Below are 144179 nucleotides of genomic sequence, written 5' to 3'. Positions count from 1 at the left end.
TGATGACATTCACGTTGATCATATGATTCAGATGGTATCTGCCAGGCTTCCCACTACAATGTTACCCTTCTTCCTGTGCATAGAACACACTCACCTCCCTGCCAAGAGAAATAATTCAGTCTCATCCAGTTACTGCATTCTGCTAAAAATCCAACATCTCTGGGTGATGCACAGTTGTGTCCAATATGGCTCTTCATGGTGGGTCTAGTAATTTGTCAACCAAAATACGAGTTATTAGCCTACTCTCCCCCATATCCTCCCAATATGCTTCATTCAGTGGCTGAATAGGACCAAGATAACTGCAATAGAAATTTTTATTTCAAAAAGAAAGAATGGGTAAACACATTTTTTTTGAAAAAGAAACACACATTTTATTTGAAAAAGAAAACACACATTTTATTTGAAAAAGAAAGAATGGGTAAACACACAGGTCTGTAACAATTATTACATTGTACTGGGCAGGACTTCATGGTGAAGTCAGTTCCTCAGAAGGAGCCTGTCTGGTTGTCCCCCATTCTGTTCTCAGAGACTAACATCCTAGCCCTTTAACTTCTGTAGCAAGATATTACTTGACCATTGATCTGTGTGCCCACATTTGATATAAGCATTAGGGAGAAGGTCCGCCCTGGGAATTGGATAGATTTTTTGAAGTTAGGTGTCCTGAAGGTGTCTTTAGGGCTCAGATAATCACAGGATTTTTGCAGAGCTGGCTTGGGATTTTTTTTTTTTTTTTTTTGACAATATGATGCCTTCAAAAACTTAGTCGGCCTTTAATCTTTGTATTGGGCAGTTCCATATGCTGGTAATCATCCAGTGGTAATTCCTCTCATTTTGCAATATGTTTTAAATTTTCATTTATTTAGATCTTCTTCTAATCTTCAGTAAAGTTTTGTATTTTATAAAGTATATGTTTGAGTATTCACAAATATATCAAAATGTATTGTTATTTTATGCTCATGTATTTATGTTACGGAAGTTCCTTCTGTTTCTAGATTACTAATTATTTAAAAAATCAGGGCCAGGCATGGTGGCTCATGCCTGTAATCCCAGCACTTTGGGAGGTCGAGGCGGGTGGATCACCTGAGGTCAGGAGTTCAAGACAAGCCTGGCCAACATGGTGAAACCCCATCTCTACTGAAGATACAAAAATTAGCTGGGTGTGGTGGCCAGCACCTGTAATCCCAGCTACTTGGGAGGCTGTGGCAAGAGAATCACTTGAACCAGGGAAGCAGAGGTTGCAGTGAGCCGAGATTGCGCCATTGCACTCCAGCCTGGGTGATAAGAACAAAATTCCATCTCGAAAAAAAAAAAAATCAGAAATAGGTATTTAATTTTATTAATTATTTTAGCATCTATTAAGATGATTACATAGGGCTTTTATTTTAAATTTGACACTGCCAGCATAGAAATACATTACAATAAATAGCGCTGTATCAATTACCACTTAAATAAATAAAACATTACAAATACAAGTAAAGTCCCTTGTATTTCTCCCCAGTTCTTTTCTCATCTAATATTCTGCCCCACATCCCTCTCCTGTTTGATTTTTATTGTTTCTATACTACCTATATACTTTTCTTCACATATATTTCTCTATAACATATATAATATTGCTCAGGCTTTTAATACATTTATTTTAGGTTTCATGTGGTATGTATCTTGCCACAAATTACTTTTCTTCACTCCGCATTGTTTTTGAGATTCAGCCTGTCTGCTAGATATGATTCTAGTTTATTTTAACTACAATTTAGTGTTCCACTTGAGGCAGGAGACTGGTAGGTCTTGTTTCCCAGATTGGATAGGAAACTGACTGGAGTCAGCAAGTGGTGCCCAAAGCAACCTCTAGTTAACCTCACTGCCCATCATCATAAGACACTCCCACCAACACCATGACAGTTTACCTATGCCATGGCAACACCCAGAAGTTACTGTCCATTTTCTAAAGATTTCTGAATTGCTCACGCATTAATTCGCATGTAATTAAAAGTGGGTATAAATACAGCTAGCCAACAGCCCAAACACTGCTGCTCTCAGCCCACTGCCTATGGGCTAGCCCTGGTCTGCAAGGAGCAGTCACTGAGCTGTAACACTGCCACTTTCATAAAACCATTTTCTTCCACCACTGGCTCATCTTGAATTCTTTCCTGAGTGAAGCCAAGAACCTGCGCTGAGTCATACTGAATGAACACACAAAACTTATTTATCCGTCCTCCTGGTGATAGTCATTTACTTTGTTTATGTTCTTTGCTATTTTAATCTTGTTTTCATTTCTCCTTGTCTCATATGCAAATTAGGGTTGACAGATTTAGCAAATAAAAATACAGGATGCCCAGTGAAATCTGAATTCCAGATAAATCATGAATAATCTTTTTAGTTTCAAATAATACAACCCTACAAGAGTTTAGAGAACACAATAAGAAATGTTGTATAAAATGACCCAGCACACACACACATATAGTAATCAAAGATAAAGCTCTCAAAAAATATTAATTGATTTAATTGATATATGATATGGTTTGAAAGTCTTTCTCCTCCAAATCTCATGTTGAAATGTGATTCCCAATGTTGGAGGTGGAACCTGGTGGGAGGTGATTGGATTATGAGCATGGATCCCTCATGAATGGTTTAGTACCATCCCTTGGTGATAAATGAGTTCTCACTCAATTTGTTCATGAAAGAGCTGGTTGTTTAAAAGTCCGAGACCTCACTTCCTTTGCTCTCTTGTTCCCACTCTTGCCATGTGAAATGCTTACTCGTGCTTTGCCTTTTGCGGTAATTGTAAGCTTCCAGAGCACCTCACCAGAAGCTGAGCAGATGTTGGTGCCATGCTTGTACAACCTGCAGAACTATGAGCCAATTAAACTTCTTTTCTTTATAAAGTACCCAGCCTCATGTATTATTCCTTTATAGTAACACAAAAACAGCCTCACACAATATTTACTCTACTACTCTTTCCCTACTGAAATCCATTCTATTCTTTCTTTTCCATCTTACTCCCAATGCTATGGTTTGAGTGTCCCTGCAGAAACTCATGTTCGACCCTTAATTTCCAGTGCAGCAATGTTGAGAGGTGGGATCTTTAAGAGGTGGCCTAATGGAAGGCTTTTGGGTCATGAGTGCTCGATCCTCATGGCAGCTTTGTCCCACAGTAGTGAATGAGTTCTTAATCTCTTAAGACTGGATTAATTGTTGAGGAAATTGATTTGTTCCCACAGCAGCAGGTTGTTCCTCCTTGTGTTTGGTCTCTTTTAGCATATGCCTGCTCCCATTTCCACTTTTCTGTCATGTTATGACTCAGCAAAAAAGCCCTCACCAGAAGCAAGCAGATGTCAGCACCATGCTTTTGGACCTTCCAGCCACCAGAATCATGAGCCAAATTAACTTATTTTCTTTATAAATTACCCAACCTCAGATATTCTGTTATAGCAACACAAAACAGACTAAGACATCATCCCATTCCATTTAAAAAGGACTTTCCTTGTCCCACTGAATTAATTTCTCTACCTACTAATATATCCAAGTCCTACAGTTTGTAAAACACTGTTGCAGAATATATAGCCAGGAAAAGAATTGCTGATTTGTAGATATTGCATTTTCAACTTTACCAGAATAGCCATATTATTCTCCAGAGTCGTCGTATATTAGTATTTCCAGTGTTCCATAGCCTCATCAACACTTTTTAGTGCTCAACTGTATAATTTTTAAACTTCATGAATGTCAAATGCTGTCTCATTTTGGTTTAAGTATGCATTTTACTGAATATTTGTGAGCTTTAGCATTCTTTTCATATGTGTCCATTATTTGAATGTCCTCCTTAGTAAACTGTCTATTTACATTCTTCATCCAATTTTTTATTAGGTTGGTTGCCTTTTTCTTATTGAATTTTAATAGTCCATGTTATATTTTGCCTACTAATGCACTATACGTTATGTGAATTGCATATGATTTAATTTGTGACTCATCCTTTCATGTTGTGTTTATGGAGATTTTTCCATATACAAATATTTTTATTTTAATGTGGTAAAATTTTTTAAATCTTAAAAAAAATCTGTGCTTTTTGCATCATGTTTAAATAAATCTATCCTATCCCAGAGTCATAAAGATATATTTCTTCTCTATATTTTCTAAGAAGTTTTGACATTTGGGGCAGTGATTTTTGCCTGTTTTAATTACTGCTATATTCCAAATGCCTAGAAGAGTATCAGCACATATCAGGCACACAATATTTGTTGAAAGAGTGAAAGGAGAGACATTCTTGTGGGCAGAACAAAGTAAAACTGGAAAGTCAGAAAGGTGAGGGGAACTGGATCGAGTTCTTTGATTTGTGCAAGGTGGAGCATTGCAACTGAGGCATATAAAGTTAGGGCCCTCATTGTCCTTAGAAAACTCTCTGGGTCTTAAGAGAAAGGGTAAACAAGAAAAAATTGTTCAGCTTGACATGTAAAAGGACAATTATTACATTTTATCTAGTATTTAGGTGTTTTATAAGGGAGTCATTTTCAGGTTTTTTGGCCTACTGTATCACAAGAAATTTACCAATTAATGTTTGAAGTACATCAATAGATTTTAGAGGCTTTAATTCATCCCTGCATTCCTGGGGTAAATTGTTCTTGACAATATTATTAGATTTTTATTTGCTAATATTTTAGTTAGGAGTTTTTGCATTTTATGGTCATAAGTAATATTGGCTTCTAGCCTTCTTCATGGTATCCTTGTCCAATACAGATATATGGACATGTTAGCCTTATAGAATGAGTTAGGAAGTTTTCCAGCACTATCTATGCTTTGGAAATATTAATAGAATACAGAATTATGTTTTGAATATTTATAAAACATACTTTAAAACTATCACGGTTGATTATTTTTCTTTTCTTGAGACGTCTTCCTCTGTCACCCAAGCTAGAATGCAGTGCACAATCATAGCTCATTGCAGCCTTGATCTCTGGGGCTCAAGTGATCTCCCCGACCCCAGCCTCCTGAGTAGCTGGGATTACTGGTGCACACCACCATTCCTGGCTAGCTATGTTGCCCAGACAGGTCTTGAACTCTTGGCTCAAGTGATTCTCCTGCCTTGGCCCCTCAAAATGCAGGGATTACAGGTGTGAACCAGCATGCCCAGCCAGATGTTTCCTTTTTAGAGATAAATCTTTTGCTGCTTCATTTTTAGCAATTTTCGAGTTGATTTTAGTCATTTATTTATATGTAATAAGATGTTAAATGACTCTTTTCCTGTTGTCTCAGATTTTCAGCAGAGCATTTTAAGACCAAGAAATATAGATGCCAGGCTCTCCATGCAGGACATTCCAAGAGATTGTGAAACCAACTGTTAAACTGTAGCCCATCACCTACCTTGAGGATTTATAGGTAACAGTAAGAAAATTCTTCAAGAGAGGTCAGCAGTGAGGATTGCTCTGATGACCATTGCCAATGTGCTGTGTGCTCCCCAGATACTGGAAGGATGATGACTATTAAAGTAACTACTCCTGGACCTTGCTGTGTGCTCCCTGGCATTTGAGTGCATAGCCAAGAGGCCGGCTGGAGCCACTGGGGTGACAGAGACAAGTGAGGGCTTCATAGGCAGCAGCCTGCACCTCTGGAAGCAGACAGGGCTCAGCACATCCTCAAGGAAAATCTCTGGTGTTGAGTCAACTTGGGAAGGTTTGAAATTTTGATTGTGGTAATCGTTACACAATGCATACATATATCAAATCATCATATTGTGCACCTTTGATATATTTATGTAGTCTACTTTTTTCTTTTTCCCAAATAAAAGAAGTATTGTGATGAAGCAAATTAGAAAAAAGCCTTAGCTTGCTTGCAAGACACAATTTCTAAAGCTCTCATCACATTCCACCTTTCAGCAACTGTCATTGATAAGGCACAATACATCCCTGTGTTTGGCCATTATCCAAAACAAAGTCAGAAAATAGCTGTTGTCTGCCTCAGCTGCAACATAAAATTAGTACAATAATGACACACAAGGACAGGGCTTTGATGCACGAGTGCCTTTACCCAGTTGCCTAGAGAGCATCATTTATTAGTTCTTAACTGGTTACTAATTCAAGCAATGTATCTCCCATATTGTTAGGTTTGTTTAATGACTAACCCTATGGCTTTCTATATTCTATTAGCCTTTGATATAGCATTAGATAACATTGTTTTATTTTGGCTTTAAACTGATAAAGATGATCTATGTTTAAATCCTTGGACCCAAGGATGTTATTTCTGGCTCTCATAAGTTTTGTTCCAAACATCAAATTCTCCTTTTGAGATTCTTTATTATCCCTCAGCCCATGTGGGCTTCATAGCAGTATAGATAATGACATTAATTGGTTTAATTAAATTGACATTCATTGTTCTTTGAACCAATGTAAGAATTGCCTGGTATTTTCCCAAGCAATAGTGGTATGATATGCCCCCCACTGTTCCCTAGGTTTAGAGCAAAGGCAAAAATGTTCCAGAAGCTGCAGTGACAGAATACCAGGGCTCCCAAACTGAGCTGGTAAAAATCTCCTGTAGGGTTATCTGAGTAGAAACAGAGAATGTAAATCACTGGAAGAAGTTAAAAAGTGAACATCTTGTTCAAAGAGAAACAGAAATGGATACTTCTGTGGATGTAAAAACTAGGCAGATCTCACATCTTTACATAGCACAGGACTTTAATATCATACTCTAGAGTATCTTGCTTTGATCAATTCTGTTTTCTATGTGACATACATAGTTGCATATCACAACTTGTTATAAAATAGTACTTTTCTTTTTCTTTCTTTCTTTTTTTTTTTTTTTTCTGAGACAGAGTGTCTCTCTGTCACCCAGGCTGGAGTGCAGTGGCGTGATCTTGGCCCACTGCAACCTCTGCCTCCCAGGTTCAAGCGATTCCCCTGCCTCAGCCTCCCGAGTAGCTGGGACTACAGGTGAGTGCCACCACGCCTGGCTAATTTTTTGTGTATTTAGTAGAGACGGGGTTTCACCATGTTGGCCAGGAAGGTCTCAATCTCCTGAACTCATGATCCACCCTCTGCGGCCTCCCAAAGTGCTGGGATTACCAGTGTGAGCCACCACGCCCAGCCTAAAAACAGTACTTTTCAACTAGTATGAACACACTTCCTTCTTCCTCTGGTTGTCTGTACTGGGTCCATAATGTCTATTGATTGGGTACAGGTGTTACATTGGATAACTCAACCCACAATAGCTAATTATTGAAGACTTCAATACATTTATTGCATTGTGAGCTGTATTTGGGGCTGTGCTCAAATGTTTTTATCCCCCATTCTTTCCCAGTCCCAGTCTTCCCCCATCCGGCTTCCATTCTCACAGCCAGGTCAGAGTTTATTGTCTTCTATATTTTCTAATAAGAAATTCCAGTCCACAGAATTTTTAACGATTATTTGACTGTGGTAAAATGTCCATGTGTGGTATTCCTATTATACAGCCAAATACAAAGTTGAAAAAGAAGAATTTATTTTAAAGACTCCATCTCTTGAAATAGTGGCAGCGAATACTTAATATTTTGCCTTGTTGATAAAAATATTTATACTCAAATGTTGGACCTCACCCTGTCCACATGACAGTCATCTAGACATTGCCTTAAAGTCCAATGGATAGACACCAATTATCAATGTTATTTGTTTCAATATATTAATTGCTATTAAATTACTTCAAAAAAGAATTTGAGCACATCTACAGTGGGGTTTGCTCTCTTACAGCTGTTGTGCCAAACCCCTAGTAATTTTAATAGGGAGGGCACCATGTTCAAGAGGCCAAAGAAGAGATCCAGAGCCAGCAAAATGAGACATGGGGTTTCATTAAGGGCTTATATACAGGGGAGAGAGTCCAGTGGTATTAGGCTGGACAAGAGGATGGCCTTAATTACAGGAATGGTCCAGTGATGGTGAGCTAGGCAGGAAAACTGCATGATCCAGTGGCGGTGGGCTGGGCAGAAAAACCTCAACCACCTGCAAACATGATGCAGTTTATACAGCATTTTCACTTAACATCCTCTCCTTAATGACCTCCACCTGGCAACCTATATTTAACCCAGAACTCAGGCCCTCAATCTCCTGTACAGCCTGTGTGCCACGGGACAGGCTGGGGTTTGATGTTTACCATAGATAAGAAACGAATCTCTGGGTTGGCCATTCCTGGATTCTCCAGCTTGGAACACACATTCAGGTGTGTCTGCCATACAGGGAAGGGTATGCCTAAGTTATTGTTTTCAAGTGTGTGTACCCTACAGTCCACCCAGCATACCCTTGAATGGCCCTTACATTCTTATCACAACATTCTTCTGCAGTTTCCCTGGGGCCAAGTATGTGGAGTAGCATTGCAGCCAGATGCCGGAGCAGTTACTACAGTAACAAAAGAACAACTAATACAGTAACGATCACGAAGTTCTTCCAGTCGCTTGGGAGTTGACCTTGGATGAACCATGGCAGGCCCATGGTGGAGGAGAGTGGCAGTTCTCCTCAGACCCAACAGTCTATTTTGCACTGGAGGAAGGCCACTATCTATGCCCAGTCAGCAAGGAGGTTTTCTGCACACTATCTATGGGTGGAAGGTGAGATGTTTAGTGGGTATAAGAAAGGACAAGCCGTGACATTTAGCAAGACACAAGAAGTTGTATCACCACCCCCTGGCAACAGCTTGGTACGTAGTTTACAATACCAAATAGATTGGTCCCCTCTGTGACATGTGGCGGGAGGCCAGAGCAAGACACTGGCAGCACCACAATGAGAGGATGATTGTCTCCCTATGTGAGGAAGGACCACTATTATTTGTTTCAAGAAATTTTTTAATTTCCTTCTTAATTTCTTCATTGACTCACTGGTCATTCAAGAGCATATTGTTTAATTTCCATGTGTTTGTGTAGTTTCCAAAATTCCTGTACTGATGTCTAGTTTTATTCCATTGTGATCAGAGGAGATGCTTGATATTATTTCAATTATTTTGAATATTTTAAGACTTGTTTTGAACCTAACATATGATCAATCCTTGAGAATGATCCATGTGCTGAGGAAAATAATGTGTATTCTGAAGTCATTGGATGAAAATGTCTGTAAATATCTATTAGGTCCATTTGTACCATACTGCAGATTAAGTCTGAGGTTTGTGATTTTCTGTCTGGGAGATCTGCCCATTATTGAAAGTGGGGTGTTAAGGTCTCCAGCTATTATTGTACCAGGATCTATTTCTCTCATTAGTTCTAATAATATTTGCTTTATGCATCTGGGTGCTCCATTTTTGGGTGCATGTATATTTAAAATTGTTATATCCTTTTATAGCAACCTACAGAATGGGAGAAAATTTTTGCAATCTATCCATCTGAGAAAGGTCTAATATCCAGAATTTATAAGGAACTTAAACAAATTTACAAGAAAAAAACAAACAACCCCATCAAAAAGTGAGTGAAGGATATGAACAGACACTTCTCAAAAGAAGACATTTATGTGGCCAACAAACATATAAAAACCACAATGAGATACCATCTCATGCCAGTTAGAAAGGCAATCATTAAAAAGTCAGAAAACAACAGATGCTGGTGAGGCTGAGGAGGAATAGGAACGCTTTTACACTGCTGGTGGGAGTGTAAATTAGTTCAACCATTGTGGAACACAGTGTGGCGATTCCTCAAGGATGTAGAACCAGAAATACCATTTGACCCAGCAATCCCATTACTGGGCATATACCCAAAGGATTATAAATCATTCTACTATAAAGACACATGCACATATATGTTTACTGCAGCACTATTTACAATAGCAAAGACTTGGAACCTACGCAAATGGCCATTAATAATAGACTGGATGAAGAAAATGTGGCACATATACACCATGGAATACTATGCAGCCATGAAAAAGAATGAGTTCATGTCCTTTGCAGGGACACGGATGAAGCTGGAAACCATCATTCTCAGCAAACTAACACAGGAACAGAAAACCAAACACCACATGTTCTCACTCATAAGTGGGAGTTGGACAATGAGAACACATCGACACAGGGAAGGGAACATCACACACATGGGCCTGTTGGTGGGTGAGGGGCAAGGGGAGGGAGAGCATTAGGACAAATACCAAATGCATGCGGGGCTTAAAACCTAGATGACAGGTTGATAGCTGCAGCAAACCACCATGGCACATGTATACCTATGTAACAAAGCTGCATGTTCTGCACATGTATCCCAGAACTTAAAAAAATTGTTATATCCTCTTGCTGAATTGACCCCTTTAACAATATATAATGACTTTCTTTCTTTGTCTCTTATAGTTTTTGTCTTGAAATCTATTTTGACTGATACAAGTATAGTGACTCCTGCTCTTTTTTGGTTTCCATTGGCATGGAATATCCTTTATCACTCCTTTATTTTCAGTCTATTTGTATCTTTATAGGTGAAGTGTATTTCTTGTAGGCCACAGATCATTGGGTTTTGTTTTTCATCCATTCAGCTACTCTATGTCTTTTGATTGGAGAGTTCAGTACATTCACATTCGTTGTTATTTTTAGTAAGTGAGGACTTACACCTACCATTTTGTTATTTGTTTTCTAGTTATTTTGTGGGATTACAGGTGCCCAACACCACTCCCAGCTAATTTTAGATTTGCCCTTTTGTGGCAATTTTCTAGATCTTGTAGGCATGCTTGATTGTTTTCAAGCTCACTAATTTCTTCTGCTTGATCAATTCTGCTATTAAGCAGATCTTAATTCTGCTATTAAGAGACTCTAGGCCAGGCACTCTAGGCCTGTGACTATAATCCCAGCACTTTGGGAGGCCGAGGCAGGTGGATCACCTGAGGTCAGGAGTTCAAGACCAGCCTGGCCAACATGGTGAAACCTCTTCTCTACTAAAAAAAAAAAAATAGAAAAATTAGCCAGGCATGGTGGTGCCTGCTTGTAGTTCCAGCTACTTGGGAGGCTGACACAGGAGCATCCCTTGAACCTGGAAGGCAGAGGTTGCAGTGAGTCAAGATCACACCATTTGAAAGGACTTGGGTGTTGCGATCTAACACATATTTGCATTAGGGGGAACCACAAGCCCAGTAATGCTGTGGTTCTTGCAGAATCATAGAGGTATTGCCTTGGTGGTCTTAGGTAAGATGCAGAAGAATTCTCTGGATTACCAGGCAGAGTCTCTTGTTCTCTTTCCTTACTTTCTCTCAAACAGAGTCAGTCTCTCTCTCTCTCTCTCTCTGTGTGTGTGTGTGTGTGTGTGTGTGTGTGCTGAGCTGCCTGGGTGGGGAGTGGAGTTGGGGGTGGACACAAGCACCCCTGTGGCCACCACTACTGGGACTGCACTGGGTCAGACCTGAAGCCTGCAGAGCACTGGGTCTTGCCCATGGCCTGCCATAACCACTACCTGGGTACCACCTATGTTCACTCAAGGCCCTAGAGCTCTACAATCAGCAAGTGGTAAAGCCAGCCAGGCTTGTGTCCTTCCCTTCAGGGCAGTGAGTTCTCCCAGGTCTCTGGCAGGTCCAGAGATGCTATCTAAGAGCCAGGGACTGGAATCAAAAATCTAGGAAGTCTGTCTGGTGTTCTATTCTACTATGGCCAAGTTTCTCCTCAAACCATGGGGCACTTTCATGGGAAAGTACTCCCATGGGCCTGTGGTGGTCGTGGCCATAGAGTGAGGCTTCTCTGCCTGTGGAAAGGGGAGAGAAGAGTGGCAAGGACTCTTCCAACTCAAGGACTCAAATTAAAGGGCAGAGAAGAGTGGGAAGGACTCTCCCCTTTCCACAGGTAGAGAAGCCTCACTCTATGACTACCACCACCATAGTCCCATGGGGAATACTGCCAGTCCACTGTAGATGTTCACTTAAGGCCCCAAAACTCCTCAGTCAGCTGTGGTACATACTGCCAGGCTTGCGACTCACTTTTCAGAGCAGTGGGCTCCCCTCTGGCCCAGGGCAGATCCAGAAATCTGGCAGGTGGTATTGCTTCAGCACTGCTACTCACTGTGGGGCTGGTAACTGTACCAATGTCCATTCCACATTCCCTCCACCCCAATCACATGCTTCATGTGGAATTCCCCAGCAGCTGTTTCATGTGGGGTCCTGCCTGATAAGAGAACCATTCCCAAGATGTGTTCTGGGATGAGAGCTATGTATACTAAAAAGAGTTTGGGCGGCTGTTTCCCAACTTTTAATACTAGTTCAACCTGCCTGACTTTCACAGCTCCCACTCCATAGCTATCTATTGCTGTTATAGGCACTTGGAACCAATGAGTGTTGCCATACACCAGGGTGCATTCAGCTCCAGTATCCACTAGGGCAAACACAGTCTGTTTATTATTAGGTGACCAATATATAGTTAGCTCTACATGTGACCTCCAGTCCCTGGACACCTTGGCCACCATTACTCTTATTGGGATTCTGAGGCCTTGACCTTCATACCAGCTAAGTTAAAGGGGTTGGTGTCTGCCATCCCTCTGTGGGAGGGACAGTGGGCTGAATCTGAGGCTCCTGAGTGAACTGTTGTTGTGGCTTGAGCTTTCATCCCAGTCTAACCAGAACAGCATTAGGTTGCTCATCTATTTGCATGGTAGGTGTCCCTGCCACTCATGCCACATTTGTCCACAGACCACCTTAATGGGCCCCTTCACTGTCTCCTTCCCTTTGGCTCCCTTGTCTTTCACCTTGGCTACCCACACACCTGCCCATGCAGTTTCTCTGGTTCCCCTAAGGCAGAGGCTGTTTGGGCTGACTGAGACTCTGCCTGTCCTACCAGGTCTCTCAGGATAGACACTGGCATGCCCTACCGTTGGTAGGTTGCCAACTCTAAGATGGCATCTTTCATGCTGGCAGTGAGAAGCTCATTGTAGGACATCGCTAATGCTCAGCATAATAGCATGCTTCATTCCTAATTCCCCATGGATGTCCCGCAATTCCTCCACAGTCTGCCACTGCAAAGGAGACATGGAGACATCTCCCTCATTTGGCCAGGCTGCCCTGCAGCCCGCAACCACCAGCTGAAGGGGATGGCCCGATCTCCATTACCAGCACCGCAGAGGAGCTGCCTCAGGGATTGGGGGGTTTGTGGTGCATGCCATTTTACTCAAGTTCAGGGAGTATAATATCCTCCGCCCTTGAGTTCATAGAGGAAGACACCCAAGACCAACACTGTCACCTTCTGCCTGGGCCTATTTCTCAGCTCTTTCAATTCCACAGCAGTGCTGTCCCCATTGTGCTGTGCTGTCACCCTCCAGGCAGGGACAAGTTTTGCGGGTGTACTCCCTGCAGGCGCAGGGCAGTCAACGGCCCTTCAAACCAGCTACCCAACAAACCAGGGTCTCCATCTCCATTCTGTCCGGCACCTCTAATCACAGTTTGCCCTGCAGCTGATGACCCCTCGCCTGCGCTGTGGCTCCACCTCGTGGCTGCTAGGAGTACAGTGAGAAACGCCAGCCACTGGGGCTGCGACCCTCGGGCTTCTGAGCCTTGCTCAGTCAGATGCACCCTCTGCCACAACTCTTCCAGACTCCTCAGCGTTTTCAGGGCGACCAGTACTCGCGGACCCCATCCATCAAGGAGAGTGGCTATCGGGCTCCACACTGAAGTGGACGGCCGGCCAGCCTGGATTTCCCCTGAGGATTTCCCCTTCCCCAATCCCATTGTCTTAGTGCTCAGGGATTTTCTCTGACCTTCTGGCTGCCTCGCCAACTGCTGTGACAAACCCATCTTAACCTCAGGAAGGAAGGCACCAGGTTCAAGAGGCCAGAGAAGAGAACCAAGGCCCGCAAAAGACACATGGGCTTTTATCAGGAGCTTACATATTGGAGAGAGTCCAGTGGCGGTGGGCTGGACAGGAGAACTGCAACCGCCTACAAACACCATGTAGTTTTTACAGCATTTTCAATGAACACCCTCTCCTTAATGTCCTCCACCTGGCAACCTTCATTTACCTCAAAACTCAGGCCTCAATCCCCCGTACAGCTCATCTTCTACAGGACAGGCTGGGGCTCAGATGTTTATCATAGATAAGGAATGACTCTCTGGATCGGCCACTCCCAGATTTCCTAGTTTGGAATACACATTCAGGTGCATATGCCATACAGGGTCATTCTAAGAGTATGCCTAAATTATTACTATCAGGTGTGTTTACCCTAAAACACCTCAGTCTCTTCCCACAGATACCTTCCAAACATGTTATTGGGCATTTTTAATAATTAGAGTCCTTGGCTGGTTCACCACATAAAGGCCACCATATGATACACATTAAGTCTTTTGCAAATAGGCTAGTTCCCCCTTAACTCCAGGGGACATCCCAAGACTCCCAATGGATGCCTGATATCATGGATAGTTCCCCTAAGAAACTAAGCCCTAGATATACTATGATTTTTTTTGATACAACCAAGATGGCTACTGACTGATAGGAGCGTAGTCTGTACAGTGTAGATACACTGGACAGAGATGATTGGGCTAGGTGCAATGCCTGGAGATTTTGTCATGCTGCTCAGAACACTGGCAATTAAAAACTTATGAGATCTTTATTTTTGGAACTTTCTATGTAATATTTTTAGACTGCAGTTGACTGCAGGTAACTGAAACCACAAAAAGGAAACAGCAGATAAGAGGGGCACTACTGTATAAGGGTTTCTTAGATAGGTATAAGTCATGCCACTTATCAATAGAGGGGAGAGTCTCCCATTCTAAATACTACACATGGAACTCCAGCCATGAAGAGTAGTTACTATCACCAAGGGCAAACATACTGGAAAAAGAAAATCATATTAAAGGATCAACTTTGAATGATTACAGAATCTTAAATTACATTTGCCACATATCCTTTAGTCTACATATTCAGTATTACTCAGCCATTAGGTTTTCAATTTTGGGCTCAGTTCCTAGATAGTTCATTTGGACAAAGTGTATTTTCTTTTTTTACCTAAATCTTTTTGGCACACAATAAAGTTGTTAAGTTCTTATTCTGGCTTATTCAGTAGATTATTACCAAGTTGTTCCCTCAGTTAATGTAAATAAAAACTTATAAGGACTAAGCAAATGAATAAAAAGTTTGATTCTAATTCAAATAATAAATGAGAAAAATCAAGTTCATTGATTTTGTTAAAAATGATTTGTAACCATCAATATTCGGTATATATCTTGTTTTAATATTTAATATGATATAGGAAAAATAAGATAGTTAATTTAGAATTCTTGTTCCTACTTCCTCTTTATCCAAGAGTTATTTTGTGGGTTTTTTTTGGGTTTTTTTGGGGGGGGACAGGGTCTTGCTTTGTCACCTAGGCTAGAGTGCAGTGGCGCAATTGACTTACAGCAATCTCCACCTTCTAGATTCAAGCAATTCTTGTGTCTCAGCCTCCTGAGAAGCTGGACTACAAGTGCCTGTGTCTCCACACCCGGCTAAATTTTTGTATTTAAGTAGAGACAGGTTTTTACCATGTTGCCCAGGCTGGACCCAAACTCCTGAGCTCAGGCAATCCTCCCGCCTTGGCCTTCCAAAGTGCTAGGATTACAGGTGTGAGCCACGGCACCCAGCTCTTCATCCAAGAGTTATTTTAAAGGGTGATTATAAGTTCCAGATGGAAGGATTTTGTTTTGTTTTGTTTTGACTTTTGTTATTTTATTGTGAATTTCCAAATTTACTATATTGTGGTTAGAGAATGTAATCTTATGTAAATTCAGATTTTTAAACTCTGAGATTTTTTTCAATGTGGCCTAATATATCACCAGTTTTGGTGAATGTTCCAGGTGATTTCAAAATAAAGCATATATTTCTACATGTTAAGTATAAAATTCTATATCCTTTTATTATATAATAATTATTATTTGTGTTTAAATTTTTGATATCCTTAATATTCTTAGTTTGATATTTTGATTTCTGAGTTGTAATGAACTTTCCTAAAATGGTTAAAGATTTGTCAATTTCTCTTTGTCATTTTGTCAGTTTTTGCTCTCTCTATATTTGAAGCTGTGTTAATAGGTACCTATTGGTTTATGATTAAGAAATGGCCCTCTTTTTAAAGTTTCTTGCCATACAGTCTAATTAGTTTTATTTTTATATTGTTATACCTGCATTTTTAAATTAGTGTTTGCCTTGAATATCTTTTCAATTCCTTCTGGTCATTAAAAACTTTTTTAAGTATAGTTTTTAAATGGCAAATGGCTGAAATTTGTTTTTAACTCACTGTGAGAGCTTCTGTCTTTTAATAGAATGAAATTACCCTTTTGTGTTTATTTTGGTTTCTCATGTCTGATTATCCTATTTTTGTTTCCCAATTATCACTCTTTCTTTTTTCTTTATCCCCTTCGTACCTTTGTTGGATTGAGGATTTTTCCTCCTATATTTTATTTTCATCTTCTCTTGTGGTAAAGGAGTTATATATCTTATTTTAATTTTTATAGTAGTTACACTCATATTTTAATACATGTATTTATCTTGTATTTTTTCTAACAACAGAGATATTCTGTATGCTTTTGTCTTCTCAATCGTGAGAAAAATTTAGCATGATTTGATTTTCTTCCTTTCTATATCCCAGAAACTATGTAATTTACAATTTAAATTCCAGATTGTTATTTTAAGCCACTGGGTCTTTTCACATTATATATCAATGATTAGACTTAACTGTAAGTTTTGCTAGTATTACTCACCACTACTTCTTTTATCCCACATATATATCCCCTTTCTTACAATCATTGTTTAATTTACTAGAATTCATCCTCAAATAATTCATTCAAAAAGGGCATGTGGATATTTCTTTAGCTTGCTTGACTTTGAGAGCTCTTCAGTTTTTCCAGAAATCAGTCACCTGGAATAATTTCTGGCTCATCCAGTTCCAGTTTCCTCACTTAGTGTTTTACCTGTGAGGTGGTTGCTGCTGCCCTTTGTCCACATGGGAGACAGAGAGGGAGAAGGGGGAGTAAGTGTACCTGCTCTGCATCCAGTTCTTCCTAAATAATTCTGCCAAATATCCTGATGACTCTCTGTTGCCTCTTGGATTTGGTTATTTGGGCTTGGAGTTGCTGTGAAATGTACATGTCTTCAAGTCAGAGTTCTTTTGCATATATTTTGGGCTAAAATTTTTCTGAGTTTTGTTTCTCTGCTGGGGGTAAATAAGAGCCATCTCAGAAACCTACCCATCACGTGAGTGCTTCTGAGGGTCATCAAGGAGGCGTCTGCTTAAGCGGTACTTCAGTGTGCTCACAGCAGCAGAGGGCTACTGTTCCGGTAGGATAGGGCTTCGATGGGTTGTGTCCAAAGCTAAACAGTCTCTTCTTTTCATAGTGGTCCTGTGTACTAGGGTGGTAGAGAGAATAATGGTCTTCCAAAGATGTCCATGTACTAATCTGCATAACTTGAGAATATGTTAACTTACATGGCAAAAATGACTTGGTAGGTGTCATTAACTTAACGATCATGAGATAGAAATATTATCCTAGATTATCAAGGTGGCCCAACTTAATCACAAAGGTTTTTATAAGAGAAAGGCAAGAGTTTAGAGTCAGAAAAATAGATGTGATCATAAAAGCAGAATTTTGAATGATGCACTTCAAAGATGGGGAAGGGACCATGAGCCAAGAAACACAGAGAGCTTTTAGAACTGGAAAAGGCAAAGAAATGATTCTCCCTTAGAGACTCTAGAAAGAACACAGCTCTGCCAACATCTTGCTTTCTGCCTAGAATATTCATTTCAGACTTCTGACTTCCAGTACCGTAAGATAATAGATGTATGTTGTCCTAAGCCAATAAACATGTGCCAATTTGTTACAGACACAATAGGAAACTACTACAGATGGCATCTTTCTCCAGCAATAGCAATTCTCTGGGTATGGGATACATATTCCCCGTGCTATCTTTAACAAAGGGCAGTCCAAGTCAACCAAGCAAAGCTCTTCGGGTAAACCTGAGTTTTCTCCCTCCCTGCCAGAGTCAAAGGAATGGACGGGTGCTGTGCTATCTACCTCGCAAATGGGGAGCCGTGGCAGTTTGCACTTCAGTGGAAGCATGCTGTTGGGTCTGTTGGCTGCTGGAAAGGCAAAATGACTCAGGAATGCAATTAGGAGGTGAAGGATGAAGCATGGTTTAGGAAAGTGGGGCAAAGATGTGAGCAAATGAAGGGATGCTCGCCCTGATGAAACTATCACGGGTTACCAGGTCCAAGGCATGGACCACCTGGCTAAGTTCTCTGCTCTGGCTGCTTTCCAGAGTCTCTTGGCTGTGAATCTCTGAGGGAAAGAAATCTCCCAGGACTATGTCTTTAAGTTCTTAAGTCCAAATTTTACATCTGGAAGCAACCTGCTCTTTGAGATGTGCAAGAACTTGTGAAGCCCAAGTTGACTTCTATAGGCTGCGGCTGGTCCAGCCAGGACCCAACCTCACAGGACTCAGAAGCTCCATGCTTCACTTACTGTCTCCCTGATTCAACATGAGCTGGCTCCCCCTCCAACCTTATGGTAACTTGTTTCAGGCACCCTATTTCCTATGTCCACCTTGAAATTTTATCTGGGTCATCCTTGCTGATTCTGGAAGATTTCCATAACTTCAAATCTTAGAGAATAAAGATTAGGGCATAGATTCTTTTCCTTCAAGAAGTCTCTGAGCTCTTTAACTAAATTGGTACTTGGTCCTCTCAAATGAGAAAATTCTGCTTCAAGGTGACTCTTCTGTCCCTGGCTGTGACTGTGAAGCAGGTGGCAGTCTCTTTATATAAAGAGAAAAATTAGACACATGTAATTTTTGGCAGTGTCCTCTTTGGGTAAGTCACTCTGCCACCAGTGAGCTTGAATCCCTGTCCTCTTATTTCCCATGAATTATCCTGACTAAAGTTATGCATCATATTGTAATGTATCTTTAAAGACAGGAGCAAAGTTTTACACATCTTTGAATTTCTCATCACTTAACACAGTTTCTGGCATATTATAAATGCTCATACATATTAAATACTTTGGGGCAGAGAATGCTGATTGGCTCATAATATTCATTCTTTCTTTTTGTTTAGTAACAGAACCCTAAAAAAATGTGCTTGGATAAAAGATGATATTTCTTAGCCCCTTTTGCAGCTATATATGGCCAGTGAGATATATGTGTTCTGAAGCTTCTGGGAAGGCTTCATAAAAGGAGAAAGCCTGTGGCCTGTGGCCCAGCTGCTCTTCCTCCTTTCTGCTGTCTGGAACATAGATGTGACGGTTGGAGCAAAACAGGAATTTTTACATCGCGAGATGATTTTACGTCTAGATTTCCTTTATGTGAGAGCAATTAATGTCTATCTTGTTTAAGTGACTTTATTTTAGGTTTCTGTGTACACCTGAACATCATCCTAATTAAATCAAACAACGTTTCCCTTGAGCATAGAGAAAAATAAAAAAAGGAAACATGGAGAGTGGATTCAGAGGAATCAGGAAACATTAAAAAAAAATGCAATCCAAAATCTAGGGGTGGTGTATTCCCTAAAGTATTTCAAAGAACAAAACATCCAGTTTGTTCTGCTACCACATATGTTTTGGTAATGTGAATTAGCTCATACAAAACTGGTAAATGGGAGAATGATATTTATCTAATAATGTTGAAATTGTTTTGGTTGATATGCATGTATCCCAGTATGTGATTTCCAAGAAATCAGGGGGGAAACTTTCTAAACAATTAAAAAGCAAGCCTTAGCAATATGCAAACACCTTAAGGAAAAAACTTCTACAGTGGCACCTTTCTTTATTGAAACAAAGGCTGGGTTAGTGGTTTCAGGAACTGCTATGTATTTCATGATATTAAGCTATCTGGTGAAGTGTGAAGACAGATAAAGAAGCTGCAAAAAAAAAAAGAAAAAGAAAAGAAAAGAAAAAAAAGAAAATCCAGTTTTGTTTGAAAACATTAGGAAGGCCCCGAAGCAAATTTTTAACACTGATAAAACAGGCATCTTGAAAGTAAATACCCCTACATCTCAAAAGAGCAAGCCCCTGAGTTTAAAAGCTACTCAGGGTAGGCTGCTAGTGGAGATTGACTGAGCCGGTATTTTATAAATAGAGGCTTATTGTTTTTGTTGGTGTTCTTGTTATAAAATTGGGTGGTATGGTCTGTCCATAGCCCTATTTGTGCCATATGCCCAGTTATTTCCAGTGTATGCTTTTGTAGAATGCAAAGCTGGGTGTGAATGCACATGTGGTTTTACAAAGACATGGCTGTACGTAAGAAAGCAAGGAGACTGGCTTCAGAGCAAACTATAACTGATACTCTTTTTTCACATCTTAACATCAATTCTTCAGTCAGGGTTGGCTTTTTAACCTGCTTCCTTCCATAATTTTATTTAACATCTAGAATCAAATCTTGAAAAATGCAATGTCTTAAACATTTTACCTTTCATGCTTCCTTTCTCAGAAAGTCACTAGAGGACATGCTCATCCAAAATGAGGCAGTGAACAAGGGACCACAGGAATCAGGGACTCAGCATAGGAGAGCGTGGAATAAAGACCAAGATGATGGTGAACTAAGTCCCAGGAAAATAGCTGTGTGGACAACTGAAGCACAAACTGCTCAGATTGGGCTCTGGAGAGGGAGCTTCTGGGGGCGACTAGAACTGAGGGACTATCTGATATTTAAAAAGTAATGTCTAAAGGTGTTTTTCACAGATATATTGGGAACGCCAAGAAGAATTAGCTGTGAAAATATGGAGAGCTGATGGTACTTTTATTTCCCACTAGGTAGAATGGATCATGTGTCCTAGGTTGGCTCTTTGGGTTTAAGTAAAAATGGATGCCATCCTGTTGCTTTTCAAAAGTCCTGGCCAGGCTCGGTGGCTCACGCCGGTAATCCCAACACTTTGGGCGGCCGAGGCGGGTGGATCACCTGAGTTTGGGAATTCAAGACCAGCCTAGCCAACGTGGTGAAACCCCATCTCTACTAAAAATACAAAAATTAGCTGGGCGTGGTATTCGGCACCTGTAATTCCATCTACTCAGGAGGCTGAGGCATGAGAATTGCTTGAACCTGGGAGGTGGAGGTTGCAGTGAGCCAAGATTGTGTCACTGCACTCCAGCCTGGGGGATGGAGCAAGACTCAGTCTCAAAATAGTAATAATAATAACAACAAAAGTCCCAGTAAAAACCTGGTAGTTTTAATAGATTTACTTGCAGTAAACACCTGAACACCATCCTGCTTTTGTGCCAGTGGCCTCACTCCAGGGGTTTGTTCTATCTCCCCAAAGCATGGTCAGGAAGCCCTATTGCTGCACCTCCCTCACAGGTGCAAAACACAGTAAGAGCTCTATGATTTTGATTGTGCATGTGGCTCTTCTCAAGTTGTGTGTCCTCTATGCAGACCTTTGGTTTTACACAATGACAAAACACTTATTTCTCCTAATTCCTTATGCCCAACTTAGATCTTGATCCTGAAAAATTCTCCTGCTCATTTGATACACCTTGTATGCAGATGTTAGGTTTATTGGTGAGCAGGCTTCTCTTGTCGAGGTTGGGACTTCATAGGGACAATCATTGATGGGGTTAATCCTCAGAGAGGAAACTAGAACTAAAATATGTGCAGGATGAGATAGGGAAATCCCATCCGTTTCTGGCCTCGTTTTATTGCCTTTAATTGAAAGCTGCCTCTTACCTCATGGTTTTGAGTTACTTCATTGTGTAATCTTTTTGAAGGCATGAATTTCAGCAAAAATTAGGAATCCCTCGTTTATGTTAGAAATTTCACTGTTGAGCACTATAAATGCAAACAATGGAACTGAGGTGACAATCTGCTGAAGGGATACCTTTGGAGTCTGGCTGAAGGTCACATGTGGGTGGGTGAAGGAAACAGTCTCAACTTGCTTTTCGGCCCGACAGTGGGAATATTCTTTTGACATTGATAATTTCAGACATCTTAAGTTCTGAATTGTTAAAATGGTTTTTTAAAATGTTGCTCTTAGAAACAAGAAAATACAGTAATTCTAGAAGCAACCCTTTTCAGTTCCTCAGGCACTGTGCCAGGCATCAAAGACCTTTTAAAGTATAGCCCCAGCCCTCAAGAAGTTCTGGTCAGAGGAAAGAATGATTGATACCGAAGAAACCACAGGGAAGAAAAGTGAAAAAAAGATCACTTCTGATTCCATGTAAAATTATACAGTTATGAACTATATTAATAGCTGAAGGATAAGGCTGATATCCAAAAGTCAAATAAATTTAATTCCTAATTATCCACATACAAGAAACTAAATGAATGAAAGAAGCAATAGTAATTTTCTGTATAAATATAGTTGAGAAATTATGCATTACCCTGGCCGTACAAATACAACTGCTATAGTTGACTCTGAACATCTGGAACACTTCTGGACATGTGTAACTTGGAACCGAGGATATGGCATTCTTTTTAAGAGTGTGTGTATTCACAACTTAGGGAAGAATCCCAAATTGAATTCCATAGTTAAAAGCAAAAACAAGTTTTAACACACTGAAAGAGTACACTCCTGTCTGGTTGAGAGAGATCAGCCAATAAATGACGGATCCCCGGGCAGCTCAAATGCCAGTGTGGCACGTTTTCTATGGAATGTGGAGGCATTTGGAGACTTAAATGATTTTACTCTCTCAATAGAATCCAGATGCTCTTAAATATTACAGATATTATTATAAATTAAACAATATAAGTAGCCACAAAATATTGTAGTTAGAGTTTCTATAAAAATTGTTTTGAACACTGATGTAGAAAGAGCTGTATCCTTTTTCCCAACATGGCTATTTCAAACTTATGATAGTATATTCTTGTATATTATTGATCACCTCTTTATATTTTCTGTTATAAACATCTTATAAAGTATGCTAATATATTTGTTGATTTCTCTCCACATAAATATTCATAATGTCCTGTCCAAGAAAGTAGAAAATGGGACCTTGAAATAAAACAAACGACCCAGTCAACAACTAAAACTCCTTTAAAAAAAAAAGTCACAAGTCAATTTACCTTTGCTTTAATGGTTTTTGGTAGCCCCATAAAATGGTCTTATTTTGTGAAGGGGAGACATTTCTAAATATGTAAAATTTGTTTTAATTCTTTCGGAAAGCAGAATTCAACACATCTTTGAAGGAAAATCCAAATGCTGTATTATAAGTTAATTTAACTTATATTTACAAGTTAGGTTTAACTTATTGATATGTCAACCAACAATATTTTTACCACCTGTAAAAGGTATGGGTCATGAATGTGATAGAATCTTTACTACAGATAATTTCTTCACTATGGCAAAATATTCGATGATGGAAGAACTTTAAGAAAAGCTTTACAGGCCAGGTGCAGGGGCTCACGTCTGTATTCCCAACATTTTGGGAGGCCGAGGTGGGCGGATCATGAGGTCAAGAGTTCGAGACCAGCCTGACCAACATGGTGAAACCCTGTCTCTACTAAAAATACAAAAATTAGCTGGGCATGGTGGTGTGCACCTGTAATCTCAGCTACTCAGGAGGCTGAGGCAGGAGAATTGCTTGAACCCAGGAGGCGGAGGTTGCAGTGAGCCGCAATAGCACCACTGCATTCTAGCCTGGGCAACAGAGCAAGACTCAGTCTCAAAAAGAAAGAAAAAAAAAGCTATGTAGAATTATAACTACCTGGAGAAATGTTTAATTTAGCAATAGAGGCCGGGCACGGTGGCTCACGCCTGTAATCCCAGCACTTTGGGAGGCTGAGGTGGGCGGATCACGAGGTCAGGAGATCGAGACTATCCTGCCCAACACGGTGAAACCCCGTCTCTACTAAAAATACAAAAAATTAGCCAGGTGTGGTGGCGGGTGCCTGTAGTCCCAGCTAGTCGGGAGGCTGAGGCAGGAGAATGGCGTGAACCCGGGAGGCGGAGGTTGCAGTGAGCCGATACTGTGCCACTGCATTCCAGCCTGGGCGACAGAGTGAGACTCCGTCTCAAACAAACAAACAAAAAAAAATTTAGCAATAGAGACTATTATAATTTATGCAAAAATTTAAAAATATTCTATTTTAAAATGCCCAGCTATACTAAATCTAAACTTAAAAATCATGTTAAATAAGGAATAATTATTCACCTTTCAAAAGTGTCTAGGCTTTACAAAATGATTTGTTTCAATGTTCTTTTCAAATAGACAGCACCCTTAGAAGCACATTTAGAAGGTGACTACATTGACAAAATATGATTTACATATTTATTCTTAGGAATATATTTTCTTTCGAGTGAGATCCTCTAATTGTACATAAATAAATTTGTTCCAGGAAAGTCAGCTGAAGAGTGTTTTAAGTGGTGGTTTCACTGGTCAACAAAACATTGTTCATAATCTTGCTGATGGAACATAAAACCCTGAGAGGGGAAATGCGTTCTGGAACAAAGGCTGATATTATAAGGAGTTTAGGGCAGGCTGATTTATTTGTCATGTGGCTGAGATTTTTAAAAGGAAGAGGAAGTTCCATAATTCAACAGAGCAAGTGACCTGCAAATGATCAACTTTTAAAAAATCATTTACTGTGAAATAAAATCTTCAGAAAGAGCAATAGTGCTAATCATGATCGTAGTATTATGTTGACATTTCAAAAAAATTAAATTATCAGTTCTGAAAATTTAATAAAAATGTATGGCAATTATTCTCATCTTTACTCCTACCCATAAGCAACATTATAAAACAGGAAGAGACCTAAGAAATATCATTTTGAATAAAGAATGCTGTACTTTAGGCATAGCATGGAATATTAAAGAGATTTTTTACGTAATAATATCTTTGGTAACAGTGTATTTATATTTGTGGATTTATTTTTGCATCAGACTACTGAAAGTCCTAAAGAAAGCAACATGTTCTGGAAAATAACTAAATTAGCATCCATAGTTAATCTATGATCATGGTTTGGGCCTACACTAATAATATGTTGATCTTACCATGTTTTCATAAATATTATTCAAAAATGAGTCACGTAGAGTAATGTGATTACATTTTGGTCAATTTACCTCTTTCCTCCCTTCCCCATTTTCTCCAGAAGCAGGAATCCCTCACTATGTCCAAACACACAACTTTTCTCTGAGACATTCCTTCTAGCACCCTCTATCATCCAATTCCAACATGGATTTCTGCTTTCTGGGCCTTCTACATAACTGTCATCCCAGGCCCTCCCTTCAACAACATTCTGTAACTCTGTTTGCCTCTTTCTTGTGCCCTGGTGTTGTGGGAACGCTCTCACCTCCTTTTCCTTTTTGTTGTTGTAATCTTATGTTTTGGAGCAAGCGCAGCTTTAATTTCTTAACAAAGGGAGCATGAGAGGTAAACTTTGATTCCTTATATGGATTAAATGTGTTTATTCTATCACACTTGAATGACATGTGGCTCAGTTTAGACTTCTAGGTTAGAAATAACTTTCTCTTATAATTCAGAAGGCATTGCTCCATTATCCACTAGCTTCAAGAACTTCTGTTGAGAAGCCCAATGCCATTAAGATTTCCAGTCATGGGTATGTACCTGTTTCTTCTAACTGGGAACTTTTAGGGTTCTCTCTTTTCTCTCATATTCTAAAATATCACGATGATGTGTTATTGTGTGAGCCTTTCTTTTCTTTTCTTTTCTTTTTTTTTTTAACGGATTCTCGCTCTGTGGCCCAGGCTGGAGTGCAGTGGCGCGATCTCGGCTCACTGCAAGCTCCGCCTCCCGGGTTCACGCCATTCTCCTGCCTCAGCCTCTCCGAGTAGCTGGGACTACAGGCGCCCGCCACCACGACCGGCTAATTTTTTTTTGTATTTTTAGTAGAGACGGGGTTTCACCGTGGTCTCGATCCGCTGACCTCGTGATCCGCCTGCCTCGGCCTCCCAAAGTGCTGGGATTACAAGCGTGAGCCACCGCGCCCGGCCGTGAGTCTTTCTAACAGTTAATTGTTCTGGGCAATTAGTGCATCCTATTAACCTGGAGACACCTGTTATCCAGCTCTGGTACTGTTTGTGCATTCGTTTGATAATTTCTTCCTTTCCATATGCTCTTTCAGGTATTTCTAGTATTTGGACACTGAACTTCCTGGATCAATCCATTATCTTATTTTTTTCTCTTACATTTATTATCTTTTTAGTTCTCATTTCTGGAAGATTTATTTGACTTTATCTCCCACACCTTCGATACATTTTTTTCTTTTAATCAGAAGAGAGCTAGAGTATATAAATGTTTTAAATTTTTGTCATAATACTTTTTCATTTCAAACATCTATTTTAAACATAATATTTTGAATGTTGCTTTAAAATATTATTCTGTTCCTCTTTTATGAATTAAATATCTTCTTTATCTTTCTGAAAAAGATTCATAATAGATTTTTAACCATCTGTGTCATTGTTTCTTCTTTTTTTGTTTCTTTTATCTTCTGCCTTTCATGCTAGAGGCTTTTTCAAATTTTGGGGAATCTTGGGGTATCTGCTCACTTTTAAGAGGGGACAAAAAGATAACTTAGGGCAAGAATGGGACTTCATCATAGGGGGATGAGGCCACCTGTCAGTATCTTTAAGTCTTTTTTCTTGAGTTGCTTAGTTTTTCCAGAGAGACATCTTTCAATATTCTGCCTGAGCAGGGGCAAGGGATGGGTATAAACCTGACCATTAGTGTCCTTGAAGCCAATAGACAGATGAAAAACAAATGGTCAGTGCTTTCATCATTCAATATACAGATTTTCACATCCTTTTCCTTCTTTCACAGGGGAGTAAGTCTTCATTCTTCTGCAGACATAGGTGATCAACAGTTCAAGATGATTCTGTCAAGGTGTGGACAGGGCTGGTTTCTTTTGGAGGCTCTAGGGGAGAATCTGTTGCTTATCTTTTCCAGCTTCCAGAGGTTGCTGATGTCCTTTGACTCGTGGTCACATCGTTTCAATCTCTGCTTTCTTCCTTATATCTAATTCTACCAACTTTGAAACTTCAACCTTTCCCTCTTATAAGGACTCTCATGATTACATCAGGCCTACCTTGATAATCCAGGACTATTTCCTCATGTCAAAATGCTTAATTTAATCACATCTGCAAAGTTTCTTTTACTCTATAAGGTAACATATTTACAGTTTTGCAGATTAGGATGTGGACATCTTTGGTGGGGGCATCACTCAGCCTAGCACAACTGGTAACTCACAGGCTATTCCAAATTTAATAAATCCCAAGACAATCTTCTAATCTTCCCATCTCCGAAATCTGCTCATCTTAGTGAACCCCATCTCAGCAAATGTGCCAACATCCACATAGTTCCTCATCCCAGAATCCTGGTCCTCATTTTAGACATGTCCCTGTAATTAATCCACATCCCACCAACCACAAAGTCTTCCTGATTCTTTAACCTAATCTTTTTTAAATTTTTTATTTTTTCTATCTTCAATATAATTGTCACATCAGGACGACTGCGGCAGTCTCCTAGTACAACTCCCCACATCCCAGACTTATTCCCACATCCAATTTATCCTCCAAGCAGTAACCAGAGTAATCATTTCAAATGCAAATCTAATCATGTTACTCTTTTCAGTAGTTCTAATCCTAATCACATGCTCAGTGTTTCTGGTGACAAGCCTCCATCCCGAAGCTTTTTAAGGCACCTCTTCCTCACTCCCCTGACACGAATTACCTCATTAGCATAACAAAGACATTCCTATCACTAAGGGTATTCCATGGGTTTTTGAATCTCTGTACTAGGAACCAGAGACAAAGACTTTATATATATATATACCAGAGGCAAAGACTTTATATATATACACACACACACACATATGTGTGTATATATATAATTTTATATATTATATATTATGTATATAATTTATTATACCACATACTGTCCTATGGTTTTTGACAAATGCATAATGTTACGTATCAATCATTATAGTATCATACAGAATAGCTTCACTACCATACAAATCCCCTGTGCTTCCCCTACTCACCCATCTGCATCTCCCCCAAACCCCTGGCAATCATTCATCTTTTTACTGTCACTATAATTTTGCCTTTTCCAGAATGTCACAATGTTGGAGCCATACAATATGTAGTCTTTTTAGACTGGCTTATTCACTTAGAAAAATACATTTATCAATCTCCTTTTTTTTTTTTAATTTAGAAATGAGGTCTCACTATGCTGTCCAGGCTGGAGCGGAGTGTCTATTCATAGACTGCAGCCTTGAACTCTGAAACTCAAGTGACTCTCCTGCCTCAGCCTCTCTAGCAGCTGGGACTACAGGTGACTGACTTTCCTGTGTCTTATTAAGTCTTGATAGCTCATTTTTTATTGTTGAATAATATTCAGTTGCATGGATGTACCACAGTTTGTTTCTCCATTAACCTATTGAAAGACATCTTGTTTGTTTCCAATTTTTGGCAATTATGAATAAAGCCTCCTTAAATATTCACGTGTAGCTTTTGTGTGTACATAAGTTTTCAACCAATTTGAGTAAATACCTAGGAACATGATTCATGGTTCATATGGCAAGACTATGTTTAGCTTTGTAAGAAACTTCTGAATTGTCTTCCAAAGTGGCTGTACCATTTTGCATTCCCACCAGCAATGAGAGTTTCTCACTCTAGTTGGCATTTGGTATTGTCAGTATTTTGGATTTTAGCCATTCTAATAGGTGTATAGTGGTATCTCATTGATGTTTTAATTTGCAATTCCTTAATGTTACGTGATGTTGAGCTTCATTTTACATAGTTATTTGCCATATCCATCTTCTTTGGTGAAATGTCTGTTCAGATCTTTTGTCCAATTTTTAATTGGCTTGTTTTATTATTGTTGAAGTTTAACTGTTCTTTGCGCATTTTGAACACAATTTTTTTTTAAATAAAATAGAGTCAGGGTCCCACTATGTTGCCCAGGCTGGCCTCAAACTCCTGGACTCAAGTGATCCTCCCACCTCAGCCTCCCAAGCAGCTGGGACTACAGGTCTCTGCCACCACATCCAGCTAATTTTATTTTTTGTTTAGAGATAGGGTCTTGCTCTGTTGCGTAGGCTGGTTTCAAACTCCTTGGCTCAAGCAATCCTCCCACCTAAGCCTTCTGAAGTGCTGGGATTACAGGTGTGAGCCACTGCACTTGGCCAAAATTCTTTATCAGACATATTTTTTACAAATATTTTCTCCCAGTCTGTAGCTTGTCTTCTCATTGTCTTGACACTGTCTTTTACAAAGCAAAAGTTTTTCATTTTAGTAAAGCCCAACTTGTCAACTTTTTCTTCCATTGTGCATTTGTTGTTTCATCTGAAATCTTTTTGCCAAATCTGAGGTCACCTGTATTTTCTCCTGTGTTATCTTCTGGCAGTTTTATAGCTCAGCTTTTAAATTTAAGTCTATGATCCATTTTTAGTTAACTTTTGTGAAGGGTGTTAAGTCTATGTCTAGATTCAATTTTTTTTTTTTTACATGTGGAAGTCCAGTTGTTCCAGCACCATTTATTGAGAAGACTGTCCTTTGCTACTTTGCCAAAGATCTGTTAAATGTATCTGTTTGGGTCAAGTTCTGTGCTTTGTATTCTGTTCCATTGATCTATTTGTTTATTCTTTTGTCAATACCATGCTCTCTTGATTACTATAGCTTTATAGTAAATTTTGAAGTTCAGTACTTCTATGGACTGAATGTTTGTGTCCCCCCAAAATTTATATCTTGAGGCTTAATCTCCAATGTGATGGTATTTAGACCCAAGGTTTTTGAGAGATAATTAGCTCATGAGAGTTGAGCCCTCGTAATGAAATGAATGCCCTAATAAGAATAGATAGAAGAGAATGTGCTTTATCTGTCTCGTTTTCTGCCATGTGGGGATACAATGGGAAGAATGCCATCTGCACACCCAAAAGTGAGCCCTCACCAGATTTCCAGATGTGCCAGCAACTTGATTTTGGGCTTCTCAGACTTCAGAGATGTGAGAAATAAATTTCCGTTGTTTAAGCCACCCAATCTATGGCAATTTGTTACAACAGCCTGAACTAAGGTACTGTTAGGCCTCTGACTTTGTTCCTCTCCTTTGGTATTGGTTTGGCTCTTCTGGGTCTTTCATTTTTCCATATAAACTTTAGAATCAGTTAATATCCACAAAATAACTTGCTGGGATTTTGATTGAGATTGTATCAAATCTATAGATTAAGTTGGGCAGAACTGACAGTTAAATATCAAGTACTCCTATCCATGAAAATGGAATATCTTTAAATTTATTTAGATCTCCTTTGAACTTTGTAGTTTTTTTCATTGGAAGTTTTTTTTAATTAGAATTTTGCAGTTTTTCTTGTATAAACCTTTTACATATTTTGTTAGATTTATACCTAAATATTTCATTTTATTTTGGTGCTAATGGCAGTGGTTATTGCGTTTTTAATTTCAAATACCAATTGTTTATTGATGGTATATAAGAAAACAACAGACCGTGTATGCAGGTCGACTATTCCTAGTACAGAAATCCAAAATATGAACTACTCTAAAATATGAAACTTTTTGAGTGCTGACATGAGGACCAAGGGAAATGTTCACTGGAGCATTTTGAGTTTTGGAGTAGGGATGGTAAACCCGTAAGTATATAATGCAAATATTACAAAAGCAAAAAAAAAAAAATCCAAAATTGGAAACATTTCTGGTCCCAAGCATTTTGGCTTAGAATAAGCCTGTTTTAAACTTGTTCATGCAAACTTGCTATAATTGCTTTTCATTCTGTTTTTTTAGGCGAGGAGTGTCAATTTTTTCCGGATTTTCTATGTTAGATAATCATCTCATCTGAAAGCAAAAAGTTTTATTTCTTCCTTCCCAATCTACCTTGTAATTATTTTTAAATGTCCATTTCATCAGCCTAACTATAACCTTACTGAGAGCAAAGTTTTCATCTTTAGTTGTCACCTCTTTTACACTCAGATTTTTATTAGTTTTGCCATATATTAAATTATTCTGGCACTAATTTAGCTAGAAATAAACTGCTTGTAAATGCTATTTTGTCAAGGACTCTACAGTATTCCATGGTAACTATGATTACTCTTGGGTAAACTGTGCCTCAGTTTCTTTGTCTGTAATGGGATGTCTTTATAGACTGATGTGAAGACCAAATAAGACTATACATTAAGTTCGTAGAGCTATGGCTGGCACAAAATCAGCCCTCAAGAAATGATCGTTATGTTTTTGTACTGGGAAGCAATTACTTTTGCGCAGCACCACACCTAACTCTCAATAGCGAAGGAATATTAGCTTAGGCGGACAGAGTAATACGCCCCCCACCCCCAACATCCAAATTTCCAACAGAAAAATAAAGCAGGAGTTGAGAAGGGGTCGTGAGAGGAACGTTTCTGAGCCTATAGTGGAGAGGTACAGCAAGCGGAGAGTGAGACTAGGGCAGCAAGTGGTGGAAGTCGAAGGCATCCCAAGAGGGAACAAGGGCTCCCGAGACGTCTTTGAATTGGAGGCGACGAGAACCAAGCGACCGTTAGCTGCGATGCACACAGTAGTGAGTGGGTGGCACGGGGCCCGCGGGCACGAACAGCCGAAGAGCGGAGAAGACTGGGAGCATAACCGCTGGGCAGCGGGCAGCGGACAGCAGGCGGCATGAACCGCCCCACTTTGCCGGATACCTGGAGCTGCAGGAACGACCCACGCCCAGGCCTCTTTACCCCTACCGCCCCGTTACCTTGGGGACGGGATCACCCGACCCGGCGCCGTGCGCCTGCGCGGGCTGAAGGCGGGGGCGGTGCCATGGCGCGCCTCGGGGGCGGTCCTCGGGCGCGCGCCGCTCTCTTACACTCGGGCCTCAGAAGTCCGTGCCAGTGACCGGAGGCGGCGGCGGCGAGCGGTTCCTTGTGGGCTAGGTGAGAGGCCAAGGGGGCAAGGAGGGACGCCGGTGCCAGGTCCCGGGCGCGGGGACTTGGGGCAGAGGTGTGACGGTCCCTGGGCCACTTCACAGACTGCATCCTGGTCGCAGCCGTTTTCGCGAGGCAGCGGCGACGCCCTCTCCTCAGGGGGTTCCGCGCCCCTCCCTGCGCCCTGCTGGCTGGGGGGGCAAGTTTGCGGGAGCAGCGCGCTCTTCCTGCCGCGACCCCGCGCGTTTCGGGCTCCTGCCCGGGCTGGGGCTGGGGCTGGGGCTGGGGCTGGGGCTGGGGCTGGGGCTGGGGCTGGCAGAACCCGGAGGCCCGGCTGGGTGAACGCCGTCAGCCCCCGCCCCAGCTCTGGGGTTCTTCCTGGGACCGTCTCTGGATCCTTGTTTTCTCCTCGATAAGATCTCGAGATAAGAAACAGCCTCTGGCCACGGTTCCTCCCAGTGCTCGTCGTTTCTAGGGCTGTACTTAATCGCCCTTCTTTTGGGTTATTCGGAAAGTCCTGGATTTGAAAGGAGGAAGGAAGTGTTTGTTTATTAGGCGAAGCCTTGACTTTTTTTTGGAAGGGGGTGGGGAGAGGTTGTTCGCTTTGAGCTTTTTCCTGGAGAAGTTGGACCTGAGGGAGAAACGTTTCCAGTAGGGTGTGTTTAGAAGGAGATACCCCTGAGATCTGACCCCTGAGATATGATGACTCAGAGCCTTCCTTTCAGGATTTCCTTGTAATAGTGGGAAAGGGAAGGCATATGGATGTGGAAAGTTTTCACTTTTACCAAGTGGTGATTATCGAGTCATGGAGTCTTCTAATGTGTCCATTTTTGAAAGGAGTTTGTAGATTATCTAGTCTGTATAACCACATACACATTTACTGTTATCTTTACCATTACGTACATTGCTTAGAAAGTACGCTCGGCTTACCAAACTCTTAACATCCGCTTGTTTCAAAAAGAAATCGTTGATTAAAGCAGGAAATTTACCTTGAAAAACAACTGCGGGCCTTTTAAATTAAATTGATTTCTAAATGTGTATGTGGTTAGTTAAAACTCAAATTTGTTCAGTCTTTTTATTTTCCTGTTTAAGATTGAGGGATAACGGTAGAAAATACGTCCTTTTGTCTTCTGTGTTACCAACTTAATTCTATAAAATTTGTGCCTTAAATGGTACATAAATATTATAAATCAAGTGGTTTGTGGCACAGAATAAAAAGAAGTAGAATGACTTTAAAATGGTCAGTAAATAGTCACTCCATTATAAACTAAATTTAACTTTGGAGACATTAACTTTTAGTTTTGGGCATTATAGGAAAAGATGTAAAAAGGGGAAAAAGATGAACAAAAGGGGAAGAATTTGCTAATTGTTGCCGGTTAAATGTACTGTTTAATTAAAGAGTTTCTTAAAATGAGCGTGACAACTATTTTCCCTGTTTTTGCCAGATTTGGGAACTTTTTATAGGTATTAAATGCCAAGAGATTCTAAAAAAGAAAAGCGCCCCCAAATAACTTTGAAATACTTTCTACTTTTAGCAATAGTTACGTTAGCATTTATTAATTTCTTTTCAAGTGCTGCCAACATCTTTTGTAAATGTATTGTTTTTGAGTAGGTAAACAGTCACTTGTCTCAAAATTTAAGCAGCATAAAAAGGTATATAGTAACAAGTCTTCTGGCAGGCAGGCAACTTTTTTACATTTCTTAGGTATTCTAGGCAAATTTTATATCTACACAGGCAAACATAAGCTGTATTTGCCTCCTTGCTTTTAACACAAACGTTAACATTTTATATACTGCTTCACATTTTGCTCTTATTTTTCCAGTTAGTGATAATATTTTGGAGCTTTTCTAATGTCAGCATATATAGCTTTCAAGTCTTTTGCTGTTACACTCAGTGCTGCGGTGAATCAACTTTTACATATGTTGCTTCCTTTGTGCACATATATTTTTACACTTCAGGTTTTGAGACCTGAAGTGGTACTGCAGAGTTGGAGGGTATCTGAATTTAGAATTTCGGTAAGATAACTGCAAACTCACTCTCTATGGTAATTGTACTAGTTTACGCTCCCATTAGTAGTATGTGAGTGTTTCTCAAAGGCTTGCTGTCAGAGAATGTCAAACTCTGGATTTTTGCTAGGTGAGAAATGGAATCCTATGGGTAAGGATTAATTATTCTATTACAGTGGACTTCATATGGACATACTTCTTAATGGCTGATCATCAGAAACCCCCAGGATACTTATTAAAAAGAAGAGTTCCTAAGTCCTTCGGTGAAATCTGTGTCTGCCCAGGAAGCTGTTTTTATAATAACTAGAGCCTCGGGTAATTTGGCTCTGATGATTAGCCAGATTGAGAAACATTGCTCTGGAAGACTGCTTAGGATATATCAAATTGTGTTTCTAGACCTCATGTATGAGCCATCTGGAATGCTTACTATCTGGGTCCAATGGACACTTTATTTTTTCATTTTTTAGTTTTTTTTTTTTTTAGAGATGGAATCTTGCTCAGGCTGGTCTTGAACTCCTGGGCTGAAGCAGTCCTCCTGTCTCAGCCTCTGAAAGTGCTAGGATTACAGGCATGAGCCATACGGTTCCTGGCCCGATAATTTTATTTTTTACATTTTTCAGTCATTTTATGAATAGTTTGCAGAAGTGAAATTAAAGACATAATGAAACACAACTTTACTAGAAATTTTAATAACTGCTTCAAGAAATTATCACTCCAAATTTTCCTGGTTTTGAAGATATCAGTAGTTGAAATAGGCAACATCTTCGAATTCAACTAATTGCTTATCAACTGTCATATAATTTTTAAAAAAAATCAATGATTCTGCCGTCCTAAATTTTTATTATCCCAAGATGTTTTTAATACAGCGGTTCCCGACATTTTTGGCACCAGGGACTGGTTTCATGGAAGACAGTTTTTCCACGGACGGGATAGGTGGATGGCTTCAGGATGAAACTATTTCATGAGGAGCGTTTAACCTAGATCCCTTGCATGCACATTTCACAATAGGGTTCCTGCTCCTATGAGAATCTAATGCTGCCACTGATCTGACAGGAGCTAGAGCTCAGGTGGTAATGCTGGCTCACCTGCCACTCACCTGCTGTGGGTGGCCTGGTTCCCAATGGGCCACCGACTGGTACTGGTCCATGGCCCGGGGGTTGGGAACTCCTGTTTTAATAGCTTAGATTAAAAGAAGCAAATAAACATTATTTCACCTTAAACAGTCACATGTCATTTTTAAGGGAGGCCAGTTGTAGTTGGTGGTTTGAGAAGGGGTGAGGTTAATAACTCAGAAAATGATGAGTATTGCCATTCTAGGTGATATTATTTGGAAAACTTTGCCAGTGTTTCCTACTTCATTAATCAGAATATTGTGTCCAGAGAGCGAATAAACTAGAATTCCAAAATATCACATAAGTATTTAAGTTGAGGGCCTTCGTTCTGTACACATATTTAAAGACTTCAAGGAGGTTACTCTGATATTGCCCTGAGGGGGTTGAGGGACAAATGGGAAACTTGGTACTGAGGCAGACAATATATAAATACATATGTATATAATGTATGTATTATATATAACATATATAATACATATTATATATTATATATAACATATAATGCATATTATATATTATATATAACATATATAATGCATATTATATATTATAATACGTATAATACATATTATAATATATATTCTAATTATATATAATATATATTATTTATAAATAATATATATTATATATAATATATAATGATTTATATATTATATATAACATACTATTATATATTGTATACAGTGTATAATATATAATACAATATTATATATTGTATATCATACTATTATACTATATATTATATAGTATATACTATATTATACAATATAGTATATAATATATGTATAATACTATTATATATATAATGTATATTATATATTATATAGTGTATATATAGTATATATAGTATATAGTATATATAGTATATAGTATAATATAGTATATAATATATAGTATAATACTATTATACTATATATTATATATTATACTATTATATACAATATAGTATATATTATATACAATGTTATATATTATATAATTATAATGTATAATATAATAATATAGTATTAATATATATTAATATTATATTATTAATATATATTAATTCCAGGAAAATGATATTAATTTTAATCAATATTTATATTTAAATATTTATATTTAGATATTTATACTTAATTATATATAAATATAAAATATATAAATATATAAAAATATATAGATATATAAAAATATATAAATATAAAATATATAAATATAAATATATTTATATTTAAAATATATTAATATAATAATGTAATATATATATTATATGTAATACGTATAATACATATTATACGTATTATATATGTTATATATAATACATACACACACACACACACACACACACAGACAGACATATATATAATATATATATAGCCTTTTGGTGTTCTGAAAAAGTCCGAAACTATCCCACCCACTGAAAGATCTCTTAATAGAAACTATTTGTGAGTTACTTCTGAGGCCTGAGATACATTGGGTGTAGGGGCCTTTCATAAGGCTTGAAGTGAGTCACAGAGATTGCAAATAATGTAGTGTGGGCCAAACCTGGTCAAAGGGTATGTGGGCAGTACCATTTCTTTCCAAGGAATTAGGCCAGTGGAAAAAAGCTGTAGTGGTCAGGAAGGTTTGATCAAACCCTTAAAGAGTAGTGGGAGTTTTATCTTCTTAGTGATTACTCAGCTCGAAGGAAAGCCTAGAAACAAAATTCTTTAGTTTAGTTCGTACAATAATAATGTTTGATAAGAGTTGCAAGTGAGGTAAAATGAGATTCTTCCACTGATGTAATAGTTACTTTCAGAATCCTCTTAAACCTCATTATTGGTCATTATAAAATTCCAGCCACAATTAGAAGGATTTCCCAGAGTTAGCTTTGTGGTTCTTGAAAAAGGGCTGTGTTTCTAACAGTTCCCATTAGGTCAAAGATTTAAATATAATGTACAAGTGACTTAATGGAGCCCTTCAGAAAAATAAAGCATTTATCATTTTCCTGGAAGGCTTTTTACACTGTTAGGTTCAAAAGTACGGACTTGCCCTAAGAATATTTTGATCTTTTCAATAAGTGTTTAAAGATATCTTATTTACTGTTGTTTTGATGACATTTGTCAAAATACTAACATTTGGTATCTTCTTTTTAAAAAGTTTTTTTTATTGGTGAGACAGGGTCTCAGTCTGTCCACTCAGGTTAGAATGTGGTGGTGTGACCACAGCTCACTGCAGCCTCAACCTCCTTTGCTCAAGTGGTCCTCCTACCTCAGCCTCCCAAGTAGCTAGGACTACAGGCATGTGCCACTGTCCCTGGCTAGTTTTTTATATTTTTTGTAGAGATGGGGTTTCTCCATGTTGCCCAAGCTGATCGCAAACTCCTGGGCTCAAGTGATCCACCTACCTTTTTCTCCCAAACTGTTGGGATTACAGGCACTGCGCCCAGCTACATTTGATATCTTTGAGGATGAGGAAAAAGTGTTTATGCTGTGTAAATAAATTAAATTGAGTCCTGCCTTCAAGTAGTGGAGATAAACATGTACTAGCTATAATCTAAGGCAGAGTTGAGAGGAGTTGGGAGGAGCAAATAATATCCAACTGAAGCCTTCAAAGTCACCCTCTTTTAAGAAGTGACACTTGACCTACGCCTCAAGGCTAACTAGGATTTTGATCTGTGGAGAAGTCCTGGAAGGACATTCCTGGAAGAGAATGCACCTTTTACAAAAATATGCAGGCATGGAAGCATGTGACCTGGGTGGCAAATAGTCAGTGGTTTGCAGCTACAACATTTTAATACGTGGAAAGAAATTTAATGAAATGGGTCAAGAAAGTAAAATTGAGGAATGCTTTGTGATTTAAAAAATAGTGAGAGTTAATTAAGATCAATACACTTAAAGCAAACCTGAAACTTACTTTTTCAGAAGTGTAAATTACGGTAATATTTGTTATTTTAAAAAAATTTTGAAAGTCCATTTTTCTTCTAGGCTTGAGTTGCTGGTGTGTGAATTAACTCAAGAGTTGTTCAGACAACTTCAGTTAATATTTATTTGAAGAGAAACTTATATGGAGAGAAAAGTTAGGAAACCACTTCATTTTTCATGAGAACAGTGGGATTTTGAAGTTAGCCAGTGACAGAATCAAAAAAAGAAATCAAAAATAGAAATAATATTAGATGGCCAGGTAACATTCTTTTCAGTGCATTTTGGTTGTTGATATTGCAACTTGCTTTGCATTTTGTATATTATATATCATATGCATTTTGTTTATATTGATAGAATGGCTGAAAGTTTAAATAAGGCAAAAAATTGTGTTTAGGGAAAGGCTGCTAGGAAATTGATCCTTTGAACCCAAAGAAGATAATTCACTTTGTTCTCCTGGATTAATACAATTAAATCATATTTGATAGTGCTCTCTCAAGAATGTGAATTTTTTTTTTTTTTTTCTCACAAACCCAGATTCTGTTTTTCCCTTAAGGACTGTACCAGGCCACTACTATTCACCATTGTACTGGAGATTATAGCCAGAGAAATTAGAAAAGAAACAAAAGATGTGTAATAGCAGCAAGAAGGTGCAATAGAAAGCTCATATGCTTCTTCTCCCCACAGAAATACTGATTCAATAACAATACACACACCAGACCTCTTTGTGAGAAATCCGGAAACTAGTTAAGAGGCTCCTGCATTCTAGGTGAGCAATAAACCAGCTGCAGTGAAGATGGTAGGAAAATTCATCCTACTTGCTCACCATAGTTCATTCCCCTGGCTCAGCATGGCATGAGCAAGAGGAAACTCCAGGCTCCTGGTTTTTCCCTGGGCGGGGAAAGAGAAGACTGAAACATCTGTGTGACATTCAGATTTTTCAGAGGTCTGCCCAAGGGTCTGGTTTTTATTTTGCTTGAATATAAGTTCTGACAGGAAAGGGCACCAGGTTGCGGGGTCATTGAAAACAAAGTTGACAGTTTAGATTAGCAGGCACTCACCATGGTCCCTCCCCCCCTCAGCATGAAACCAGCAGGAGAAAATCCTCAACTCTTGGCTTCTCCTTGGGGAGACAAAAGAGTTGGAATGTGTGTCCAGTGTTTCACCTTTTCAGTGGGCTGAGGGACTGGCTTCTGTCTTGCTTGTCTTGGAAAGCTGACAGGGGCTGGTGTATTCCAGGTGCCCAGGAGCCACTGAGAACAACAGAAGACTTGTTGCTGCTCTAGAGGACCTGTGGTAGGGCAGACAGAGGATGATACAGCTCAGCAGCTTGTCCCTACGTGTGTCATGAAAGGTGTTGGGGAGAGAATAGTGGAGTATCTGTCCAACATTCCAGCACTTCAGAGAGCTACCCCCAAGGGACTGGCTTCTGTTTCACCTGACTTGGAGCACAGGCAGGAGTGGACATACTCTAAAAGCCCACTGATGGGAAAGGGCACCAGGTTGGAGGCCTCTGAAAACAAGAGAGCTGGGTGGCTTGCAGCAGCTCCAGAGAACCGAAGTACCACAGACAGATAGCACAGGGAGCAAAAGATTATGAGATCCTGAAAAAGGAAACCAACAAGTTCATCTTGAGAATTTATACACACTGGTCGAGAAGAAGCATCCGATTCAGGAAAGGTTCAAAAGGCATGCAGAATCTCTAGTCAGGCCGATCAGTGAGGATCTTTCTCTGTACAGAGCCAGACCACAAAGACTGGGAGGGGTGATATTTTTTCAAATGCTTGGATCCCAACATGATGTTAAAAGACACACAAAGAAATAGGGAAACATGGCACAATCAAAGAGTCAAAATATCCAGGAACCTACTTTAAGGAAACACAGATATCTTCATTATCTCAGAAGGAATTCAGACCAACCACCATAAACATGTTCAGTGACCCAAGGAAAATGCTGCATGAACAAAATGGTATCAACATAGAGATTGAAAACGTAAAAAGGAACCAAACAAACATTGTAACAGATGCAATATGCTTCTTTGACCAAATTGAAAGATTTACTAGAGGAGTTTAGCAGCAGTGTTTTTCAAGGAGAAGAATTAGTGAACTTGAAGCCAGGTCATTTGAAATTATCCAGTCAGAGAAGCAAAAAGAAAAAAAAACAAAAAAAGAATGAAGACAGCCTAGAGTACTAATGGGACAGCATCAATTTTATCAATGTAGATTGTATGGAAGTTCCATATGTTGGAAAGAGAAAGGAGCAAAAAGCTTATTTGAAGAAATAAAGGCCAAAACTTCCCAAATTGAAGGAAGGCAGTGGACATCCAGATTCAAGAAGCCAAATGGACTCCAGAGTAGAACAATCCGAAGACATCTACATGGAAACACACTGTAATCAAATTGTCAAAGAATTTTGAAAGCAGCAGGATAAGAACAACTTGTCATATACAAAGGAGATTCTGTGGGACTCTAAGTGGATTTCTTAGCAGAAACCTTGCAGGTCAGAAAGAAGTGGGATGATATAGTCAAACTGCTGGAAGAAAAACTGCCAGCAAAGTACTGTATGTGGCAAAACTTTTCTTTAAAAGTAAAAGAGAAATAAGATTCTCAAAATCTGAGAGAGTTCATCACCACTGTATCTGACTTAAACGCTAATGGGAGTCTGTTAAATGGAAACAAAAGCATGTTCAACATGAAAGTATAAAATTAAATGATAAAGCTATGGACAAATAGAGACCTGCATATTATTGTAATGGTGGTGAGTAAATCACTTATTTCTGATATATAAGTCTGAGACAAAAGTTTAAGTGCCTGTAACTATAAAAATATTCATAGATGCACAACATAAAAGATGAAATTTGTAGCATCAGTAATGCAGTATGGGGATGGATGAGAAGAAGCAGTATTGTATGCAGTTGAAGTTATCAGCTTAAAATAGGTTTATTAGAAGATGTTTTATGTAAACTCCATGGAAACCACAAAGAAAATACCTATAGAAAATACACACACAAATAAGGAATCAAAGCATATCTATTAAAAAAAAAACAGTGAAACAAAAAGCATGATGGCAAGAGAGGAAAGGAAGGACAAAAAAGTTTCAAGATAGAAAATCATTAACAAAATGTCATTGTAAGTCCTTCCCTATCAGTAATAACTTTAAATGTACTAAACTCTCCAGTCAAAAGACATAGAGGGGATGAATGGATTAAAAAAATAAAACCAAGAGCCAGCTATACCCAGTTTATAAGAGACTCACTTCAGATTTAAGGATACTTTTTATTTTTTTACAGAAATGGATATACTGATTCTAAAACTGATACTGAATTGATAGGGATTTAGAATAGCCAAAACAATTTCGAAAAAGAACAAAGTGGGAGGATTCACATTAACTGATTTTAGAACTTAATACAAATGTACAGTACTCAAGAATGTGTGGTACTGGTAGAAGGATAGACATATAGATCAGTGAAATAGAATTGAGATTGCAGAAATAAGTGCATACAGTTATGATCACTTGATTTTCAATAACGATGCGAAGACAATTCAAAAATGTTATTTTCAAAAAGTGGTGCTGAAATAACTGGGTTTCCACATGGATAATAATGAATATGGATCTATATCACACACCATGTACAAAATTAACATAAAATAGATCAAAGATATAAATGCAGGAATTAAAGATATAACATTTTTAGAAGAAAACATAAGGGTAAGTCTTCATAACCTTGAGTTGGGCAATAGTTTCTTAGATGTTATATCTAAAGCATAAGCAACCAAGAAGAAATATAGATTCAAATTTGTCAGAATTAAAAACCTCATATTGCAAAATGCACTGTGAGAAAAAATGAAAGGACAATCTACAGAATAAGAAAGTATTTGTAAATCATATATGATAGTGGTCTATGATATGGTCTGAATGTTTGTGACTGTGTCCCTCCATTCATATGTTGAATCCTGTAATCATCAAGGGGATGGTATTAGAGTTACCATATGACCCAGCAGTTGCATGCTTAGCTATATTCCAAGAGAATTAAAGATGCATTTATTTAAAAAGTATATAAACTTACATATTATTTGCTAACAATGCAAATGCTCATTGGCATTTTTAACAGCATTATTTATAATAGCCAAAAGTGCAAATAACCCAAATGTCATCAGCTGATGACAGCATAAATATAATGTGGTATACATACAATGTAATATTATTCTGCTATGAAAATGAATGAAATACTGATACATGCTCCAACACAGATGAACCTTGAACATATGCTGTGTGAAAGAAGCCAGATGCAGAAGGCCACATATTCTAAGATTCTAGATTAAGTATCCAGAGCAGGTAAAAACAGAGGCGGGAAAGTGTATGTTGCCTGGAGCTGGAAGGAGGGTAGAATGGGGAGGCATGAGTTTTCTTTTGGGGAGGATGGAAATATTCGAAGATAGGTAGTGGAGATGATTGTAGAAGTCTGTGAATATACTAAAAACCATTGCATTGTATACTTTGAAAGGCTGAATTTTAGAGTGTGTGAATTAAATTTAAAAAAAAAAAACTCTCTCATACTGTCCAACTAGGAGACAGAGACCATATAGTGATTTTAACAGTGGAGGTTTAATACACAGAATTATTAGTTATAACATGATTGAAGAAATAGAAATTGACTTGTAAGAAGTAAAGACAACTTTGAAGAATACTGTAAGAGCAGACTTAATAAGTAGCCACTAACTCTAGGGCTGTTCCCATACTGGGGCTGAGATTCAGGTCTGGTTGAAGAGGGGACAGATGTCACTGGCAGATACTGAAGTTGCCGGATACCAAGCTTCTGGAACTTATTCTCCCTCTGGCATTCTGAACCTTGGAATTTGCTGCAGAAGCCACGTGAAGGGGTTGAGAAAGCTGCTCAGGGAGATTCCTTGGTGGTGGCATTCTGCTGCAGAGTTACTCAACAGAGTGCTGCGGTGAGCTTCTGCATGCTTGTGAAACTACTCCTGGCAGGAGTCTGGCTAGAGTAGTACGTTGGAACCATGAAGAGAAAAGCTCTTCCTCCTACAATGTACCTCCAGTTGCCTCTACTGACAAGGCTTAACATCATGCCAGCTGGTAACAGAGCAATGTTGAAAGAGCTCAGCTCCATTTTGGGAGAGAAAGCAATAAGAAGTGGATTTGGAAATGGGAGGTAATAAATTGATACCTGAATCAAGAATCTTACGTTAAACCGCATACCAGTTTAGCATATATTCTGTTTTATTGGGTTGAGTGAAAGTATCAGGTATTCATCTCAAAACAGCTAAATAAAATTTAAAATATGCATTCATATAATACATTTAGAGAATTGTGTTTTAAATTATTACAAAAAGCAATTTATAACTAAAAAACATACTTCTACTTAATACAGAAGTATTTTAAATGAAAAGTAAAAATTTCCCTCTTATTCCTCACTCCTTTACCATCTGTCTTCTGAAGAAAAATCTGTTAGCAGTTGATATAGTTTCTTCTGTATACATATATGTGTGTATATATTTTTCTTAGTAATAGAGGTTCATGTATTGATCCTGCATATGATCTGCTTTTAGGCTTTTATTGTTAGAAGGAAATGTAGCTGTGTAATGCCCAAGGGCATTGTACTAAGGGTAGTTTCCTAGTCCTGGCTAAGTTGCAAGTACTTGTGTAAGTTAGGAGTAAGTCACATAACTATTCTATTTGATTTTCTAAATTTGTAAAATGAAGGGACTTTTACTTGAATTTTAAAAATCGGTGATGGATATAGTTCAATAATACTATTAGGGGAAGGAGAGGTAGTTTGGTAATTCTTAAGTATCAGCTAACTTTTAGTATGGCCTATATATTCTTATTTTTTAATATGTTTTGCAATTTAAATGTTTTTTATTGAATTAAGTAGTTCTACTTGTTTATGTGTCTGTGGTTAGCTGTGTATACTATTTCAATTTCTATGACATTAGAGTAATAAAACTTTCTTTTTTTCTTTAGAAGAATCCTGCAAAAATGTCTCTCTATCCATCTCTCGAAGACTTGAAGGTAGACAAAGTAATTCAGGTATGATAGTTTAAATACTTTTTTCAAAACAAACACAGTAACATGCATTCTACTTATAGGTGAAATAAAGCAAGATAGCTAAATAGCAGATATATTTGTTCATTTTTACACTTCATAAACCTTTTTTTAGTTTTATTAATTGCAGACTGAAAAGTTTACAGAAAAATTAGCAGTTTTTTTTTCATTTCACTGTGAATTAATAGGCATGAGATTTTTTTAATTCGACTTACACTTTTTACATGTAGCTTAATTTTCTGGTTAAAATTTAAATTATATGTAACATATTTGAGTTGACAAAATATACTCCAATTTTTTAGATATTCATAGTTTTGTATAAAATTGGTATATTTTTCTTTTGGATCTTTAGGTATGACCACTCTTTAATTCTATGTCTCTTAACTGAAGTTAAAATTACAGAAATAGTGGCGTACATGCTGCTTTTAGAAGAGCAGTCATGTAAAAGCACAGGGAAGGTGTAGTGATTTCTTTCCTTTGAGAGATAAGCAGCAGACATTTCACTTGTTCATTCTCTAAATGACTGTGTAGAGATTGCAGTATTTCTAATTGCATTGAGTTGAAAATTTTTATACTCCTTTGTATAAGTATTAGCTTTGAAGACAAATGCTTCTGCTTAAGAACGAAGTGAGGAATTGGGACCAATTCTGGCTAATTGGGAAATTTTTGGTAATTATTTTAATTGGGGGTAATTTGTAGTATATGATGAATTTGTTTACGGTTAGCTTTCAACTTGATCTCTTATCAATTTAGAATTTCTTCAGCCGTTGTTTATTGTTTTAATTTGACAAGATAAACGAAAACTCCTTACCTTGAAGATCATTTTATTGGGTCCCTGTCTTCAATTTACTAGAAAGTGAGATATTCAATTTACTTACTGATAATTGAATTATGAACAATTATTTTCTATCATAGATCCAGTATGGATATTAAAATGAGGTTTGTAAAATCTCTGAAATCTACAGTTCAGCTGCCAAGGCTTTGATGCCTCAAAGTTTCAAGTGGCCTATTCAGTCATCTTTTACATGTTCCTATCACTTCTTTAGTATATTGTCAGTATTTTCTTCATGTGGTTTTTATTTCCACATAGTTCATCTAAACAAGCACTCTTTCTTTTTAAAAGGCCTTTATCTGAAATATTTAGCTTTCCAGAATAACTGCTTAGCCATTAATATGACATCAATACATTAACTGATAAGGATTTTTAGATGGACCTGTAAGAATGACTAATCTGTTCTTTGTTTTCATCCTTTTTTTGTTAGCTTTTTATGGAATTGAATGTAAATTCACCATAGTCAGATATGAGCTGAGGCTTTTGATTTTGAAAACAGCAGCAGCAGAAGAGTTGATATTGACAAATATTGGAATGAAAAATAAAGAGGGCTACAATCTGTGTCATGCTGCCCTCTTTAAGCAGAAGTGAATTACATAGATATTTACATTAAAGAACGTTTTATGTTCAGAGCAGAAAGCAGCTGGGAGATAGAACAGTGAATAAGGAGTGGGAAATATGGTTCTTTTATTACCCCTGAATTTACAAATATTCCTAATTTAGCCATTAAACTCTTTGGCTGTTTTTTTTTTGCATCATTTTCTAAGGTGGATGATACTCATGTTTGTTTTTATTCTTAAGATTCTCCTGAAACGGTATTATGAAGGAAGGTAGTATTCATTTTCTCATCTGCTGGCCTTTAACACCACAGCAAAGCTAAATTACAGCAATGAACCAACCATTCATATTTTGTAAACTATTCTGCAGTAGCCACTAGGCTGTGGCTTTTAGCATCATACAGTCCCTAGACCTTTTTCTCTCCATTCCAAATCCTGACAAGAGCCTGTGGTTTCCTCTACTTATGCAAAGTAAGCTTTTAATAAATAATGATATACAGAACCAGAGCTTATCAGTTTCCTAATATGGTGGGCAGAATTTGGCAGCAGTGACGCTACAAGCATGTTTTTTCCACATCCTTTCTGTTAATGGCAGAAACAATAGGCCCTGGCATGCTCCTTGGGGCACCCCTAACCCCTTTTTTTAGTAGTGTCAGATTTCAAAGTAAGTTTGAAATAAGTAGCTACATTTAATGGTTTATAGTACTTAAAATTGAGTTATATCCTTTTGTTTCATTTTTACTGCAAATAACATAATTAAATTTATATAACTTTGCAGGGAGCTTTCTATATGTATTCTTCAATATTCCTTGGATTAAAAACAATAGCAATGAAAGAACAGAAAATCATAACTACATACAAAGGAGAAGTATTTTAAATTAATAAGCTGTGTTTTAGAGCAATTTTAGATTCACAACAAAATTGATCAGAAAGTACAGTATACCTTCTGTCCTCACACATGCACAACCTCCCCCAGTATCAGCATCTGCACCAGAGCAGTACATCTGGCTCATTAATATCACCTGAAGTCTACATATTTACATTACATCACATTAGGGTTCACTGTTGGTGTTATATGTTCTGTGGATTTTGACAAATGTATAGTGACGTGTATATAGTCATGTGTTGCTTAAAGACGGATATGTTCTGAGAAATGCCTCATTAGACAGTTTTGTTGTGCAAACATTATAGAGTGTACTTCCACAAATGTAGATGGCATAGCCTACTACACATCTAGGCAGTATGGTATAGTCTGTTGTTCCTATGCTACAAACCTGTATGATCCCACCTGTATGATACAGTAATACTGCATGTTACTGTACTAAATACTGTAGGCAATTGTTACACAATAGTATTTGTGTATCTAAACACAAAAAAGGTATGGTAAAAATACAATGTAAAAGATTTAAAATGGTACATCTGTATAAGGCACTTACCATGAATGGAGCTTCCAGGACTAGAAGTTGCGCTGGGTAAGTCAGTGAGTGAGTGGTGAGTGAATGTGAGGCCTAGGACATTATTGTATACTGCTGTAGACTTTATCAATACTCTATACTTGGGCTGCACTAAATTTATTTAAAAATTTTTCTTTCTCGAATTATAAATTAACCTTAGCTTCCTGTAACTTTAATTTTTTAACTTTCTGACTCTTGTAATAACATAGTTTAAAACACAAACATTGTACAGCTGTATAAAATATTTTCTTTCTTTATATCCTGATTCTGTAAGCTTTTTTCCTATTTTTTAAATTTTTAGTTTTTAAAAATCGCTTGTAAGTTTGTTAAAAACTGAGACACACACTCACATTAGCCTAGGCCTGCACAGGGTCAGGATCATCAATATCACTGTCTTCCACCTCCACATCATCCCACTGAAAGGTCTTCAGAGGCAGTAACATGCATGGAGTTGTCATCTCCAATGGTAATAGTGCCTTCTGGAATACCTCCTGAAGGACCTGCCTGAGACTGTTTTACAGTTAACTTTTTTTGTAAGTAGAAGGATATACTCTAAAGGGTATAACACAGGAAATACATAAATGAGTAACATAGTCATTTATTATCATTATCAAGTATTATGTACCATGCATAATTGTAGATGCTATACTTTTTTATATATGACTGGCAGTGCAGTAAGCTTATTTACACCACCATCACCACAAAGTAATGAGTTGTTCTGTGTGACGGCAGCTATGATGTCACTAGACAGTAGGAATTTTTTAGCTCTTTTATAATCTCATGGGACCACTATTGTATATGTGGTTCATCATTGACCAGAACAGGCAGCACATGACTGTATACCATTGTAGCATTAGACAGAATAGGTTCACTGCTCGAAAAATTCTTTAATGTCTGTTCTTCCTTCCCTTCTAGAAACTCCTGGCAACCAATAATTTCGCTTTTGCTTTTGTGTTTTCTTTAGCGTCAGGATGTCGCTCTGTTGCCCAGGCTGGAGTACAGTGGCACAGTCATGGTTCACTGCAGCATCCATCCTCCTGCCACAGCCTTCTAAGTAGCTGGGACTGCAGGCATGCACCACCACACCTAGCTAGTTTAAAAAGAAAATTTTTTTTTCCCCCAAAACGGAGTCTGGCTCTGTCACCAGGCTGGAGTGCAGTGGTGCGATCTTGGCTCACTGCAACCTCCTCCTCCTGGGTTCAAGCAATTCTCCCTGCTTCAGCCTCCCGGGTAGCTGGAATTAACAGGCATCCAACACCATGCCCGGCTAATTTTTGTATGTTTACTAGAGACAGGGTTTTGCCATGTTGGCCATGACAAACATGACAACATGCCATGTTGGTCGGTTGAACTCCTGACTTCAGGTGATCTGCCCACCTCAGCCTACCAAAGTGCTGGGATTACAGGCATGAGCCACTGTGCCTGGCCAAAACAATTTTTTGCATAGGCAGGGTTTTCCTATGTTGCCCAGGCTGGTCTTGAACTCCAGGCCTCAAGCAACTCTCCAGCTTCAGCTTCCCAAAGTGCTGGGATTAAAGGCCTGAGCCACTGTGCCTGGCCTAATATTTTATTATCTCCACAATTTTGCATTTTTCAAAATGTCATATAGTTGGAATCATAAAGTATGTAGCCTTTTGAGATTGGCTTCTTTCACTTAGTAATATCCACTTAAGTTTCCTCCATGTCTTTTCATGTCTTTATAGTTCTTTTTTTTTTCCCAGTGCTGCACAGTATTTTTTTTGTTAGACATGATTCAAGAAGTAATATAACAAGCCACTAGCTCCTTTTAGCTAATCGGTGGTGAAAGAACTTTCAAAGTTCAACACATGTTCAATTTGTGGATTGTTATTTATAATTATAAAGATTTTCATGCTGTATTTTGTTTAAATCTAGAATGTTTAACAAATTATGAAATAATAAATATTAAAGGATGACTCAACAAGTATATCAGAACATATAATTTTAGTACCATTCAAAGCTTTCATAGGCTTTACTTATTTAAACTAAGCTTTCATATCTCCAAGCATCTTTGGGAATACTCTTGACATTGATTTTAGGGCTAGGTTGAGATACTACTATGAACTTCATTTTTTAAATGATACATTTCCAATAAAGTAAAAAGTTGGTAGAGATTGGTCATACAACTTATTACCAAACTTGTCTCTAATGACATATAGCTATTTCAGAAAGTCAGATCTAATTGTAAAGGATAAAGTATTTCCATCAGTGAGATACTTCATATGATGTAGGCCATCAAGACAGCCCTGAGAAGAGGATACTTGAGCATGAGTAGCATTGATAAATGCTAGAGTGTCAGAGTGTGTCAGAGTGATTTTGGCAAGTTTGTTTAACAGTTACAAATTACATTACCTTGTCATCATCGATTTATGTCAGTGATAAACTGTGCTATTTTCATAATTTCTGATATTTTAAAAGTATTTAGCATAAACCCCTTCCTCTACTTGCTGCAATGAAGATAAAGATGATTTCAGTGGGACATGCTTATTATTAATTTTTTAGGTGTTTTTCTGATATGTGACTTTTATATGAATATGGGTAAGGTTTTTTCTTATGCAAATAAAGTATTTTTACTTGGACTAATTAGTAAAAGAATAATGAAAATGTAAAATTTATTCATTTTAGAATACACTTTGCAAATATTAATTTATTGTGGCAGCACTATGAAGTACTGGTTATAAGACATGAAGAATGGTACTTCTACAATTTTTTTGTGATAGCCTTAAAAGTATTTAGAATATCAAATATAGTTTTGATTTGCAGATTTCCTTTGGAAAATGTATTGCTGACGTGTTTGAAATTAAACTTTCTTACATAAATCTTCATTGTTTTAGTTTCTTTTTGGAAGTACTGGATTTAGCTTATAAATTATATAAGAATATAAAGTAAGTATAGCATATTGTTAGAATTTTCTTCTTTTCTTTTTCAGGCTCAAACTGCTTTTTCTGCAAACCCTGCCAATCCAGCAATTTTGTCAGAAGCTTCTGCTCCTATCCCTCACGATGGAAGTAGGTTTATACTTTGAGTTCATTCTCTGTGAACAGAAATATTGTTATCTTCTTTTGCTCATATAAGGAATCCAAGATTTTTTTTTTGGACAGGCTGCATAAAATTGGTAGTTAAGCTCAAATAGTTATGAATAAGAAAAAAAAGTTTACTTCAAAAAATAACCCTTTTTCTAATTAAGATAGTGAACTGTGGATATGGGGATGTATTTCATGGCTTAATGAAAATTAATTTTAGACTGACTTGTAAATCCCTAACGTGGCTGATTCATTTATGAATGAATTATATATATGAATTCACATATGAGAACTATATGAATTCACATTTAAGAACTATCATGCTGCTGCTGTTGAACTTTCTGAATTGTCTTCTGTCTTTCCTATGGGAGCTTCTGAAATTTCCAACCACCTCCTCTTTGGGAAGCCTCCTAAATCTTAAGGCCTTTATTCATTCTCTGTATCCTGTCTTTGGTCCCTTTTTCTTCAAGGTTCAGAGGGATTCAGGACAGAGCTCCTAAATACTATGACTTAAGATACAAAATAAGTGTTAAATTTTTGTGGCCTGTCATTTTGTCTTACAACAGTTTATAACATTGTGCCTCATAGAAAATTCATTTTAAGTCACAGATAATTTAAGTCTCATGTAAAAAAGAGCTTTTGGAAATAGTATATAACTACTAATAAGTGAAATAATGTTAATATTTAAAAATACCATTTCCAGGATTTCATTGGAATGTGGTTAAAATTATTAAAATGATAAGACACTAAATAAATTTACAAGCTTCCAAAAAAAATTGTTCATAAGAATCATTCCATATCCCTGTTTACAGAATGAGTTATAAAGTAGCTGACTTGACAAATAGATATTTTGGTCAGTTGTTCTGAATTGGAGAATCAGTGGCATTCTTACTAAATTCCTAATCAAGTAAGTTTATTTTAAGAAACAGGAAAGGCAAGATAGTTTATTTGGAAAAGTTATTTCTACTTTTGAGTGTTTAGGAATCTCTGGTTGTTTCAGTTCAGATGTCTTCATATTTTATGAATTTTAAACATTTTCTGTATTTTCCATTTCTCATTATTACAGAGATGGGGAGATGCCTTTCCAAATTGCTACTTTAAATTCATTCTAGATTTTATAACTTAAGTGTAATTTTGTTAATATGCAGAAGCCCATAATAAGAGAAGTTTTCATTTTGTGTATTCTGTAAGTGCTTTTTAATTTATTCATTTCCTTTTTAGATCTCTATCCCAGACTGTATCCGGAGCTCTCTCAATACATGGGGCTGAGTTTAAATGAAGAAGAAATACGTGCAAATGTGGCCGTGGTTTCTGGTGCATCACTTCAGGGGGTATGTATAGTGTAATTAATTTTGAATTATATAAAATCATACTTTACATGTTAGTATAAGCTTTCCTCTTTGTGGCTAACTCACAGATATACTACTAGCATTGAACCTCACTTCTCAGAAATTTTAGACTTCCTTTTGGATATCATTTCTTACATAGTCTACTTCATTTTGTGCTACACTGTTTTGAGTTTATTAGGACTTAGATTCAGATACCTTTTACTAGTTCGTTCTCCTTTGTCTTCTGCATTTAGTCAGTTACTAAGTCCTATTGATTCTGTTTCTGTTTCTTGTATTCATTTTATCTGTTTTTTATCCATTCTAGTCCTACTATAACCATATTCAGGGTTTCTATACTGCTAGCCTTCATTATTATAGTACTCTCTTAAATTTCCTCTAGTAACTTATTTCAGACAGTACTAAGCCGCTGCTAAGTTAATCATTCTGAAATACACATATAGGTCTATCATATCTTTGTTGCTCATAATCTTTTTTTTTTTTTTGAGGCAGAGTCTCACTCTGTCACCCAGGCTGGAGTGCAATGGCGTGATCTCGGCCCACTGCAACCTCCGCCTCTTGGGTTCAAGCAATTCTCCTGCCTCAGCCTCCCAAGTAGCTGAGACTACAAGCGCGCGCTACCATGCCTGGCTAATTTTTTGTATTTTTAGTGGAGACCGGGTTTCACCATGTTGGCCACGCTGGTCTCGAACACCTGACCTCAGGTGATCCACCTGCCTCGACCTCCCAGAATGCTGGGATTACAGGCATGAGCCACTGCGCCTGGCCTTTGCTCTTAATCTTTTAACATTCTTTTTGAAATTCAAAGCTCCATGTAATTAGACTCCAGAGTCTAGCTTAATTATAATGGGTCTGATAACCTTTTATTAAGGTTATTGCTATGACCATAGCACTTTGTACCACTTATTATAATTGTAGTTAAATCTGTGTCTGTCTTGTTGCCATATCCCAATGCATATACAGTACCTGGCATTTATGTATTTACCAAATATTTATTGAAAACTTGCTTGTGTTAGTGGTGATGCAGTTGGGAAAACAAATAATAGTAGGTATTTTAAGAGGTTGAAAAATTGAAAAAAACATAAATGGACATAGATGTAATTGCAGATAGCTAGCTGCTTCTCCTAGGACTGGGATAACACAGGAGAGAGATTGGAGTTAGCAGAACCTAGAAGCTTGAGGAAGAGCCCCACAGAGCTGGGACTCAGACCTTGGATGAGGGGACACTACTAGTGCCTCTGAGGGGTTGTAATGAGGCTGGTTCTGGGAGTGTCAGTAAAAGTTGCAGACTGGAACCAACTGCTGCTGCCAGTGTAAAGGGCCAGGCTTACACAGTACTGACAGGAGCAGGAGGCACACAGGAAGGAATGAGGTGCTTGTCATTCCAGTCACTGACAAACGAAATTATAATTTGCACAGTTAGGCCCAGCATCACCAAGTAGAGTCTAGACGGGTGGATTTGGAGCTGACAAACAGTAGTTTAATATCTGTTACCACCTACTCCTTTGACTACTCAGTATATTCCATACACTCGTACAAACATTTGAATTTCATGTGACAACAACAACAACTTTATACTTTCTCCTTGAAAGATGAACTTCTTCATAAAATCAAAGCTCAAACTTTATAAAGGGCTCCATAATAAATACATTAGGCTTTCATGGTCACTTATGATCTTTATCACATATTCTTATTGTTATTTGTTTATTTACAATCTTTAAAAATATAAAAATCATTTTTAACTCAGGGGTGTACAAAATGAAGCCATGTACCCTTCAATATAAATGAAGTTGCTCTCACCCTTTCTCTAGAAAGGGATGATACCAGTTAATGTGGCCATCTCTGGGCAGTCATCATGGTATTGATTACTATATGATATTAATTACCCTTCTAAGTATTCACATTCCCAACAGAATATTTTTAATTTAAAGGCAAAAGTGTAAAGTTAACCACTACCAACAATTCATACATAAAGGTAAAAAGAGGTATAGAGGAACAGAAAGATTAATTGCTGTATTTACAGAAAATATACAAATACAAAGAAGAACAGAGTCATAGCTGCTCTGATTCTTATTTTAGTAACTGATCATGAGGCTGTAGTTAAAATTTAGAACTTCCTTTGTTCACTACATGGATGCTTAGATCCCTTTGCCCAAATTCCTAGAAGGGTGATATAAACCTTCATTTTTGTGTCTGCATCTCCAGGGTTCTTCAGTGCGCCGCCTTTTCTTTTTCTTCTGTTCTATTTTAAATTAATTTGTTGCTGGAGATTTCTGTTAACTCTTCATATCTAGTGAATTTTTCATTTCACATATTTTATTCTTCTTCTCTTGATGTTCCATCTGGATCTTCCTCTCCCCAGCTTTATTGAGGTATAATTAACAAATATAAATTGTATATATTCAACTGTATATATCAATACAACTTGATGTATTGATAAACACACACAAACACACATTGTGAAATGATTACCACAGTCAAGGTTATTAACGTATCTGTCATCTCACATGGTTACATTTCTTTTGGTGTGTGGTGAGAACACTTAAGATGTACTCTTAGCAAATTTCAAGTATACCGTACAGTATTATTAACTATAGTTACTATGCTGTACATTAGATCTCCAGAACTTACTCATATGATAACTGAGAAAGTTTGTACACTTTGACCAACATTTTTCTCATTCTTTGCCCTGCCCAACCCCAGCCCCTGACAACCTTCCTTCTACTCTCTATTTCTGTGAGTTTGACTCTTTTCAGATTCCACATATGAGTGGGACCCAGACAGTACTTGTCTTTCTGTGTCTGGTTTATTTCACTTGGAATAATATTCTCTACATTTATTCATGTTGTCCAAATGGCAGGATTTCCTTTTTTTAATGGCCTAATATTATTCCATTTTCTTTTTGGTTGGGGAAAGGTTCCACTTAAAATAAACCAGTTTTGATTAGGAAAACTTGAAAGAATTAGAAACTTGAAACATGGTATATGACACAGGTCCCTAATGTAAGTATTCTGGGGCATTCTGGTTTGTGCATATGATTTGTTAATCCATAGATGGTTACTAGAGGGGAAGAGACATAATAGTTGACGGTCTTATGTGTGCCAGTGCCCATACAACATGCACTTTTCATTTAATCCTGTCAGTAACAGTGAGGTAAGAAGTTTGCCCCTTTTATGGAAATTCTGAAAGGATAAGTAGATTGTCAAAGATCGTGACATCATGAACCGTCTGGAAAATGTTTCAAAAGTATATGGCCTTTAAGTTCAAAGATAATAAATTTGAGATGAAGACAAGCCAGTATACCGGTGAAACAAATGCCAGTGAATTCAAAGGGCAACAGAGAGTCATTGAATCTATTAGAGATGATATGTGTGGGAATAAGTTAGTGAAGAATTAGTAGTAGAGCCAGTACCATTTTTATAGACATCAAACTTTATCTGAAGGAAATTATTTGTGGATTCCTTTTTGGAAAGCCAAAACTGAGTAAGTTCCAGTTAATTATCATTGTTTTTTTCAAGGAGAGTGTTTCTAAATATTGACACATTGTATATGGTTTTGTCAGCAGTTGGTAGCAAGACCTTCCAGTATAAACTATATGGTGGCTCCTGTAACTGGTAATGATGTTGGAATTCGTAGAGCAGAAATTAAGCAAGGGATTCGTGAAGTCATTTTGTGTAAGGATCAAGATGGAAAAATTGGACTCAGGCTTAAATCAATAGATAATGTAAGTATTTTAAATACTTATTTGAATTTGTCTAAATATCTTACATAATAAGTGATTAATGTTAAAATAATTTGAAATGGAAATGCTTTAATTATAATAGTGCATCTGTAGTTGAGAATATTTTAAATCTACTAACTTAAATGTTTTCAATTGGGGATGTTCTATTTTGCAGAGGCATAGTTGGGACTTCTGACCACATTACTTTGAAAGATGTTTCTTTTCTGAATATTCTAACTGGAATACATTTCACTGGCCTACATATATTATAGTTTGTATAATAGAATTGTGGCAATTAAATAGAGCAGATGTGAAGGTTAAGAAAAAACTTTCCAATGAGAGTCAATGTCAGTGTGCCTTTTTTTTTTTTTTGAGACGGAGTCTCGTTCTGTCGCCAGGCTGCAGTGCAGTGGTGTGATCTTGACTCACTGCAACCTCTGCCTCCCGGATGTGTGTGCATTTTTAAACCAAATGATCAGTATTTAACTGGTGAGATGGTTTTTGCAGATTTGTTATTAACATCCTTCACATTTGAATTTAATATGTCATTTTCTGAGTAAAAAAACATGGAATATTCTTTCTAATTAGGGCAGCCATTACTTTATAATTACCTCTCACCTTAACATACTGAAGATATGAAACAGGGTTACTCTCTGAGGAACCATTTATAATTGTGAAGGACATGTTGAGTCTTTACCCCAATTTATAGTTTTAGCCATTACCTTATTGGATTTGGTTTCAGTCATACATCTCTAGCTTAGTGCATCCAGCCTTTCCACATAGAAAATTATAAGTGTGGTGCACTGCTGTAAATGGAGGAGGCTGATCTTGGCAGGAGGCCCCCGCCCTGCCTGCCCACCCAGGGGGCTGAGGCCATTGATGATGGCCTTGTTCACTTGTATGTCACTCAAAATACATCTGTGTGCTTGGTTGGGATGCTCTGACTTTGCTGCCCTTTCTCCAGAATCTTCAGGGAATAGAGTATACTGCTGCTCCTTCCGCCAGGATTGCTCTTGTGTTCTTTCCTCTGTCCTAAAGAGAAAAGATACTTTTCATAGGCCCCTTGGCCCCACTGTAGGTAATAGTTGCAGTGGATTTGTTCACTTGGCCAAAGGGCATTTTTTCATTTATGGGGTGCTACCTAGTTCTTGCTTATCATTCTACAATGTAACAGATGTGTGATAGAAATATGTGACCTAGCTTAGGATTGTAGAAGTAGATGCACTTATATTTTACCAGGCTTATTCTTCTTTTATACTTACCTATTTATATTTTGTTCAACTGATTGAGATTTTACATAAGTAAAAATATCCATGTGAGTGTAGTTATTGGTTAACAGTATTTGAGTTTTCTGTATTTATTTCATTGTGTGTTCTTTATAAGCCTGTGCATGTGGATTTAATATGCCCATCTTTTTAGTCTAACAAATAAACTTTAATCTTACTTGATTATACACAATTTAGCAAATGGGTAAAGGAATGCTTCAGCTCAAAAGGTAGAATTATGACCTTAAACTGTCATTTATTAAGCTGTAAAAGAACTCATCAAACTTTCTAACATGTGACTCGCTTTTCCTCTAAATATGATTATGTACTGATAATTTGGTGTTCTATCAGACTCAGACGCTTGCATTTATTAAAGTTGTCCTACTGTATTTTCCTTAGTTTTGTATTCCAAGTTGAAGGGGGGGATTGTGGTTGGTCAGGTGGGTTATGATTTGGTATAGAAATTGCCATTGAAATCTCACTTTTTTGCCTTATTCTTTGGAGTTGCTGTCTTGATAAATTTTTCAGTTTCTTTTGAGGTGATAACTTAATATACTCATATAGTTCTTCCTTTTTTTCTTTTTCTTTCTTTTTTGTCACTGGGGTAGAGTTTTCAACATAAACAGTTGTTTCCTAATTTTCCAGCATTTAAAACCGTATCATAGTAGTGGTAAATGACAAAAATTATTTTCTTATTATCTAGGGTATATTTGTTCAGCTAGTCCAGGCTAATTCTCCAGCCTCATTGGTTGGTCTGAGATTTGGGGACCAAGTACTTCAGATCAATGGTGAAAACTGTGCAGGATGGAGCTCTGATAAAGCACACAAGGTGCTCAAACAGGCTTTTGGAGAGAAGATTACCATGACCATTCGTGACAGGTAAGCTGTTACTAAACAGCTCAAATGAAAATTCAATACTAGTTTTCCATTTTTTTGGGCTTTCAGAGTCTGTGAATGTATTATTTTGTTGCAGAAAATGATCAAATGTTATTGATGAGCCTTATAGTCTTGCAGTTGTGTGGTGCAGATTTTTCTTACATAGTTTGTTTTTAAAGCATTCTGATACGACACCTTATTTCAGAGTTTATAGGACAAATCTCTCTAGAAAATAGAAAACGTATGTTGGAGAAGTAACTGAGTTGCAGGGCATCTCTGGGCTCACTTTCCAACTTACTGCTTAGATACATCCAGCCTAGGGTGTTCACACACAGTGGTCCCTCATTGTGAGGGTCAGAGCCCATGCAGACTTCCAAGTAGTATGGGAGTTCTGAAAACCGTATCAAGACTTTTGGGTAGTTATGAAGCAGTAGTTTTCAAGAACATGGAATATTCTATTTAGCAGCTCATTCATTTAGAACTTAAACATTTAGCACATGAAATAGGGGCCTCCATTTATTTTCTTGTCTACTCCGTACCCAATTAAGGGTAGACGTATATTGCATTGTTACAGTAAGCTTTGAGTTTTTGTTCCTTCTCAGTGAAACTTCTGTTTTATCTTTGTGTTTCCAGTTTCTCATTCAGTTTAGGTATTTCATAAATGTTTCAGATGAATGTCCTTTTTACTTTCTATCTAAGCAGAGTTTCAAAGAGTAAGTTGTACTAACAGGAAGAAATGCCTCTTCTGAATTTAATAATGTAAACACAAGTTTATCGTAAAACCCTTATGATAACATGATAACAGAGTTTATAGAGAATCAAGCAAATGTAACTGCTATAACAACTCTAGAGGGACAGCTGGATGCCTTTTAATAATAGCTGCATGCCTCCCTTTCCAAAGGGGCTTGAGGAACTTAAGTCTTACTGCTGCTCTAGTTTTTCTTTTCAAAGATAGCAATGTATAAAATTTTCAAAATCAAGATGTGAGAAATATTTTAAAGGTTTTAAATAAAAGAAATAGTTCCTAAAAATGATTTGGCTCTAGAAAATACCAAAAGTTAATAAAAAATAAAAATTATCTTTACCACTGTGATTGAGTTAAAAAGCCTATGTCATTCTTAATGCTGTAAAGTCTGATTAATTATAAAAGAAAAACATATTGATAAAACCATATAAAGCAGTTGTCTTTGATACTTAAAGAAGGAAATGTTGATTAGTAAATCAGTCAAACCATAATGAATAAACTTAAAAAAAACTTCTACACAAAGATGTTCTGTGAATGTATAAAATCAGAGCCATAAGTTGCTCTTATTAGAAACAGTGTTTATTATAAAAGTATCCAATATGGCAACATTTATGGTATATGAAATCCATTAAAATGTTTAGCTTAGAATTAAGTTTTTAATTGAACCCATTATGTTTGTAGGCCCTTTGAACGGACGATTACCATGCATAAGGATAGCACTGGACATGTTGGTTTTATCTTTAAAAATGGAAAAATAACATCTATAGTGAAAGATAGCTCTGCAGCCAGAAATGGTCTTCTCACAGAACATAACATCTGTGAAATCAATGGACAGAATGTCATTGGATTGAAGGTAAGGAACAGACTTTGTGCCATGTTCTGCTGCAGTTTTAGAAAATGTCTGTCTTTTGACTATATTTAGGTGGCGCTGTTTTCATATTGACTTAGGTGGGAGATGGGGAACGTGGGGCCTGAACTCTTGGTCTGGCCAGTCACCGGAATTATTTGGGCTGTCATCTAGAACTACAGTTCCTATAACAAGTGGGCTGGAATAAATGATCTCAGAAGTACCTCACACTAGAATTCTGTGGAAATATGGGCAACAAAGATTTAGAATATGAATAGTGGCCCAGCATTTCTCAATCCAGGAATATAAGGAGATGAATAATAGTTTTGGTTCATATTAATACTTTATTTTTATAGTTTTTCTCCTCCACAAATTCCTAAATAAGTCTTGTCTTAAGGTCAAAAAATTTTAAGCATGACCTCCTCATTTCATAGAATTCGATTTAGAATACACAGTTAATAAGAGGAGATGGTAATATTGTATATGGGGAAAATTATCTAATATTCAGAAAGGAAAAGTTTTTTTTGATTAAAATATTCAACTCAGTTTACTTAAGCAATTTGGTTACTAGCTGTAAAATAGTGTACAATTAAACTTGGTAAGAAATACTAGAAAAAATTAGAAATACCAAGACATATATTTTGTATTTCTTTACCAAGACTGGCATAGTTTTGTATTTATTAAATAAAGCCTCTGTGGAATTAATTTTTAATATGTGTTTTTATCAGGACTCTCAAATTGCAGACATACTGTCAACATCTGGGACTGTAGTTACTATTACAATCATGCCTGCTTTTATCTTTGAACATATTATTAAGCGGTAAGTAAACAATTCCTCAATTTAATGCATATGGTCATGTGACTTAATATAAGCACTATACTTTAATTCTCAGCCCTTTAGTTCTTTTACCCAAGGAATGGATACTGGTGTTTTATCTAGAAATTTGAAGTAAATTATTTAAATCAGAGGGTTGGTAAGGGTGAGCTCTTACAACTTCCCAAGTACGGAATAAAATTCACATATACTTTCCTCAGTTTTTATAATGCCTGGTAGAAAAAAGGTATGCAAGGAGAAGTGGGCATGCTTTCAGCTTTCAATTTGCAGTACAATTGACTGCAGTTGCACTGCCTACCACCCCTCTGCTCAGTATAAATATAGTTGTGGTGGTTCGTAATGGAGAATTCTTGCTGGTGGAATGCTAAGAGTAAGTTTCCCTTCTCTCCAGAATCTCAAGAGGCAGATAGACAAGTGTGGGGTGTTGGTGCTATCTGTGCTCAGGAACTGAGGATTAGAAAGCCAAGTGATCAGAACTGAAAAGAGGCAACAAGGTTCCTTCTATAGAGCTTTTCATATCCTAGCATCTACCATAGCTGTTTTTGTCAAGCCAGCTTGGAATCCTTCTTTCAGAAGCTCTATTATGCATGTGAAAATGAGATTTGAAAGATTCTTAAACATAACCATTGTAATGAAATTTTTGTGTTGGCTTCTGGATAGAATGCACCTAGCTACCCTTGGAGGGGGTAAAAAGGAGTTATTGTCATGACTGATTTTTCTAGGGTTCTCTTTTCTTAAATCACTGATGGATCCCTCTACCCCAACTCATCACAGCCTTGTCATTTTCTTTCTGTTTTTCAAAAATCACCATGTTTAATGCACAGGAATTCATTTGTATCCTAACTTCTCTAGCCAAATACAGATAGTCTTTCCCACTGAGTGTCTGTCAACAACTAGATTACCAGAGATGCTTCTGGACTCATTTAAAAGATCTTTCCCTTCTCTCCATTCACATTTGATGCTAACAGGTGCTAAATTGGAATTGGGAATTTTCTTGGATTAATGTAGCATTTTGAAAAACAAAAACCAGAATCTCGGTATATAATAAAAGTACCTCTCTTGTAGGATGGCACCAAGCATTATGAAAAGCCTAATGGACCACACCATTCCTGAGGTTTAAAATTCACGGCACCATGGAAATGTAGCTGAACGTCTCCAGTTTCCTTCCTTGGCAACTTCTGTATTATGCACGTGAAGCCTTCCCGGAGCCAGCGAGCATATGCTGCATGAGGACCTTTCTATCTTACATTATGGCTGGGAATCTTACTCTTTCATCTGATACCTTGTTCAGATTTCAAAATAGTTGTAGCCTTATCCTGGTTTTACAGATGTGAAACTTTCAAGAGATTTACTGACTTTCCTAGAATAGTTTCTCTACTGGAAACCTGATGCTTTTATAAGCCATTGTGATTAGGATGACTGTTACAGGCTTAGCTTTGTGTGAAAACCAGTCACCTTTCTCCTAGGTAATGAGTAGTGCTGTTCATATTACTTTAGTTCTATAGCATACTTGCATCTTTAACATGCTACCATAGTACATTTAGAATGATTGCCTTTGACTTTTTTTTTTTAATTCTGTGTGTGTGTGTGTGTGTGTGTGTGTAAGATGCCAATTAAGAACACTGGTTTCATTCCATGTAAGCATTAAACAGTGTATGTAGGTTTCAAGAGATTGTGATGATTCTTAAATTTTAACTACCTTCACTTAATATGCTTGAACTGTCGCCTTAACTATGTTAAGCATCTAGACTAAAAGCCAAAATATAATTATTGCTGCCTTTCTAAAACCCAAAATGTAGTTCTCTATTAACCTGAAATGTACACTAGCCCAGAACAGTTTAATGGTACTTACTGAGCTATAGCATAGCTGCTTAGTTGTTTTTGAGATTTTTTAGTCAACACATAATGGAAACTTCTTTCTTCTAAAAGTTGCCAGTGCCGCTTTTAAGAAGTGAATCACTATATGTGATGTAAAAGTTATTACACTAAACAGGATAAACTTTTGACTCCCCTTTTGTTCATTTGTGGATTAAGTGGTATAATACTTAATTTTGGCATTTGACTCTTAAGATTATGTAACCTAGCTACTTTGGGATGGTCTTAGAATATTTTTCTGATAACTTGTTCCTTTTCCTGACTCCTCCTTGCAAACAAAATGATAGTTGACACTTTATCCTGATTTTTTTCTTCTTTTTGGTTTATGTCTATTCTAATTAAATATGTATAAATAAAGTTACATTTTAGTCTGTCTATTACTGCATCATTTGCTTTCACCAAACTTATGCATGATCTAGAAGACAGGCAGGTGAAATTCACTTTCAGCTGTGAGAGACATCATCTCCCAGAACAAGCTGACATTCAGGGGCCCTAAGAACAGCTCTCAGTGCTGAGACTGAGTGTCAGGAAAATTGCTTCCAGCTGGGAACCCCAGATTACCAGGGCCAAAAGAGCTGGTTCACACCTGCCATGCAGCAGGAACTCATTGAGGCTACTGATATTGATTGTCCCTAGCAATACCTGAGACCAGGTAATATTTAATAACACTTGAAACTGACTTTGGAAATTCTATTAGTGTGGTCTGACTCAAGTTTTTTCTCCTATGTCATACTACCTGCAAGATACAACAATGTTTTTAAAGAGTATAGAAAAAATAATAAGTCACACACTTACCATGGTTCAGAGGTTGAATATAAAAGGAAATCTGCTACTGCTATACAGCTTACCTTGTTTGAAATTTAGAAGAGAAAAAAATATTTGATTATCTACCTGAGTCTGAAGATAATTTCAAAATAATGGAATTACATTCATATCACTAAATATGGTTTTCTAGAAGATGATTCTAGACTTGTGGTCTTAAAAACACTAGTCTTTTAAGTTACTTAAATAAAATGAAAACAGCTTTCTTTAGAGAAAAATATTTTTAATGTAGAAAAGATGAATAGCTGTAATGAAATACAAACCGTTCCTATACACAGTAAACTTACTGTTACAAGAACTGCTAATCCTTCTCCAGGTTCTTAGAATCTGGGTACAGCATTATAGAAAGTAACCACGCTATGAAAACACACACCCAAAACCCGATGGGTGGCAATTGTGATAGATTAGGAAGACAAAACAGATTCAGAAGTAGCAGAGAATACTGCACATTTTCTTGGAAAATTTCTTAATTGTTCAGTGCTTTCTGACAAGTTTCCCCGGCCCAATTTATCTCTTAGCTATTCTCTGCTACTGAGTCGTGTCTTCTGACAATCATCATACGGGGACGATCATCTGCCTTACAGTGTAACATGTTTTTCCTAACACTGCCACATTTTATCTGCCCTAAAAGAATGGCAACTAATGGCTTTCAATGAAGTCACCATGATTTAGAAAGTTTAAAACCACAAATTTTCCATGTGGTAAAACTTCTAATTACTAACATTGCACATTCACCAGTCCGTTTAAAAGTTTGGTTTAAAAATGCATTAAATAGAGTTCAATTTAATATTCAGGAGAGGAAAAGGCACTTAATACTGCAATTTCCAGAATATAATTTGTCTGTCTTCCCCTCCTGTGATGATACTGCTACACTGTTCATTCATCCATATACATGTCACAGCACCTGAGAGAAAGACATTTTGGTTAGTTAGGAAGTTGACCAGGAGGCACCCAAAGATAAACTTTACTCTGATGCTTACTCTTGCTTTGCTATTCATTTACTAAACAAGTGAAGTAAGTTCTATTTTTTTCTTGTCTGCTTCCTATAATAAAACCCTTGAATAAATTAAAAATAATTGCTTGATACAAAGATCTTGTGAGGAATACTAAACCATTTAAGTGTAAATCTAAAGCTAAAACAACTGGGAATTATGGATATAGAACAATGCAAATAAATACCTTGGCGAAGTAAGTATAATACAGGTATAACATGACAAAAGTTAGGAGACAGATGTGAAGGAAAAGGTGGGGAATTGGTGTAAGGTTATTGGTTTATTTCCTTTTCCACTGGAAGGGGTCAAATCACATTAAAGTTACTAAGTTGAGAACAAAAGTCACAAAGAATTTCATTTTTTTTGAAATAGTCTTGCTTTTGCTCTTACCCAGGCTGGAGTACAGTGGCATGATGAAGCTCACTGTAGCCTCTGTCTCCTAGGCTCAAGCTAGCCTCCCATCTTAGCCTCTTAAGTAGCTGGGACCACAGGCGTGTGTCACCACACTTTTCTAATATTTCTGATTTTTAGTAAGAGATGAGGTTTCGCTATGTTGCCAAGGCTGGTCTCAAACTCTTGACCTCCCACTTCGGCTTCCCAAAGTGCTGGCATTACAGGCCTGAGCCACTGAGCCTGGCCCAGACTTTTTAAGGTATACATTTAAGAAGAACCATATGAAGTCGAGTGACACAGGGAAGAGAATGAAGGTAGGAAGTTACTGCTTACAGTGGGAACTCAAGGGGTAACAAGAGACACTAGAAGAATTAAAAACCAAGTCCTCCAAATGATCAGAAAGCAAGCAAGAATTTGTAAGCAAACAATCTAGTCAATCTCCAAGAAATATTACCAAATGAAAAACATGGGCAGAACAGTTTATTATACTTCACATAAACAATTTAATACACATATACCCTCTCTTATTCACAGGACACACACTGGTAAAGTACTGTAAGGAGGACTGGGAGGTAGGAGTCAGCGGTAGAAAGAAGCCTTAATTTTCACTGTAGTTCCTATTGTATTGTTTCTGGGGGTTTTTTTTTTTTCTCTTTTTTTACTATTCTAAAAATTTAAGATCATACTATTACCTTTAAGAAAAATAATAGCTTTACGATGGTTTTTAATTCTCCATATGAAAGTTAAAGACTTCCTTTTTGGAGTCCAATGCCTGTTAACATAGATCTAAATCCTGAGTAACCTACGAGATGCAGATCACCTGGCCAATCAAGAGGCTCCAGGGACATGTTTACGACATGGAAAAACCATGGGTGTTTTTTGCCCAAAAAGAGTGTGTTCCCTGATGGAAAAGGCAGGCTTGAGTTCATTATCTTGAGAACAAAGATCAAGACAACTGCAGTAGCTGCTTACCTGTGTGGCCCTGTATTCTCTCACTGATTTTTGCTCCAAGGAGGTCCCAAACGAGCAGTTCACCAGACTGACTGCCAGATAAAACGGAATTTCCATCCCAGACAAAGCACCTGCAAGAATGATTTAGAAATAGTCCTTTCTTCATCATGAAGGAAGGACTATGTTGAACTGGCCAATGTAAGCCCAAATGAAGTGATCATGAACGTGTCTGTAAATGTCTTCGCCCCCAGTAACTCACAAACTATACCTCTGGGGCTCATCTGATTTCATGGAGGAGATGAGCATTCCTGTCTGCACATCAATGACATTAAGACAGCCATCTGCTCCTGTGCTGAGGACATGGCGACTATCTGCAACACAAGGTGAGACTCAGATATGAGTGACAGCTTCAGAATGTGGTTTACGTTATTCTGGATTTTATTTCTGAGTCCAGTGGCCTAATCTCCACATTCGTTTTCTTCAAAATCCTTGTACTTAAGCAACGACTATCCTCTCCTTGAAATGGTTCCAGCCCTTTCCAAGATGTAAGGATGAGATGACCCTTTGATTATGAGTTCATTTTTATCTTAAATTAATTTCTCTAATGAGGAATTAAAAATACCCAGTCCTGCTTTTCTACCTGATACAAATGCCACAAGTATACTGTACCCTGGCATAAAGCAGTGCTAGCCATTGGCAAAACCTCTTTTATCAGCAAATAGTGTTTTTCTTTGTAAGTTTTATTGTTTATTTCAAAATTAACAATATTGTTTATTTCAAAATTCCAATTTACCTAGTATTATCTGTTTTAAAAAGGATAATATCTACCTGGGCTAAAAGCAGTGTCACATACAATCCCTGAATGGCATGGAATCTGGTGCATTAAGGTGGCCGTTGTGAGGTCCCAAATATTCACTGTGCCTTCTTTGGTGCCGGAAACTAACAGTGTGCTTGCAGCATTTAAACTGATTGTATCTACCTAAGGAAGAAAACACATTGATACATATTCCATTAGATTTATGGTCATTAGCTATGTTTCTCTAGTCTGATTCAAATATGTAGTCATCATGATATAAATTAAACTCTATTGTGCAGTATGCTGGTGTTGCTAATGCAGATGTATTTCAACATCATCCTATGGAATAACTTATTTTAAAAATGAAATTAAATTCTTTATAAACTAGTGAATACAAGAAGAAATGAAGTATTGCTAAAGTAAAGGTAATGCTGTTTTAAAATAGCTTAAAACTGACAGTCTCAGAAAGATAACTCTATGAATAATAAATTATAGTGAGCCGCCAAAGTGCCTGAAGCACAGCCAGTCCATGATTATTTGAGGGATTTGTGGGAGTGGCGGAATCTCTCGAGGCTATACTTGCACATCATCATGAATTACGTACTAAATATTTCTCAAACTCAGCTAATCTGAAGACCATGGAAATTAGGCATCAGTTCACAACCTTAGAGAAAAGGCAGTACTGTCAACTACAGCATAAGATGCAGCAGCGTGACCCGGAGAAAACAGAGCAAGTGAGAACTGAGTGCCTGTTGGCTCTGCCAACAGGCTGCATGCACTTGACCATGCCAGACAGCTGGTCACTGTCCCCCACTGTTGGATGGGTGTCTCCTGGACAGATGGTTCCCTTCCACCTTCTGGATCAGAAAACATGAAGGATCATAGGCCCTATCTTGTTGCCCCAAAGAGTTTGAGGGTACCAAATATTCAACGTCCTGCTCAGAAACTACTATTTCGGAATTCTAGTTGGATGGTAGCTAATTCTGAGGGAAATGTGCAAAGAAGTAACTTGGAGAAAAAATAAAACAAAACAAAGTAGACTTGGAAACCTAAAGAGTCAACACAAAGAAAAGAACTGAGATTTAGCCTATAATCTTCCATTAACCAAATAAAGCAAAACAACATCAACAAAACCAAAAACCTTCTTCCAGCCGAACCCCTAGACTTTTAAGGTCAGTTTTCTGCACAGTTTGTTGCTGGTACTCACACTGACGTCATGTTCCAGCTCGGCCAGCAAGTCAAAGTGGTGTCTTTTGGTGCCTGGCATCTCTGCAGGAACACCAGACCACACCTAGGATGGAACATATTGCAGAAGGTATTTTCAAACATTTAACAAAAAGTCATTTTCTAGTGCATTCAAGAAAAACTCCTCTGCTCAATTTCCATTTAACAGACTTGCCAATAAAGTTAAGCTGCACAGTGCTCCAGCTCCTCCTCCCTATGCCTGCACTTTCTCCCACCAGCATGTGCTTGCTTACTGTCCCTTGTTTGTACCTGTGTGTTTCTATCACCTGCACTGGCTGCTGTAATCGTGTGACTTTAGTATGTGAACTAAGGAAATACGAGTGTAGAAGTATTACAGTGTCTTGAGAACACTATTAATGTTTTGAGAAGACCAAAAAGGATGTTATCCCCAAAATAACTAAAAATAGGTACAGGCAAATAAACTTATCTAAAAGAATGGAAGAAAAATTCTGAAAAACTCCTGGAGGAATTCTAACAATTTTAGGTTCTTGCTTTCTTTTACACCAACACGAAATAGAAACTGAAAATAATGAAAGCTGGCGTGGTTTATGTAAGATTTCAAAGAAAAGACCGAACATATTCCTACATTGAAAGAATGGTGAATGAATGAGCATTCAGATATTTTCAGTTTAAATAAAATGTGTCTTTTAATGATTCCTCACTTTAACTTGACATTTTTTTTTTTTTAAGTACAGTTTCCATTTTATTTTTCTCCAGAGAATAGCCTGTCTTCAGTCTTTAAGAACTCAGCTCCTTACATGGGCTTTGGTGGGGGACGTGGGGCAGCACCCGCAGGTCTAAATCGGGGTGGGGGTGTTCGGTCCTTGCGGGCTTCACGAGATCGATTCCTGACTACTTTGCTGTGAATTGCACAACTCACACAGTAATGTAGCTTCACATACAGCTTGGGAAGCACATAGGCATCGAAGATGCTCACTTCAGAAATGTCCCTGACTGCTGCGGCCTCCACTATGTTTCGAATGACGAATTTCTTAATGGCCTTGTCCTTGGGCACGCATCGGGCACAGTTAGTGCAGCGAATAGGCTGCACGTGGCCGCGGCCCTTTTTGGCACGACCATTGTTCCTTCTTTTCTTTGTCATCTTGGAGGCACGGACCGGAGAGAGCTAACTTGACATTTTCTAATTAACTATAATCAACTAATATTTCTGATCATGGCAGATGAAAGGGGCTGCTACTATACATTTCTTTCTAACTCTGCTATTGAATGAATGCTAGACCATTCATCCCACAATGGAATACACAGTACAGAAATCATGATAAACTTCTTATTATATTAAGAAGTGGCTATAATTCCCACTACTGCACTCTAGCCCCAGCCTAGGTAACAGAGCAAGACACTGTCTCTAAAAAAAATAAATAAGGAAGTGTTTTTTTTAAACAAAAAATAAAAAGAATGCACATATCACAAAGTATGTGATACGTAAGGATATTGAATGTTATTGCCTTTGTTTAAAAAATATACAATATGTATTATATAAAAAATATATAAATATATGTAATATATAACAGATATTATATTTTAAATATAAATAATATATAAATATATATTATAGATATATTTTTTATATATTTTTTAAACACAGGCAATAACATTCAATATCCTTACAATCACACGCTTTGTGAAAAAGAGTGAAGTGACTGAACACATTAACAACAGGTAGTTGAGTGGCTTATGATATCTGTATGTACATTTTAAGCTAAAAATTATACATATGCCATATAGCACACCAAGTTAAAAAAACTTTTTAAATTATATATGAACCTTCACTGTAGAGTCCCATGATGCAGAATATAGCCTGTTGTCATGCCAACAGATCTTACTAACAGCATCATCATGTCCCATTAACGTGTCCTGGCGTCTTCCAAATGCTATGGAATAAAAATAGCTAAAAGATAATGAGAAGCATTAAAACAGTAGTCTGGCTTAATTTTAAGGCTCCTAAACATATATTAAAGAAACATTATGTTGTTTCATTCTATACTTACTAAGGCTCACTAGAATTACAAATTGCTTGTTCTCAAATTACTAAATCAAAATATTCAAAATTTGAATTTAAAATTAGAAATTTCCATGTCTGGCTCATCTGTGTTTTCTCCTCAATTTAAAACTTAGAGAAAAACAGACTCCAATTGGAGAAATTATTCAATCCAAGTAATCATATTCAAATCCAACCATACTGTCCTCATCTCTAATATCTGTTCCCTTCAGAAAATAGTGCTGTGTCCTGGCAGGGAAAGCTTCTGGCTTTTCACACCTCATGTCCACAGAGGCAGCTATTCTGCACGTGGAATCACAGAGCAGGGTGCACAGATACATACACATTATTATCCCATGAAGAAGTTATGACAGTGGCATCTCCTGGTAAAAGTAAACAAGACGATAAAGCCTGAAATACAAATGATTTGACATTAACAATCTATAATAATTAGTAAGTCTCTAACACAGTAAAGCTATCTTATACGTTTCCGAAAAATTAATGCTCAAATTGTCTTTATGTGGCTCTCCTCCTATTTACGCAGATTTTCTCAACTGGCTAATTCCAGCTGTAGGGTTTTTTCCCAAATGCAGGAAGGAATGTCCATGTATGTCAAGGGTATTTACGACCTAGCCTGATGACTCTCCAGGGTCCTGCCCTGGGCTGGAAGAAGCCCACTCACACTCTGGAGTAAATCTCCAGTTGGGGGCAGGCTGGGGATGATCCTCAAGAAAGAAAATACCCGCTCTGGACTACAGACTTGTGTGGGTAAGAAAACCTTCCAAAATTCTTCAGAGAACTTCCAGATCTTTTGAATGATTTACATTAAAAATAAAATGTGTTCTTTCAGAAGAATTGGTTTTGTCATATTAGATATCCTATCAACTCAGAGATGCATAAATTAAGTAGCACATAACATTTAGTCTGACAGCTAAAAAAGGGAGAGGTTTATTTAAGTAGAATTCTACTGGGTAGCTCTCCAAGTATTTTAAGCTAAAAATGAAATCACAACAGTAAGAGAAAGTGGCAACCTGAGAAAAATTTTACATTGAAATTAGAAGTAATCGAACTAAGGTATCTGGTAGATTTACTACACAGGAATAAACTCAATTGTTTTGGGAGAAATAAAGTATTATTGTATGGGTGTGTATAAAACAAACTACTACACGGATTTCTATCATAATACTATTAAAATGAACTCACCATATTTGAAAATGATATACTTCTTTGTAGCATTTTTGATTCTTTAGAAAACATCTTCAAGGTGGAATCTAATTTAATAATGAGAAGTAGATATATAAGAAAGATTTCCTAACCATTACAGACGTCAAAGAACAGCTGCTCTTCTTGTTCCTGGTGGCCAACAGTACACTTTATACTCCAAAGTATAATCTTATGGAAAACCGAACGTAAACAGAGCTAGATGATCTAAGGCCTCATCCAACATTAAGATTCTCTGACCTGTAACCCCATGACAAAAACATCAATTTAAAAACCCAGCACAGACATGGTAGGTATACTGTTGACATTTCAGCATGACTGCAGGCAGAAATGTGGTAGCTGGTATATGCAGAAAGTTACAGGGGGGAAAATAGCGATTTTAATAGTAACATTGAAACAGTAATTTTAATACTAAATAAGACAAAAAGATCTTGGCAATATGTTTTCTTTAAAAAAACTGCCCAATTATAGTTAAGTGTGATACTCTTGCACTGAACATTAGTTATAGAAGGGAACCACTGACTTTCTAAATAATAATAAAGTAGAAATTAAAAATCCAAGCATTTAATTTTCTTGTGTAATAGAAACCTTACTTTTTTTTTTTTTTTTTTTTTTTTTTGAGACAGTATCACTCTGTTGCCCAGGCTGGAGTGCATTGGTGTGATCTTGGCTCACTGCAACTTCCGTCTCCTAGATTCAAGCAATTCTTGTGCCTCAGCCTCCCGAATAGCTGGGATTTTTTGGCGTGCACACCACGCTTGGCTAAGTTTTGTATTTTTAGTAGAGACTGGGTTTCACAATGTTGGCCAGGTTGGTCTCGAACTCCTGGCTTCAAGTGATCCGCCCCCTTCGGCCTCCCAAAATGCTGGGATTACAGGTGTGAGTAACTGTGTCCGGCCTCAAAACAACCTCTTAAAACCCAAGACTCACAAATTACAAGGCTCTAATGTGCTTCAAACATCCTATATTTGAGATATGTAACAATCTATTTTCTAACTTACACAACATGATGTCGGAATGATCTTTAAATAATTTCTTCTGCACAGTATAACTTAATAATTCAACCCAATTTTTGCAACCCCAACACACAGAATTCCTGACAATTTATAAACATGAGCCTCAATAAGATACTCTTCAGCATTAATTTGAAAACGAAAACAGAAGAATGAACACAGTATCACTTGAACTTTCCCCTGAGCAGTATAATTAGATCTGATAGTCTTCCCAACCTTGCTTTTGTTTCTCTTAGGCAATTCTGAGCATTCACCACAAAATCTATTTAAGATGATTAACTTGGGACATCCTACAAAAAAAACATAAACCAGTCGGTTCTATAAAGATGTTTTTCTCTCCTTGATGTCTAGTGGTTAGGATTTAGTGCTCTCACTGCAGCAGCCTGGGTTCATTTCTCAGTCAGGGAACCAAAAAAATGGAAAAAGAAAATAATAAAAGAAAAAAAAAAGATGTTTTTCTTGAAATCAGGGATCCCCTGTACTAGAGGTCATCATGTTAAAGACTGCAGTAAAAGCTAAGCTCGTAAGTGGTGGGTTCTGTGCCTGCCCACATACCTAAACATACCGTATACTAGAAGAAGATATGTAATTTTGGGGTGACCATCAGGATACATATAAATCAGTAATATGAATTACGAAAATCTAAATATGAGAAGAAACAAACAGAAAAAACAAAAGCTTTTGACTATTTTTAAACTCTCTCGGCTGGGTGCGGTGGCTCATGCCTGTAATCCCAGCACGTTGGGAGGCCGAGGCAGACGGATCACCTGAGGTCAGGAGTTCAAGACCAACCTGGCCAACATGGTAAAACCCCATCTCTACAAATATACAAAAATTAGCCAGGCACGACGGTGGGTGCCTGTGATCCCAGCTACTCGGGAGGCTGAGGCGGGAGAATCGCTTGAACCCAGGAGGCGGAGGTTGCAGTGAGCCAAGATCGCGCCATTGCCCTCCAGCCTGGGCGACGGAGCAAGACTCTGTCTCAAACAAAAAAAACAAAAAACCTCTCTCTCCTTTATTGTGAAAATCCACAGAGTGACATAATGCTCAATAAGCCTCAGTGGTTTGAAGCCACAACGCTCATCAAATTCATGGTTAACAAGGTCATACAAGTACAACTGAGCTGAACGATTTAACAAGCCATCCCAGACAAATCCTGCTAAGAACACAGGTTTTGCTTAAAGATAAAGCACTTTGTCTGAGGGTATAATTTTTGGCAAACTCCACAGGTAGAAATCCTGGCAAAATACAGATTGCTTCCTTCTATCAGAGAAGTGCCTCGGTGACCCTGGCGTGGCCCAGTTTGGGAACTGCACGTGCACTTCCTTTTGATCTACTGTGTAGAATCACTTCTATGCTTTGTGGAAAATTTTTTTATACACAATCCAAGACAGTATTTGAAAAAGAACAGAATGAAATGCTACAGATCATAAACAATGATAACAGAATCTGAGAGTAGTAATTCTGATTTTCCTGAAAGTGTTTAGTTGGATAGCACTTTGTCTTAATGAATGAAAAATATAATCTCCTGTGATAAAGACTAAAGAACGAGTAGCCTTACTTTAAAAAGTTACAAACTTTGTCAGAACAAGTTGTTTTCTCATGGAAGCAGGAAGCAAAGATACTACCCTCCCATCTCTGCGTCTTCCAGAGTGCCAACACAGTGCTCTCAACATGACAAGGCCAAGACATACTTTAATAAATAATATATAATGCAGACTACCAGGGAGAGAACAATGGTGCATATAGTAAGGGATGCTTTCCGCTTTACCGCTATAAGTCATATCAATGACACACTGCAAGGGTTTTTATAATTTTGATAATGTATAAGCATATTAAATAATACATGAATTTGATTTTGAGCTAAATCAAATATCCCGAAGAAACATATACTGAATGACAAAACTGCAAACCGTAACAGCAAGTCTGCATTTCCACGTGCTGACAGGCACACATCAATTTCTGATACAGCACTTGCTACTCACAGCCAACCCCCAACAAGTGGACAGGGCACCTCCCATGGCAGGCAGGAAGGGCCTGACCCAGCAAGGGTGTGGAAAGGAGGCTGTTTCTGTCCTCTATCCTCAACTCTGGGAAACCTCATCAGCAGCAGAAAGATGTTTCATTATTATTTTTGGCAAATTACCATGAAACTCTATGTAATGTACCACAAAGGAACTGCTCTAAGTTTACTTTACGTGGAGGCAGCACATGCAAGTGCAGTCCTTGACCATGAGCTAAATAATAAAGAACTCAGACATTCTAGGATTTTGGTTAAGCCGCCTTTCGGGGAGGAACACTGACCTTGGGATGTTGTGAATACTGAAGATCCATTGCGAGAGACCGTGATTCCAGTAACTGCTCTGCTCAAAAACAAAGTTTCACAAATTACTACTCATCATGTGTTAGGATACCCTCTTTGTTTCATGCCCTTGATTTAATTTTACCAAGTTTCCTTAATTTTTTTCTTCACAGCATGTCTGCCGGATCTGTCCCAGCATAAACCTGCCATTACCAAATCACTGCTTGGCACCTTCTAATGTTCTGGCAACGCCTGTGGCTAGAAAACATCCCCACTCCTTGCTTCCCCGTGTTCCACATGCAATGCTTTACATATTCCTGACAATTTCTGGCAACTGGAAAACTCTTCTCCTTCTATTCCCCCTCGTTTGACCATCACCAAAAGGACAAACTCTTCTTCACGGTCACTTCACTTGCTAATTACTGAAGCTAATTTACTCAGTGACTATTCAACGATGAGAAAATTGGTTCCAGCCTGTCCTCTTAAAGGATCATTCAGCCTTCACTACCTTGGATTACAAGGTCCCTTCCTATGTGCCATTTAGAGAAGTTGAGAAAAGACAGCCATTGTCATCATGAATCAGCCAAAACTCCTTGTTTCTCTTCGGGAGGCTGGACTGTAATGTGAAGCCATCCATCTAATGCACAGCAGCATGCCCAGCTCCACCCATGATCTGTATGCCGGAGGGGCTGTCTGTGGTCATGGAGCAAGGTGGGGCCTAGTCTCTGGACCTGGGTTTCCTCTCTGTAGCAGGATGAACAGGCTAGGTCAGTGCTTCTCAAGCCTTTCTACCAGAGAACATGAAGGTCTTAATGAGAGACGGCAGAGAACACACATATCATCTCTGGGTCCAACAGCAAGCCAAATTTCTTAGAAGCATAATTAATTGTTTTTAAAATTCATGTGAACTTTGCAATGTTCTCTGGGAGAGCTAATTTTTTTAAAAGGTGCCTTTTCACCTACATTATGTGTAAATTCAACTTTCGTGGGGTATACATCACACTTCTCCCATCAAAGATTCAAGGAGCTGTGTACTCCAATTTGAGAGGCACAAAACTGGCTGCTCTCTGCCGACCACATCTTGTACTGTGAAGTGACAGACTGCAGAAATGACAGCACGGTAGCTACCACAAATCATTTCGTGCCAAACTTTCCCTACTACATCCACCTCAGGTGGAGATCACTATAGACATTTTGGGGAGATTTTTAAAAATAAAGACAACATTGAAAGGGAATTTTCCCTCCGACTCAGCTTAAAACAGTTTAATCCCATGCCAAGACCCTAACTTTTGCCAGGACTATCAGCTGCTGAGAAGAAGCAGAGATATTCTTACTCTTTGTGGATTTTATAGTGCTCGTGTAACTGCAGTTTGGTGATGTTATTCCAGGCCAGTGTTTTGCTTTCTTCGGTCAGGTCTTCAAAAGACTCTTCACCTGGAGAGACTACATTAAATTTTCGCTAAGTCAACTAAGTTACCAACAGACAACAGCATCAGATTAACAATATTTTCTATTAAAATCAAATAACTAAGAAATGAAACACCCTGTCACAATATAACTGCTTTGAAATGTACCTGTTAGATGGTTCCATGTTAGTCAAGGAAAAAATTGTATAGAGAAAGATAAAAAGTATCTTTGAATAATACTAGAATCTTTTTATACTTTTATCAATGTTTGCAAAGTTTTCACTCGGCCTCTAACTTATGAATTTGGGGAAATACAAGACTGAGTCATCATTTCCTTGTCAACATTCTTTCAAAAACCTGACAGTTGCCTAAGAATGCAACAATTTTGTTTTGGTTTGGGGTGGGGAAAGCAGAGATGAAATCAATTACCGCAAGGGCTTCTGGCAGGAGTAATCCTTTTACTTCTGCTTTAAGAAGGGCTGAAACAATTACCCTCTTAAAACAATCACATGACAGTGGTTACCGCCTGGTGACTAAGCAGAGTGCAGTTTGAAACAGCATCACAAGATAATCCTGTGATCTTCATGATTTAACCCTCTAGAGTATTCTCTCTTACAGAAGCTACCCCTGGGTCATGTAACTCCAGGAAGCTATTTCTCCATGCTTGAGAGAGTGCTCAGCTATGTATGCCTAAAATGTCTGGATGTCCTTGGAACAGACAGGAGGATAGGAGATAAAAAGTGATTTTGCTCCCAAAGCTCCACAGAGTGTCAACCTCCTTCTGGAAGCCTGTAGGTTTGAAGTTGTCTTAGGTAAAATCTAAAACCTGGGTAACTGCAGAAAGGTGAGTGTTCTTTCCTACCTTTCCAAATATTAGATGTGAGAACTGGGTCAAGTTCAATTTAGTGCCTAGCACATGCCCAGCGCAGAACAGATACCCTGTAAATGTTTGTCAAATGTTAAATAAGTGAAATCCAATGAAGAAGAGAGAGCACTTTGAATTCAAGATGTATGTGGGACCGAGCGCGGTGGCTCAGGCCTGTAATCCCAGCACTTTGGGAGGCCGAGGAGGGTGGATCACGAGGTCAGGAGATCGAGATCATCCCGGCTAACACAGTGAAACCCTGTCTCTACTAAAAATACAAAAATTAGCCGGGCGTGGTGGCGGGCGCCTGTAGTCCCAGCTACTCAGGAGGCTGAGGCAGGAGAACGGCGGCGTGAACCCGGGAGGCGGAGCTTGCAGTGAGCCGAGATGGCGCCACTGCACTCCAGCGTGGGGGACAAAGCAAGACTCCGTCTCAAAAAAAAAAAAAAAAAAGATCTGTATGTGGGTATAGAAGAGCATAATTAGGGCCAGAGAAAGTCCTTTCTGGAAGACAGCAGGGCTGACAGTGACTGGGAAGGCAGACTGGACAGCTAGGACTGTAAGAATGAAAAGGCGAATAGCTAAGGATCAAACACCAGCTTCAAAACCACAGAAGAGAAAGAGAACCACATCAAAACATATATGGCCAAGTTTCACTCATATTCAATTGCCAGAAAATAAAAGCGATTTGATTTCCCTTACAGTCTATAGCTGAAAACAAACAACATCAGCAAAAACAGGTATTTGTTTTCAGGAGAACTGCAATAAGGCAGGAGAACACAATCATCTCTAAGTAGCACAACAGTATATGTCTTATCTCCTCTTCAGAAACATCTTCATCACAGAAGAGAAACAAAAGGTGCTCACGTTTATTCTCTTTACAAAATTTACCTGGGGAATCTGCCATAGAAGCATTATAACTGGAGGTCTGGGACAAACTTTTAAACTTTGGGGTGATCCTTCGAGGATGTGGTGTCACAAATAGTTGTTTTGGTGTCTGCCCAAATTCCAAGATTTGTGTAAGCATGGCTACCTTCTCATCAGGATCCTGGATGCTTTGGGACAGAACACAAATAATGTAGTGAACCACTAGGTTCGAGTTCCTTGAAAGCACGCATTTCAAATAGTACTGATCAATAGGAGGGATTAACCCTCAAATAATGACAGCAACTATGTACCAGGATTGTCTAAACCTCATTACAGACCTTCAGAATATTTTCTGATGCTCAGTAACACAACAGTGAAAGCAAGATAGAATTCATTTTAAAATGTCCATACCTCAACCTTCAAATAAATACATTGATAATTTAGATAAAGACATATCTTATAACTCAAGTAGAAACTCCTTATTGACATATAAGTACCTGTTCAAGTCTACACCTCCTTCATAGGTCAGGGGATGAAATACTGAAAAAGACATACAAAACACTATTGAAAGATGTGCGATTTTAATGTAATATACACTGTTTAGAACCTAAACAATGCAACAACTTAAAACTCATGTTCAAAGAAATTGCTATTCACTTTGCAAAACAGACTAATATCCAACTGCAGTAAATACCAACTTGAATATTATCTTCAGATGAACAAAAATCTACTTGTCAGGTAGAGGACCTGTCATCTCAGTCAGCATTGTTTTCTCCTGAGAGGAAGCATGACTTATAGAATTAATAAGACGGAATTTCCATGTAAAAAATTAGGTCTGAATTTCCAGCTACAGCTCCTTGTTATGAACATGGGCAATATGGATTATACGCGAGTTCATTTATTAAAAAAGAAAACACACATGAGAAACGTGGAAGAAGATAAGCATTGAAACTGAAGAGAAGGTATATTGCTGCTATTTTCTGTTAAATTAAAAAAAAACTCTGGCAGCTACTTGGGAGGCTGAGGCAGGAGGATTGCTTGAACCCAGGAGCCAGAGGTTGCAGTGAGCCAAGACTGCGCCACTGCACTCCAGCCTGGGTGACAGAGCAAGACTCTGTCTCAAAAAAAAAAAAAAAAAAAAGAAAGAAAAAAAAAGAAAAGAAAAAGAAAGGGAAAAGAAACTCTGGGTCTTCCATAGGAATTGAGGCCACTGTTCTATCACACTGTAATAGAGTTTTAATTGAAATTCTTCAGTGGGATGTAGAGTATATGCTAAAAGTAGAAGACTTTATAAAAAGACCTCTTGGGGCCAGGATGAATTTGGTGTTATTTGGGCAAAGGTCCTCCCTCCTTGTCAGTTACTCAATATCTAATCCAGGGGCTGGGCGCAGTGGCTCACACCTGTAATCCCAGCACTTTGGGAGGCCGAGGTGGGCAGATCACCTGAGGTCAGGAGTTTGAGACCAACCTGGCCAACATGGTGAAACCCTGTCACGACCAAAAAAAAATACAAAAAAATTAGCTGGGCGTGATGGCAGGTGCCTGTAATCCCAGCTACTCGGGAGGCTGAGGCAGGAGAATCGCTCGAACCAGGGAGTCAGAGGTTGCAGTGAGCCAAGACTGTGTCACTGCACTCCAGCCTGGTGACAGAGCAAGACTCCATCTCAAAAAGAAAACCAAAAAAATATCTGATCCAGGGTCATGCAGCCAGTGGACGCTGGAGTCTGACAGAACATGCTTCCACTGAAGAAATAAAAAAAATGGCCTCATTTTTTTGTTGGTATTGTTTGCTTTCATTTTCCAATGAAAATGAATAATGCTAAATATTCACCCAATGCTAAATAAAATTTCAATGAATATTACATACCATTATGGGCCCCAACTGCATCACTCCCTTTTTGTTTGTAGCCAAATATTAGATCAATCCACTCGTGAAGGTGTTCAGACACATAATTGCTTTCCAATGCATCTTTGCTCTTCTGGAGAAAGTCCTCGGGACCTATTAGATTAGACTCAATCGAAAAATCATGGAGTCTTCATTTTTTTCCTCCCATTTCTCTTGTCTATCTATATGTATATAAAGCTTCTAGGACAGGCAAGAGGTCCATATTTCTTAATGCAGTTTTTTTTTCTATCATATGAAATGTAAGTTTTTTGGGGAAAAAAGTGGCAAGAATCATTTTCACATTAAGGTCTCTCAAATATATATTAATGTTTTTACATCATAGACTCATAGAATACTTCTGATATGGAATAGGGCTCATATCTCCTTATTTAGAGAATTATATTGTGATTTTTAAAAATCTAAGCAATAAAATAATTACTGAAATTGCACTACTTGGTAAAGCATGTCTATAATACAACACCTCCAAGGGGGGACTCACTGGTGGCCCAAGGGGGAAGCTCCACATCGTCGACCATCTGTCCTCCTTGTCTCTTTCCCAAATCCAACTTCAGGCTATTGACTAGAAAGCTCACATCATTACCATAGAATTCTGGAATTAACTGAAAGTTTCGGGGAAAAATAAAAAACAACAACAAACATGTTTTAAAGCAGTTAGAAACCCCAAGTCCAGTTACTCATCAGCTTTATTAACTGCTTACCTCTTTAAAATCCGTTGCACCATCCAGACAGTTTTTCCAAGTTTCAGCAATACTACATATGAAAAAAAAATTCACCTATTTTCAGCTAAGGAAATAGCAATAGCAGCATTTCCTATGCACTTGGGGGCTGTTCTACACTTTACCTGTATTAACTTCTGTTTGTCATTTCCACATAGTTCTAACCATCTCTCTGAGTGTCCCACTTTAACAAAAGGGAACACTCGGGCCCAGAGAGTTTATGTAACTTCTCCAGGGTCACATGGCGGGAGTGGGCATAGAGTCTGAGTCCACACCATTAGCTACCATATACACATTGCCTCATCCAAGGGCCAAATGGAGCAGGGTGCCTCCACACTGAAAGATTAGCACCACTGGTAGGGCGCGGTGGCTCACACCTGTAATCTCAGTACTTTGGGAGGCCAAGGCGGGTGGATCACGAAGTCAGGAGATCAAGACCATCCTGGCCAACATGGTGAAACCTCGTCTCTACTAAAAATACAAAAATTAGCTGGGCGTGGTGGCATGCGCCTGTAGTCCCAGCTACTCAGGAGACTGAAGCAGGAGAATCGCTTGAACCCGGGAGACGGAGGTTGCAGTGAGCTGAGATTCCGCTCACTGTACTCCAGCCTGGGCGACAGAGCGAGACTCTGTCTCAAAAAAAAAAAAAAAAAGATTAGCACCACTATCTGAATGGCTTATTGCAAAAGGAATTATTATTAGATATGTGCAGAGTTCAAAAAAAATGAAAAGGACATACCAAAAAATTTACAACAATTATTATCTCAGTGTGGTGGGATACCAAGTAAACTTATTTCCTTTTTTATAGTTGCTGATTTTTTTGTCAAGAAAATATTACTTTTATAATTTAAAAAGTAAAGCCATCTAAATACACACAGGGAGCTGTATTCAATTCACAGCAAAATTATCAAGAATAATAAAGTGTGGGAAACAATCTAAATGCCCAACAATGGAGAAAAGAAGTTGACATAAAATATGGCGTATGTTAGAATGTGATACAATAATTTTAAAAAAGAATCATTGTTTTGAAGAATATCTAATAATATGGGAAAAACTTTAAGATTTAATATTAGGCTACAAAAGGTAGGACAAAAAGCTGTACATAAAATATGTTCTCACATTTACACAGACATATACATGTCTAGAAAAAGCCTGAGAGGAATAGATAGAACAATTAGTGATTTTTTACATTTCTTTACTTTTTTATTATATCCAGTGCTTTGAAACAAGTATGTTGTATATATACAATCAGAAAGTGTTAAAAATGATAAGCAAGGCATTTGTATCAAACCTGTTGAACATTCTATCTGCATTATCAAATCTTCCATTCTGCAGGCATAGCATATACTCTGGTGCTAAAGGGGAAAAAGTCAGAGGTAAGTCAGGTCACAGAATCATTGAAGAATACAGTGAAATAAAATTTAATTGGGGGTAATGATAAAGAATCTTACCAATCCTAACAAGATAAAAAAGTACATAACCCGGGGAAGAGTAGTGACTCCCATACATGAACTTTGGTTCAGGCATTTCCTGGTAGCGTGTCTAGAATACAGAAAAAAAAAAAAATAGAGCTAAGTGTTGGCTATGAAATAATAACTGACAAGTAGAAAAAGCCTAAAAGAAATCATAACATAGATATACCATATTCCTTAATTTCTCTGTTAGATAAGAAAAGGAGAAGATAAGAGGGAAAGAAAATCTGTGGCTAAACAGCATTCCTGAGACAAGTATTTTGGTTTCCCTGGCTTAATGGTAACAAAATGTTGGCACTAGATTAAATAGAACTGATTTTATGTGTCTCTTATGCGATTTACCACAGAATGCCTTCATGAAAATAATTCAGTGAACCTGTAAACAGGTCGCCCTCCTCCTTCCTAAACTGCAGACAAGAAATGCAAATGGTGAGCAGCTAATTCACGGTCAGGAGAAAAGTAAGAAAAAACTCTACGTAGAGTCACTGGTATAATTCCCCTAAGCCTTGGAGAAACGAATTTCCTTCCATAAAAACACAGGCCATGGCTTCTCGTGTTGCTTAGAAACCAAGAATCTCTAAGTCCACATACCAGTAGTCTCTCCAGCCGTTCCTTATTTAGGGCCCCCACTGGCTTACTGAGATCCCGGAAGGTTCCTGGATTTGACAAATCTATAAACATAAATCAATAAATAACTTCAGCTTATACTTAGTACCATTAACCTCCTGAATTAATTCAAATATACACATTTACTTCCACAAAAGTTTTTTTAAAAATTGAGAGCGATTCATGAGAGTTATTTTTGTTAGTTATTTATATAGATGTAAAGAAAAGGTTAGCAATTTTGAGTTTTAAGTTAGACACAACCACTTTAGAGCAATATCTCTAATTTGACAATGCCCTGAACATTAATTTTTTTAAAAAAGTTTCTGATTAAGGAACATATATATATTCCAAGTAAAACAACAACAACAACAAAATTTTAAAAGCCATTATTCTTCTACCAAGATTTACTTTCTACATTCGAATTCTAGTGAATATTATTATTCTGCAATATTAGCCTATTTGAGAACTAGTGAGCTAAATATTTTCAGAGAAATACATTCTCATATTTCTAGAAAATCTATTATCTCTTTCAAGTACAAAGGTTCAAGATAATGTGTCAAAAGGAACTAACTGTTCACAATATATAATTTTTAAATATTACAAAATAAAGTTACAATACAATTACATTTTTCTTAAAATAATCTGTGGTAGCAAGAGAAGAGTAGATATACCCCAAAGGTAAAGTGGTTATCTCTGTAATATAATTATGGATGATTTTTATTTTCTTCTTTGATTATTTCAGGACTTTCCAAGTGTTCTATAACAAATAATCACAGTTTTTAATGTGATTTTTAAAAATAATATGATAAGGCGAGTGAAATTTTCAAAGTGAGAAGCAAATATTTCAAAATGTGGTACTTATAGGTAATAATGATAACCCTGGATTAAAATCATGCCCATTTTTTCTCTCTGTGTCCTTCAAGAAGTATGGTGGAAAAAACATGCATGAAACACTTACGTAACACTTATATAGTATCTTGGAATGGAAATTGGCAGTCCTTAGCAATACAACTGAAATGAGTTGTAATTTGTTCACATGTCACATCACAATTATAAAATAGAATTTATTCTCTCCTTTAAAAACAATACAGATGACCACTCCCCACTCAACTTGGTCAGAATTCCACGTGTGGCAGTTACCTAGTTCTGAGCTGGAATAATCATGTATTATCCATGGAAACACAGGGTACTGGGAGAGGTCGTTGCAGCTGCGGTCGGCCAGGTTGTTGAGGTGAAGGAGGTACTGATAGTTGGAAAGGTGTCCACGCTGCCACTGCAGCATGTAGCTCTCAGCAGTGTGCTCCGCCACATGGTGCTCTGGGGGAAGAGGACCCACGAGGTCTGCCACTTAACTTCGCAAACTTAGTATGCAAAAGCTAGGGGCTTAACGTGTAGACCATTCCTGTGCATTCTTGAAAAATGCATTGTAAGAAAAAGAAAAGTAGGCTGCTGACTTGTTTTCATAAAGTATTTGTTCAGCTATGTATAAACAGTTCCAAGATCAAGGAGGGGAAATTATTAAATACACTGAGCTATTACACTACCCTCCACAATAGGATACAACCTAAACAAATACAAAAGTGTAGAGCAAATATAGAAATATTACATGTTAATAGGTAATATTTATACAGTAACAAAGAATCCCTCCAAATGTGCTGTGTCTCCATGCATTTAAAAACCCATGGCCATCTGGGAAAGCTTATTTCTTTTATTATTTATGAAATTAAAGCAATCTTTTAGTTTTCTTTTAGGCTTGGAAGAGATGTACTACTGCTAATTTGTCAATGACTACGTATTATTTATGCATGTGAAGACTAAGGAAAAGAAAAGAAATTGTTAAAGAAGAAAACAGGCATTTGGCAGGAGGACCAATTCTCAAACTAAAAGAACCAGACCTGCCCCCTGAAATACCTCAGGAAAAATGAGATCTTAGATAAATGCAGCAATGAGAACTTCCCTTTCAGAGTGTAAAATGAATTAACTGTCCTACAAGTGGATTTTCCATTTTGTTCAGAAAATTCTGCTTTCAACCTTTCCTGATGCATTAAGCATCTTAACTCTTAATATTTATTCTCATTTACTTTTACCAAGTTTCTTCTTTAATCAGCTACTAGGAAAGGGCTTCAAAAATCAAAACACACTTCCCCCTCGTTTTCTACTTTTGAAACCCCTCAGAAAAAGCATGAACAATCTTAGGAATAAACTCAGTGAGAACTGACAGTTTCTTAGAAGATGGATATTTTAGATCATGGCAAAGTTTTTGGCTTGAGATTTTAGGACTCACCATGAAAGTTGATCTTTTTATTGTAATCTTGTTATAGTTAAAAAAAATAAAATTTAAAAACCTAGATCACGAGACAGGAAATTAAAGTAAACTTGTAACAAAGCTATACTTATATATAAAGTTACCTTCAACAGCTTAATGTATGAACAAAATACTAGCTATATATAACTATATATAAACTATATATAACTACATAGATATATAATATATATATATATAAATCTACTTTAAAATAAAATATGTTCCCTACTGAAAGCCAAGTATTCCTCCTTGAAGTAAAATTTCATTTCTAAGGGAAGATGTACTTTACTACAAATTTCACAAATAGTTTTGTGGTACACTAAAATAACAAACACATTAAGATGATATTTAAAAAATCCCAATATCCTTTTTTGTTTGTTTTTTTGAGACAGGGTCTCACTCTGTCACCCAGGCTGAACTGCAGTGGTGTGATCACTGCCCACTGCAGCCTTGACCTCCCAGGCTCAAGCGATCCTCCCACTTCAGCCTCTCGAATAGCTGGGATTACAGGCACACGCCACCAGTCCCAGCTAATTTTTAATTTTTTTTGTAGAGATGAGGTCAAGCCATGTTGCCCAGGCTGGTCTCGAACTCCTGGGCTCAAGAGATTCTCCCTCCTCGGCCTCCGAAAGTGCTGAGATTACAGTCATGAGCCACCATGCCTAGCCCCAAAATCCATTTTTAAAGATAATTCCTTTCCAGTTATCTAGCAACTTTGTAAATTAGAATAATTTAATTTAGCCTTGCAATGTAATAAAAAAACCTTGGGCTTGAACATCATAATACAAGTATTTTCTCTGGCAAAGGTGGGAAAATTCACATTTTCCATGAAAAACTGAGGAAATATCATTAATTAAAAGCAAATTCCACTCCAAAGTCAGTATATTGAGCATAGAAGGCTCACATGTTCCTTTTGCAGTCTTTCAGCTTTGTGGTTCTGACCACAATCAATGATCACAAACATATGAATAACTCACTGCCTCGCAGTACAAAACTGAGTCTTGGTTCTCATAAACTAATATAAGACCTGACTGAACATAAAAATATTTGAGTGGATTCTTCAAAATCCATTCAGTTTGGAGGACGTTAAAATATAAGAGCATTTAAATATATTTATCTAGAGTTTTTAAAACATACATTCAGAATGAACTATTATCAGAGTGAATTTATATTTCCCAGAATTTTAAAAATATTATTTTGGCAATTATAGTTACTGATGAGAAGAAATTAGAACCACAAAGAAGCAATTCTAGAAATAGCATTTTTCTTCTCTTATTTCCTATCCCAGATCCTTAGGAGTTGAACTACCTTCATATGAAAAGAAACCCTGTATCTACTAAAAATACAAAAAAAATTAGCCTGGCGTGGTAGCGGGCACCTATAGTCCCAGCTACTCAGGAGGCTGAGGCACAAGAATCACTTGAACCCAGGAGGCGGAGGTTGCAGTGAGCCGAGATCGCGCCACTGCACTCCAGCCTGGGTGACAGAGCGAGACTCAGCCTCCAAAAAAAAAAGAAAGAAACAATGAAGGGTGAGCACCAAACCTAGGTATGTGGCAATGTAAAAATAGAGATCATCTCTATCTTGAGGTTCATAGAACTTTAGGTAGATGTCGGAACACAGATCATCTTCTGTGCAAAATACTTCCAAGCCCTATAAATTCAAAAAGAAAAGAATAAAATAAATAGCATTGTATTCATCTTGCAATCCCAATATAAGTATATAATTACAAAAACATTCAGTTAAACATTTGTGTTTATTTTTATAACTTACATTCCTATTTTCAATCTATAAATTTAATTCAGTGATATATATACACATATACGTTTGTGTATATATATATGTTGTATTTATAAATGTTTTGAGAACAAGATAGTATCTCAGCTAAACTTTGTAAATCACCTTGGGTGTTGAATATTTTCATTAATAATAGCTTTTGTGAACTTGTTATTTTGAAATTCAAAAATAGCTGATCCATGTCTTCACATCTCTTCTTCAAACATAAATGTCTAGCTTTCTTTCATAAGTTAAATAACATATATATATTTTGAGACCAGGTCCTGCTCTGTTGCCCAGGCTAGAGTGCAATGGTGTGATCACGGCTCACTGCAGCCTCAAACTCCCAGGCTCAATTGATCCTCCCACCTCAGCCTCTCGAGTAGCTAAGGCTACAGGCGCACCATGCCCAGTTAATAAATAAAAATTATGCACGCCTAACAAATTGATAATTGAATAACCCATTCAATTAATACATTATTATTATCTTATAAAAACCTATGAGCTTTGTGACTATAGTGTTAGTAAGGCTGAGCTAGCAAAGGAACAGACAAAGCCAGGATGAAAGCCCAGAGCTACCCTTGGTTCAAATACAGGCTTTCACCATGTACTAGCTGGGAGCTTAGGAAGTTAACCCCCGGAGTCTCAATTTCTTCACCTGTAAAATACAATACTATCTACTTCACAAGACTTATAATGGCGAATAAATGAAACATTATATATAAATTGCCTGTTACATAGAAAGCACTTAATCAATGTTAATTTCTTCTCTTTTTCTGACTGCAGCTCTATACCCAAAGGAGGAGATTTTTAATAGTATCTGTTTCCCTGATCTGCTACTAGTGCTGGAAATGGAGGAATGGCCTTTTAAGTAAAATAGGCAGCAAAACAGTAGAATTTCACAAATTAAAAGCACAAAAATAAGAGTTAAAATTCCACAATGCTTTTGTAATGTCACCAAGTTACTGGTTAATCTTCAAAGGAGAAAAAATGAACTTCTATTGCTGTTGAATTAAAACACTTGGAATCATACCTTCTGTAGGGATTGGTTACTAAAGTAAGACATGTGTCAGAAACAGGACCTAAGTATAGAAATACACTTATTCAGGGAATGGTGGAAAGAACTGCCTATATGATTTTAAATGGTTATTTTGTCATTCAGCCCAAAGGTTGAATTAATGTAAGTTAACTGTGAATATACTAGTTCCACTAAAGAAGTAATTTTGTAATATCTTCCAGATTTTGCTTTGAGACCTAGCTGCTATGAATGGTGGAGGCAAGTACAGCACAGGGTTGGTTTTACACAGATCATTCTAGCCTGAGCCCAGAAACTGAGAATGCAGGAATAAGAAACTCAAGGGCACTCTAGCCCTCTTGCTCTTGGAGCCAAAAATATTTCATAATAGAACCTCTTCTCTACATGAAGGAGTTATTCCTTTATGAATTTCTAGCTTCTCCAAAAGAAAGAACAGCAAAATCAGAGTCTATTTTCTTACAAGACAATGTACCTGTACTTTCAGACATCCCATAAGTGTTTACTGTCAATAAACTGCTGGCTAAACTGAAAGTGTGACAATCGTGCCCCAGCACAGCCTCCCAAGGACTCACCAGAGGCATGAGGCCGTGCCTCCTTTTGTAGATGCGGCGGACATCTTGGAGTGTTATCTGGACCACAGGTTTCTTTAAAAGTAGAAAGACAATCTCAAACATTATTGTTCTGACACAATTAGAAGTTGTTCTGTAGTATCAGAAAGGGGAAAAAAAAATCACCAAATCTTGCCTTCTTAATGAACCATTGGAAAAGGAAATCTTGGAACAAGGTGATATCTGGTTTCCCATTCTGCTCTGCCATCTTTCACTAGCTTTATGACCTTGGGCAAGTCTTCCTCCCCACCATGTGGCACCCCCCAAATGATAATGCAATCATCTATCTTTCAGGGATATTTCAGGTTAGTTTGGGGTGGGGTGATATCTTTTAGGTTAGATTGTGGGGTGATAAAAAATATAAAGAACTGGCATAAATAACCTCTCAGGAATCTTGCTATCTTTTTTTAGACAAATAGTTTGCTTAGTACTGACACACATCTTTTTTAAAGAACCCTGTCTTTTATCTCATTAAAAATTACAGTGTATTAAGGCTCACAAATTACTAAAGTATAAAGCAAGGACTCTAAATTTTTTCTTTGTTAATGAAGAAGAAAATTGTCTTGCTTTTCTATAATTTTAAAACACTAGTAAGAGAGAAAGGAGGTTTAAAAAGGCAGAGATTGGCTAATGGCTATGCTTCCGTGGTCCTCCTCCCAAGTAGGAGGGACGATGGGTGTGCAGAGGTCAGTCTGTCCAACAGTGGAAACTGCCCCGGAGTCCCAGAGTCAGGTCTTGGAAATGACTGGTCAAGGATCCTGGCCAGTATTGGGAAGGGGTAAAGGCCCATACCATGGATTGTGAAGCTAGGGTACACAGACATTTTTTCTCAAAATTTCTGACCCAAGCAATAGTAGCAGCCAAGCCAATTTATTACACTCCCTGAGAATGCTGTGCTAGCAGCATGCAGTGTCTACTGGAGAACTAGGAAAGTGAGCCCCACCACCTAGTGGACACAATCGCTATAGCATAATCTTTCACTCAGGAGAGTTTGAGATGTTTTAGTGCCCTGTAATGACCAGCCTGGAGAATTTCCAAGGTGGAACTTTCTCTGGCAGAATTCTTGGGCCCTGCCAAATGGCCCCACAGCACTACCAGGGTGTGTTAGGATTTCTGTTCTTTTAATGGATCATGCTAAAAAGTGGCCAGATCTAGATAAGCAACAAATCTTTACAAGTGTCAGCATGGATATCTAAGTTTGTATTTATTTTCTGGCCTTGTAAGTCTGGTGTCATTGTGAAAGAGAAGATTGTTTCCAACATCCTAGCAGGAGCCCACAACTGCCAGACAGCAGGATCTCCACACACACCTCTGCACTAGCTGGGAGGACCTGCTCATAGTGCTCCTTCAGGAAAAATTCAGATCTACTGAGGTTGTTCATCATTAAGCAGAAGCAAGAAATACCAACATCTGTGTATATATAAGCAAATATATTTCAAAATCTATTTCTTATTAATCATAGTACATTTCACTGGTCTCTTGGAAATGCCTCCTAGAAGAAAGGTCTAAATCTCTAGCGACCCTTTACTAAAATAGGGAGGAGCAGGGTTTCTTTTCACCACACTGAGAGCAAGTGCCCCTGACATGACTGAAAACAGATCAGAGGAACTCAGACTTCAGAGACTATGTATCACGATTACACATGGTGTTTGTAAAATACACAGATGCTGCCTGTGAAGGGGGTGGGCGGGGACATGACTTGATCCTCATTAAAAAGTGAGGTCCCTGGTATTGTGAGGCCATGGTCTGGAAACAGCTTAAACATGGGCAGCTCCCCACCTGACCCTGCGGTCTACACACCGGGTAGCCATTGAGGGGCTGAAAATACAGGTTTGTGTCCGTGATGCACACGTGTCCAGGATTAGTCACCAGAGGCGTCACCATTTCTGCTTTGCATTCCATGTGCAGCTTTTCAGAAATGTTTTGGAACCTGAAAATAGGTTTTACAGCAAAAGTAAGAAAAATCAGAAATTGATCTACTTTCTAGGTTTATCTAAGGGAGCTACAGTGTGACTTTCTATGACATTTGTCTAAACACTACATTTAATATAAGAAAAATGGTAATATAAATTGATTGCTTAGATAAAACTGACTCTTTAGAAATGGCATGATAAAAACTCATTTTTCAAAGAAATAGGTGAGATTATCTACCACAGAAGCCATGACAGACAAATAAATAATACCAAATAACCCTTAGCTAAACTCATTCCCCCCAAAATAAATAGGCCTTGAAACTATTCTTACATTTAAATTATTTCTTATTTTTCTGTCATTATTTTTATCGTCCTATAAACCATTTTGACACAAGTGGCATTTATTTCACACTACACTTTAAAAGGCTCTAACGACATAATTATAATTACTTGAATTATAATACATTTGAGTAATTGTATATTCCTTTGTATATTTTTGAGTATATCCCTCTGTGAATTTACTGCAGAAAACCTCTGAAAAATGATCTCTTCACTACCCACTCGTAAAATATTTAATCAACAAAGTCCCTTCTCATTCTGCTTTAACTGATTTAAGAAAAAATAAGGGAAAACAACCAAATCATCAACATTTTAAGGCAATTACTGAAATAACTGGGTTAAAAATAAATCTCTTTATAAGTGACAGGACAAAAAGATACAGAGGAAGATCTCCACCTCAAGTTAGGATGGGAAAGCTATAAGAGACTGTTGAAGCTTTCACCCTAACAACCAAAATGAGCTGGATATACTGAACAATCTTCATAGCTTTTTAAAACCCACTGGAATGTTGAGCATGTAAAGCAACCTAAATGAACATGATTGCAAAAAGGAAAGAAGAGATCAACAGGTGAGTGGCAGGAGGAGGAGTAACCTATGATAGAAGTGAGTAAGGGCTGCAGAATGAAGAGAGATCTTCAGGGAAATGGAAAGCCAGAGTTGAGACTGGAGAGCGAAGAAAGCTCCCCAGAGATTCAAAAATGCTGTCGACTGAGGTGCAAAACAAGGGAAATCTCCCGCAGTTCAGAAACCTGATGGCTCAGTTATAAAGCACAAAGATACCTCTAGAATCCTTCAAGTGCTGAGATCCCAAGACCTGTGGAAGAGAAAGTCTTTATCCCTCCCTCAATAGAGTTGTAGGCAGTGTTGGCTTAAATTTAACCACAGGTGCAACAAAGTCTTAATGCAGCTCAGTGACAGATTTGATTGACAGAGCCTCCCTGTACAAGTAGCCTGACAGAATAAGACGTGGCTTGACCACTTCTGGAGGTAAATATTATTTAGTTCGGTCTCAACACTTCCTTTTTAACAAACTGCTCAATAAAAAAATTACAATACAATAAAATTATAATACATAACGAAGAAGCAAGAAAATATGACTCATGCTCAAGAGAGAAAAGACTCTATAGAAGGTGTGCCAGACATTGGATCAATCAGAGGAAGACTTTAAGATAACTATAGTAAATATGATAAAGGATCAAGAACAGTCTAGGCATGTTGACTCACACCTGTAATCCCAGCACTTTGAGAGGCCAAAGCAAGAGGATCACTTAAGCCCAAGAGTTTGAGACCAGCTGGGTAACATACTGAGATACCATCTCTACAAAAAATAAAAAAATTAGCCAGGCATGGTGGCATGTGCCTGTGGTCCCAGCTACTCAGGACGCTGAGGATCACTTGAGCCCGGGAGGATGGGGCTTCAGTCAGCCATGATTATGCCACTGCACTCCAGCCTGGGTGACAGAATGAGACCCTGTCTCAAAAAAAAAGAGAAAAGGGTCAACAAGAACAAAAGATGGACAACACATGTGAAAAGACAGAGTTTCAGCAGAGAAATAGAAACTATGAAAAAGAGCCAAATAGAAATATAGGAATAAAAATGTTGATATCACAAAGAATTAACTAAACAATCTTAACAGCAGACTGGATGCAGTGGAGGAAAGGTCCAGTAAGGCTGAAAACAGGTCAATAAAAAGTGTCCTAACTAAAACAAAACCAAAGGAGAAAAAAGAATGAAAGAAATATATAGGAGTGTGTATCTGAGATCTGAAGGAATATATTAAACATACTAACTTAAGTATAACTGATTATAAAAGAAAAGACAGAAAATAGGACAGAGGAAATGGAGAAGAGAATGGCTGAGAACTGATGAAAGATATCAGTTCATAGATGCATGTTATTCTGAAACTCTATGTGACATAATGAAAAAATTTACCATTTGGTCTCTGCTCCCAGTTCGTGGCACAGAGCTCCTGAAATGTGTGTAATTTCCTGAGTCACAGAGGTGTTAGGTCCATCTTTTGTTCTAATATTTGGTCTTTGGTCCTGATTCCTGACATAGACCTCCTAATCTCTTGGAATTTCCTGAGTTACAGAGGCATCTTTTCCTCTAATGAGGCAACTGTGTATGGGATCCTGGATGGGTGCTGGTCACCAGAAGGACCAAGCCCTGATGAGAGGCTTAGAGCTTTTGGCCACACTCGCCCTTTTCAGCATAAGGTAGAGAGGCTGGAGACCGAGTTAATATTTGACTATGCCTATGTGACGAAGCCTCCATAAGTACTCCTAAACTATGAGGCTGGGAGAGCTTCTGAGTTGCTGAAGACATCTATGTGCCAGGAGGGTGATGTACCCTCACTCCACAGGGACAGAAGCTCCTGCACTCAGGACCCTTCCTTCCAGATATCACCCTATGCATCTCCTCATCTGGCTGTTCATCTGTACCCTTTATCATGTCCTTTCTTATCATAATAAACTGGTAAACATAAGTACATATTTCCGAGTTCTGTGAGCCATTCCAGTGATCAAACCTAAGGAATGTGTTGTGGGAATCTCTGATTTATAGCTAGTTGGTCAGAGCACAGGTGACAACTTGGATTTGTGATTGGCATCGGAGGTGAGGGGGGCAGCCTTGTTGGACTGAGCTCTTAACCTCTGGGGTCTGTGCTAACTCCAGGCAGACAATGAATAGAATTGTAGAATACCCAACTGGTGTCAGACAACTCCTTGGTATAGGAAAAAGCCCCATAGCTGATCACTGAGGTGTTCTGTGTTGACAGCATAGTAGGAATTTCCCCATCATACACTCTGAAACCCTCAAGCAGGATGAGCACAAGAAAACCACATCGTACATAGGGAACAGCAATTCAAATCATGGGGCTCTTCACCAGAAACAATGGAATGACAATCTTTAAGGGGGTAAGAAACCTGTCAATCTAGAATTCTATATCCAAAAACACCCTTCAAAAATGAAGGTAAAATAAATATCTTCTTCTTAGACAAAGCTGAGAGAATTAATCTCTAATGGATCAGCTTGTAATGAATGCCACAAAAAGTGTTCTAGACTAAGGAAAAATAATACCAGATGAAATACTAGATTTGCAGAAAGGAAACAAGACTAGAAATTATAAACATCTAAATATCTAAGTATTAAAAATATTTTTTAGTATTTTTAATTTCTATGCAAACACATATATGTATCTAAATTCTTTAAAAAGCTATTGATTTTTAAAGCACAAATAAGAATACTGTATTGTGGGTTTTATGGATTATGCATAAATTAGCCACAAGATCAGATCATAACAGGCAGGAGAGGCTAAATGGAAATACATTGGAGTAAGGTTCTTGTATTGGTGTAAAGTAGCATGAAATGATATTATCTGAAGGTACACTCTGGCACGAGGTACATATTGTAATCTCTAGAATGACCACTAAAAATAACACAAAGTGCTACAGCTAAAAAGTCAATAGAGTAGATAAAATGGAGTACTGAAAAATACTAGAATTACCAAAAAGAAGGGAGAAAAGGAGGAGCAGAGGAACAAAAAAAAAATGAGACACCAAGAAATAAATACAGAAACAATGTGTGCCACATAATGATGTTTTGGTCAATGACACTGTATATAATAGTGGTCTCATAAAATTATAATACCATATTTTTACTCTACCTTTTCTATAAGTAGATACATAAATACTATTATATTGTAATTGCCTATAGCATTTAATACAAGTTGAGTATTCCTTATTCAAAACACTTGGGAGCAAAAGTGTTTTGGATTTTGGATTTTTGAATGTTTGTATCATATCGGTGTGCCTCCCTAATCACAAAATCTGAAATCTGAACTGCTCCAATGAGCATTTCCTTTGACCATCATGTTGGCACTCAAAAATTTTTGAGTGCATTTCGGACTTTTGGAGCATTTCGGACTTAAAATGTTTGAATTAGGGATACTCAAGTGGTACAGCAAAATGCTGTGCAGGTTTGTAACCTAGGAGCAATAGGCTATACTGTGTAGTCTAAGTGTGTAGTAAGCTGTACCATTCAGGTTTGTATAAGTGCACCCTATGATGTCCTCACAATGACCATTGCCTAACGACACGTTTCTCACAACATATGAGGCGGGAAACTAAAGAAAAATAAAATTAAAAAGAAAGAGAAATAAGTTTTCCTGTATTAGGCTGACTTGTCTCAGAGGCAGCAACAGGCACAGCCCAGACCTAGGAAAAGTCTTGATAATATTATCTAATGTGCTCTGAAGACTCTCCCAGCACTCCTTTAACATAGGGAGAAGAAAAACAAATTTTCCTTTGTTTTATGGAATGAGTTTACAGATTCCTCTTCTCTGTAACTAGTGACTTCAAGTATTGTTTTATCTAAGCAGTAGAGTGACGGTCATGAGCCTCTGAGCAGGCCTGAGTTACGGCCACCTGGGTGCCATAGTGAAGGTTATAGGATAAGCCTGTGCCTAGGCAAACCTAGGTAATGGACATCTGGGTTGCATAGCAATGGTTACGTGCAATCCTGAGTTATGAACCTGTTGCGATTTGATTATCGGTCTTTGTCCTGCCTCTGTATCCCTGCTTTCACACCACTGTAAGCTTGCTTCAAGCTGGCCCACCCCTTTGGTGAAGTGTGTATAAAAGTCAAGTGCTGTCTTTGTTCCAGGCCCAGTCATTTGGACGCTGAGTCAGCTGGGCCTGGTGCATTCAATAAAAGATTCTCCTGTTTTAACCCAAGGTCCCTCTCTCATCCTCCTGAATCCCACAACACATATCCCTGTCATTAAGTGATGCATGACTATCCTAAGATACTAGGCTTAAAACCAGCTAGTGTATAATTATATAATTATAAATTATCTAAACATTCTTACTGAAAAGCAGAGATTGTCAGAATGCATAAAAAGCAAGACTCAACTATATATTTAAAGTATATATTTTTTTAAAATAGAATAAATACACAGATTAGTAGTAAAAGGGCAAAAAAAGATGTATCATGCAATCACAACACATAAGAAAACTCATGTGGTTACTTTAAAGGAAGACAAAGCAGGCTTCAAGAAAAAGACTATCACAAATGAAGAGGGACATTTCCTAATGATGAAAGAATCAATTAATTAAGAAGACATTATGCATCTTAATGTATATGAATCTAATAACAGAGCTTCACAACACAAAATGCATAAATTGACAGAAATAAGAAAAGAAATAAATCACCACTGACAATTTTAACATCCTTCTCTCAGTGACTGATAGCACAAGTCAACAAAAAAAATTAATGAAATATATTTGATCCAAATGACCATCAACCAGTTGGACCCATATGGCACTTATGGAATACTATTTTCAACAACTGCAGAGCTCACATTCCTTTCAACGGCATGTGAAATGTTCACCAAGATAGGCCATATGCTGGGCCATAAAACAAATCTGAACAAATATCAAAAGACTGAAATCACATAGAACATATTCTCTGATCAGATATTAAATTATAAATCAGTACCTATAAAATATCTACTAAAAATTTCCAAATATGTGGAAGTTAAACATACTTCTAAATTACCTATGGGCCAAAGGAGAAATGATGAAGAAAATTACAAAATATTTTTACATTAATGGTAACAAAAAACATATCAAAATCTGCAGAATGTTGCAAAAGCAGTGCTTAAAGAGAAAATTATAAGTTTAAGTGCTTCTATTACAAAGGAAGGAATAAAACTGGTGACCTAGACTTTCTTCTTAGAAAGTTACAAGAATAAGTTTAAACCCAAAGCAAGCTGAAGGAATGAAATCATAAAAGTAGACATCAACTATAAGTAAAGTGAAAAAGCAGAAAAATATCAACAAAGTCAAAATGTGGTCATTTGAAAGATTAATAAAATTGGTAAGCCCTGGCAATACTGATTTTTTTAAAGAGAGAAAACACAAAGTATCAGCATAATGAATGAAAGAAGGGTGATACTACAGATGCTGCTGGCATTAAAAGGACATTAGCAACTTCATACCAATATGTCTGACAATTTAGATGAAATGGACAATTTATTTGAAAAACACAAGTTACCAAAACAGGAACAGAAGAAACAGACAAATGGAACAGTCCTGTGTCTAGTAAATAAATGGAATCCCAAAGGACACTTTAGACCTAGATGGCTTCATCAATAAATTCTATCAAAAATGTAAGGAAGAAATAACAATCCTACACAAACTTTTCCTGAAAACGGGAGATAAAGAAAACCTCCATACTATTATGAGGTCAGCATAACCTGTACCATACCTGACAAATACCTTACAAGAGAATTACAGAGCAATATCCCTCATCAATATAGATACAAAAATACTAGCAAAGCAAATCCAGTAATATGTAAAAAAGATAAGATATCATGTTCTCAAATTAGATTTAGCCCATGAATACAAGGTTGGTTTAACATTGAAAAAAATCAATCAATGTAATTCAAAACATTAACAGAATAAAGAAAAAAATATGATCATGTCAATGAATGCAGAAAAAATATTTGACAAAATTCTACACCCATTATTGAAAAAACTCTCAGTGAACTAGGAACAGAAAGGAATATTTTCATTCTGTTAAAGGGCAGCTATGAAAAACCTACAGCTAACATCATCTTTGAATGATGAAACCTTAAGCCCTTTTCCTGTAAGATCAAGAATGAGGCAATAATGTTCATTTCCACCACATCTATTAATAAAACTGTGCAATGAGGCAAGAAATAGAAAATAAAAGCCATAGGGATTTCTGTGAAACTGTCATTATTCACAGATTAAATGATTATGTACATGAAAACTCCATGGAATCTAGCAAAAAACACTCTAAGACTAATGAGTGAATTTAGAAGAGTCATAGTATACAAGGCCAATTTAAAAAAGAACTGTATTTCTATGTACCAGTAACAAATAGTTGGAAAATAAATTTTCAATAGTATCAAACAATCAAATATCTAGGAATATGTCCAACAAAAGATGGCAGCATCTACATACTAAACAGAACAGGGATTCTGAGTGGGGCATGAAAGAGAAATCTGTACTATCTTTTGGTCTGTTCTTCTTAAATCTACAATCGTTACAAAATAAAGTATTTTAAGGAAGACTTTTGGGTTAGAAAAGGGTAAATTTTTAATTCAGGATGGATTAAAGACTTAAATGTTAGACCTAAAACCATAAAAACCCTAGAAGAAAACCTAAGCAATATCATTCAGGACATAGGCATGGGCAACGACTTCATGACTAAAACACGAAAAGCAATGGCAACAATAGCCAAAATAGACAAATGGGATCTAATTAAACTAAAGAATTTCTGCACAGCAAAAGAAACTACCATCAGAGTGAACAGGCAACCTACAGAATGGGAAAAAATTTCTGCAGTCTACCCATCTGACAAAAGGCTAATATCCAGAATCTACAAAGAACTCAAACAAATTTACAAGAAAAAAAAAACCCATCAAAAAATGGGCAAAGGATATGAATAGACACTTCTCAAAAGAAGACATCTATGCAGCCAACAGACACATGAAAAAATGCTCATCATCACTGGTCATCAGAGAAATGCAAATCAAAACCACAACGAGATACCATCTTATGCCAGTTAGAATGGCAATCATTAAAAAGTCAGGAAACAACAGATACTGGAGAGGATGTGGAGAAATAGGAACACTTTACACTATTGGTGGGAGTGTAAATTAGTTCAACCATTGTGGAAGACAGTGTGGCGATTCCTCAAGGATCTAAAACTAGAATTACCATTTCACCCAGCAATCCCATTACTGGGTATATACCCAAAGGATTGTAAATCATGCTACTATAAAGACACATGCACATGTATGTTTATTGTGGCACTATTCACAATAGCAAAGACTTGGAACCAACCCAAATGTCCATCAATGATAGACTGGATTAAGAAAATCTGGCACATATACATCATGGGATACTATGCAGCCATAAAAAGGGATGAGTTCATGTCCTTTGCAGGGACATGGATGAAGCTGGAAACCATCATTCTCAGCAAACTATCGCAGGGACAGAAAGCCAAACACCACATGTCCTCACTCATAGGTGGGAACTGAACAATGAGATCACTTGGATACAGGGCGAGGAACATCACACACTGGGGCCGGTCGTGGGATGGGGAGCCGGGGGAGGGATAGCATTAGGAGAAATATCTAATGTAAATGACGAGTTGACGGGTGCAGCAATCCAACATGGCACATGTATACCTATGTATCAAACCTGCACTTCTGCACATGTACCCTAGAACTTAAAGTATAATTTTTTTAAAAGAAGGGGAAATTTTAATATGAAGCTATAAGATGATATTATGATTTTATATTTTTAATGATTTCATATTTTATTATGATTTTATTTATTTTATTATATGATACATTAGATGATATTATGGAATTCTTGCTAATGGAATATGATAATGGTATCAAGGAATGGAGGATATCCTTCTAACAAGTACCTGCTGAAGTACTTATGGGAGAAGTGTTATGATACCGCAGAATTTCGTTTCAGATGGTTCAGAAAAAATATATACACATATATTATATATATAATACAAACATACACATTTATACATACAAATAACACACACAGAGAGCAACAATGTCAGTAGGAGCAGGCATGACTTAAAGAAAATTTGGCAAAATGTTAAATTAACATCTGGTGAATCATAGGGGATCTGCCTTCATTGTATTAGCGTTTCAACTTGTGACAGTTTAAAATTTTTCAAAATAAAAAGTATTAAAAATAGTTTTCCTTATATTCCTTTAACAAAAAATTATCTCCTCAGAAATACGATGAAAGCTTATCTTAGCGGAAGTTTACCTTTTTTTCTTCTAGAGAAAGTATACAACACTGTAATATTTCATTTCATATCGCAAAAATCCCTTCCCCCAAATTCTTTAGCCTAACATTTCAGCAACTGGATACATTAAAACGTTCATAGTGAACTATTTTTTAAATGAATGTCATGCTGAAGCCCAGAATTGAAGTCTAAATTGCTACTTGGAAAAATGACACATTCTAAGTAGGTCAGAAGAAGCTAATTCTTCTTCTTATTATTCCCTTTCCTTTCTAAAATGGAAACTATTCTTCCCTAAGCAATTCACTTACCTAATATATCCTGCCAGTATAAAAATGGAAATAAAATTAACGCTATATAGTGAAGCAGAGAAAGAATCAAACAAACATAAACACAAAAAACACATTACTGGCCAGATGGCTTTACTGGCAAGTTCTTTAACACATTAAAATGTAGGGTAAGGGTCAAGATGACTGATTCCCAAATCTCACAAAGGTAGCAATAAAATAGAATATTACAAACTACTCTCATTTATAAACATAAGCTTCTAGCAAAAGTGTAGCACATAATAATCCATAAATAAATGAACCTATTTAACCAATACTTTCTGCTTTGTCCTAAGGATGAATGATTACAGATGCAAAAATCAAAAATAAAAATGCTAGTGAATAGAGACTGCAAATAATTCATAGATAAGATTTTGTAAATATAAAGAATCTAAATATACAGTTAATGGAATTGGTCATAGAGTTTAATAGGGCTGCTGAAAACAAAATGAGTACACTAAAACCTATTGCATTCTATATATCAACAATAAACAGAAAATGAAATTTTAATAACATACCATTTATAATACCATCACAAATATGAAGTACTAGGAATAAATAAGACAGGAAAGACCTTTATGAAGAAAATCATAAGAAATATATTAAAGGGGACCTAAATAAATAGAGAGAAGACTATAGATTCACTGCAATTACAGTCAAAATCCCAGCACAATTGCTTTTATGGAAATTGACAAGCTGATTCTAAATTCAGATGGCAGTGCCTAAGACCAAGAATATTGAAGACATAAGTGAAAAAGGAAAATAAGGTCTGGGGCCCTGCACTACCAGATATCAATAGTTACCATAAAGGTATAATAATTAACTTAGTGGTACCAGAGACAAAGATACAGACGAATCACCTAAATCTCCTTGATATAAGGCAATAAACAAGTAAGAGAATGGGATAATACAGAAATGTCATCTTTGCACAAAATGTATACTTAAGAAAAGCCAAGAAAGTCAATGAAAAAACCATTAGAACAGTAGAAGTGTACTCTCTTGGACCCTATAGAGCACCATAGGTAGGTACTTATTGCAACTTGAAGTCTCAGGAAAGACCTTCTAGAAGAACTGAGAGCACAGCTGAAATAAGAAGAATAAGCAACAGCCAGGTGCAGAGAAGGAGGATGAGTTTTCTAAGCAGAGGGAACAAGAACAAAGGCTCAGAGGTAACAGACAATGTGGCACAACAGAAACTGCAGGCAATGCAAATAACTAGGGCACAGAATTCAAGATGCATCATCAACGACTAGTAGTAAATAAGAGCTAGCACCTAAGAGTCTTGGGGCCATGTTAAGGTGTTTAGGCTTTATCCTGAAGGCACTGGGGATGGAGGGGTCTTGAAAATTTTTATTTTATTTATATTTTAATGGCCTTTTATTGTATCACTTTCTCTTGGCAATATGAAATAATCCAGGGAATTTTAAGGTGTATGGCTGTAAAAGACTATTTGTGTCTTGGTATAGTAACCTTTGATATTGTCAATGAAAGACAGGCATTTAAATTAACTGTTATTGAAAACTGTTTTGCTTGTTACTGTTCTAGGAGCTGGTTGGTGGGCAATAATCATGTTTGTTTTAGGAAGATAACTTTGTGGACCATATGAAGAGGCTGGAGGAGAAATAATTCCAGTTAGACCGAGGAGAGCTAATGGGGGTCTGGGAAAATGCAATGGCAGTAAAATGGAGAGAATCCATTAATTTCATTCACTGTAATATACCATACTCTGTGGATGCAAGAGACCAGACAAGTTCCTACTCTCAAAGACTTAATTTTTTTTATTATCTTTTAGCTTTTATTTTAGTTTCAGGGTACATATGCAGGTTTGTTACATAGATAAAATATATGTCTTGGGGGTTTGGTGTACAGATTATTTTGTCACCCAGGTAATTGGTATCTGATAGGCAGTTTTTCAATCCTCACCCTCCTCCCTCCCATCCTCCACCCTCAAGCAGGCTCAGTGTCTATTGTTCCCTTCTTTGTGTCCATTTGTACTCAATGTTCAGTTCCTACTTATAAGTGAGAACATGCAGTATTAGTTTTCTATTCACACATTAATTTGCGCCAGCGCCATCCGTGGCCTCCAGCTCCATCCAATGTTGCTGCAAAGGGCATGATCTCTTTTTTTATGGCTGCAGAGTATTCCATGGTGTATAGGTACCACATTTTCTTTTATCCAGTCTACCACTGATGGGTATTTAGGTTGATTCTATGTCTTTGCTATTAATATTTTGAATAGTGCTGTGATAAGCCTACGTGTGCATGTATCTTTATGGTAGAACAATTTATTTTCCATTGGGTATATATGCAATCATGGGACTGCTGGGTCAAATGGTAGCTCTGTTTTAAGTTCTTTGAGAAATCACCAAACTGCTTTCCACAGTAGCTGAACTAATTTACACTGCCACCAACAGGGTACAAGCATTCCCTTTTCTCTGAAACCTCACCAGCACGTTATTTTTTGAGTAATAGCCATTCAAAATTTACTAAATTTTTTAAATAATAGCCATTCTAACTGGTATAAGATGGTATCTCATCGTGCTTTTGATTTACATTTTTCTAATGATTAGTGGCATTGAGCATTTTTTCAGATGTTTTTTGGTTGCATGTATGTCTTTTTTTGAAAAGTGTCTGTTCATGACCTTGGCCTACTTTTTAATGGGGTTGTTCATTTTTTGCTTCTTTCTTCTAGATTCTGGATATTAGACCTTTGTCAGATGCAAAGTTTGCAAATATTTTCTCTCATTCCGTGGGCTGTTTACTCTGTTGATAGTTTATTTTGCTGTGTAAAAGCTCTTTAGTTTAATTAGGTCTCATTTGTCAATTTTTGTTTTTGCTGTAATTGCTTTTGTGACTTCGTCATGAAATCTTTGCTGGGGCCTATGTCCAGAATGGTATTTCCTAGGTTTTCTTCAGCAGTTTTTATAGTTTTAGGTTTTACATTTAAGTCTTTAATCCATCTTGAGTTAATTTTTGTATATGGTGTAAGGAAGGAGTCTAGTTTCAATCTTGAAGAATTTTAAACGGGCAGGTGATATGATCAAATCAGTTGTTTAGAAAGGACATTTTAAAATTTATTATTTTTATTTTTTGAGATGGGGTCTCACTCTGTCTGGAGTACAGAGGCATAATCATGGCTCACTGCAGCCTCGACCTCCTGGGCTCAAGGGATCCTCCCACCTTGCCTCTCAAGTAGCTGGAACTTCAGGTGTGCACCACCATGCCCAACTAATTTTTTTTTTTTAGATGGAGTCTCACACTGTCACCCGAGCTGGAGTGCAATGGCATGATCTTAGCTCACTGCAACCTCCGCTTCCCAGGTTCAAGCGATTCTTCTGCCTCAGCCTCTTGAGTAGCTAGGATTACAGGTGCCTGCCACCATGCCTGGGTAATTTTTTATATTTTTAGTAGAAACAGGGTTTCACTATTTTGGCCAGGCTTGTCTTGAACTCCTGACCTCGTGATCTGCCTGCCTCAGCCTCCCAAAGTGCTGGGATTACAGGCATGAGCCACCGTGCCCAGCCTAATTTTTTAATTTTTAATTTTGCAGAGACAGGATCTCACTATGTTGCCCAGGCTGGTCTCAAACTCTGAGCTCAAGTGATTCTCCCACCTTGGCTTCCTAAAGTGCTGGGATTATAGGCCTGAGCCACTGCACCTGGCCCTTAGAAAGAACATATTTTAAAACAATGTCAGGTAGAGGGAGGAGAAGAAAAGTGGAGAAGGGAAGATGGAGTCAGGTAGGTGAACGAAAAGCTGTGCTAGTGTTCTGGGTGGGAGGTGACGGTGGCCTGAACTGAGGCAACACAATGTGAAAACACAGAAGCAGAAACTGAAGCATCTAACAGACCTTTCTGACTGACAGACATCAGGATGGAGAAGAGTTGAGGAAGCCCTAGAGAGTTCTCCTGCACTGAGGCTGAGCCATTCTCTAAGACAAGCAGGTTTTGGGTGAGACCAATGATGACAGCAGGCTTGGATTTGCTGAATGAGGCATACAGATGAAAATGTCCACCACTTTTCTAATTAGGAAAGATCATTAGAAACTTACCTGTTTTTGTCAAATGATGTTCTAGCTAAACGAGACTGCAAAATAGCTGTTATCTATTAAAACAGAACCAGAAAAAAGTACGAATATAAGTATTTATAAGTAAAATATCAATACAAGTTCATTGACAATCAGAGACAGACATTGTTAAGAATACTTACCATGGCGGTTTGGTCACCCAATTTGTCAAGGCAGGATGCTCTGTGAAGCTACAGTATCATAAACAGACATGAATTTACTTTTTCTCTCAGATGATATGAAGTATTTCTTTAGAAGCAATGAGAAACAGCAATCATTCTGTTAACAGTCAAGATTACTTCTGATATACCTATGGCTTCTTCCTAATATAGTTTTTAAACTCAACATTTTAAGTCAATCTGCTACATATTTAGAAAACAGATGATGATTTGGGTAAGGTATATAAATACGAAATTTATAAAAACAGTTTTTGCCTCAGTTTGCTTTGAATTTTCTACCCAGCAAGTGCTTACCTGAAGCAACGTCTCCACAACATCTTCCACTTTCCCGGGAACATCCAATTCAAAAACATATTCCATTTTGCCCTAACAAAAAGGAGAAGATATCAAAATACAGGAAGAGAAGTGTGCCAAACTATGCTACTTTAAGAACATGTGTACAGAACCTGCTATGATAAAATCTGCATGTTTTACCTAGTGTAACTTCCCCACTGGAATGAGAGTTCTAGGGGAGCAAGTCTACATAATTTGCTGCTCTATTTATTATTTCCTTCCTTCTTCTAACTTTGGGTTTAGTTTGCCCTTCTTGTTCCAAACCCTTAAGGTATAGAGTTAGGATTTGTTTTTTTTTTTTTTTTTTGAGACAGAGTCTTGTTCTGTCGCCCAGGCTGGCGTGCAGTAGCACGATCTCGGCTCACTGCAACCTCCGTCTCCCGGGTTCAAGTGATTCTCCTGCCTCAGCCTCCCGAGTAGCTGGGGCTAGAGGTGTGCACCACCACACCCGGTTAATTTTTGTATTTTTAGTAGAGACAGGGCGGGGTTTCACCATGTTGGCCAGGCTGATCTCGAACTCCTGACCTCAGGTGATCCACCCGCCTCGGCCTCCCACAGTGCTGGGATTACAGGTGTGAACTACCACGCCTGGCCTAGAGTTAGGATTTTTATTTGAGGTATTTCTTCTTTTTTAAAGTAGACATTTAATTCTATAAACTTCCCTGTTTATACTGCTTTTGCTGCATCGCCTAAGTTTTGGTATATCATGTTTTCATTTATCTCAAGATTTTAAAATTTCTTTTTTTTTCTTTGACCCATTGGTTTTTTGAGAGAATGTTGTTTAATTTTCACATATTCTCAGTTTTCCTTCTGATGTTGATTTCTAGTTTCATTCCATTATGATTGGAAAAATATACACAATATTATTTTAATCCTCTTAAATTTGTTAGGACTTGTTTTGTGACCTCACATGTGATCTGTCCTGGAGAATATTCCATGTGCTTGAGAGGAAAGTGTATTCTGCTGCTGTTGGGTGGAAAGCTCTGCATGTCTGTTAGGTTCATTGGGTCTACAGTGTTGTGCAAGTCCTCTGTTTCCTTACCGATGTCCTATCTGAACGTTCTACACATTGTCGAAAGTGTGGTATTGAAATCTCCTACCATTATTGTGTTGCTATCTATTTCTCCCTTCAGTTCTATCAATGTTCGCTTCATATATTTAGATGTTCTGAGGTTGGGTACATACATATGGTGATGATTAATTTTATATGTCAGCTTGACTGGGCCATAGAGTGACCAAATATTTAGTTAAACATTATCCCTGGTTGTATCTGTGAGGATGTTTCTGGATGAGATTAGCATTTGAATTAGGAGACTGAGTAAAACAGATTGCCCTCCCCAATGTGGGTGGGCCTCATCGGATCCATTGAGGGCCTAAATCGAATAAAAGTCTAAATGGGAAAAACACTCTTTCTTCCTGTCTTCAAGCTGGGATATTGGTTTTCTCCTGCCTTCAGACTTGCATTCAGACTCAGACTAAACCCTATACCATTCTCCTGGGTCTGGAATTCTTGGCCTCTATAAACACATGATTCAATACCTTATAATAAATCAATTTCTCTCTCTGTATATATACATATATACAGCAATATACCCCTAGATGGGTGTATATGTCTGTATATATGTATATGCATATGTATGTATGTATGTATGTATATATATGTGTGTATGTATGTACACACACATCCTATTGGTTCTGTTTCTCTGGAGAACCCTGACTAATGCATTTGTAATTATTTATCTTTCTGATAAATTGACCCTTTTATCATTACATAATATCCTTCTTTGTCTCTTGTGAAAGTTTTTTATTTAAAGCCTATTTTGTCTGATATAAGTATGGCCAGCTCTGTTCTCCTTTGATTACCAAGCATGGAATATTTTTTCCCATCCTTTCACTTTCAGCCTATCTGTGTCCTTAAACTGAAAATGAGTCTCTTGCAGATGGCATATAGTTTTAGATCTTATTTGTTTTAATCCATTCAGGCACTCCATATTTTTTGATTGGGGAGTTTGATATACTTAATTATTGATAGGGAAGGACTTACTGTTGCCATTTTAACTGTTTTCTGTCTTGTAGCTCATTTGTCCTCTTTTGTCCTCTATCTTCCTTTGTGTTGACATTTTATCATGACATAGTTTGATTCCTTCCTCATTTTTTTTTAAATTTATTTTGATAGTTTTTGTGGTACAGGTGGTTTTTGGTTACATAAATAAGTTCTCTGAGGTTTTGGTTTACCTGTCACCTAAGCAGTGTACGTACCCAATATATAGTTTTTTTATCCCTCATCACCACCCCCATCCTTCCCCCTAAGCCCCCAAAGTCCATTATATAATTCTTTTTTTTTTTCTTTTTGAGACGGAGTCTCACTGTGTCACCCAGGCTGGATGGAGTGCAGTGGCGCGATCTTGGCTCTCTGCAAGCTCTGCCTCCTGGGTCCACACCATTCTCCTGTCTCAGCCTCCCAAGTAGCTGGGACTACAGGCACTTGCCTCGCCCGGCTAATTTTTTGTATTTTTAGTAGAGACAGGGTTTCACAGTGTTAACCAGGATGGTCTCGATCTCCTGACCTCGTGATCTGCCCACCTTGGCCTCCCAAAGTGCTGGGATTACAGGCATGAGCCACTGCACCCGGCCCCATTATATAATTCTTATGTCTTTGCATTCTCATATCTTAGCTCCCACTTATAAGTGAGAACATACAATAATCTGGTTTTCCATTCCTGAGTTATTTAACTTAGAATAATGGCCTTTAGCTCCATCCAAGTTGCTCAAAGGCCATTATTTCATTTTGTTTTATGGCTGAGTAGTATTCCATGGTGTATATATATAGGACTTTTTCCACTTGTTGGTTGATGGGCATTTATGTTGGTTTCATATTTTTGCAATTGCAAATTGTGTTACTATAACTATGTGTGTGCATGTGTCTTGTTCACATAATGGCTTCTTTTTCTTTGGGTAGATACCTGACAGTGGGATTGCTGGATTGAAAGGTAGTTCTACTTTTAATTCTTTAAGGAATCTCTATACTGTTTCTACAGTGGTTGTATTAGTTTACATTCCTACCAGCAGTGTAAAAGTGCTCCCTTTTCACCAAATCCATGCCAACGTCTATTATTTTTTGACTTTTTAATTATGGCCATTCTCACTAAGTAAGGTGATACCTCATTGTGGTTTTAATTTGCATGTCCTGGATAATTAGTAATGGTGAGCATTTTTTCCTATGTTTGCTAGTTGTTTGTATATCTTCTTTTGAGAATTGTCTATTCACGTTCTTTGCCTACTTCTTGATGGGATTATTTGTTTTTTGCTTGCTGATTTGTTTGAGGTTCCTCGTAGATTCTGGATGTTAGTCCTTTGCCGGATGTGTGGTTTGCGAAAATTTTCTCCCACTCTGTGGGTTGTCTGTTGACTCTGCTGGTTATTTCTTTTGCTGTGCAGAAGCTTTTTAGTTTAATTAGGTCCCGTTTATTTATTTCTGTTTTTGTTGCATTTGCTTTTGGGTTCTTAGTCATGAATTCTTTGCCTACGCCCCTGAAAACTGGAACAAGACAAGGTTACCCACTTTCACCACTTCTATTCAACATAGTAATGGAAGTCCTAGCCACAGCAATCAGACAGAAAAGAAAGGGCATCCAAATTGGAAAAAAGGAGGTCAAACTGTCACTGTCCACCAATGATATGACCATTTACCTAGAAAACTCTAAAGACTCATCCAAAAAGCTCTTAGATCTAATAAATGAATTCAGTAAATTCTCCAGATAGAAAATCAATGTACACAAATCAGTAGCACTGCTATACACCAACAACGGCCAAGCTGAGAATCAAATCAACAATTCCATTCCTTTTATAACAGCTGCAAAAAAAATAAAATAAAATACTTAGGGTTATACTTAACCAAGGAGGTAAAATAGCTCTACAAGAAAAACTATAAAACACTATTGAACGAAATCATAGATGACACAAACAAATGGAAACATATCCCATGCTCATGGATGGGTAGAATCAATATTGTGAAAATGACCATACTGCCTAAAGCAAGCTACAGATTCAATGCAGTTCTTATCAAGATACCACCATCACTCTTCACAGAACTCCCATCAAAATACCTTTGTCAATCAGAAACAATCCTAAAATCCATATGGCACCAAAAAAGAGCCCAAATAGCCAAAGCAGTACTAAGCAAAAAGAACAAATCTGGGGGCATCACATTATTCAACTTCAAAATATACTACAAGGCTATAGTTACCAAAATAGCATGGGACTAGTATAACAATAGGTACATAGACCAATGGAACAGAACAGACAACCCAGAAATAAAGCCAAATACTTATAGCCAACTGATCTTTGACAAAGCATACAAAAACATACAGTGGGGAAAGGACACCCTATTCAATAAATGGTGCTAGGAAAACTGGCAAGCCACATGTAGAAGAATGAAACTGGATCCTTATCTCTTACTTTATACAAAAATCAACACAAGATGGATCAAAGACTTAAACCTAAAACCTGAAACCATAAAAATTCTAGATGATAATATTGGAAAAACTCTTCTTTAGTGTATCTTCTATAGGTATTTTCTCTGTGGTTACCATGGGTCTTATATAAAATATCTTACAGTTATAATAATCTCTTTTAATCTGTTAACAACTTAACTTCAGTCACATACAAAAACTATTCCTTCAGATACCTGTCTCCTTTTATGTTAATGATATCTCAAATTACATCCATTTATATTGTGTATTCATTAGCACAGATTTCTAGTTATGGGGTTTTTATACTTTTGTCTTTTAATTTGTATACCAGAATTAAACTGATTTACACACCACCATTACAGCACTACAGTATTCTGTATTTGCCTTTATCAGCAAGATTTATAATTCCTACACTTTCATGTTGGTGTTTAGTATCTTTTTGTTTCAAATTGAAGGACTCACTTTAGCATTTCCTATAAAGCAGATCTAATGGTGGTAAACTCTGAGCTTTTGTTTATCTGGGAAAGTCCTTATCTCTCCATTTTTTTCAAGGACAATTTGCCAGATACAGTGTTCTTTGTTGGCAGGCGTTTTTGTTTGTTTGTTTTATTTGGTTTTGTTTTTACCATTCTGAATTTATCATCCAATTTTCTGACCTGCAAGCTTTCTGGTGAAAAATCTGATCATTTTGTGGGGGCTTTCTTCTGTGACCAGACACTTTTCTCTTGCTGCTTTCAAAATTAACTCTTACTTCTGATAATCTGATTATCATGTGTCTTGGTAAGGACATCTTTGAAGTCCTCCTATGTGGAAGATTTCTTAAATCTGGATGTCCATCTCCTTTCTCTGTTTTGGCAAGTTTGGGGCCATTATCTCTTTAAATACACTTTCTGTTTCTTTCTCTTTTCTCTTTCTTGGACTCGCATATTATGTATTTGGTCCACTTGACGGTGTGTCATTAGTACTTTAGGCTTTCTTAACTCTTTTTCATTCTTTTTTCTCTTAGCTCCCCTGACTGGATAATTTCAAAAGACCTGTGCTCCAGTTTGCTGATTTTTTCTTCTGATTTATAGTCTGTGCTGAACTCCTCTAGTGGACTTTTTAGTTAAGTTACTACATTCTTCTCCAAAATTTCTGTTCAGTTCTTCTTTATATTTTCTCTTTGTTAATATTCTCTTTGTTAAAATTCTCATTTTCTTCATGCATAATTTTCCTGAGCTCATTAAGCATCTTTATGACAATAGTTTTGAATTCCTTGTCAGGTAATTAATATAGCCCCTTTTCTTTAGGGTTGGTTTCTGAAAATTTATTTTGTACCTCTGATTGGACTATTTTTCTCTGATTCTTTGTGCTCCCTCTAATTTTGTGCTAATATCTACACATTAAAAACAACAACAACAACAAAAACAATTACCTCTCCAGTCTCTAAGGACTGGCTTCATACAGAGAAAGAGACCTTCATTAATCAGCCTGGCTAGAGATGCTGGAGGCCTCTCAAACCTTTTCTATGGAAGTGTCTTCTCTGGATTTATGCATGTAGATTCCTAATTAGAGAAATTTATTGGTTTCATTTTTTTCAGAAGCTTGGAATCCTTTGCTGTCTCTCGTGTCTAGATGTCTGCTGTACCACAGGTCCTTTGAAGCAGTAGCATGCTACCCAGCTCTCTTTTGTTATCAGTGGCTCCAGGCATCTAGAGTATGCAGGGTTCCATCTGTACTCTGAGACAGAAGAGACAGAAGCCAGTCCCTTGGGCAGCTCCCCTGAAAAGTCAGAACTCTGGATGTATAGTCCAGTTTTCTCTTTCCCTCTCCAGGGAGAAGCTAGAGGCTGGGAAATTTCTTCCCAATCATGTGGTGCTGTGTGGGACAGAGGATGGCCAGATAGTGACATAAATTTTTATACCGGCTTTGATGTGGTTAGTTTCATGCTCACCGGGGGTGCAGGATCCTCTTAACTGGTTTCCAGATTTCTCACAAAGGGAATTTGTCCATGTGTTGTTGAATCAGTGTCTTCACAGGAGGAAGGAGGGGCTAGAACTTCCTATTCGCCATCTTGCTGCTGTCATTCCACCTCACCCTTTTTTTTTTTAATCTGAGAATGCTTTGGTATTATAATTCACATTGGAACAAAAGAGCTTTTCTTTACTCAGACAACCTCACTTTTATTTCCTTTCACATAATCTTTCAATGAACCATGTGCAGGTATGCAATTCAGCTGGCTCTCACGAGAGCCTTTAGAGGGAGGGCACCCCAGGTGAGTGGTTCTCAACTTGGGGGTAGGGTTTCCTACTGCCCCCAGAGGCTTCTGTCAATGTGTGGAGGTGCTGTAACAACAAGGGGAGCAGTGTACGAGAGGCATTTGTTAGGGGAAAGAGCTGTAATATAAGTGACAGCCCCACACAATAAAGAACCATCCTGCCCAAAATGCCAAAAGCACCACTTGAGAATAATTAAATCTCAGTATTTATACTTTCTGACTAATCAGCACATGCAAGTATTTCTTGTCCGTAAAACCCAGAGGCCACTGAGTATACAATTTGTGCCGCCTAAGAGATTGCAGACTGGCCTGAAACTGAAATTCAGATTCAGCCTGTGGGACTATGTTTGCCCACAAATGGTGGCTTTTCCTAATTCACTCGGACGTCATTATAAGAAGCACTAGCCCTATCCTTAGGCCCTGTAAAAACTCTCTTTTAGTAGGAGTTATCCCTCTACTATGTATTAAGCTGAAGCATAAAGAATTAAAGTACAGAATAGTTAAATGAAATGTCTATGCTTAAGTGAAAAGTCCCAGGGAACCAGACATTGTATCCAAGTCTACTCATAGTTTCTACCTAATTAAGAGTACTTACAAATTATTATTGAGTTCTCAAATAAGAGTATGTTATAACCAGTAAATATTTCCAGAATATTTTTAAAACTAAATTTTTTAGTAACATACTGGTAAATAAATTCTCAGTAACACCCAGTAAACAATCTTATAAATAATGCATATTCTGATTTTAATTTCTAACCTAATCATTTGGGTGTTTTTTTTTCTTGGCACTTTTTTTTTTAAGTCAAAAAGTTAATTGAATTCTCTTGAACTAAAATCTGTGGCTCCCTTGGGTAATTTTGTTATAACTTCCAGGTAAGAAGCTTTTAAATACTCATTATTATTATATTTGATTAAAGATGTTAACAGAGTCACAAAATTTTATTGTTCAAAATGACTATATAAATTGCTGGAAATACATGAAAAGCTTTACTTACCCTTTCTATTTTATATGGTGCAACAACATTATGTTCTTTAATGAAATATACCTGAGCAAGAAAAAGCAATACTTGTAAAATAATAACCAAAATGTTTCATTGTAAAGAGTAACTACAAATCAGAACATTATCAATCAAAAGTTTTAAATCATTGTTATATAATCTCTATTTCCAGAAGTATTTGCTTTAGTATTAGTACTAGTATGGCTTTAAAGTACTGGTGTTAAAATAACAAATATCAAATTAAAAAGAGAATCATCCAGGCAACAAGATAGCAACAATTACAAGATAAATACATACAGAAGACATTTTATGAATGCCATCACTTGCACCAAGTAACCAAGCAGACAGGGAAGGAGGCTAATCCAAGTACTGATTTTTTAAGAAACGGGTAAAACAAAGTTACTGTGGTAGGAAATATGTTCACTAACATAAAGAAAACTTAGAGGTAATCTGGGCACATGGTGTTTTCACATGCACTGGGCCACTGGTCCTCACATAGTATATTAATAACTATGTGGAATAAGTGACACCATCTACCAGAGCCATCAATCTCCTTGTACCTGTACTTTCATCACTGCTTTTCCTCCTGCAACAATGGAAGTTGCCTGAGCTCTCAAAGTCCAGCCCCTCTACTAGGGCACAGAATGTGAACACCTCCCCAAACCTGTCAGATATTCAAAAGCTTTGCTCTTAGGATTATATACTGCACTCTCTCCCTTTTACACACACACACCCCCACACACATACTTCCCCTTAATCTCACATCCTCCTTTTGCCATGTCTGTTCCCTTTTGTGGCAAAATTCATTGCAAGGGCTGTCTGTACCTTCCCTTGGGCCCATGACAGGTTTTCATCCCTACCATATTATTGAAACCACTTTTAGATGGTCACATGAAGTGCATAAGATCTCCACGTCACCATACAATCAATTCTCAAGTCTTCCTTGACTCTCCTTCTCAGAGCATGTGACAGAGCTGATGGCTCTTCCTGAAGCAGTTTTCCACATGGCTTCCTGGACACCTGCTCCTACTTCTCTCCAACCTCACTGGCTACTCCTTCCGTCTACTTTTGGACCTTGCTTTCTTCCCAATCTCTTAAGTTAGAGAGCTGCAGGGCCTTAGTTCTCACACCACTCTGTCCACTCTCAGTCCCCAGGAAATCTTATCCAGCCACAGGGCTTTAAAAAGTCTCTAGAAACTTCCAGCTCCCCAGTATGTCTTGCTAGCCTCTACCTCCTCTCTGAAACCCAGACGGATGCATCCAAATGCCTGCTGGACGTCTCCCCTTGGAGTTCTCGTGGCCATCTTAAATCTCACAACCTACTTGAAGCCTGCTCCTTCCCAACTCTCTTTATCACTATAAAGGGCACTACTGTCTATCTCATTGGAGTCATTCTTGACTGTTCCCTTTTATACCCTGCGACCAATCCGTCAGCACATCTGTTGGGTTTTCTTCAGAATATACCTAGACAATGACCACCTCTCACCATCGTGGTTCAATACACTTGGATTCCTGGAACACTCCAATAGGTCTCCTTGCTTCCACTCTTGCCCTGGTTTGTACAGCGTGTTCTCTACCCAGCCCCCAGAGAGACTTACATACAAATCAGACACGCCCCTTCTCTTTCAGCTCTCCAGTGGCATTTCTCTCTGCGCTTTATTCTAAGTCCTTACCTTGGCCCGCAAGACCCCGCATGACACGGTCCCTGCCCCTATTCCAGCCTCCCTTGAGTGTTCTCCTTGACTCACGCACCCCAGGAGAACTCACACTCCTGCGCCTCCCACCTGTCAAGGACATGCCCACCTTCAGGCTTCTCCCCCGCCACTCTCTGTACCTGGAATACCAGTGTTTGTGATAATTGCACAGCTCAATGCCTTAAGCCTTCTGAGTCTCTTGGTAAGTGGCCTCTTCTCAGTGAGGCATCCCTGACTACTCTTTCTAAAGCAGCATGAGAACATTCCTTATCATTTTCTACCCTTCTGTCTTGCTTTCATTTTCTTCATAGCATTTGTTACTACCTGACATTAGAGGAGACATTTGTTTATTGTCTGTCTCCCCCACTGAAAAGTAAAGTCCATGGAGCAAAAGGCTTCAGATATCTTGTTCTTCCCTAGATTGCCAGAGCCCTGAATATAATACTTATTGAATCCATGAGTTGAATCTGTTATTCATATAAACATGCACACACCCTTCTTTAGCAGCAACAAAAAAATTGGAAGCAAAACTCTCTAAATATAAAGCACCGTACTATATTTCTGAGATCTTGTGACCCAGTATATAATCAAAAAACCCAAAAGTTGCCTGGTTGTATACTTGACACAGGAAGCTTTAAATAATACTTGAAAGAGTAGCTTGTGTCGGGCTGGTTTTGAGCTGGTTTCATACAAGACCTCTTCTATAAACTATTAAAAAAGTAGGTGGAGGAATTTGGGGGCTTTATTCCTAAGCTCAAAGTTATTAAATTTTTACTAAAATAACTAAAATGTATAGTTTTATAATGAAAACCCTATCTCCAAGTCAAAAAGTACCTCTTCCTTTCAAGATATGGGCTTTGTGAAACCAGGTCATGAAGTAAAATGACACGATAGACATGAGAGTATGGAGGTGGACCAGAATTATTAATAACGATGTTTGGTCCCCAGAGCAGTAGATGGTTGTCACTGTCTTCACATATACCAGTTAAAACAACATGAAGTTGAGGAAGCCTGTGAAATGTTTTCTTCCTTAAAATTAATAGAATCATGGAAGGTAGATGTAGAAAATCAAATCATCTGCTACCTCTCAGCTTTCATAAAATAACTTTCAACACATGTTAAAAGTGTTCTGTGAACAAAAGGCTTCGGTGATAGAAAAAGTGCTGGGAGCATGCTCTTCCCCTCCCCATCTGCCTCCTAGGGACACTCTGCTCTGTTGCATGAGAGGATTTAAGTCAAGTTTTGAAGTCAGAAAGTCTGTGCATCTTTGTTCCCGCAGCTTTTCTTATCCCTTATTCATCCCAGAACAATTCTTCTCTGAACACTTCAACACCCCAAGGAACGAGAGCTGTCAAGGCAACATCTGCTAACCCTTTCGCTTTAAAGATGAAGCAGATGAAACCCAGAGCCAAAAGAAAGTAGTCCCTTCTTATTTACAATTTTTTAAATCTACATACTAATTAATAATACGACAGGAGAAAAAGCATGTTTTAATTGACCTTTTATTGCCAATGCTGTCGTGCCTATATTGAGTGCAGTGGTGGGTGCATAAATATAAAGGGAATAAATCTGGAATGAACAAAAGGTTATTACCACAAGGGTCATAATGATACAAGACCACCAATCCCAAGTCATTGCCTTGGTTGTCCTAAGTCCCTGAGATCATTTAAGTGGCATGGCAATGGACTCTCACCTTCTAAATAGCTAGGAAGCTACGGGAAGAGCTGCATCCCTTCATTTCAAGCCTCGTAAATCATAAATCATGAGAGCTCCAAGGACAAAATGCAAGCCCACAGATATCACACACTTAATAAACATGAAGAAGCTCATTAGGGATCACATCTTTTTAAAACTATATTTCTCAATGACTGAATTCTAAAAGCATTTGATTTCTATTCCATGGTCTTCATCTGGTATCTCTACAAGTAATTTCATTCATGCACATATATAAGAATGTTCATTCAGATTAGGAAAAAATATTTATTATGTGCTTACCTGACTGAAAATGAGTGAAATACCCCCAGATTTTGCCCTAAAATACAGATAAAAGTCATTAAATATATACAGCTTTTTGGTTGAAGTAAAATTAAACAGTGGTGAAAATGACATACTTTGTGAAGTGTCTATTGGCTCCATTTTCTCCATGCTTTCCTATTTTTATACAGTCTCTCAAAGGAATCTGGATAAAATTGAGAGAAATATTATAAAAATCAGGAAAGATAAGACATACACAAAAAATAGGAATGTTTCTGTTCATATTTAAAATGTATTTACCTTGATGATGGGCTGGGATATTGAATCTGGTTCAAAAATCACCGATTTTGAACATATTTTTAAGGAGCCTCTGATTTTCCTAGGGATCCAAGTACAACAGATTGTTTGATGAGCATAACAAAAATCACAAGACAATCATAGTACATTTCAACTAGAAAGCAGGTTACTAAAACATCACATAATAAAAGATCAATAATGCATATAAAGAGAACGTCTCTATTTTTAAATTAACTGGTAAAACAAAACACAGAATAGTGGTTCATATTGGCATTTACAATTCAAATGTTAGAAAGTTTTTAATTAAACTTCTTTGGTTTATATGTGTATCTCCATATAGTTTACAGCATCTATTGGCTAGAAACTTAATGAATCCAGAAACATCACACTGAGAAATAGTCTTACAGACTGAGAATGCCTACACTCATCCCACCCCAGAGTAACACTGCCTGTTCTTTTGTGAGCAGTAAATATTTACTTTGGCTTTCTATTCTCAGTGCTCAATATACATGTACTGAATAGATGAGAAGGCCCATTCTACTGAAGGTTATGATTTAGTTTGCAATTCTTTCTCAAAGGGTTTTTGAAATTTTATACCATTTCATATCATTTTTCCAAGTTGTTAACTGCATTTACTTTTCTAATACCCAAAATTACCCAATAGTAACACAAAAACTTTTATGAAATTTCTAAACATATACAAATAGAATAGAAAACTCCCATGTACCAATGGACTAGCTCTACAATTGTCAATATGTGGTCACTCTTGTCTTGTGTATAAACCCCTGGGACCCTGCTGAATAACACAGAAAATTATTGACATCATATACTTTATCCACAAATATTTTAGCAAAAATCTCTGAAGACAGTCTCTCTTAATAAGTGACCAATCATGAACACACTCTAAAAAATTAATAATTCCTTAATGTCATCATGTATACAGCCAGTGTTCAAAGAATACTTCCAGAGGTAGTACACGGGTACTGCCTTCACCTCCAGAGGCACCCAGAGGATCAGGTGATGTCAATCTCCATATAGCCATTACAAAATTTCCCAGCAGCTTCTCTCACCTAAAGGTTTTAGCAGCTATTGAAAATTACTATCTAGATCAAGGGCTGGTAAACTTTCTGTAAAGAGCCAGATAGTAAATATCTTTGCTTTGTGGGCCATATGGTCTCAGTCACAACCATTCAACTTTGCTGTTATAGGGAAAGCAGCCACACACAGTATGTACACAAATGGGAATGGCTGTGTTCCAGTAAAACTTTACAAGAACAAATGGCAGCTCAGATATGGCCCAAGGGCTGTAGTTTGCCAAGCCCTGCTGTGAATCCATTCTTCCATTAGGCATTGAAATTTTATCATTCCTTCTACGTTATGAGCTAGAATTTGACAACAAAGAACAACTTTACTTATCAGCAATTTGGCTACCCTGAAGTACAATTTGTACAAGGAAAATAACAAAAATGCTTGATTCTTTACTTTTATTTATCAAGTGTTACCAAAATGAGTTGTTGTCTTCCTATCCTTCGAGGATAACTGATTAAGATTATACACACACACACACACACACACACAAACACACATATTTATAAAATTACGTACTCATGAATTTTAACATTTATGAAACATTTCAATCCACTGCAGAAGTTATTCTTTTTTGATGCTTACATTGTCACATTTTTGGCCCACTGTTAGCATCGTCTACTTGCCCCTGCATCCTTTTAATTCATTTACAGTAGTCTTTGATACCTTCCTTACTTGCCAGTACGACAGGATGTCCCAGGTTCATCTCACAGATTTCCTGCCTCTGACTTAGAATCAGCAATTTCTCCAAAGAACCCCCATCCTTTCAGTGGGAAGTGGTATTAAGAGACCAGATTCTTGGTGCTGATTGCAACTGAGTTATTTCTAGGCCTTTTCAAAAGACAGAGGTAAGAAATACTGTCATTTAAAGAGAAAAGCAACACAAAGGTGCCCACTCTTACCACTACTATTCAACATAGTACTGGAAATCCTAGCCAGAGCAATTTGGCAAGTAAAAGAAAGAACAGGCATCCAAATTGGAAAAGTTAAACTGTCTCTGTTAGCAAATAACATGATTTTATATGTATACAAAAACCCTAACGATTCTACCAAAAAAACTATTCAAACCAATAAACAAATTCAGTAAAACTGAAGAATACAAAATCAATATACAAAAACCAGAGTTGCATTTCAATACACTAACAATGATCTATCCAAAAAAGAAATTACAGAAACAATTCAATTTATAAAAGCACCAAAGGAAAAATAAAACACTTAGGAATAAATTTAACCAAGGAGGTAAAAAGTCTGTACACTGAAAACTACAAAACACTGATGAAAGAAACTGAAGTAGACACAAATAAATAGAAAGATATCTGGTGTTCACAGACTGGAAGAATGAATACTGCTAAAATGTCCATATTTTCCAAAGCAATCTACAAATTAAAAGCAAACCCTATTAAAATCCCAATGGCATTTTTAACAGAAACAGAAAAAAAGAAATTAACATTGATATTGAACCACAAAATAAACAAAAAACCCAAAACAATCTGTTTTGTTTCATTTTAAGAAATGGGATCTCACTATGTCACCCAGGCTAGAGTTCAGTAGCATGATTATAGCTCACTGCAGCCTCAAAATGGGCTCAATCAATCCTCCTGCTTCAGCTTTCCAAGTAGCTGTGACTCCAGGTGTGCACCACCATGCCCAGCTTATTTTTAGTTTTTTTAGAGATGGGGTCTTGCTAGGTTGCTCAGGCTGGTCTCCAACTCCTGGCCTCAAGTGATCCTCCCTCCTCAGCCTCCTGAGTAGCTGGCATTACAGGTGCAAGCCACCATGCCTGGTCCAGAGTAATCTTGAACAAGAAGAACAAAACTGGTGGCATCAAACTACCTGGTTTCAAAATATACTACAAAGCTACATTAATCAAAACAGTATGATACAGCCGTACAGACCAATGGAACACAATACATCCACATATATGCAGTCAACTAATCATCCACAAAGGTGCCAAAAACACACAATGAAGAAAGGATAGTTTATTTAATAAATGGTGTTGGGAAAACTAGATATCCCCATGGAAAAAAATAAAAGTGAACCCTTACCTCATCCCATACATAAAAATCTACTTGAAATGAACTGAAGACTTAAATGTAAGTCCTGAAATTGTAAAACTGCTGAAAGAAAAAATACGGAAAAGCTTCTCGGCATTGGTCTGGGCAATACTTTGGATGACTCCAAAAGCACAGGCAATATAAGCAAAAATAGACAAATGGGATTACATAAAACAAAAAGCTTCTGTACAGCAAGAAAAATAATTAACAAAGTCAAAAGACAACCTACGGAATGGGAGAAAATAGTTGAAAACCATACTTCTGATAAGGGGCTAATATCCAAAATACATAAAAAAACTCGAACAACTTGATAGTATAATAAGAAAACAAATAGCCTATTAAAAGACAGGCAGAGGACCTGAATAGACATATCTCAAAAGAAGACATACAAATGGCTGGGCATGGTGGCTCACGCCTGTAATCCCAGCACTTTCGGAGGCCGAGGCGGGTGGTTCACAAGATCAGGAGATCGAGACCATCCTGGCTAACACAGTGAAACCCCATCTCTAATAAAAATACAAAAAAATTAGCCAGAATGGTGGCACGTGCCTGTACGCCCAGCTACTTGGGAGGCTAAGGCAGGAGACTCACTTGAACCCGGAAGGCAGAGGTTGCAGTGAGCAGAGATCACGCCACTGCACTTCAGCCTAGGTGACAGAGTGAGACTCCGTCTCAATAAAAAAAAAAAAAAAAAAAAAAGAAGAAGAAGAAGAAGAAGACATACAAATGGCCAACAAGCATATGAAAAGATCCTCAGCAGCCTTAATCATCAGATAAAAGCAAATCAAAACCACATTAAGCTATTGCTTCACACCTGTTAGGATGGCTATTATCAAAAAACAAAAGATAACAGTTGTTGGCAAGAGCGTGGAGAAAAGAGAACCCTTATATACTGCTGGTGGGAATGTGAATTGGTTTAGCCATTAAAGAAAACAGTACAGAGATTTCTCAAAAAACTAAAAATAGAACTACCATACTATCCAGCAATCCCACTTCTGGGTATACATCCAAAGCAAATGGAGCCAGTATGTTGAAGATGTATCTGTACTCCCATGTTCATTACAGTATTATTTATAGTAGCCAAGATTTGGGATCAATCTAAGTGTCCATTGATAGATGAATGAATAAAGAAAATATGATATATATATGAATATAAAACATATAAAAATAGACATACATATATACACACAACGGAATATTATTCAGCCTCAAAAAAGGAAATCCTGTTACTTGTGGCCATGTGGATGGACTTGGAGGACATTATGCTAAGTAAAATAAGCCAGCCACAGAAGGACAAATACTACATGATTTCATGTAGAATCTAAAAGAGTTTAATTCAAAGAAGAGACAAGAATGGACCTTACGAAAATTTTTTAGGTGGGAAAGCTCAGAGCTTTGTTCAGGCAAGAGTAAGTTAAACTTCACGAAATTAAAGGGGGTGGAAGAAATGGGGAGATGCTGGGCAAAGTGCACAAGTTGTCCATTATCCAGGATAAGTTCTGCAGATTTAATGTAGAGCTATTGACTACAGTCCATACTGTATCGTACACTTGAAATTGGCTCAGAGAGTAGATCTTATATGTTCTTATTCCCACACACACAAAAGGTAACTGTGAGGTGATGGATATGATAATTACTTTGATTGTGGTCAGCATTTCACAATGTGTATGTATATCAAAACGTCACATTGTATACCCTAAATATATACAATTTTTATTCATCAATTATATCTCAATAAAGCTGGAAAAAAGGAGGAAAGTGCATGAAAAAGGCTTTATTTCTTTAATATTACATGTATGTCTCTTTTCTTTTATACTGGAAAATCTGAGTCTTGGCCATACTTATTCAATTGTTTTATCCAATTATATAAATACATATACATGCATGTATAAAATAGTTTCAAAATAATAATACTAATAGTATACTAATAACAACAATATTGCAACTGGAAAGTTTACAATTACTTTACATTCTTTTTCAACTTCTTTGCAATTCTTTTTCATCTTACCAGAGATACACAGTCAAATTATTATATTGTAAAGTTGATTAAAATAATTTTCTGTGGCTAACTCCAACTTTACAATTAAATTCATTTGTTTCTTGTCTTTTGTTTTTTTAATATATAATTGTAATAAATAGAAACAGAGTTTCGCTATGTTGACCAGGCTGGTCTCAAACTCCTGGCCACAAGAGATCGTACTGCCTTGGCTTACTAAAGTGCTGGGATTACGAGTGTGAACCACCACACCTGAACTGTTTCATTTTCTCTTTGATTTTTAGGGTTTACTGTTTCTTTTTTATTTTTATTTATTGATTGATTTATTTTTGAGACAGAGTCTTGCTTTGTCACCCAGGCTGGAGTGCAGTGGCATGATCCTGGCTCACTGCAACCTCCGCCTTCCAAGTTCAAGCAATTCTCCTGCCTCAGTCTCCCAAGTAGCTGGGATTACAAGGGTGCACCACTACGCCTGGCTAATTTTTGTATTTTTAGCAGAGACGAGGTTTCACCATGTTGGCCAGGCTGATCTCAAACTCCTAGCCTCAAGTGATCCACCAGCCTCGGCCTCCCAAAGTACTGGGATTACAGGCATGAGCCACCACACCTGGCCTTACTGTTTCTTTTTAAATTTAATTCTATATTAAAAATCTACAAAAGATGGCCTCTCAGCCTCTTAGCTAAGATAAAGTGTAGTAAAAATCTATAAAATATTTATATGGTTCCAAAACGAAAGTTACAAAATAAGGTACATTTGGAGAAGTCCTCATTCCGTCTCTATATTGTTCTCCTGATCCTTCCCCTCTTCTGTGTAGATAACTGTCTCCACTAGCTTTTAGTTTATGCCTCCGATTTTTAAAAACATAGTGATAAATCTGCCCCCTTCTGACAAAAGTAGCTTATGACACACCGTATCCTGTTCCTTGCTTTTTACTCTTAATACATGTAGAGATCACTTCACAGCATTAAAAAGAACTTCATTCCTTGCTGAACCTGCATAGTACTCCATCATTTGGCCATTCCTTATCAGTCAGTTCAGTCAGTCTCCTGTAGGATTGTTCCTAGTCTTTTGCTAGTACAAGTAGCGCTATAATAAATAACCTTGTGCATATGTCCATTTATATAATTGCCAGTTCTCTTTGAAATTGTATCCTAGAAGTAGCATTGCTAGATCAATAGGTTAATGCACGTGTCATCTTACCAGATATTACCAAATACACCTACATGGGGCTGTACCATTTTGCCCTAATAGTTACTTTAAAATTATAAAAACAGGTTTCAGTTTGCTACCTGTAGTTGTATTTTAATAATAAACAAGTACATTTAATTTTAAGCAAGGCACTATGATGATATACGATAGAAGAATGTTGGAAGGAAAAAAGATATGGAATTAGGGAAAAGAATATTAGCAAAATTCCAGAGATAAGAAAGCAAGGTGCTGTGTTCAGGGATGAATAATTGTCTAATTTGATTGAATGCCAAGAAAATAGATATGTCATAAGCTACTAAACAAAAAAACCAAGTGAGTTTTACTTTAGCTTGTATTTAAACAAATACCATGTGTTTTTGATCCGTTAAGGATAAACCTGAAGAATAATAAAAATAAATGGATTTATCTACTGTCAAAGAATTTCCTAAGTTATGGCTTACAGTTGTTAAGTAACCTCCCAAAAGGAAATCATTAGCAGATACCTTTTTGCTGGAACAATTTTCATCTTAGTTAATTCTAAGTTGCCGTTTTAAGCAAACAAAAAGCTTCATTACATGCTTCTGTACATAGCTTTCAAAAAGTAAAGTCAAAGAAACAATCTGTTTTTATAGTAGTGAGTAATAGTTATTAAGATACTGAGAAATCAGATCTTGCTTCTAGTTCAAATCTCATTACTCATTTTGAAAGTACTGATTTTATACCACTCTTGTGGTTTATAATCATTACTTTATAACATTGTCACCCAAATAATTGAGAGCAGAGGATACTGCATAACTACAAGAGGGATGCAACAAAAAAATGATGGGATGGATTGGAGTCCTATCAAGCTTAAGATATCTACAACCCCAGAATTGGAACAAATGCTTTTTAGCTTTGAAAAAGGTTTCAAGTTACAATTATAACTTTTAAATACACTCTTCTCATTACTTCCCTAATAAGAGAAAAGATGAAAAAAACTTCATGGGAGATAAAATAATAAACATAGCAAAAACTCTCCAAAAGACTCTCCTAGGTTACAATCCTCAATAAAAGTCTAAATAAAATTTACTTTAATTTTTTTTAAAGCCTAATTTTTTCTTTAGTTAACACCTATATGATCACACATTTAACTTTAAAAGTTCAGATATCAGAAAGGTTTGTTTGTCCAAGGAGATACCGAAGCTTCCTTACCTTTCATGGTGACTGCCCTTGTGCAAAATGTGATTGGCTCTATGCTGTTCAAAGTAGTACTCCTCCAAGTTAAGCAGCAGCAAGGAAAATCTGGATTTGGGGGGAAAAAACAACTTTTGGTTTATTTTTTAGTAAGTATAAGAAGGCAATATATTTTAAAAGTCTGATCCCAAAAAGTTTTTCCATTCATGAATTTAACAAACACTTATGAAGCATGTATATCATGCCAAGCAGTCCTCTCTACCCAGTGGCGGGAAGTACACAGCTGGGCCTGCCTTGTGTCCAAATAACTACTATGTCAAAAATAAAATCACTCACCAGGTGGAGGTACTACTCTTTTACAGAAACCCTGAATTTTGTGAAGTTAAACCTCAGTGCTTTCCTACTTAGGGAATTTTGGGCATTTGTTTCCCCTGACTGAACAATGCTAGACTTCCCCATCTCTTCCCTGTCATACCTCCCTGCCCACAACATCTGTCTCATGGTTATCTGAGTTACTCCCACAAGAACACATGCCTCTAGGAGACAGATCTTTTTTTTTTTTGAGACGGAGTTTCACTCTTGTTGCCCAGCCTGGAGTACAATGGTGCAATCTCGGCTCAAGTAACCTCCACCTCCCAGGTTCAAGTAATTCTCCTGCCTCAGCTACTCAAGTACCCAAGTAGCTGGGATTACAGGCATGCACCACCATGCCTGGCTAATTTTGTATTTTTAGTAGAGACAGGGTTTCTCCATGTTGGTCAGGCTGGTCTCGAACTCCCAATCTCAGGTGATCCACCCACCTCTGCCTCCCAAAGTGCTGGGATTACAAGCATAAGCCACTGGCCCAGCCAACAGATCTTTAGATATTCCCCTGTGATAACCAGCCCATGCTGTCTACACAATGGGTGTTTAATAAGTAAAATGAGTAAACCAAACTGAATGGGATTGAAATATAGTTCTTTTTAAAGTTGAAAGTCATTTAAACTTTTAAAAACAAAAGAAGTCATTAAGAAAAATTATTAATTTTGTTGTATGGCTACAGCAACAAATACATGACAAAGAAGTGAAAACAGGCATTTTTTTGTTTTGTTTTGTGATAAGGACCAGGAAACATCAATGAGTTACAAGCAAAAGCTTTCATGAAAAGTGTGGGACTTGAGATGGGCCTTAAGTTCCAGTGTGTTGGAGGAAGAAATTTACATTAAACATGGCAGATTACACATATATGTTTATTTCACTGCCTCTTGAAACACCACTACAATGTGAATAAAACTGTTTTTAAATGGTAAAACCCACAGGCTAAAGCAAATTGGAGAGATATTAAAGCAGAGAAGAGACATGAACAAATCTGTGAGAAATGGAAAGCAGACCGGGGGAATAAGCAGTGCTCAGAAATCAGAATTTCAGATGCCTCCAGAGAAGGCACCACTCAGGAGAAAACCAGCTGAAGTCACCGGACTTCCAAAAAGTTCAGAAATTGCAGGATTAGGTGCTGGAGAGGATGTGGAGAAATAGGAATGCTTTTACACTGTTGGCGGGAGTGTAAATTAGTTCAACCATTGTGGAAGACAGTGTGGCGATTCCTCAAGGATCTAGAACTAGAAATACCATTTGACCCAGCCATCCCATTACTGGGTATATACCCAAAGGATTATAAATCATTCTGCTACAAAGACACATGCACACATATGTTTAATGCGGCACTGTTCACAATAGCAAAGACTTGGAACCAACCCAAATGCCCATCAATGATAGACTGGATAAAGAAAATGTGGCACATATACACCATGGAATACTATGCAGCCGTAAAAAAGGATGGATTCATGTCCTTTGCAGGGACATGGATGAAGCTGGAAACCATGATTCTCAGCAAACACAAGAACAGAAAACCAAGCACCGCCATGTTCTCGCTCATAAGTGGGAGCTGAACAATGAGAACACATGGACACAGGGAGGGGAACATCACACACGGGGACCTGTTGGCGGGGTGGGGAGCTAGGGGAGGGATAGCATTAGGAGAAATACCTAATGTAGATGACGTGTTGATGGGTGCAGCAAACCACCATGGCACATGTATACCTACGTAACAAACCTGCATGTTCTGCACATATACCCCAGAACTTAAAGTATAATTAAAAAAAAAAAAAAGAAATTGCAGTATCAGGTACCAAGAGGACAGGGTTTGTAAAGCATGAGGGGTGGTTAAAAGTGAATGAGGGCAGTGGCCCCCATTTCTTTTCCTGATGGGTTAACCATACTGCACTCTGGCATGTGGTTTTTCTATTAAAAAAAAAAGTGGAACAAGAGGCTGCACACTAGGTATCAGGCACAGTGGAGAGCAGGACTGTAGTGTGAAAAGAGGATGACTATGCAAAACATGGAATAGATGAACACTAGTTTGCTGAGAATCATGGTTTCCAGCTTCATCCATACATCACTCCAGGCAGGAGTCTGGCACATTAGTTTTGGAAAAAACTAAATAGCCTCAGAGAAAAAGCCAGGTCTCTACAACATCATCCCACAGTGAAACTCAACTGAAATAGCCCATTCCCAGTGACACAGAATTAAATGCTTCATATTTAAATATGAATGAACAGCCCAAGATCACAGCCTCTAGGATGAAAGAACAAAGCCAAAGCAAGCAGGAAGAATGCAACTTGAAGGACTAAACACAATGCAGAGAACAGAAGAAAAGGTCAAAAGGCTATAATTAATATCCCTACAAAGAAGAAGTTATATTCACGACACCAGAAGAGATGCTCATCCAAAAAAAAATAATAGGCCGGGCGCAGCGGCTCACACCTGTAATCCCAGCACTTCGGGAGGCCAAGGCGGGCGGTTTGCCTGAGGTCAGGAGTTCCAGACCAGCCTGGTCAACATGGTGAAACCACCTCTCTACTAAAAGTACAAAAATTAGCCGGGCGTGGTGGCGGGCGCCTATAATCCCAGCTACTCAGGAGGCTGAGGCAGGAGAATTGCTTGAACCTGGGAAGCAGAGGTTGCAGTGAGCCAAGATCGCGCCACTGCACTCCAGCCTGGGCAACAAGAGCGAGACTCCGTTTCAAAATCATCATCATCATCATCATCATCATCATCATCTGAACCAAAAGAAAAGTAACTCAAAAAACTAAAAATGATAGCAGAAACCAATTTTACCATCCTAATCTGTAACTTTTATTGACCTGTCCTCCATATCTAAATCCATGAACAAGAATCAATTACAGGGTAAACTGCCAGAGTGCAAAACAAAATGCACACTATCAATACTTAATCTGAATTTCAATATAGTCACAAGACAGAATTGGAGTTACACATCCTTCCTTCTCTTTCCTAATCTCCTCACTCCTTCTCTTATAGAGAGGGAAGAATAGAGTAAGTATTCTTCAATAAGACAACGGCATAATTTTATTTCTATGAAGCACAAGTAGCCTTCAGAGACAATTCTTCCATATAATTATTAAAATATAATCATATCAGCTATTTCAGAACTAAAGTCATCATTTTGGTAAGTGAATTAATTATAGCCTCCTTAATTTATCAATATGCATATTTTGCAAGAAATGTAAAACACATAGTGAAGGGATATAACCAAATCATATTGTTTGAAGTTAAAGGATTATGAAACTTTTCTGAGTCTATGTTTTCTTTTTACTAAAGTGTTGTTATACCCGCTTTAAAATTTTTCTATGTAAAAATTATTATAATTAAGTTGCATGATTTTTAGAACAATGATTTTCAAACTACATTTTACAGAGTAAAAGAGTCCATGCTTAAAAAAAAAAAATTAAAATCACCGTTTTGTAATTGGATGGTCTCATCCTTTGGTATTGTATCTGACTGTAAATTATTTCTTTAGAAGACTCTTAGCCCTGCCCCTACATATTCCTAGTTTAATCCTCCTTTACAGAGGTGTGGTTTCATTCTCTTTAGAGAAGTTTCCTCATTGAGCAACTCAACATTCCTAAAAAGATGTTTTCCTATTCTTACATCACCTACATTTTAAAGCCTACTGTACAACACTTAACCAGAACTTAAAATAGCTGGAGTAACCTTGCATTCCACTCAACAATTATTCAACACTCAGCTGATGAACAGTATTTACAGTGGATCCAGAAGGTTTTGTTAGTCAATGCTTTCTCTAACAGGCTTCACTGTGATAAGAAGTGTAACCCAAACTCATTGGGAGGAAGTGCTGTGATGCCATGACACTTTCGTGATGTGTGCAGAGGCAAAGGAAAGCACAGGAGTGCTGTATGTTTGCCACCTCTACTCTCAATACCCCAACACCAGCCTTGAATGAAGCTAGACTACAGTGCCCCTACTAGAGAGTTGATTTAATTAAACAGACCATTTTTAAGAAGCTTCTGAAAATGATTTCTGAAATAAAGAAGAAATTAAGAAAACTGTTATAGACAAGGCAAGATCGCAGTCCTACTACCCACCATTGGAAACATCCCCCCAGTAATACACTGGACAGTGATATAGTTTGGATGTTCTGTCCTCTCCATATGTCATGTTGAAATGTGATTCCCAATGTTGAAGGTGGAGGGAGGCCTGGTAGGAGGTGATTGGATCATGGGGGTATATCCCTCATGACTCAGCACCATCCCCTTGGTGATAAATGAGTTCACAATCTGTTCACTCAAGCTCTGGTTTTTTAAAACGGTCTGGGAACTTCCCTTTCTCTCTCTTGCTCTGTCTCTTGCCATGGGATACACCTGCTCCCACTCACTTTCTGCCACAGTAAAAGCTCCCTGAGGCTTACCAGAAACCAAGCAGATGCTGGTGCCTTGCTTCCTGTACAGCCTGCAGAACCATGAGCCAATTAAGCCTCTTTCCATTGTAAATTACCCAGCCTCAGGAATTTCTTTATAGCAAAACAAAAACAGACTAAGACATAAAATTGGCACCAGGGAGTAGGGCATTTTATTATGGATATACGTAAAGACATGGAAGCAGCTTTGGAACAGGGTAACAGGCAGAGGTTGGAAGAGTTTGGGGGACTCAGAAGAGAACAGGAAGACAAGGGAAAGTTTGAAACTTCTCAGAGACTGGTTAAATGGTTGTGACCAAAATACAGATAGGAATATGGACAGTGAAGGTCAGGCTGACACGGTCTCAGATGGAAATGAGGAAATGAATGGGAACTGAAACAAAGGTCGCCCTTGTTACAAACTAGCGAAGAACTTGGCTGCATTTGTGTCCATGTTCTAGGGATCTGTGGAAGGTTGAACTTAAGAGTAAGGACTTAGGTAGGGTATGTGGTGGAAGAAATTTCTAAGCAGCAAAGGGTTTCAGAACTGGTCTGGCTGCTTCTAAAAGCCAACAATCAGATACAGGAACAAATAAATGACTTAAAGTTGGAACTTACACTTAAAAGGAAAGCAGAACATAAAACTCTGGGAAATTTGTAGCCCGGCCATGTGGCAGAGAAAGAAAAAGCATTTTCAGGAGAGGAATTCAAGCCGGCTATAGAGTAAGCTATGGAATAATTGCGTGCTAGAGAGATGAGCATGACTAAAAGGTTGCCAAGGGCTAATATCCAAAACAATGGGGAAAAGGCCTCAAAGTCATTTCAGAAGTTTTCAGGATGTCTCTCCCATCACAGAAGGCCTAGGAGAGGAAAGAAGGGCTTAGGGGGCCAAGCCCAGGTTCCCACTACCCCATACAGCCTAGGGACACTGCTTCCTGCAGACCCACTGTTCCACCTCCAGCCATGGCTCAAAGGCCCACAAGTACAGCTCATGCTGCTGCTCCAAAGGGTGCAAGACATTAGCCTTGGAAGCTTCCATGTGGTGTTAGGTGTGCAGGTGCACAGAATGCAAGCATGAAGGAGCCTTGGCAGCTTACCCCTAGATTTCAGAGGATGTGTGAAAAGGCCTGGGATCCCAGGCAGAAGCCTGCTACAAGGATGGGGCCCATACAGAGAACGTCTACGACAGTAGTGTGAAGGGGAAAAGTGGGCTGGAGCCCCCATACATAGTCCCCACCAAGTGGAGTTATGAGAAGGGGGCCACCCGCCCTCTAGACTCAACAATCGTAGAGCCATCAGCAACTTGCAACCTCAGCATGGAAAAGTTGCTGGCACTCAACTCCAACCTGTGAAAGCAGCCAAGTGGGCTGCACCCTTCAAAGCCACAGAGGCAGAGCTGCCTAAGGCCTTAGGAGCCCACTTCTTACACCACTGGCCCTGGGTGTGGGACAAGGAGTCATAGGAGATTATTCTGGAGTTTTAAGATTTAATGACTGCCCTACTGGGTTTCAGACTTCAATGGGGCCTACTGCCCCTTTCTTTTGGCAGATTTCTCTCTTTTGAATGGGAATGTTTACCCAATGCCTGTACCACCATTGTATCTTGAAAGTAGATCAACTGTTTTGATTTTACAGGCTCATAGGTGGAAAGAGATAGGTGTAAGATGAGACTCAGGACTTTGGACTTGATGTTGAAATAAGTTAAGACTTTGGGGGACTATTGGGAAGAAATGATTGTATTTTCCAATGTAAGAAGAACATGAGATTTAGGGGGCCAAGGGCAGAATGATATAGTTCGGATGTTTGTCCCCTCCAAATCTCATGTTAATATGGAATTACCAATGTTGAAAGTAGGGTCCAGTGGGAGGTGACTTGATCATGGGGGCAGATCCCTCATGAATGCCTCAGCACCATCCCCTTGGTAATAAGTGAGTTCATGCTCAGTTAGTTCACATGAGATCCGGTTGTGGTTGTTTAAAAGAGTCCGGAGCCTCCTCCTCCTCTCTCTTGCTCCCTCTCTTGCCATGTGATGTACCTGCTCCCACTTCACCTTCCACCATGAGTAGAAGCTCCCTGAGGCTTCCCCAGAAGCCAAGCACATGCCAGTGCCATCCTTCTTTCCTGTACAGCCTGCAGAACTGTGAGCCAATTAAACCTCTCTTGAATTAGCAGCATGACGTTCATGCTGGGGACTGGTGACAACAACTTCCTCTTCTAGTGGTTTATAAATAATCTGTCTGATCTAGAATTTGCATTAAACCTATTTATGCACACATGTTCTTTCAGCACCTTTCAAAGTTCCTAGATCACTGAAATAATTCTGTGGTTCTACACTCAAACTCTCCCAGGATTTTACGCCAGGAGACATGAGCACTTGGGTACCCTTTGCATCTTCACCCATCTTGCAAAAGTTCATCCTCTTTCAGTCTGAAGATTAGTATTATTAATAGAGTACAAAATAAGAGCTTTCCCTGTCATAAATCAATGTTACACCTGGTACCAGGCTAGGCCTAGGCAGCAGCCCAGTACTTCCTAGTTCCAAAGGCAACTTTGGAAGTTTTTTTGTTTTTCTTTTTTTAATCTGTACCATTTTTCAAAGGTTCCACTCATTTGGGGCTTTAACCTTTTTGAAATTAACTATGTATAACCTTCTTGTTTTATATTAAAACTAATAATTATAAACTCAGAGAAATACTACCTATACAACCATTCTTTATTTGCTAGCCTGATTTTCTTTTTCTTTTTTAGCTTCCTTCCAACATGCAAGCTTGCCTGATTTTCTGTAACTCCTCACAAAAGATCATTTGGATTAGATGTTCTTAATTGTATTTTTGATAGTTTCACAAACTTCCTCGGTCAATATGCTTTCCAAACTGTCCAGTAACAGCACCTATCTTTTTTGTTCCTTGGAACTTTCAATATCTGCTTTCTTAAAAATCTAGGTTCTATGTATGACAGGATCCCTCTCAACTCTCCTGAGCTCCAGCAATAAACAACTTGATATGACTGCTTTTTATGATGGTTCATTTCATTACTACTTGGTTAATAATTTGTCTTTAATATTCAGAATTAAGTAAAGTTCTCAAGTTTAGGATAAATTAAAACTTTAACAAAGGAAGTCAATAAACTGTACTTAGATTTCACTAAGCATTTCAGCCAGTATCTCTATTGCCACTTCCTGTTTTCCCATTTACACCAGGTACACAGCCACCATTTCTTCCACCCACTTAATGTGGCCTGTAACAAAAGAACATAATCATGTTATCTTTGTTCCTCTTTCCAATTGTGTTCTCTGGGATTTTTTCCTGGGGTTTCATGGATTCCCCTTCAGATGTATACCTTCTTAACATTCAGAGCCCACCGCCTCACCTCCTGGCAGGTCTTTCCTTTTCAATAGGTCTGCAGCTTTTCAACACTAGATTCCAATCTTGGGTCTCATCTTACCCAACTGCAGTGACACCTAAAACACACATTAATCCTTTTTTGTTAAAAGACCTGGCTCATTTTATTATCCATGTTCTACACATTTGCAGAGAGACATCTGAGGGACTAAGTATCATTTCTAGTTCCTGTACCAGTTGTTTTCTCCTATAAATTACTGGCCCTTCTTCCCTCCCAGAAAGAGTTCTCATGAATTTTAACAATTTCACTATTTCATCTGGCCTTTTTAGCCCTTCCCCTCAGTAATTAGGTTAAAGCTTTCTATCACTCAGCTGGACTCTAGAAAATTGCATTCTCCCTGACTATGTGAGATGCAGTGACTTCCAGCCAAGATGGTTCAGATATCAAAATCCCTTTCACTGACACCATCCATAAAGCCAGTCAATTCTATTTTCAAGTCTCAGCAATTTATGAGAAGAAATGGTAAAAATGTCATCTATGCTCTCAAAGTCCTCCAGTTTCCTCATCAAGTGTCATATTGCAGGGCAGGAGGCTTCCCTCAGCCTTTTTATATGTACTATCAAGAAGTGAAAGAAGGAAGTTCAGTTGGAAGGAACAAACAAATAAAAAATCAAGATGAATGCTGAATTACTGTTATCTAGAGCAGCACTTCACAAAGGTTAGTGTGCACACAATCAACTGGGGATCTTGTTAAAATGCACATTCCAAGGCAGCAGCTTCAGGGTGAGGCCTGAGAATGTGCATTTCTAACAAGCTCCAGGCACACATGAGCTGCTGGCCTGTGGACCACACTTTGACTAACAAGATTCTGATATATACATAAAACAGGCTTCATTCATTCCTGAATCAGTCTAAACTTCAAGGATACCATAAAAATAAGCACTGGCCAGTAGCCCACAACCTAGTATTTAAAATAGAAGCAGTATGGTACAGTGGAAAAGAGGTTGGACTTGGATCAGAGAACATTTGTTCTAGCCTTAGTTCAGCTTGGCTCCAAATTTTCCAAAACTGTTAGCTTTAGGAAGCTCAAGCAGGATAGATGAAGAAAAAAAAAATCTATATCTAGACAGCAAAACACTACAGAGAGGAGATCTTAAAAGCAGCCAGAGAAAAGAGAGATTACCTACAAAGAACAATTAGACTTAACAATATTGGTTTGTTGCAGGCTGGTCTCCCAGAAGAGAAGGTGGCCTCCTGCAAAGTTTCAGGGAAAACTGCTATGATTGTGTTTAAAGCAATCAAACCTCATCAACCACAAGGCTTGAACCCCGGTCCCCTAACCATGCCAGGAAAAAGGCTGGTGTTTCCCCAATCAAGAACAAACTTTGCCACATTATAAAGACTTAGCCCCAGTCAAGCCAGCAAGGAGGTAAGGATATCCTGCAGCCACAAATGCTGAGCTGGGATGAGTGAGCCAAGGTTCCATCACAGTATGGTCCTACTGTACTCTGGCCCCTGGTCACTCCCTGGAGTGCTGGTTTCTCCTGAAATCTGAAGTTGGCCCAGCCAGGTAGCTGAACGTTGCCCCAGGGGGACAAGGCACAACTATCACTGACCTTTCTCTGTGAGGTACCCCCCCAACACCCCAGAGCACTCCAGCAAGTCTGGTGCATATTCCCTGGCCCTTTGCCTTTGTTTGGATAATCTTCAAAATGCTGAGAGAATTAAACATCTAGCAAAACGGATTTTCAAAGCAAAAGCAAAATAAGGATATGTTCAGACAGACAAAAACAGAGGTGGTTTATCATCATCCAACCCTGATCAGAGGAACTTCTAAAGGATATTCTTCAGGAAAGAGAAAATAATTCCATAAGGAGGATATGACATATAAGAAGGAATATTGAATAAAAACAATGGTAAATATGCATGTAAAACTACAGAAGCATTAACCAGGCAATTAGTAATGTACAATCTGTAGGTTTAAAATAGAGATTAAAAAATACCGGACAATAACAGACTATAACTGAGGATGGGGGCACAGGAGTTAAGTGTTCCAAGGTTCTTACATTGGTAGAGAGGAGAGTAAAGATAATGATTAGCTTCAGATCTTAAATTTAATATGCTTATGTTTTAAGGATAAGCATTAGAAAAATAAAATATATAACTTCCATACTCTTTGGGGAAAAATGAAAGGGAGCAAGGGGGCCTTATTTAATCCAAAGGAAGAAGGGAAGGAAGGCAAAATAAAAGAACAAAACTAAAAAATAAAAGTGAATTCAGATATATTTGTAATAATAAATGTAAACAGACTAAACTAATTCATTAAGATAAAAATTATCAAAATGAATCATTTAAAAAAAAAGTCCACGTATAAGCTATTTATAAGAAACAAGCCTAAAGCCTTAGGACACAGAATAGTGAAAAGTAAAACAATGGAAAATCCCATACAAAGCAAATAACCAGAAGAAAACCGATATAGCTATATTAATATCAGACAAAATAGAAAAAAAATTACTAGAAGTAAAGAGGTCATTATATATTGATAAAAAATTCAACTCACCAAGAAGATAACAACTCTAAGTTACTTACTGAATACAAGTTAAAAAAAAAAATAACAAAAAGATAATTTTCAAAATCTATGAGTTGGACATTTTAAGACACAATTCTAAATATCTGATGGTTAAAAGATGAAATGACAATGGTATTTAGAAGAAAAATAGCACTGAATTCCTTAAATGACCATTCCTATTTTATATCACATTAAAAAAATTTTTAATGAAAATTATATAGCTTACATACTCAAAATCCATTTATGGATAGATTCCTGTGACTTCTCAATGGTAGCCACTTTGGAAGAGGTTAATTTGAGATAAAAGGAAAGTAAGTGGGTAGGCTAGTAATACATTTTGGGTAAAGTCAATATAGAGTCTAAATTAAGCAAGAAATTTCCAACATTTATTTCCTCTCCCGCTGTTTTTCATGTGAGAAAAAAAAAACCCTATTTCTTTAAGTCATAGTCAGATAGATTTCTTGGGACCTATCGGCATTCCTGACGAATTAAGTCCTGACTTTATCTCCACTGATCTCCAGTTTCAACACCTGGTATATCCCACAAACAGATCTGAAAAGACTGGGATGATAAGCCTTAGAAATGAAAGATTAAACCGAAGTACCACAATCACTTTGCCCTCTTGCCAAGTGCTTTTTATAAAATAAATATAGACACAATTGATTAAACAAACATACTGAGTAAAAGAAAGTTAGGCCGGGCGTGGTGGCTCACCTGAGATCGGGAGTTCGAGACCAGCCTGACCAACATGGAGAAACCCCATCTCTACTAAAAACACAAAATCAGCCAGGCGTGGTGGCGCATGCCTGTAATCCCAGCTACTCGGGAGGCTGAGGCAGGAGAATCGCTTGAACCCAGGAGGCGGAGTTTGCGGTGAGCCAAGATCATGCCATTGCACTCCAGCCTGGGCAACAAAAGGGAAACTCCGTCTCAAAAAAAAAAAAAAAAAAAAAAAAAAGAAAGAAAGTTAATATCAGCATAATCAAGAATATTATACACTCATGGAATGTCTGAAACGAAGTTGAAACCTCAAAGTGCCTGTTAAACTATTAATGTAATATGCAGGCACCAAATACAGAATTCAAGATCACTAATTTCCATCCTTGAGTGGAAATCCGTGGAACTTACAAAGCACAATTAAGAATTTATTCTATGGCATTACAGAGATAAAACTATGACTCTTCCTCAGAAGGAAACATATCTCAACTATCTAAATTTATTTTTTATTATGTATCTATTTATTTTTGAAACAAAGTCTCACTCCGTTGACCAGGCTGGAGTGCAATGGCACAATCTCAGCTCACTGCAACCTCTGCCTCCCAAGTTCAAGCAATTCTCTTGTCTCAGTCTCCCGAGTAGCTGGGATTACAGGTGTGTGCCACCATACCCGGCTAGTTTTTTTTTTATTTTTAGTAGAGACAGGGTTTCACCATGTTGACCAGGCTGGTCTCGAACTCCTGACCTCAAGTGATCCACCCACCTTGGCCTCCCAAAGTGCTGGGACTACAGGCATGAGGCACCGCACCTGGCCTATTTATTTTTTAAATAGAGAAAAGGTCTCCCTATGTTGCCCAGGCTGGTCTCAAACTTCTGAGTTCAAATGATCTTTGTGCCTTGGCCTCCCAAAGTGCTGGGATTACAAGTGTAAGCCATGGCACCTAGGCAAGTATCTAAACTTCTACATTACCCAAGAAATAGCTGTCATCCCAACACTCCACGGTGGATAGTAAAGCAAAAAAATTTAACAATTCGCCTACTTTAGTCTACTTCTAAATCATAAAATAGAAATGTCTTTTTTTTTTTTTCTTTGCGATAGGGTCTCACTGGGTGAGACTGGCTGGGGTGCAGTGGTATGACCACAGCTCACTGTAACCTTGGACTCCTGGGCTCGAGTGATCTTCCCACCTTTTAATATATTTCATATTAAAATAGAAATGTCTTAAATAGAAAGTTTGTATAATATCCTCATCTACTAACCCAATGTATACACCTGCCATCCCTGACAAATCCAAGGAAGACATGTGAATTGCCTTTAACGCCTGTAATCCCAGCACTTTCGGAGGCCGAAGCGGGCGGATCACGAGGACAGGAGATCGAGACCATCCTGGCTAACACGGTGAAACCCCGTCTCTACTAAAAATACAAAAAATTAGCCGGGCGCTGTGCTGCCCGCCTGTAGTCCCAGCTACTCGGGAGGCTGAAGCAGGAGAATGGCGTGAACCCAGGAGGCGGAACTTGCAGTGAGCCGAGATCGCGCCACAGCACTCCAGCCTGGGCGAGAGTGAGACTCCGTCTCAATAAAAAAAAAATAATAAAAAAAAATAAAAAATGTTTTCAATTTACCCTCACCAACACCTGCACAGGACATTTTTTAAAAAACAATAAAATCAATATGGTTCCTGCCATCTGAATCTTTTTTTTTTTTTTTTGAGACGGAGTCTCGCTCTGTCGCCCAGGCTGGAGTGCAATGGCACCATCTCGGCTCACTACAGCCTCCGCCTCCCAGGTTCAAGCAATTCTCCTGCCTCAGTCTCCCAAGTAGCTGGGACCACAGGCGCACGCCACCATGCCTGGTTAATTTTTGTATTTTTATTAGAGATTGGCCAGGCTGGTCTCGAACTCCTCACCTCGTGATCTGCCTGCCTTGGCCTCCCAAAATTTTGGTATTACAGGCATGAGCCCTGTGTCTGGCCTGCCACCTAAATCTTAACCAGGATATAAGTATACTTATTTCGAATGGCCAAAGTGTCTGTTTTCTAATCCTTAAAATTACCAAAACATTTATTTATAAACATCACCAATAAATGGCACCACTTTATAGTTATTCAAACCAGAAGTCTGAGAGTAGAATTTCCATGTTTAGCAAATAAAAATATCATATGCCCAGTTACATTTGAATTTCAGATAAATAATATACTTTTAAAAATTTTAGTATAAGGGCCGGGCACGGTGGCTCACGCCTGTAATCCCAGCACTTTGGGAGGCCAAGGCGGGTGGATCACTAGGTCAGGAGATCGAGACCATCCTGGCTAACACGGTGAAACCCTGTCTCTACTAAAAATACAAAAAATTAGCCGGGCGTGGTAGCAGGCGCCTGTAGTCCCAGCTACTCGGGAGGCTGAGGCAGGAGAATGGCGTGAACCCAGGAGGCGGAGCTTGCAGTGAGCCGAGATCGCGCCACTGCACTCCAGCCTGGGCAACAGAGCGAGACTCTGTCTCAAAAAAAAAAAAAAAAAAAAAATTAGTATAAGTATATACCAAATATTGCATATACTATTGCATTTACTTATACTAAAAAAATTTTAGTATAAGTATATACCAAATATTGCATATACTATCGCAGTTACTTATACTAAAAAATTATTCATTGTTTATCTGAAATTCGAACTTAACTGGGTGTGCTGTATTTTATCAGATAATCCTAGCTGGAATTCTTCCTTTATCACCTCTCACATACAATACACCACACCAAGACTTGTCAATCACACGTCCTAAAAACATCTAGAATCCATCCACTTTCCTCCATTTATTCTGCCACCACCTTGGTTTAAACCACCAATGCAAGAATCTCCTAGTCAGTCTCTATGCTTCTGCTTTTGCATGAATATCAAAGTACATCGACCTAACAATAAGAGAAATAAATGCTCATTTCGAGTTTCTTTTCTAGGGTCAATATTTGGTAGCTCTGGAAATCTAAAATCCCTTAATTAGCATGAGAGCCGCCAGTGAACTTACAATGAACAGGTTGAGGCCTCTCATGGGTAACCTCTGAAACAACCCCTCTTCAAGTTTTCCAAGAAAAGTAACAATTTTCCCGGGTATGCTGGAGCCAATGACCAATCCAATCCATTTGCTAATTTGTGTTTATTGACGCAAGGGGATAAAACCGGAAAAATCTGGGCAGAAATGGTAAATTTGGGGCTTAATAAAGTTGCCTTAAAATATTCCTCTGTTTCAGAATGAATTCTAAGATTTATAAAGAGACTCCTTGATTCCAGTGCATACCTGATGTGAGACAGATTCCTGTCATTCAAATGCGTATTCTATGCATTGAATGGAGTATGCCCATCAGCCCAGGTTGCAAAGCCATGGGGCAGAGCACTAAACAATTTGGGCACTCAGCAAGTTATAATTCAAATAAATATAAAACACATGGCGCCAACTTTTTCAGATGACTGATGCTCAGGAACAGTTGATGCCTCCTGACTGGATAGATAAATGTTTTGGTTGCCAAGAGCTAGAGTTCTCTCTGAACGCTGCCAGCCTATCACGTTGTTGTCTAATCAATGAATTCTAACAAAGCAGCATATACATGGAAATGCAAGTACAGGTTTCAAGGTTTGTGTGACACCACGGAGCTGTATGAGCTAGCCAAATTGAACAGAAATTACTTCATCGAAATAACAGCCAGAACCAAGGAAAAAACGTTTCCCTGTATATCAAAAAGGCCAATATGAGTATTGGCACGAATGACTCATATCATACAACATGATGCCAATTCAAGTGTGTCAAAGTTCTCACAATTTAAATATGAATGTTCACCCACTCAATACAGAGCACCAACAAGTCTTAATATTGTTGGTACTAAACAAAGAAACTCCACTCAAGCTCTTTCCACAAGAAAAATGCATTACAAATCCAGTCAGAAGGGCATCCCCAAGTGTGAGTTACATAGTTAGGGCTCAGTTATTTAATAAACAACCCTTTCTGTGACTAAAACCTAATCACATCACCAAAAACATTTTTGAAAGCCATATCTGAGATATGTTTTCTGTGTATCGTATCTTCTTCTCTACAGTAGAAAAATAACATTTCGTACTGTGGACACACTGGTTAGACCAACATTACAGATTACAGAAGGATGAATGTCTGGATCAAAGGGGTCGAGTCAACCCTTATAAAACAAGTGTAGACAAATCTTGAAGTCTGCACTTGTATTCCCACGTGTAACCTGCTTTGCTGGTATTCACTGATGAGACAACGTGACAGGCTAGCAGCACTGGAAGATCTGCAGCTCTCACAATCAAAACAGTGTGTTTGTAAAATGATTCAGCCCCCCTTTCCTTTTGGCATCTGAGCTGCAGACCCAGCAAGTTGTTTCTGTCACCAAAAATGCTCTGGGAACTATACATAGAGCCGAAGTGAGCTTTCTTATGAGACTTCCCTTGGGGACAGGTCCAGAATATCTGAAACGGAACTGCTGTGAGACCATTTTAGCTCAAGGGATCCCAAATCCTTACTGGGATGCTGGTGAGAATGAGTGTGCTCCGCTGCCGCACCGCGATTTCGACTGCAAAGCTTTCCAACACAAGGTCCACTGCGCCGGGAGCAAGTGTTTGGGAGGCAGGACCTTGGCTTTCCTCAGAATCGGGCCTTTCTGGCGGCCCCCCTCCCAGCCTTCCAGGGCATGGAGCTAGTCCTGTGTCTAAAGGAGTCGGCAGGAAAAAGGCGCGGCAATGCGAGTGGGTGGTCGCCGGCCTGCTCGGTGCCGCCCGGCGACCAACTCTGCGGCGCCGGCGCCGAGTGCCTGGACCCGATTAAGGGGAAGGATTAGAAAGGGGGTGCCCGCCGGGCAGCGTACTCACCCTCCCCTGCGAACGCCCGGGCTCGCGTGCCGGGATCCACGCCCGGACCCCGCGCGGCCTTCCGGGTGAGCTGCCCGCGGCCGCCGGGACCTGCACTGCCGGCTAGCTCGGCATGCCTCGGCTCCGCGGTGGAATCTGGCCTGGCCCGTCATCCAGTTCCTGTCCCCGGCAGGCTCCGGCCCAGACCAGGCCCCCGGCCTCTCACCCCGACCTCAGGTTTCCGCCACAGCCCCCAGCCCAGGCCCTGGACACGCGTCCGGCCCCTGCCTCCGTGCCCGGCTCCCACGCCGCCTCCCGTCCCTCAGATCTCCGGCCGGCTTCCCCACGACCGGCCCCGACTAGGCCCCCGGCTGGGCCCTTCTTCAGCTGGGCGCGCACCTCTCCTTGGAGTAGAGCTGCAGCTGCTGCTCCTGCTGCTTCTTCCGGATAAACGCCATGGAGGGCAGGCGCGGGCGCAGAGCGCACAGGCAGGCCCCGCCGCCGCCCGCCGAGGAGGTCCGGAGGAGCCGGGGAGGGCGGGATTGGTGGCCGGCTGGGGAGCGCGAGGCTGCCGGCCTGGCTTCCCGTGCGGCGCCGCTGGGCGGCCGAGAGCCCGACGCGGCGTCCCGGCCGCGCTCACCGCAGCATCCTCGCGTGGGGACTCCGGCGGCACCGTGACTCAGGCCCGGAGGAGGAGCGCGCGGTGACACGAGGCGCCCCAAACTCAGGCCGCCTCAGGGGATCGCCACAGGACCAGCGGCCAGACTAGGATCCGACCTCACACACTAAACGTTTCACCACTTTACCAACCATTGCAGGCTGCGTTTTAAATATTTTACGCATAAAAAGGGATGCTGGCCCATAAACCACCAATCTGTTGGCCACAAGGACTTGAAATAACAACGTTTTGTGTCCTCAATTGTGAAAAAAAAAAAAAAGACGGAAGTTAAAGGGGTGAAGGCAACTCGATCGTAACTATTCCAAATACACCAGGAATAAGTGGGGATTTATAGCCAAGGAGCAAGGAGCAGGTGTTCGGAAAACTGCTAAGAGGAAACATCGGTTCTGGGGGGAATTCTGGCTGAACCAACCTAACAGGAGTCCCACTGAACGCAGGCCAGGGGGTCAGATACCAAGGGTAGGAGTAAAGAATTTTGATCACATATGGAGGGTGGGGGATTCTTGCTAAACTGCCGTGGCAGTGTTACTTCCTAATACTGCATTTACAAGGAAGTGCACACAAGGACCTGGGAGAAGATTCAGAAGACTAACTGAAGTTTGGCCAAGCAAAGAATCTTTAACACAGTCTCTTGATTGTTGAGATAATTGGTCGCATGATTTTTTTTTATATAACAGCTTTATTGGGATATAACTCACATACCAAACAAGTCAACCATTTAAAGTATACCATTCAGCGATTTTTAGTATATTTCCAGATATGTTCAACAATCACCACAATTTGAGAACATTTTCATCACATGTAAAAGAAACCCATACCCTCTAGCTATCACTCTTCCTAACTCTACCCTCCAAACCCCAGCCCTAGCAAACAATAATCAATTTCCTGTCTCTATGGGTTTGCCTATTCTGGATATTTCATATAAATGGAGCCATACATTATGTGGCCTTTTGTGTCTGGCTTCTTTCATTTAGCGTAATGCTTTCAAGGTTCATCTATGTTGTAGCATGTATCTGTACAGTACTTCGTTCCTTTAGATTGCTGGAGCATATTCTGTTGCATTTTGTTTATCCATTCATCAGTTGATGGACATTTCAGTTGTTTCCACATTTTGGCTATTGTGAATAAGGCTGCTGTACACAGTCATGTACAGTTTTTTTATGGACCTATGTTTCCATTTCTGTTGAGTGGAATTGGAATCTAAGAGTGGAATTGCTGGATGTGGAGGTGAAAGCAGCTCCATCTTGGAAGCTAATCCTCCGTGTTGACTTCTGATTGACCCCTGTTCTGGGAAGGCCTCTAAGATTTCTACTTTATTGTTCCTTGTGTAAGAGCAGGTATCTACCCAGTATGTTCTGTCCTTAATTCAAACAACTTGATGTTATTATACTTCAATTGTCCTACACATCCCTTCTGAACCACCCCTCCCCTATGGTATATAAGCCCTAAGGGGCTGGAGTGATGGCTCATGCCGGTAATCCCAATGCTTTTGGAGGTTGAAGCTGGAGGATTCCTTGAAGCCAGGAGTTCGAGACCAGCCTGGGCAACAAAGCAAGACCCCGTCTCTACAAAAAATAAAAAATAAAAATTACCTGGGTGCAATGGCACACACCTATAGTCCCAGCTACTGGAGAGGCTGAGGCAGGAGGATTGCTTGAAGCCAGGAGTTCGAGACCAGCCTGGGCAACAAAGCAAGACCCTGTCTCTACAAAAAATAAAAAATAAAAATTACCTGGGTGCAGTGACACACACCTATAGTCCCAGCTACTGGAGAGGCTGAGGCAGGAGGATCACTTGAGTCCAGGAGTTTGAGGCTTCTGTGAGCCATGATCGTACCACTGCATCCCAATCTAGGCAATACAAAGAGAGAGAGACCTTGTCTCAAAAGAAAAAAAAAAAAAAAGCATTGAGTCTGGGGGTTAATAGCACAGCAATCCACCATCTCATCTTGCTGCCCAAGACACAGATATGGACATGGCTTCTGTTCCTTAGTCGCTATTAAATGTTTCTTCCCAAGGAACTTTATTTGTCAGCCTCTTTCTTCCACATCCCAGCATCCCAGGACTTTGAGATAGATTTGTATAGGCCTGCCCACCATAGAACTGGGTCATATGGTAACTCCATGTCTAAATGTTTGAGAGACTGCCAGACTGTTTTCCAAAGTGGCTGTACCATTTAACATGCCCACCAGCAGCGTAGAAGGGTTCCAGTTTCTCTACATCTTCACCAGTATTTGTTATTACCTGACTTTTGTTTAGAGCTATTCTAGTGGGTATGAGTGGTATCTCAATGTGGTTATAACTTCTTAATATATGCTGAGAATGAGCCTCTGATTGTTTACCTTTGAGGGATTCTTGAACAACACGCCTCTAAGTTTCTTTTTCACGTTAAATAGGTAATGTGCCAAACTCATAACAAGGTTCAAGGGCGGCACATCTCACAGCTGCACATGAACACCCAATCATCACACTTATGAACTACAAAAGGATCCAAACATCTAAATTGTATGCTTGTGGAAACATATCTCATACTGTCTTAAGGATCAGGTTTTGCAGGGTTATATTTTTAGAAGCTTCAAGGTAAATGTACATCTCAGCTTTCTCTAGTAAGTCGCAGGACTGTGAAGAGAAGGTAGGGAAACCAAGAGTAAAAATTGTGGCTGGATCTTTTGAATTTGACCCCTAGCAGCACTGGACAAAATGCTATGTATAGTGAGCACACCCATTAAAAATTTTGGGAATGAATGAAGGTACCTGGGTACCCTTTGACTGTGACTGAGTCCCTTCCATGTGTCCAAGTGCGGTGCAGAACCTGTAACACATTAGGTCAACATTCCTGGAGGAAATTGTGACGCTGTCTGGTAGCCAAGAAATAAATACACTAGCAGGTACACAATGAAATAAGATAATAAAATTTGTCAAAAGGTACGTGATAAATTTCTTTATGAGAAGTACTACAAAAAGTTCTGTGAGTTCAGAGGAGAGATTAATTTGGCTGGAATAAAGAAAAAACAACAACAAAAACACAGACTGTAAATTATCTTCTTGAAGTTAAACATTAGAGGAAGATTAGATGTGTCTCTGCTGTTAAGAAGATTAGATGTGTCTAACAGTCTCTACTGTTAAAGAATCTCTCCTTAACCCAACTCTAGCCAAATTCCTCTGAGTCCACTTCTCAACTAGGCCTCAACCTTGGCCTATAAAAACCAGACTCCCAGCACAAATAATTTAGTCTAGGCCCCATCCCCCACATTAAAAGACTTAAACAAACAAACATAATTTCTAACAGCTTGAGGCCACATCCCTAGCATAACCCAGCCCCACTTAATGTACCTGTCTGAGAAAGCTCAAAGCAATTAAAAGAATTTACTACTTATGCCGGGCACGGGTGGCTCACGCCTGTAATCCCTGCACTTTGGGAGGCCAAGGTGGGCGGATCACCTGGGGTCAGAAGTTTGAGACCAGCCTGGCCAACGTGGTGAAACACCATCTGTACTAAAAATACAAAAAAGTAGCCGGGCATGGTGGTGGGCGCCTGTAATCCCAGCTACTTGGGAGGCTGAGGCAGGAGAATCGCTTGAACCCGGGAGGTGGAGGTTGCAGTGAGCCGAGATAGCACCATTGTACTCCAGCCTGGGTGACAGAGGAAAACTCCATCTCAAAAAAAAAAAAAAAAAGAATTTACTATTCATTCCAGCCAACATCTGACACAGGCCCCATCTGACATAGTAAAGCCAACATCTGACATAGTAAAGGGTGTACTCTGACCACCCTTTCTTAGAACATTTACCAAAAACGGCTTACAATTGTGAATCACTCCTCTGTCCCTTTAAGATGTATATGTGTCTCCTACAACTCACAGTGTCTTTCTCAAGGACCTGAAATCTATTCCTTTGAAATGTAATCATTAGGAAGTATAGGACCTTGTCTTACAGGCTCTGTGAGAAAATAGAATCTCAACTTCAATAATGACCAGCTAGCGGACACAGCTGACCTAATCACATTTACACAGACCAATCCTTTCTAGATTTTTAATTCCCTTACTCTATTCAGCCCATGATTTCCCCTTCCCTACTCCCTCATTTTCACTTCAAAAATGTCCATCCACCTTTGCACAAATCAAAGTTGAATTCGTGCTGACTCCTGACCCCTATTGCAATAATGTATTACTGATTAAAATCTGTCCTTACCATTTGAACTAGTGTCTGATTTTGTCTATCTTTGGCAGAAAGAAGGGAAGAAACACAATCAAAGGGACTGTCTTGAACAATGACTCAGAAGAGACACGCTTCCTCTTTAACAGTTTGTGTTTGTGGAGAATTGAGAGAACTGAGACTGGAGCTCCCTCATCCTCCCCTCACCAAAGCATCCACCCTACTAGCATCTGCCCTCTTATGCTTTGTCTTCATTTCTGCTATTTTAAGGTATATTTGCTCCTATCAAAGGCCAACTTCTCCTTTCTTCCCAACAATTTGGCCTTTGCGATGACCCTTTCTTCTTTCTTTTTCTCTCTTGCTTTCTCTATTTCTCTCTCACTGTTGGATCATTTCTATTTGAATATAAATGTAGTTTTCAAAAAACTTTCCCTTTATCCTACATCTCCCTCCAACTCCCCATTCACAAAGGAACTTCTTGAAACATCTGCCTATACATGCTGCTCCATTTTCTCACCTTGTGGTTTTTTGTTTTTGTTTTTTTTTTTTTTTTTGAGTTGGAGTCTCGCTCTGTCACCCAGGCTGGAGTGCAGTGGCGCAATCTTGGCTCACTGCAACCTCTGCCTCCCGGGTTCACGCCATTCTCCTGCCTCAGCCTCCCAAGTAGCTAGGACTACAGGCGCCTGCCACAACGCCCGGCTAATCTTTTGTATTTTTAGTAGAGACAGGGTTTCACTGTGTTAGCCAGGATGGTCTCGATCTCCTGACCTCGTGATCTGCCCACCTTGGCCTCCCAAAGTGCTGGGATTACAGACATGAGCCACCGTGCCCGGCCTCACCTTGTGTTTTCTGGAGTCCATTCCAATTGGACGTCCAGGCTAGATGTGGTGGCTCACACCTATAATCCCAGCATTTTGGGAGGCTAAGGCAGGAAGATGTCCTGAGGCAGGAGGATGGCTTGAGGCAGGAGTTCAAGACCAGCCTGGGCAACATAGTGAGACTTCATCTCTACAAAAAAATTTTAAAAAATTAGCCAGGCGTGGTGGTGCGTGCCTGTAGTCCCAGCTACTTGGAAAGCTGAGGTGAGAGGATAGGTTGAGTCCAGGAGTTTGAGGCTGCAGTGAACTCTAACTACACCACTGCATTCCACCTTGGGTAACACAGCAAGACCCTGCCTCCAAAAGTAATAATAATTGGACTTCTATTTCCACCACTCCACTGTAATGGTTCTTGTCAAATCACTACATTCATTGATCACTTTTCTAGCTTCATCCTTCTGAGCTACCAGCAGAATCAAATGTAGTATAACATAGCATTTAACGTATCTCCTCACTGGAGGGCTTTGCTCCCATTACTTCCAAGAGCCCACAGTTTCTTTGCTTTTCTCCTACCTTGATTCTTTCTTCTTGTCAGTCTCCTTAGTTGGTTTCTCTCCTGACTAATTTCTTAATGTTGATTCTCTGTACTCAATCTCCAGGTAATTTCAACTGGTGCCATGACAGAGGGCTGTTGAGAAAAAAA

The 144179-nt window shown here is 38.3% G+C and overlaps 3 protein-coding genes and 1 non-coding gene across 10 annotated transcripts; 1 reads left to right on the top strand and 3 right to left on the bottom strand.

Moving 5' to 3' along the window:
- The first annotated feature begins 31560 nt into the window (after window positions 1-31560).
- On the top strand, window positions 31561-61522 carry SDCBP (syndecan binding protein). 5 transcript variants are annotated; one of them, XM_004047062.4, is made up of 9 exons: window positions 31561-31701; window positions 43673-43738; window positions 49544-49622; window positions 50859-50968; window positions 54546-54707; window positions 56673-56848; window positions 58272-58443; window positions 59166-59257; window positions 60338-61522. In XM_004047062.4, the coding sequence occupies exons 2-9, from the start codon at window positions 43688-43690 to the stop codon at window positions 60390-60392; spliced, it is 897 nt and encodes a 298-aa protein (XP_004047110.1). In that variant the 5' UTR covers window positions 31561-31701; window positions 43673-43687; the 3' UTR covers window positions 60393-61522. The 5 variants fall into 5 exon arrangements, with proteins under 5 accessions (XP_004047110.1, XP_018887774.1, XP_055205125.1 ...); XM_019032229.4 differs by having other exon boundaries at window positions 31598-31701; window positions 43676-43738; XM_055349150.2 differs by lacking the exon at window positions 31561-31701 and adding an exon at window positions 36203-40447 and having other exon boundaries at window positions 43676-43738.
- Window positions 61523-62171: 649 nt separating this feature from the next.
- On the bottom strand, window positions 62172-139439 carry NSMAF (neutral sphingomyelinase activation associated factor). Of its 3 annotated transcripts, none has more exons than XM_031013961.3 (31): window positions 137848-139439; window positions 121618-121707; window positions 114105-114183; window positions 113942-114009; window positions 113826-113862; window positions 110134-110184; window positions 102371-102442; window positions 102041-102088; window positions 101883-101935; window positions 88245-88374; window positions 86409-86480; window positions 84569-84677; window positions 81860-82036; window positions 80705-80784; window positions 80093-80183; window positions 79933-79996; window positions 78624-78675; window positions 78404-78524; window positions 77887-78018; window positions 76517-76559; window positions 76044-76207; window positions 74216-74324; window positions 72884-72942; window positions 69549-69616; window positions 68689-68756; window positions 68132-68255; window positions 66309-66392; window positions 65134-65284; window positions 64574-64676; window positions 64327-64436; window positions 62172-62873 (listed from the first exon to the last, which is right to left on the bottom strand). In XM_031013961.3, exons 1-31 carry the CDS (start codon window positions 137997-137999, stop codon window positions 62779-62781), a joined length of 2856 nt encoding a protein of 951 aa, XP_030869821.2. In that variant the 5' UTR covers window positions 138000-139439; the 3' UTR covers window positions 62172-62778. The 3 variants fall into 3 exon arrangements, with proteins under 3 accessions (XP_030869821.2, XP_055205123.1, XP_063565349.1); XM_055349148.2 differs by having other exon boundaries at window positions 138226-139439; XM_063709279.1 differs by lacking the exon at window positions 137848-139439 and adding an exon at window positions 137503-137612.
- On the bottom strand, window positions 67071-67474 carry LOC101133796 (small ribosomal subunit protein eS26-like). Its single transcript, XM_019032228.4, has one exon. It carries the CDS (start codon window positions 67446-67448, stop codon window positions 67101-67103), a length of 348 nt encoding a protein of 115 aa, XP_018887773.3. The 5' UTR covers window positions 67449-67474; the 3' UTR covers window positions 67071-67100.
- Window positions 139440-140890: 1451 nt separating the features above from the next.
- Window positions 140891-140994, bottom strand: LOC115935713 (small nucleolar RNA U13). The gene has a single exon (XR_004071331.1). It is a non-coding gene; the product is annotated as a small nucleolar RNA U13 (small nucleolar RNA).
- Between the last annotated feature and the right edge of the window lie 3185 nt (window positions 140995-144179).

Source organism: Gorilla gorilla, chromosome 7 (genome assembly GCF_029281585.2).
Source record: "Gorilla gorilla gorilla isolate KB3781 chromosome 7, NHGRI_mGorGor1-v2.1_pri, whole genome shotgun sequence".
Classification (NCBI taxonomy): Eukaryota; Metazoa; Chordata; class Mammalia; order Primates; family Hominidae; genus Gorilla; species Gorilla gorilla.
This window is presented reverse-complemented; position numbering and strand designations above follow the sequence as displayed.

Bases quoted from the DNA above. Each gene is read 5' to 3' on its own strand.
- NSMAF (XM_031013961.3), bottom strand. From the start codon at position 137,999: ATGACGGGCCAGGCCAGATTCCACCGCGGAGCCGAGGCATGCCGAGCT. The intron at 79,997-80,092 runs GTAAGATTCTTT...TTTCCCCTTTAG, and splicing joins TTTTTATCTTGTTAGGATTG to CACCAGAGTATATGCTATGC. The intron at 66,393-68,131 runs GTTCATATATAA...GTTCCATCCTAG, and splicing joins CATGGGACTCTACAGTGAAG to GTGTGGTCTGGTGTTCCTGC.
- SDCBP (XM_055349149.2), top strand. From the start codon at position 40,400: ATGATAAAGCTATGGACAAATAGAGACCTGCATATTATTGTAATGGTG. The intron at 54,708-56,672 runs GTAAGTATTTTA...CTTATTATCTAG, and splicing joins GGCTTAAATCAATAGATAAT to GGTATATTTGTTCAGCTAGT. The intron at 58,444-59,165 runs GTAAGGAACAGA...TGTTTTTATCAG, and splicing joins AGAATGTCATTGGATTGAAG to GACTCTCAAATTGCAGACAT.
- LOC101133796 (XM_019032228.4), bottom strand. From the start codon at position 67,448: ATGACAAAGAAAAGAAGGAACAATGGTCGTGCCAAAAAGGGCCGCGGC.